This window comes from Ahaetulla prasina, chromosome 1 (genome assembly GCF_028640845.1).
Source record: "Ahaetulla prasina isolate Xishuangbanna chromosome 1, ASM2864084v1, whole genome shotgun sequence".
NCBI lineage: Eukaryota > Metazoa > Chordata > Lepidosauria > Squamata > Colubridae > Ahaetulla > Ahaetulla prasina.
In genome coordinates this window covers 361,590,301-361,733,758 of record NC_080539.1, presented here as the reverse complement: position 1 = coordinate 361,733,758, position 143,458 = coordinate 361,590,301, and the positions used below count along the sequence as shown (strand labels likewise).

The window sequence follows — 143,458 nt, the reverse complement described above, 5'->3', positions numbered from 1 at the left end:
GTTCGTTGTGGTAAAAGAGGCCCATGTTGAGAAATGTTTCAGATTGGGCTTGTGAAATAACAAAAATAACAAAAGCCTATCTGCCCAGGTCCAAAAGGATGCGGGAATGAAGCAACAGTTTTGCTGAGGTGTCACAAACGCCTGAAATACACACTGTGCTTCAATGAAGACGATCCCAAGGTCACGGCATGACAATTTATAACTTTTTTTGCCAGAAACCAACATTTACTTCTGGTTTCCAGCAGTAAACTCCCATTGCAGTCAATTGCTTAATGGCCACCAAAAAATACGTTGTAAAATTAGGTTTATTACGTGATGACCTGCTTAATGACTGGCGTGGCTTATGGTCATAATTCTGGGCTCAATTATGGTTGTAAATCAAGGACTACCTGCATTTGGCAGAAACCAGATTATAACTGCAACTTTACTTGTCCTTCCTTCCTTCCTTCCTTCCTTCCTTCCTTCCTTCCTTCCTTCCTTCCTTCCTTCCTTCCTTCCTTCCTTCCTTCCTTCCTTCCTTCCTTCCTTCCTTCCTTCCTGATGCCCATGGTAGTAGGATCAGCCATGCTGTATTAAATAAAACTCAACTGCTTTGTAGAACCCATCACACGCAGTGGTGGGATTCAGCCAGTTCGCACCACTTCGGGAGAACCGGTTGTTAACTTACTGAGCAATTTGGTGAACTGGTTGTTGGAAGGAATCATTAGGGCAGAGAACCTGTTGTTAAATTGCTTGAATCCTACCACTGATCACACGGAATACATTCACACAACATAATTGGCTTCAAATAAGCACAGTAAATCAGGGGTCTCCAACCTTGGCAACTTTAAGACTTGTGGACTTCAACTCCCAGAATTCTGGGAGTTGGAAGTCCACAAGTCTTAAAGTTGCCAAGGTTGGAGACCCCTGCAGTAAATCACATTTCAGTTTACTGTGTTATATGTAATGCATGAAGGTTATCTGATACAGGACAGGCTGCAAGAGTCCGGACTGAAAAAGGGCAACCAAAAACCAGAGTTTTCTGCTCTCTTTGCTGCAATCTGCATCTTTTAGCTTTGGAAGCCATCGTGCAAACCAGGTATACATGTTCATACTGAATTGGATGCAACTTATTTCTAGCAAGTTCCTAAGGACTAGAAACTTGAAATGGTTTTTTAAAAGGACTACCTTCTACATCAGGGGTATCAAACCTGATTTCATTGAGGGTTGTGTTTGACCTTGGGGAGAGGGAGAGGGGTCGGGGAGGCGTGGCCAGCTCGACATCACTCATGTTGGGGGCGCCTGTGGCGGCCTTAGTGCTGTGCCAGCAAAAACGGCCTCCTGAGATCCATTTTCGGCTGCAATGGCCTCCTGCAACCCTCTGCCAGCAAAAACAGAGGCACTGCGGGCCAGTCCTTCGCTGTTTCCAGGGCGGCCCCACAGGCCAGATCTAAACCGCCCCCCCAGGCCAGCCCCGGCCCCCAGGCCTTGAGTTTGACACCCCTGTTCTACATTATCATATCCCTGCTGATGGGAAACACTGGAAGAGGCACCTTAGGACAAGATGTAATGGCTTTTAAATTCCCCTCTTCCCTAGCAAACAGGCACAAAGGCTAAGGTTACAAGCCAAGTGAAAAGCATCAGTAGAAGCGTTGTGGAAACAACTCACTGACACTGAATCAGCATGAGACACACAGCGTTGACTTCAAGGACTTCACGCATTTCCACACTCTGGAAATCAGATCTGTATGATCCTGTGTTAGATTTCACTGAATATAAAAGTGGAGCAGTGCCAGCTTCAGTAAGATGCACGGAGTCCAACTTTGTTAAGGATATCCGAGTTAGATGCCAATATTTTGAGGGGTGTTTTCGTTGCAACTGATAGCACTTCTGAGAATGTTCAGTATGGTAGTTGGTCTGTCTAGATCAGTGATGGCGAACCTATAACACACATGTTGGGCAAAGGACAACAGCTATTCTTGAAAGCACATTGCATTCCTGCACAATTTTGGGCAGCTATGGAGGCCCTATGAGAATGGGATGTGCTTGTTCTGTCCTCCTTCGCCTCCGTCCGAGTGATGGCTTAATTAGCCGGCACTATCAGTACTGGCAGCAGAATAGCGAACGTCTGCCAAGTTCTCTGATATCTCCCTCGACGCTGGTGAGTCACTTCAGCTCTCAGTTAATCAGTTGATTTGCCAGCTACGAAGAGACACAGCAGTGCTCACTGCCTTTATATCCTGTGGTGTGTGGCTCCATGAATCAGCACTTCCTAGGCCTGCCCCACCCCTGCTTCTGTTGTTCCCTCCTCTCCTGCCTACGAAACCTAGGATCCAACCAAGCCTGATTGCTATCAGCTGGGTCTGAAGGCATTGGTGGGGAGGGGGAAGAGTCAGGGGACGGAGGCCTCGTTATCTCTTCCACCTGGCCTGCTTCTGGCTCCTGGAGCTGAGCCAGGGGAGCTGGTGCTCCTGAGGTAAGTCCTGTCGGTCCTTCCCCCTCACTTTCCAAGTCACTTTCTGGCAGCAGGCCCGGCTCCAAGTCACTTTCTGGCAGGAGGCCCGGCTCGGGGGGCGCAGACACAACAGTGCTCTGGTAACATTTAATATAGTCTGGTAAATATGTACAAATATAACAAAAACTCTTGGTTGGGGGAGGCTGAATAATTTTTAAAATAGAAAGGGGCCTTGAGAGAAAAATGGTTTAAAAAGACTTTATCTAGGTCACAGGAGTCTGCAAACTTGGCTCTTTTAAGACTTGTGGACTTCAACTCCCAAAACTCTGAGAGTTGAAATCCACAAGTCTTAAAAGAGCCAGGTTTGCGGACCCCTGATCTAGGAGAAGCCCATTTGAGAATGTTACCAACTTTTCAAGTACACTCATGTGTGGTTCACAGCAAACCCATTTGCATAGTGGGGCAAATGAGGACTCTACCGGTACTCCTTGACTTACAACAGTTCATTTAGTTCCCCCTCCCAATACTCCCAACAAAAAGTCAGTCAAAAGCCTTATTCAAGTTTATTTATATTTGGCTGGATTCCTTCTGGCACAGAGAAGTTCTGGCCATGTCTACCCACGCGCCTGCCAAGTCTCTGGAGATAACTAGGAAATTATAGATAAGGCAAGAATCACTCAGGAACATATTCTTCCCTCCATTGAAACAGTTTGCCCGTGCAAATTCACTACTTTGTCCAAGACAAAAAGCCAGGAAGCTCCGTCTCCTGCTTTATAGCCCTGTGGGTGTCACTCTGTGACTCATCATTCTCTGACCTTGTCCCAATGCCTCCTCTGCTGCACGCGCCAGTCACGTCTCCGCAGTCTCGCATCAAGCCAAGATTATTCTTGGGGCGTTGCCAAATCAGAAGAAGGCCCGGGGGAATCAGGCCTTGCCAGCCCCTCCTCCTCCTCCTGGGTCAGTGCCAGGGAGGGAAAGGGCCCAGGGGAAGCAGGCCTTGCCAGCTCCTCCTTCTCACTCTCTGAATCATCTTCCTCCAGGAGTCCAAGTCCGGGAACCTGGGTCACAACACTATCCCTCACCGCAGGACCTTACCCCCGGGGCTGACGGTCGGGATGCGGTCGGGCTGGGTTCTGCTCATGGAAGGCCTGCACCAGGTCAGGGGCATGAACGTCGGAGGCATCTACCCAGGATAAATCAGTCCCGTATCCCTTCCACGCGATCAAATATTGGAAACGACCCTTCAGCCAGCGGGAGTCTCATACGCTGTGGACTTCGGATTCCTCCAACCTGTCCTCGGCGACGGTAACGGGCGCCGTTGGGCACCAAAGGGGACTCAGTGTGGCCTCAGGGACCAGAAGGGACCGGTGAAAGATGGGGTGGATCTGCATGGATCGTGGCAGGGTCAGTCGGTAGGCTACCAGGTTGATGACCACCTCGACGGGGAATGGGCCGATGAATCGGTGGTCCAACTTCTTTACTGGGCGGTCGGACGGGAAGTGTTTGGTGGAGAGCCACACCCGGTCTCCGACCACCAGCGGGGGCGTCTCCCGTGGGGACCGGTCGGCGGACCGTTTGTAGTCCTCCTTCGCCCGATCCAGCTGCCGACGTACCAACTGTTGGACCACATGCAATTCCGTCAGGAAGGTCTGCGTTTCGGGAACAGGAGAGTCCGGTGGTGCCAGAGGGAAGAGCCGCGGATGGTACTCCACGTTGGCAAAGAACGGGGTCATCTGGGTAGAGGTGTGCTGGGAGTTGTTAAAAGCAAACTCCACCAGGGACAGGTAATCGGCCCAGTTGTCCTGCTGCTGGTTGACGAAGCAACAGAGATACTGTTCCAGGATACCGATGACCTTCTCTGTACCCCCGTCGGTCTCTGGATGGTGCGATGATGACAGACACACCTGCACCTCCAACGCGGCCATCAGGCTCTTCCAGAAGCGAGCTGTGAACTGAACTCCGCGGTCTGAAACCACCCTGTCTGGCAGACCGTGGAGGCGGAAGATGTGCTGCAGGAAGAGACGGGCCGTTTTGGCAGCTGTGGGCAGCCCGTGGCATGGGATGAAGTGTGCCATCTTGGTGAGCATGTCCACCACCAGCAGCATTGTGGTGAACCCAGGGGATGGCGGCAGGTCCATCAGGAAGTCCATGGAGATCGCCCCCAGGGTCTGTCGGGTGTCGGCAAGGGCTGGAGGAGCCCGGGAGGGGCCCCCGTGGCGGCCTTGGCTTGCCGGCACGGCATGCAGGATGTCACGTACGCATGTACATCATGCCACACTCGGGGCCACCAAAAGGTCCGTGTGACCAGGTGGAGGGTCTTGAAGAACCCAAAATGTCCTGCTGCAGGGTTGTCGTGGCACTGGGTCATGACGAGGGCTCGGAGTGGTCCTGTGGGCACGTATAATCGCCCCCAAAACTTGAGTAAGTCCTCCTCCAAGGTCCAAGGAGATGCAGGGCCCACCTCTGCTCTCCTTTGCTGTGACCAGGCGTCCTGGCGCTGCGCCTCTCGCACCCGGGCCCACAAGTCCACCGGTTCCCATGCTGCGGCCAAGGCTTCTGCCGGCAGCACCGTCCATGGAGGAAGGGGGTCCTTGGCGCAGAGGTACTCCAGCTTGCGGGACAGGGCATCCGCCCTCCGGTTGTGACCGCTGGGAATGTAGGTCACGTGGAAGTTGAACCAGGCAAAAAACAACGACCACCGGATCTGCCGCTGGTTCAACTTCCGAGCTGTGGTGAGGTGCTCAAGATTCCGATGGTCTGTTTGGACCTCCACCTGATGTCGGGCCCCCTCCAGATGGTGTTGCCAAGCCTCGAATGCAGCCTCGATAGCCAGCAACTCCTTTTCCCAGATGGTGTAGTTGCGCCTGGAAGGATTGAGTTTCCAGGAGTAGTAAGCGCAGGGAAACAGAGTGCCGCCATTCGCTGGAGCCTGTAGCAGCACCGCTCCAAGAGCCACATTGGACCCGTCTGTCTCCACCACGAAAGGCCGGAGCGGGTCAGGATGCCTCAGGATGGGTTCCGTGACGAAGGCTTTCTTGAGGGCTGTGAATGCTTCTTGCTGCGGGGGACCCCACCGGAACGGGACCTTCTTCCTGAGGAGCTGGGTAAGTGGAGCCATCAGTGTGGCGAAGCCCAGGATGAAGGCTGGTAGTAGTTGGCGAAACCTAGCAGGCGCTGAACATCCTTCACCTGACGAGGGACTTCCCAGCTACACAAAGCCTCTACTTTGCGTGGGTCCATGGCTATGCCCTCGGGCGAGATGATATGCCCGAGGAACTCTATGGAAGTCCGGAAGAAGACGCATTTCTCCAGCTTCACATTGAGTTGTTGCTCCCGCAAGCGTTGCAGAACCAGACGGACGTGCCGAAGGTGGCTTTCCCTGGACCGGGAGTAAATCAGGATGTCGTTCACGTAGATCACAACAAACCGATCCAATATGTCTCGGAACATCTGCGCAGTCTCGCATCAAGCCAAGATTGTTCTTGGGGCGTTGACAAATCAGAAGAAGGCCCGGGGGAATCAGGCCTTGTCAGCCCCTCCTCCTCCTCCTGGGTCGGTGCCAGGGAGGGAGAGGGCCCAGGGGAAGCAGGCCTTGCCAGCTCCTCCTCCTCACTCTCTGAATCCTCCTCCTCCAGGAGTCCGAGTCTGGGAACCTGGGTTACAACATAACCATTCAAAGTCACAACGGCATTGAAAAAAATGACTTATGACCATTTCCCCACATTTATGACCGTTGCATCACGTGGTCAAAATTCAGACACTTAGCAGCTGACTCATATTTATGACTCGTGCAATATCCTGAGATCATGTGATACCCTTTTGCAACTTCTGACATGCAAAGTCAATGGGGAAGCCAGATTCACTTAACAATTGTCACTCACTTAAGAACTGCAGTGTTTCAATTAACAACTGGCAAGAAAGGTCGTAAAATGGGGCAAAACTCCCTTAAATGTTTCACTTAGCAACAGAAATGTTGGGCTTGACTGTGATTATAAGTTCAGGACTACCTACCGTATTTTTCGGAGTATAAGACGCACCTTTTTCCCCAAAAAAAGAGGGTGAAAATCTGAGTGCGTCTTATACTCCGAATATAGCCCCACCCAAGCTTCTCAAACGGAGGTTTCAGAGGCTGAAAAAAGCCCCAAATGGAGCTTAGAAAAAAAACCCCAAACGGACCTTCAGAAAATAAGCTCCCAAATGGAGCTTCAGAGGCTTTTTTTCTGAAGCTGTTTCAGAGGCTTTCAGAGGCAGAAAAAAAAGCAAGGCACAGAGCTCACAACCAAGGAATCTGTTGCTAAAATTCACCTCAGGGAACAGCTGATTGGGGATATTCCGGGAGGCCAAACTACCTGTCAATCAGCTTTTTTCTTATTTTCCTCCCAAAAAATTAAGATGCGTCTTATACTCCGAAAAATACGGTATATTTCCAGCTGTAAGGCCATGGGGCTCTCAGCTACTCCAGATGTCATGGAACTACATCCTCCAGAATCCATCTCTATGACGATGCTGGGAGTGGGAGCCCCAGGGTCTCTGTCCAAACGAAAAGCTAAAGATCTGGGGAATCTGTACAAATCTAAAAACATATGAATAGGACATTAAATGGACCACAACTGTGGATAGCAAAAGCACAGGCAAACCTTTGCTTTCTTCGGGTGAGCTGGCAACTCGAGGTTCAAAGAACGAGACCCCTGGAATTCAGCTCCTGGAATCAGGAGTGTGGAGTGCTGATCCATAGCCAAGGGTTGGATACGACTGAACGGCTGATGATGAATAGAAGTCCCCCTTGATGCAATTCATCTGGGAAATATCTATGGAGATTCCCAGTCATCCAAGTCATGGTTGTCCCAAAGGTGGTTTTTTGAGAGGCTTTCTTGGTTTTCTTTAAAGACATTTTGCTTCTCATCCAAGAAGCTTCTTCAGCTCTGACTGGATAGTAGGAAATGGAAGGATTTATACTTCTTGCAGACAGCTGGTCATTTGCATTCTTTTAGTGAGAATGCAAATGACCAGCTGGAGGTTTATCTCAGGGTCAGCTGAGTGATGCAAGTGGGTGTGGAGCCTTCTTGGAACTGCTGAAAGGATTGTGTTGTAGATTGGATGTCATACCCCCTCCCTCTCTGTTGAGAGAAGGCTATTCAATTTTGACACAGAGGGCCTCGTTTACCCCTGTTCAAACCAGCCGTCCTCTCTGTCCAAAATGTGGACTTTGCTGTCTTCAAAAGAGAAGACAGCAAATGCCTTTTAAATGCCTATGTTTGTTCTCCTATGTTGTTCCATGCTTTATGATGTGGTTGTTTTATTTCCCCAAGGCACAGATCTGCAGGTGGCTCACTGCGCTGGATTGCATCTACCACCTTGCTCAGTTTTTTATTTTTATTTATTTATTTAATTTTGTCATATATATATGCTTATACTTCCTTGTTTCTCCTAATATATATGTTTATAATCTTTTTGTGTGATGCTTGTGTATATTGTTATGACAAATATGACATATTTGTCATAACACACACACATGACATATACATATACATATATATATGTAGGAAAAGAAACAATAGAACAGGAACGGTAGGCACGTTTGCGCTCTTATGCACGCCCCTTAAAGTTTGCGTCTGTGTGTTTTATCCTTGAGCCGGAGAAGCTTCTGCCTTAGCGTATTTTGGGGTTTGAATCCGGGAGTCGATTTCGCTTTTACTGGAGAAGTGGAGAACCCGAAAGGCGGAGCGAAGGAAAACGAAGCCGGCTGCTGCCTGAAGCTGAGCCCGTCTTTCAGGGGCGGCTTCTTCGCAGCGCAGCCTCCCCATTGGCTCCATCCGCCAGGCCGTTAGAGGAGGCGCGCCTATCTGTCCCGGGGCGGAGCCAATTGAGGGCGCCGCGGTGCAGCCTCCGCGGTTACGTCGCCGGCCACCAACTCGGGGGGCTTCCCCGGAGCCGATAAAAACGGCTCTGCGGTCGCATGGCTGGGTTAGTCCTCTCAGGAGTTACAATTCTCCTTGTTTTTCCCGCCGGGGCCGGACCTGGGCGCTTCCCCCGCGTGCGCACCAGCTGATGCGCCCTACCGGTGCGCTTTTACGCACAGCTGGGGCCATCGGGCTCCAGGCCCCGGCGCTGTGAGCCGCGTCTCGCTCTTCGCCTCCCCGGCAGGATGGACGCCCCGCCGCCGCTGCCCCTTCGCGACCGGCTGAGTTACTCGGTGGGCCATTTCCTGAACGACTTGTGCGCCTCGATGTGGTTCACCTATTTGCTGGTTTACTTCCATGCGGTGCTGGGCTATAGCACCCAACATGCGGGGGCGATGCTGCTGGCGGGGCAGGTGGCTGATGGCATCTGCACGCCCCTGGTGGGCTACGAGGCGGACCAAGCCGGCGGGTGTGGTCGCTACGGGCGGAGGAAATCTTGGCATCTGGTTGGTAAGTCGGACTAAAAAAAATAAAAATAAAATAAATAACCCTGGTCGGTCGGGCTTTGCCCCAGTTAGACGCAGGCGGAATGCGGTGACCGGAATTTAAAAAGGTTGGCGCTAAATTGGAGTAAGCTGTTTGGAAAGAGGAAGCGGATAAATGGGAATGAGGAGAGAAACCTAGGATCGATTAAGCAGCTTCGCCGGATCAGATCGAGCGCTAACCGGTGTGAAACGAATGAGTAGGGCGTGAAAGTTAACAACCCTGTCCCTGTTTGGGCCATTTGAACATGCTGGCTGGGGAATTCTGGCAGTCGAAATCCACACATCTTCAAATTGCGGGAGTGGAGAAACTCCCGTTAATAATGATCTGCATCTTCTCCAAATAAATGGAGCGTCATGCTGATGTTGCTGGAGATTCATGGATTTCAACACCCATGACAAGAGATCAGTTGGATGCTGCTTGAGTGCAAGGGAAGTTTGCAACACTGTTCATCACTGTTCATCCCTAGCCTGTTTTTCTTGTAATTGTTAATTCTAAATATGAATGTTCTGTTTGTTTACAGATGAGAACTCAGGCTTATGAGTAGAAATGGGGGTATATCAGAGGTGTTAGCGCTGGGCTTTTAACTTTGGGCAACTGGTGGCATGCAGATGGTCAAGACATTCTAGTTGCTTGGCTCCCTGGACAAACGTACTGCTCCCTACCATGGAGGCTCCATTTGGAGAGTACACCCATTAGTCTTCAATATAGATTACTACATTATTATACTATTATTAAGAGCAAACGCCTCCTTTCCCCGTAACAGAGTTCATTTCACTGCCATGTTGCGTTTTCATTTGGCGAAAAATGATTTTAAAAAGCATACTTGGCAAAGTCGCTGATCTAAGATATAGGATCTCCTGCTTGAGTAGAGGGTTGGACTAGAAGACCTCCAAGGTCCTATCCGACTGTTATCTCCCAATCTTCTAATGCCAACTAAGCACAATTCAGGTGGAGTCTGTCCTTGATTGCGACTTGCTAGGGGAAGGCACCAGCAGAGGAAAGCTGGTTACTGCTGTTATGCTTTGCTCGTTTGTTTGCAGGGTGTCAGCTGATCTCTACATTCATGGCTGCCCTAAATGATCTCTTGCTTATCTGTTAGAGCAGAGCTCTCTCCAAATATAGAGATAAACAACAGCTTAGTTTCCTTCTGGACTGTTGATCATTTAGGTTACTATTGCCCATCCTCTTCTTTTTGTTGTTTTTAGTTGCGAAGTCGTGTCCGACCCATCGCGACCCCCTGGACAACGTTCCTCCAGGCCTTCCTGTCCTCTACCATCCTCTGGAGTCCATTTAAGTTCATGCCTACTGCTTCAGTGACTCCATCCAGCCACCTCGTTCTCTGTCGTCCCCGTCTTCTTTTGCCCTCAATCTTTCCCAGCATTAGGCTCTTCTCCAGTGAGTCCTTCCTTCTCATTAGGTGACCAAAGTATTTCAGTTTCATCTTCAGGAGCTGGCCTTCTAAAGAGCAGTCAGGGTTGATCTCCTCTAGGACTGACTTGTTTGTTCGCCTTGCAATCCAAGGGACTCGCAGGAGTCTTCTCCAGCACCAGAGTTCAAAGACCTCAATTCTTTGGTGCTCAGCCTTCCTTATGGTCCAACTTTCACAGCCATACATTGCAACTGGGAAAACCATAGCCTTGACTATACGCAATTTTGTTGGCAGGGTGATGTCTCTGCTTTTTAGTACGCTGTCTAGATTTGCCATAGCTTTCCTCATATGACTGTCCATCTCACAGCAGTGACTCTAGCTGGCCTATACAATTAAAGCCAACATTTAGAACAGACCAAATAATAAACATCTGAGGTTGCCAACAGAAGGTTCTAGGCCTCATAATAAAAACTTGAGTTCACATGAACTTTCCAGCCCAAAGGTTTGGAGCAGGGGTGAAATCTACTTACCTTCCTTACCGACTTGGAAGTTCACACGCCCTGTGCGCACACACGCTTCACTCATGCATGCGCATCACATGTGCGCATAGACCTTCTGCACATGCGCAAAACCTGCGCACGCACAGAAGGTAAACACGTAATGACACCCGGGTGGCGGGTGGCGCCAATGGTTCAGCAATTGCTATTGGCTCATCGAACCACCAGCCACGATCACTACTGGATCATGAGATCTGGTCAGAACCAGGAGCATTTCACCTCTGGTTTGGAGGAATAGCCAGGCTTTGAGTGCCTTGCAAAAAAAAGGCTAACGAGGTGGAAGCCATCCAGATCTCTGGAGAGATGGAGCTCCACAGGGTAAGCACTGTAAATTACAATTTCTGATTCCAACGGGATGACGGAAGGGACTGGAGCATGACCTCCCTGCTAGAACTGCTGGGGCGAGCAGAGATGATGAATTTTATGATGGTAGCTTCCATTAATGAATAGTGCTTTGTCTGGAACAGGGCTGGCTTTTGTCAAATGTGAGCCTGCAGTCGGGGTGCTTTAGTAGAGTGGCTCCAATCTTGCAAATTTTAGAAATGGTATGTTCCCCTTCGATTGCTTTTGTAAAATTGGAAATCCCTAATTATTATGGCAATACCTTTTGATCAAGGTGTGGTTCGTAGCAATGCAAGAGGCAACACAAGAACTGCAAACCAGTCCCATAAAATGTGCTCAGAACCTAATAAATGCAAATGTCAACACTAGTACAAAGTACTTAACAACGCAGTATCTAACATAGTGCTTTGATATAAGACCCAGTGCATAGACAGCCAAAGTAATTTAAAACAAGTGTTAATTTGGAACTGTCATCTAAATAAGAGATTAACATTCTATACCAGAGGTGTCAAATCCACGGCGTCACATCATGTGATGTATTGCGACTTTTCCCCCCTTGGCTAAAATGGGAGTGGTCAGTGTGTCAGTGGTGGGTTTCAAATTTTTTTACTAACGGTTCTGTGGGTGTGGCTTGGTGGGCGTGGCAGGGGAAGGTTACTGCAAAATCCCAATTTCCTCCAGATCAGCTGGGACTCGGGAGGCAGAGAATAGAGGGGGGCCAGTCAGAGGGGGTATCTACCGGTTCTCCGAACTACTCAAATTTTCCGCTACTGGTTCTCCAGAACTAGTCAGAACCTGCTGAAACCCACCTCTGCAGTGCGTGATGTATCCGGCCCATGGGCCACGAGTTGCCCTTGTCAGATAATATCATCTTCTTTTTTTCCACCTCTGATTGTTACTGATGATTTGTGCCATCAAATTGGGATTGATTCCTAGGGACCACATAGATTCTGTTTTAGCAACGACAGATAGTCCTCAACTTACAATAGTTAATTTAATGACCGTTCAAAGCTACAGCGGCACTGAAAAAAGTGACTTGCGACAATTTTTCACAGTTCTGACCTTTGAAGTATCCCCATGATCATGTGACCAAAATTCAGATGCTTGGCAACCGGTTCATACTTACGACCATTACTGTGTCTCAAGGTCATGTGATCTGCTTTTGTGACCTTCTGACAAGCAAAGTCAATGGAGAAGCCAGATTCACTTAACAACCGGGTTACTAACTTATCCACTGCAATGATTCACTTAGCAGCTTTGACAAGAAAGGTGGTAAAATGGGGCAAAAATTATTTAACAAATGTGTCACTTAAAAGCAACAGAAATTTTGGGCTCAGTTGTGGTCGTAAGTTAAGGACCACCGAATGTAGGCTCATACGCTTATGAGATTCTTGAAGATTATACTTTGAATAGAATCTTGATGAGGATTTTTTTTCCAGGCAGAGCCAAAATGCTGGAATTAATAAAGCAATTTAAAAAAAAAAAGGCTTCCTGGCTTGATGGTGTTGGAAGAAATATCCATCTGGGTTCAGTTCCAAGTGGGGACAAAGACACTGGAAACATGGAGGCTGCTTGGAAAAATGGTTTAATGGTGGTCAGGATCACATGGCTTGAGATCCTGAACAGAAAAGGGCTGAGATCCTGTGTGCTCCCTGGTTTTATGCTTTTTCTGAGCTTTGAACTTTCTGGGGCACAGGAAGAGTACCCTGATTGGCTGTCAGACTCCCAGGGGGTGGGGGTCTTAGCTAGCATTGTAGGTTGTCCCTCAAGCTTGCCTGAGCCTTGCCATGTGGTGAGTTTCTGTTCTATTGTGATGCAGATGATGGTTGACAAAGGTGGGGGGATTGAGTGAGCTTGGCTGAAGCCTTAATTGCCCATTGACAAAGGTGGGGGGGGGGAGTCAGGAAGCTGCTTTGTCTTTAAAACATGTTTCTCCATTTCTCATCCAGGGAAATATACTCTGCCTTTTAAATATTTTCTAAAATATTTCATTCTTCTAGGAGGGGGGTGGGTGCTAAATTCCTACAATGGGGAAAAAACACATTGCATGCCCAGAGGAGCCAAAATGCTTACATGCAAAACCGACTTATTTTTTTTAATGATTTATCTTAATTTGATCTTAATGACTTTCGTCGTTATTTGTCCTTTGCAGTTGCCTTGGAGGGATGCCCTATTTAGTTTAGTAGAAATGGTATTTTGCTCGCTTGATGGACTAAATGCAAGACTAAAAATTTCATTCTTCTGAAGCGGATGCTGTCCATTGCCTTCCGCAGCCAGCCAAAGTGTTAGAAAACACTTTGCTTATGTAGAGCAGGGGTCTCCAACCTTAGCAAAGCTGGCTGAGGAATTCTGGGAGTTGAAGTCCACAAGTCTTAAAGTTGCAAGTCTTAAAGTTGCCAAGGTTGGAGACCCCTGATGTAGAGCATGCTTGAGCTTAAAAGAAGTGTAAATTACTATTTTAACGTGGGTAGTTAATATGAGGATTCCATTCTAAAAGAAGGGCCATTGTTCTTTTCTTAGATGCAACATTAGTTGGACAATGCAGTAGAAGAATATCTGATCCTGCATCTCAGTAAACACACAACTGACTGAGTTTATCACCCTGTTACTCATTTCTATTTCCCTTCAAGTCACATGCTAGAATCTAAAATCCCAATTGCATTGTTCCCAATTCCTGTATGTGACACAAAACAAGCTTGATCTTGAAGTTTTTTTTTTCCCCCAGTGAGTCAGCAAAGCAAAGATTTGACAAATGTATCTTTTTGCTGAGCTATAGAAATCCAATGAATAAATAAATACATGAGTTGGCCTCTTTCCATTCTGCTCATTCCCAAATCCCCTCCAGCGCAGGGATCTCCAACCTTGGCAACTTTGCTGGCTGGGGAATTCTGGGTGTTGAAATCCACAAGTCTTAAAGTTGCCAAGGTTGGAGACCTCTGCTCCAGAGCAGCATAAAACAGAATTTTGCCAGAGTGAGCCAAGGAATCTGATATTCATTTCTGTGGATTATTTCCTCCCACCATCTTTACATAAGAGCGCAACATTGTGAGGAAGGCCAAGACAGCCAATTTGGTGTAGTAGTTAAGGTCCTGGCCTAGAAACCAGGAGACTGAGTTCTAGCATGAAAGGCTGATTCTGGGCCAGTCACTTCTCAGTCCAATTCACTTCCCAGTATTGTTGTAGGGAAAAATAGGAGGAGGAAGGAATATTGTGTGTGTTTACTCTTTGAATTACTTATAAATCAATAAATGTGGGATAAAAATAAACTAATCAGGGGAACTTTGTTTCAGTACTCTTGGAGACAAATAGAGAATTGGAACTCGACTCTTGCGGGGCCCATTGTAACTGCTGACTGATGGGTCTGCAGATGCTGCCTTGAAGGATTGCTTCACGAGAACATACTAATTTTTTTAAAAAATCATGTTTTAAATTTGGGTCTCAGAAAGAGAACCTAGTCATACCCCAATTTTGCTGTAAAACATTAAGGCTAGTCACAGTAAATAGAACCTGATTGTTAAAGGGCCTTGGGAACCACAAATAAGTTTGCTTCAAGAAGCTTGCTTGCTATATTTCTACAAGATTGTTTGAGAAAGATGTAGCCCAGTGGTGGGTTTCAAATTTTTTTACTACCGGTTCTGTGGGTGTGGCTTGGTGGGCGTGGCGTAGCTTGGTGGGCATGGCAGGGGAAGGATACTGTAAAATCTCCATTCCCTCCCCAATCCAAGGGAAGGTTACTGCAAAATCCCCATTTCCTCCTGATCAGCTGGAACTTGGCAGCCAGAGAATAGATGGGATAGTCAGAATTTTTACTGCCGGTTCTCCGAACTACTCAAAATTTCCACTACCAGTTCTCCAGAACTGGTCAGAACCTGCTGAAACCCACCTCTGATGTAGCCTGAAAAAGTAACTTCAGTTGCATCATGCAATTACATTAAGATGTAATTGACAAATCAGCTAGAAATCAAAACTCTTTTCTTTTTCTGCTTGGAGGCTTATAGGTGTCTCTCTGCATGAGTTACTGCAGTGAGTTGGCCTCTTTTAGGAATGTTCAGATTAGTAGCTGCTCATGCAGAAAATGTAAGTGATAACTTAAAGGATGGCAACTGCTTAAATTCTACCTGAATTTAAATTGGGGAGTAAATTATGTAGAAGTGTGTGCTTACTTTAGAATTAATATTTTAATTCCCAAAGGCAAAAATGGGAACCTTTTCTGCAGTAGGTTTACAAGCTAGCAAGTTTTGAATAGCAAAGGTTGGCATTTTCTGTGTCTGTTGAGTACAATATATTTTTGGAGGGCCTGGTGAGGCTTTTCTTTAAAACTTGGGACTTTCCTATACCTGCTTCCCTCTTCTGTGTAAGTGGATTTTGGCATATAAATGCTGAGTATATTATTCATATCTTATTGGTCAACTCCTGCAGATATATGACTACAGCCTTGGATTAACCATTATTAGGCAGCGTAAGCACGTGAGGTGGGAGGAAGGAACCACAGCAATTTCCCCCTAGCTATCATGCCCTTAACTCTTTTACTGCCACATTCAACTTTAGTCCATTTTTTTTGTAATTGTCCTTATCTGCTCTATTCAGCTTTAATCTGCATTGTTAAAAATCTTTTTCGTTGGCATGGTGAGTCTTCTTTTTTCACTTTTATAACTTGGTTCCTTTATTCAGATGGAATATTGTGTTTAGTTGTGAGCACCACAATTCAAAGGGAACCTTGACAAATTGGAGTATTTTCAGAGGATACAAAGATAGTGAAGGATCTATGTTTAACCTACAGAAAAGTTGACAGAGGGGAGATTGTAGATAGTGATACTTGCATATTTAAAGTGTTGCCTTAAGGAAGCAGTAGGTTTTATTTTTGTTGTCACAGAGGGCAGGATCAGAACCAGGGGGTTTAAACCCATAAGGAAAAGGGGTCATTCTAGACATCAGAAAGAACTTCTTGTGTTTCTCAACCTCAGTGACTTTAAAATTTGTGAACTTCAATTCGCAGAATTCTACATGCTCAATAGCTATTCTGTCCAGAGATGATAGAGTGTATGCAGGCAATCCTTGATTTACAATTGCAATTGAGTCCAGAATTATGGTTGTACGTCATGGCAGTTGTTAAGCGGATCGCCATGTGACTATGCCTGGTTTTACAATCTTTTTTGCAGCGGTTATTAAGTGAATGCTATGCTTGTTAGACAAGTTTATTTTATCCAATGAGTGTTTTCCCCCCAGAAATTAGATGTAAATACCAGAAACTGGCAAAAAATTGTTGAAGATTGTATTCTCATGACTGTGGGACACTGCAGACAACTCTAAAGGTGGGCTGGTTGTTAAAAAAAATCAAGCCAAAAGTACCATTTTAGGGGGACTGCCAAAACTTTAAACAGTTGTTAAGGGAGGACTACCCATAGTCCAGTGTTTCTCAACAATTTTAAAATGTGTGGACTTCAACTCCCAGAATTCCCAAGCCCAGCATATAATAAACATAAAGCATGATCAGTAATTACTCTGTCAGAGAAATAAAGACACTCAATTGAAATAAAGAATAAAGAAAAATAAATAAAGAAATAAAGACACTCAGAGAAATAAAGACACTCGGCTGTCTTTTGAAGACCACTTGACGGCCGTCTCCAGGAGAGCTTTCCACCAGGTTCGCCTGGTGCGCCAGTTGCGCCCCTTTCTAGACCGGGATGCCTTGTGCACAGTCACTCACGCCCTTGTGACGTCTCGTCTGGACTACTGCAATGCTCTCTACATGGGGCTCCCCTTGAGGGGCATCCGGAGGCTACAGTTAGTCCAGAATGCAGCTGCGCGGGTGATAGAGGGAGCCCCTCGTGGCTCCCGAGTGACACCTATCCTGCGCAGGCTGCACTGGCTACCTGTGGCCTTCCGGGTGCGCTTCAAGGTGTTGGTGAACGTCTTTAAAGCGCTCCATGGCATAGGGCCGGGTTACTTACGGGACCGCCTGCTGCTACCGAATACCTCTCACCGACCCGTGCGCTCTCACAGAGAGGGACTCTCAGGGTGCCGTCGGCGCGACAGTGTCGTCTGGCGACGCCCAGGAAGGGCCTTCTCTGTGGGGCTCCCGCCTCTGGAACGAACTCCCCAGGACTCCGCGAACTTCCGGACCTCCGAACCTTTCGCCGTGAGCTTAAAACTCACTTATTCATCTGCGCTGGACTGGGTTAGTTTTTTAAGTTTATGGGTTTTTAATGGGTTTTATTTCTAAATTTTAATTCTGGCCAATTTAATAAGTTTTTTAATAGTATTTTAATTGTATTTATAGTGTATTATGTATTTTTACTTGGCTGTGAACCGCCCTGAGTCCTTTGGGAGAAGGGCGGTATACAAATTTAAATAATAAATAAATAAATTGCAGGGAAGTCCCATTTTGGCAACTTAAAGACCTGTAGCCTTCAACTCCCAGAATTCCCCAGCCAGCCTGTTCTAATGGATCCTGGATTTGGACTAGATGACCTTGAGGCTTGAAGCAATGCGATTTCACTGCACCAAAGCCCTCCCGTCAAACACTTTTCCACACCGAGACTGGCAGCCAGTGGGGGAGACTTACAGAGGCTGCCCGCCATTCCAAGAAGTGGCAGACGGCTTCGGTGAGCCAGAGAAGCTGAGCACAGCGTGCTCATCCCGCTCTCCCTCTTCTCTCACCGCTCCGTTTTTGGAGTGCTGGAAGCAAGCAAAGAAACTGCGGCTGAAAGGCTGGAGAGGAGATAGTTGCTAGATCTTTGCAAGGTGAATCTCCAGAGGCCCAGGGCCTGTGGAGGCCCTGTGCAGCAGAATAGGGGAGGGGAAGCAATTGTGGGGAGCATGAGGTATCTCAGTGGGTCTGGGGTGGCCTTGGGTGGTCTTAAGCAGGTGGCTTGTTCCATCACTAGGCCCCGTATAACCTTCCCCACCCTGTGATACCTCATGTGTACTTAACAACCTGCGCATTCGATTAGCAAATGCATGGGCAAAAGCGGGGAGTTTTCACATTCGTTTTACGTGATTCACTCCAACAAATTCTTGGGTTACGAATGTAATTGGCAGTCATTACATTTGTAACTCAAGGACTACCTGTATTCACATTTCCCTTGCAAACAAACAAACAAAAAAACCCAAACCCTCAAAAAGGATTGGGTTTCAGTTTTCAAAATTCTCATCCACAATAGAGCAGGGGTGTCAAACTCGCATTGTCACATCGTTGTCACATGTCGTGATTTTCCCCCCCTTCGCTAAACCGGGGGTGGGCGTGGCCAGCGCATGACAGATCCAACCCATGGGCCACGAGTTTGACACCCTGACAAACTGTAGAGATTTCTGGGAATTGATTACCAACACATTTGAAGGCTTCCAGTTGGGGAAGCAAGTTTGGCATGTGGGATTATTCATGGATTGGAGTGAAAAATCTGATTAAATCTTCTTGGAAAGATATTTGAAGCAGGCCTTTAAAAATGTGCAAGTTCCACGAAGATTAGAAAATGTTTCTCAGGCAGATCAATTGGGGAATGGAGCCTTATTAAATAACCAAATACAAAATACAACAGCCCTTGCTGTCATTTCCTCTGTAATGTTATCCCAACTGCCAGTTCTTTATCTGCAGCTTCCTTAATTCACTGTCTCCAGAGTTACTGTATTTATGCAAGCATTAAACCTTATATGCCCCAGTATTCAGTTCTGCTTTTTCCTTCAGTAGAATTGCTAAAATGTCATTGAAATTTCTGGTGCCAAAACCCCCCAAAAAGCACACTTGGCGATAGTGGGAGTCACATGACTGTTCTTGTGAAGATGAATCGGGGAAACCCCCTCCATTCCCCGCCCACCCCACTGCCTTTCCTTCAGCTATTGTGGTTCTTCCTAAATCCTACTTGTCCTGATTCTTCCAAATGACTTGAGGATTTAGGTGGCTCAGTGGCTAAGATGCTGAGCTTGTCGATCAGAACGGTCAGAAGTTCGAATCCCTCGTATAGGTCTCCTGAGTGAGCAGGGGGTTGACCTTCAAGGTCCCTTCCAACTCTGTTACTGTTAAACTGATTTTTGTATCTGTGTTTTGGGGCCTGTTTCCATTGTGGATGGATCCCTGAGCCTGGCTGCTGATAGAAAAGTTAAGGTCACAGTGGACTGAATGATTGACCGATGGCCGTCCCTCAGAAAGCCTTTTCTCCCCCTTTGTTTTCTTTCGAATGCAGCATCATCTTCCAAAATCCACTCTGAGGCCGTGGGGTCATTGTGGTCAGGTCACACTTGTGTTGATGGCCTGAGGAGGCTTGTAGACCCGCCATTTTCTAAACTGGGTTCTAAAATCCAAGGAAGGCTAAGAGCAACTTTCCCCCACTAAAAAAATTCACTCAAGCACAGGCAACAGTGTCCATAGCTGTCTTTTTAAAGTGGAAAGGATTGTCTCATCCTTGATCCTTGATACAGGTAGTCCTTGACTTACGACCGTAATGGAGTCCAAAATTTTTGTTGTTCAGTGAGACCATCTGTTAAGTGAGTTTTGCCCTATTTTACGACCTTTCTTACCACAGTTGTTAAGTGAAACCATCCAGTTGATAAGTTAGTAAAACCTGGTTGTTAAGTGAATCTGGTTTCCCCATTGACTTTGCTTGTCAGAAGGCCACAAAAGCTGATCACATGATTTCAGGACACTGCAACCGTCATAAATATGAACCAGCTGCCAACCATCTGAATTTTTGATCACATGATCCTGGGCCATAACTGCAAAGCACTGCAAAGGCCATAACTGTGAAAACGGTCATAAGTCACTATTTCCGGTGCCGTTATAACTTTGAACAGTCACTAAATGAACTGGTGTTAAGTTGTGGACTACTGTAGTCTTGTTCTCCCATGAATATAATGTCCTGGATATAATTGGTGGTTCAAGGATTCTGGGAAATATATATATATATTTTTAATGAATGGGTTCTGCATTCTGAAAAAATGTAAACCGCTTCTCTAGATTAGTACAGGTAGTCCTTGATTTAAGACTGGACATTTAGTGGCTTCGAAGATCCACCCCAAAGGGACTTACAACCAGGTTTCGAAGTTCTGACATCGCGCCCCTGCATCATGTAAGCACATTTTGGGTACTCGGCAACTGGACCAGCAACTGGTGCATTTTTTGCCATTTGCATCTATCTGTAATCACGTGTCCACAATTTGCAATGTTTTTGCCAGAAACTGGCATTTTACTTCCAGTTTCTGGCAAAAATCAGCCCATAGCAAACAATGGATTCAATTTATGACAGCCATGTTTACTTAACAACCACTGCAAAAAAGATCACAAAAACAGGTCTGCACATGGTGACCCACTTTACGACTGTCATGACTTATGATCATTATTGCAAGGCACAATTACGGTCGTAAGTCGAGGACTACTTGTATTTCTCAACCTTGACAACTTGAAGGTATCTGAACACCTGGTATACTGGCTGGGAAATCCTGGAAGTTGAAGTCTACACATTTTAAATTTGCTGGAACTGAGTAGCACTGATCTTGATTAAATTTTAAGATGCCCCTGCCATCTACATCCCTCAGGGAACGTCTTAGCATTTCAAGATCTAATTTTGCTAGACTGAACTGGAGGGTGGGTTGCGGAGAAAATCAATCCTTACTTAGGATGTTGATCAGTTTCATTATTACCTAACCCTGCGTTTCTTAACTTTAAGACATATAGACTTCAACTCCCAGAATTCCCCAGGCAGCATGAATTCTGGGAGTTGAAGTCCATACTTCTTAAAGTTTATAGGGTTGAGGAATACTGACCTAAATAGAATGGTTGTTATATGCGAATGGATTCTTCCTATCTATCTATCTATCTATCTATCTATCTATCTATCTATCTATCTATCTATCTATCTATCTATCTATCAGAGGGATATAGGCTTGTAGGCAACCATGATGGCTTGATGTTACTGGAAAAAGGAGGTGAGGGTCAGCATTCTTGGCTATTTTCTCCCACCCCACCCCTTTCCTGGGCATCAAGTGCTTATGAAGTTGCAAAAGAGATGATGAAATATGCATTGTGACGTCACATTGCAAACTCAGGTCTTTTTTGTATCTTTGTGTCTCAGTCTAATGCTTAAGTCATGTGAGGTTTCTTTAGGTCAAAGAACAGTTTATTCTGCATTAGTGGGGCAGGGGAAGCTTACAGGGCTGTTTCTGTACATTGAGGCTGGTTGTAAGGCTATTCCAAGCTTAATGCAGATTTTCCTGCCAAAATATTATCCTACTGTTACTTTGAATTGGGGCTCTTGGAAGATTCTAGGGGTCACATTGTAGAGACTGAGAAGAAACTTTGGTCTGTGGGTTTTTTCATTCTCCCATTAAGCTTTGTGCCTGTTTATTAGCCTTTTTCTCTGCTGAAAGCTTTATTTTTGTTTTTGCTTTTAATTATAGCTAACACGTCTTGACAAGCAGCTAACCCCAATCTGATGCTCTCCAGGTGGACTAAATAATTCCTTCTGTTACTGGCATTTGTACTGTGCTTGAGAAATAATGGGGTTTGTAGGCCTAGCTGGGGTCAGGTTTAAATTTCATCCTCACAACAGCCTTGTGAGGTAGGCCAACATGAGAAAACCTGTTTTAAACACCCTTGGTGTAGGCAAGGGAGAGCCGGGCAGACCACAGAGACTCTGCTTCAGTTGGATTCCCACATTCCTTGTTTATTAACTTGTATCCCTCTTCTATATTAAAAGCATTACGTAAATAAGGCCAAACAATTATCCTTAGGTTCATAGCATTAGAAGGGACCTTGAAGGTCTTCTAGTCCAAACCCTTGTGCAGTGCAGGATTCTTCCTATCATTCTGGACAAATCTGATCTTTTCTTGAAAACCTCCAGGCTCGGTGTGTGGGGTGTGTGTGTGCCACACTGGTTCTTGCCTTGCCTTGCCTTCAGCACTTACAGCAGGGTCTCCATACTTGGCAACTTTAAGAGTTGTGGACTTCAACTCAGCTGACTGAGGAATTCTGGGAGTTGAAGTCCAAAACTCTTAAAGTCAATAAGTTTGGAGACCCCTCACTTACAGGAATAAATCTCCACTTTCTTCCCTGGGACAGCCCTTAATGTATTGGAAGGCTGCACTCAGGCCTCCCCTTAGCCTTCTCTTCTTCAAGCTGAACATGCCAAGTTCCTTTGATCTCTCTTCATAAGGTTTAGCCTCTAAACTCCGTGCCATCTTCCTCTTCGCCCTGTTCCCAGTTCTTCCCCATATCTTCCTTCCATTGTGGTCATCTGAGCTGGACACAGGAATCCAGGTGTGGTCTGACCAAAAACCGCATAGAGTGGTGCTGTCACTTCTCATGAACTTGACTCTGCGCTTCTATTGATGAAGTTCAAAATTGCATTGGCCTTTTTGGCAGCAGCTGCACTTTGCTAGCTCATCCTTAATCTGTGGTTTACCAGATCCACAAGTACTATTGCTAAGTCAGGTATCGCCTATCTTGTGCCTGTGCATCTGGTTTTTCTGGCTTAAGTGCAGAACCTTACGTTTCTCAACAATGCTAATGGTAGAAATAGAGGTATTTTTTTTTAAAATGGTAGCAAGCTTGAAAAGTTCCAGCAAGGAGAAGGTGTGCAAGGAAAAATTATAATAGCCTTGAGGTATGTTGGCCTTATGTCGCTATAGGTATTAGTCAGGCTGGCTGGGAAAGCTGGTGGCTATCTATATATATAAAACTGAAAACCACTCACGCATTAATCAAGAAATCTCCGGAACTGTAATGCCTACAAACTTGAAATTTGCCACGTATGTTCCTCTTGGCTTCTAGGAGCTCACTAAGAAAGGATTTTTCGAAAAGACCATGAGAGCATTAGTATTTCCTATATTATTATAACATGCTCTGATGCTAATTAGTTAGACTAGATTAGTTCTACTCCACCCCCGCAACTTGAAAATAACTCTGGAAAGAATGGGATAGCATAGGACAGGCTTCTGTGGGGCAAACCTCATGGAGAGAAGGGGTTAGAAAGCCTGAGGGAGAGGAGAAGTTTCTGTGGGGCCAGCCTGAGGGAGAGAGAGGGAGAGGCTTCTATGGGGCAAGGCTGAAGGAGAGAAGGGGATAGGAGGGGATCTATGGGGCCAAGCCTGAGGGAGAGAAAGAGAGAGGAGAGGCTTTTGTAGGGCCGGCCTGAGGGAGAGAAGGGGAGAGGCTTCTATGGGGCAAGCCTGAGGGAGAGAAGGGGAGAGGAGAGGACCTATGGGGCCAGCCTGAGGGAGAGGAGAGGACAGGAGAGGCTTCTGTGGGGCAAGCCTGAAGGAGAGAAGGGGAGAGGAGAGGCCAATCATAACTACTCATTAATTTTCAAACTCTTTAAGTGTCAATTTATCAAGCCCGATCACATAGTTTCGTAGCGGAGCACAGATATTCAGCTAGTTATCTAATATAGTTTGTAGAGATGGGCTTGTAACACAGAGGATATGTATTAAAAGAATATGATGATGGCTGCGAAAATGAATGTGTGTGGGTTTTGGGGTTTCATTCTTTCTCTTTCTCTCAGAAGCTAGTTCCTTTTTCTAATTAATTAAAAATTAGAACTATGTGGGCAGGCTCACCGGCTAAACAAAATACAATGCTAAGGTTGTTGCTGGTGGAAACTAAGCAGTGTGTACAGGGGGGAGGTTCAAAAACTACCCACATGGTGCTTACAAAACAACCTGCACCTGAACATCAGCAAGACAAAGGAGATGGCATTAGACTTCCTTCCGGAAGAAGAGAGAGGAACCTGCCCTACTTTACAATGAAGCGGGCTGTGTGGAGAGAGTTTCGTCCTTTAAATTCCTGGGAGTCTTAGTGAAGATCTCACCTGGAAAATCAACACAACCCAGGTGGCCACAAAGGCCCAACAGAGACTCCATTTCCTTAGGGTCTTGAAAAAAAATAAAGTGGAACAACAACTGATGATCTCCTTTTACCGGTCCACGATAGAAAGCGTCCTCACTCATTGCATAACGGTGCGGTATGCTGGCTTGACAGCCGCGCGGATAGAAAGACATTACAGAGGGTGGTGAGCACCGCACAAAACATTGTGGGCTGTCCCCTGATACCACTAGATGACATTGCTAGGGCTCGCAGTCTTAGAAGAGTGACGAAAATCCTCAGGGACGACCAAGACATCCTGGTCAGCACTTCTTCATTCTCCTGACATCAGGAAGGAGATATAGAAGCATAGGCAGCCACACAAACAGGATGAAGAACAGTTTTTATCCGTGGGCTGTCAAACTCCTGAATGAAAAATAACTCTGCAACAACATAATATTTGCGGGACATGCAATAAGTCCACGTGGTACAATAGGACTGAGTGGTTGTTAGTAGGATTCACTGGGGTAGGGATTTTCTTTTTGTCTTTCACTGAGTTGTATTGTGTTAGGGAAGAGGTACATGAAGGGAGGCTCAGCCAACCTCATTGTACACATGTTGTACTCTGACAATAAAGGTTTGAATTGAATAATTGTTCTCCTTCCAAAAAAAACTTCGACTTTAGAATGATTTGGTGATTCTACTAGTGGGAGGAGCAGAGGAAAACAAGTTTAACTCCAGAAGGCTGGAGGACATGTTTACCCTGATTACAGTGAGATTTACTGTAATTTATTGGTTGCATCATGTTTACTAGCTCTCTGGAAACTGGGGCATGGCAGAAGGTGGTCTCATAAGTACAATAAAGGAGAATATTTGTAACTCAGGATTGACATGGTTGGAGTGCACTGATGATGTTACCTAGTTTGGGTAACGAAGTATCTGCAAGAAAACAACAAGCTCAGAAAGCCCAGGGGTCTCATAATTTTGAGAATTCTTCGTAGCCCTGTGATACCTTTAAGCAGATGCTAAAAACCAGCCTTTGTCCTTGAAGCATGCTAAAGTTAGGGGCCACGGGAGGGAAGGGAAGGGAAGGGAAGGCATGTTATGGTGTTACTGTGCCAGTCACACTGAGTTTTAGAGAGTTTCGTTTGTCATCTGAAATTGCACTATTACCAGCTTTTGTAAACAGGGCAAAGTTTGATTTTCAAGACCAAAAGCTTCAGGCTGCCCTCAGTTCTTCTGGTCAGGGCTCTCCCAAAACCTGTGCGTGTGTGTGCTGTCCCACTCATCCACACACACAATATACCACAGGTTTAAGCAGTTTCTAATAAGGCTTCCAAGCCTGAATTGTATTCTTCAGCCATTCCTGGTGCCAGCCCCAGCTCCATTTCAAATCTTTATTGTCAGCGCACAACATATGTACAATGAGATTGGTTGAGGTCCCTCAGTGCACCCTCCCCACCAACACGATACAACTCACAGTGAAGACAGAAAATCCCTAACCCAATAAATCATATAAACAAAACACCCAGTAGTATTGCACCAGTGCGAACATGTTACATGTTGCGCCGGCCCTGCAGTCCATCGTACTATGTAGTTATGATGTTCAACCCCAGTGAGTTCCACAGGATACTCAACTGAAGCCTAGTCCTGGAACACTAATCCTCAAGGCAAGACTAGCCCAACCCACTAAACAAAGGCAAGTTCCAAGACAAAGACAAGTTCACTGGCAAAGGCAAGGCAAGGCAAAAGCAACAATTGAAAAAACACAATCCAAAGGCAAGAACCCACAGCAAGGAAATGAACCTGTTCCCCATCTGTCCGCTCTGCTAAATAGTGCAGCCCATCAAGAGGCTTTCTCCTGGCGAGTACAGGTAGTCCTCGACTTATGACCATAATTGAGCCCAACATTCCTGTTGCTGAGTGGAACATTTGTTAAGTGAATCTGCCCCATTTTATGACCTTTCTTGCCATAGTTAAGTTCAGTTGTTGAGTTAGCAAAACGATTTTTAAGGGAGTTTGGTTTCCCCATTGATTTTGTTTATAAGGTCGCAAAAGGGGATCAGGACACGGCAACAGTCATAAATATGAGTCGGTTGCCAAGCGTCTGAATTTTGATCATATGACCATTTGAGACACTGCAATGGTCATAAGTGTGAAAAATGATAATGTCACTTTTTTCAGTGCCCTTGTAACTGCAAAATTTACTTAACAATTGTCTCACTTAGCAATAGAAATTTTGGACTCAGTTGTGGTCGTAAGTTTGAGGACTAGCTATATCTCTCTTTCTCACTACCTGAGGATCTTTTAATTCTCAGAAATTGAAAAATCTCCAATCCTTTTGCTCTCGGTTATTAGAACAGTGCTGCATCCAGATCTCCAATCAAGGCTACTTTGGTTCTTTTCAGACTAAATTTAGATTACCGCCTGCCCCGAGAAGCTTCAGCTAACATGGTTAATGAAGTTATAAGAACTAGAGATGAAATATCTGGATGGCACCATGCTGTTTTCTGAAATCGCCTTTCCCAAGTTTGGTAGCCCTCGGATGCATTGAGTTATTAAATTTGCCTGGGGATGATGTAGTCCCAACCCATCTAGAGATTGTGGGAAGGTTCCCGTGGATAATTTGGGCTACTCTTTTCTAATCGGATTGTGCAAAAAAGCTCTTAATGAAAGCCCATATCATCATCAGAAGAAGATGGCTAAACAGATGTTTGGGGTGAGCTTTTTTTAGTCCTCCTGATCAGATGACAGTCTGAAACTGCAGGGCCTGCTGACTTTTGAGGAAGTTGAACTTGATATCTGTCTCAAGGGGGAAGCTGCCATTTTTTCCGGCTGTGGCTGGGTCACCAGGCAGCCTGAGTTTGCCTGCAGAGGCAAATGCAGAAGTGGTGAGGCCCAATGGCACTGCTGGGATCTTGCAAATTAAAAGGATCTATTTGTGAGTTGTGAATTTATTCAGATTATGAGAGTTGAATAAATGAGATCAGGGATGCTAAGCTTACATGGGATCTAATTGTGCTAGACAACCAGTTTCTATTATTGGCTCTCCACTGCAATTTATATTCTGTTTTTCTGCCAGACAGGCAAGGCGACTATAGTTAGTCCTCGATTTACAACAGTTCATTTAGTGACTGTTTGCAATTACAGCAATGAAGAAAGTGACTTACGACTGTTTTTTTTCAAATTTTACGACCGTTGCAGCATCCCCATGGTCCCATGATCAAAATTCAGACACTTGGCAACTGGCATATATTTATGATGGTTGTAGTGTCCTAGGGTCATGTGATCACCTTTTGTGACCTTCTGGCAAGCGAAGTCAGTGTGGAAGCCAGATCCACTTAACAACACATTACTAACTTAATAACTGCTGTGATGCACTTAACAACTGTGGCAAGAAAGGTCGTAAAATGGGGCAAAACTCAACAACTGTTTTGCCCCATTTTACAATGGGGCAAATTGTAAACAAATTTACAATTTAATTTAGCAACAAAAATGTTAGGCTCAATTACAGTCATAAGGTGAGGACTATCTGTACTATCGTATGTCCCCAACAACAACCCTGTGAGGTAGGTTGCCCTGACAAAGTGACTGGTCCCAAGTCACTAATGAGAACTGTAACTGAGTGGGGGTTTGAACTGGGTGTTCCAGATCCCAGTCCATTTTGTCAAACCACCGTACCATCTCAGCCTGCGTTAGCGTTCTCTTATTTGGTGCCCTTCAAACATTGGGATCGCAGCTTCCAGTATCCAACTCCAAGACCCTGCTTGGAGTCCCAAGATGCTGAAGCAATCCAGGTTAGAAAAAACTGCTTTTTGTGTATTAAGATTAAACAGGAAGCAGCAGTACACTGTCTAATACAGTATATGTAATACATTGAAAGAGGGACGTGGTGGCTCAGGGGCTAGGACGTTGAGCTTGTCGATCGAAAGGTCAGCAGCTCAGCAGTTCGAATCCCTAGTGCTGCTGTGTAACAGGGTGAGCTCCCGTTACTTGTCCCAGCTTCTGCCAACCTAGCAGTTTGGAAAGCACGTAAAAATGCAAGTAGAAAAAAATAGGGACCACCTTTGGTGGGAAGGTAACAGCGTTCCGTGCGCCTTTGGCGTTGAGTCATGCCGGCCGCATGACCACGGAGACGTCTTTGGACAGCGCTGGCTCTTCGGCTTTGAAACAGAGATGAGCACCACCCCCTAGAGTCAGGAATAACTAGCACGTATGTGCGAGGGGAACCTTTACCTTTAATACATTGAAATGGGAACAGATTGGGCTAGATTAAATCAAGTATGTTGGTATTCTATTGGAAGAATGTTCCTTGTTGCTGATGGCTAATATATTTTAAGTAAACAAACCTTGACTCATTGGGTCATAGTTTCAGAGGTATTTATTTACCTAAAGAGATCAAGAGAAAAGTCACCCATGCAGCCCAAAAGCAATAAGAATGAGTTCCAACTTCCTGTCAACTTTTGAATTGGCTTTTGCTTGTGGGTAGCTTACCCGGAGCGTCAACAATCCCAATCACATGATTGCAATGGTGCAATGACCAGAATTTTGGTCATGGTTACAACCTGTCCTCAGAGTTTCAGCCATGTCAGCACTCCCACACAGTCATGTGATTGCATGTGTACTTGGTGACCGATTTGCATTTACAACCAGTTGCAGTGCCCCACCACCATCATGTGGTCATCATTTGCAGTTTTTTCCCTCCTGGCTTCCCTTGAAAGCCAGTGAAGAAGCTGGCAGGGAAGGTTGCAAGTTGCTCAGGTAAGTGTCTCCTCTCCAGGTCTTTTCCCCCACCAGGCAGCAGCCTTTGACCTGGCCCTGAACTTGCAACTTCCCACTGGCTTTCCCATTGACTTTCCTTGTCGGAAGGCGGAAGGGAGTGCTGGAAATGTCTATGGAGATTCTCAGTCATCCAGGTCAGGGGTCTCCAACTTTGGCAACTTTAAGACTTGTGGACTTCAATTCCCAGAATTCCACATTCTGGGAGTTGAAGTCCACAAGTCTTAAAGTTGCCAGGGTTGGAGACCCCGATCCAGGTCATGGTTGTCCCAAAGGTGCTTTTTAAAAAGGCAACTGGGCTTGGTCTTTTTTCTTTGAAGACGTTTCACTTCTCGTCCAAGAACTAAAGAAACTTCTTGGATGAGAAGTGAAACGTTTTCAAGGAAAAAGCAAAGTCCAATTGACTTTTTAAAAAGCACCTTTGGGAATTTGGAAATGACGATCATGTGATCAAGTTGGGCTGTGGCAGCACTGAAGCAGCCGAATTTCAACATTTGGGATGCATTTTATAAGTTGGCCCATTTGGGGTACCTTGGTTCAAGAATTATTATTATTTTTTTCTTTATATTTATTTTTCATATTTCTGAACTGCCCATCTCCCTCAAAGAGGAATGCCTTATGATGCACCATTTCACCCAATGGAAGGCTACAAGCTGACAAACACAAGAAATTTAGTAATGTATTAGACTAGACCAGGGGTCTGTAAACTTGGCTCTTTTAAGACTTGTGAAGTCCACAAGTCTTAAAAGAGCCAAGTTTGCAGACCCCTGGACTAGACAGCCTGTGACCTATTGGCTCATCCTTTCAGAAATATTTCCTTACCTAAACAGAAATGAAATGACCACAGGCAGGCAAAAAAGAAAACAGTGGAAGCAACTTAAGATTTACTCTCAGCTTCCCCATTGATGTTGATTTTTAGAGGCTGGCAGATAGTATTGAAAATCATTCATTCTCCTCCTTGACTGACCTGTGGAACTGCTTGCCACTCAACTGGGAGGGTGAGGGGAACAAAGAAAGCTGCAAACTGGGGAAACGTTGCATCCCTGCTCAAATCCTGGTATGATCCAAAGGGTCATTCATTGACCATCAGCTCCCACCCATGAGCCTGCTCTACCTCGCCAGCTGGTACTCGAATTGCTCCCTGGTCATTCTCTCACTGCCCACCAATGTTTAGAGATTTCAGATTTCAGCGTTGGTTCCAAAGCAGCCAATCACCTGTCGTCCGTCAGGCTTTATTGCCAGCCGATTGGGCACAGAGACAAGAGGGAGGCAGGAAACAGGGCAGAGATACACCCCCTCCCATATTTCTTTATGCTACACAACCTACAGATTTCTGGGAAGTGTAGTCAGAAGGTGTGCTGGCGTGGAAGCCGCTACAGTTTTGCCAAATTTCAATCCCACAGGAGTGACGGGTCCCAGATTTTGGACACATTTTGTAAGTTAGTGCATTTGAGGTAAATTGGTTCAAAAATTGTTACCCTGAAATGTACCATTTCATCCTAGTGAAGGTTACAGACATGAGAGTTTTAGCAGTATATATGGATGGATGGATGGTTGGATGGATGGATGGATGGATGAATACAGCCAACTGATTGTCCCCATGTCAGATTGGAGTGAGGAATGTAGCAGAGGGTCTCAAGAATCTGTCCTGGTTTTTCTACTCTTTAATATTTTATTTTATTTTATTTATTTATTTTATCACATTTATATACTGCCCTATCTCCCTAGGGACTCAGGGCGGTTCACAGGCGAGTAAAAATACATATAAATACAAACTAAAATACAATTAAAAAACTTATTCTACTGCCGATCACTAATACTTTAATTAGTGATTTTGGTGAAGAAATGGAGGGAATAATTATCAAATTTGCAAAGGATAAAAACTGGAATTAAGCGGATTTATTAGATTTAAATGGCTACTCATCTCACATATGTGACTTCCAATAAAATAGATAAGAGGTGACTCCCAATAAAATAGATTAAAATATGCACAGCAGCTGACCATCATAAAAACAACCATGAACAAGAGGCAGGCTTCATCACACAGCTGAGAACACAAACCAAGTTTTCAGGGCCTTACGAAAGGCCAGCATGGTTATGGTTAGTCTAATCTCAGGTGGAATGATGTTCCACATGCTATCAGTATTTATTTATTTATTTATTGTTTCAATTTCTATACCGCTCTTCTCCCAAAGGACTCAGGGCGGTTTACAGCCAAAGTAAAAACAATTAGTACAATTTTTAAAACCAGTTTAAAAGGAAAATTTAGAGTTGGTTGAAGACTTAAAACCAATAAAACCCATTATTAAAACCCCATTAGGCCAGTCCTGCATGATGAAACAGAAATGTTTTCATCTCGCGTTGAAAGGTCCGAAGATCAGGGAGTTGGCGGATACCTGGTGGTAGCTTGTTCCAGAGGGTTGGTGCCCCCACAGAGAAGGCCCTCCCCCTGGGTATAATTATAAGTATCAAAATGAAAAACTGATGGGAAGCAATTCATAAGTGCTATGAGAACATTGAACCCCACAGTAAGGTTGTAGCTGCAACAGGTTTAACAGGAGAAACAGCATGGAACAGGTTGTGTAACTTGAAGGTACACATGAAAACTTAATCTGAGCTTGACAATTAGAAAAATTCTCTGAGCGTTCTCCTGTGCAAAGGAAAATTTAGCAAGAAAGGGTGCAAAAAACTTCAGGGAATTAGTTTGTTAAGCATGCCTGAGATTACATTGGTAGAACCCTACTTGAAACCATAGAAAAGAAAACAAATCTTGCAGGAGAATAAATAGACTGTTCAGCAAATAGGTCAGAATTGAGCAAGGACAGAATATCCCCATGGTGGTTTAACATTAAACCATAAGTAAAAACATAAGGAATGGTTGGGTGATTTTAGAGACAAGTAGGTAGTGTGAATGTGTATGTATATTCAGTTTTTATCCCCACTTATTTTATAAGTAATTCAAGACAGCGAATATACCTAATTCTCCTTTCTTCCCCTATTTTTCCCACAATATCCTGTGAGCTGAATTGACCTGAGAAAGGGTGACTGGCCCAAGCTCACCCAGCCTGTTCTAATGCCTAAAGCGGAACTAGAACTCACAGCCTCCTGGTGATTGGCCCAAAATCACCCAGCCGGCTTTCATGCTAGGAGGCGACCAGAACTCACAATCTCCTGGTTTCTAGGCTAGCATCTTAACCACTGCACCAAACTGGCTCCATTGTAGCTGCAAAAAGACAGTGGGTGGTTTGCGGACTTTACTGAGGAATGAATGTTAAAAGAAATAAAAAATGTGTTCTTTTAAGTTTAGGACAGTGTTTCTCAGCCTCAGCAACTTTAAGATATGTGGACTTCAAACTACAGAGTTAGAGCACTGGAGAATTCTGGAATCCTGAGAGTTGAAATCCATACATCTTAAAGTTGCTGAGGTTGAGAAACGGTGGTTTAGAGAAAAGAATGTTGAGCAGCATATGATGGATAATTGTAAAGAGGAGGATTCCATTAAATATTAGGGGGATATTTTAAACAATAAAAACAGATCATTTATGTGATAGGTCCCCTTATTGGAGGTGTTTGAGCATATAGTAGTGGCCAAAATAGTGGAAACTTTTTGGGAAAAGTGTATTTTTGAATTTTGATGGCTAGTAACACCACTTTTTTTTTTTTTGAGTTTCAAGATGCCCATATTTTTCGGAGTATTTTTTTCCCCTCAAAAAAGAGGGTGAAAATCTGGGTGTGTCTTATATGCCGAATGTAGCCCCGCCCAGCTTCTCAAATGGAGGTTTCAGAGGCTGAAAAAAACATCAGAAACTAAGTTTCAGAAAAGAAAAAAGCACCCCAAACAGAGCTTCAGAAAAAAAGCCCAAAACAGAGCTTCAGAGTCTTTTTTTCTGAAGCTGTTTCAGAGACTTTCAGGTGCAGAAAAATGTTTTTTCTGAAACAGAGCTTCAGAAGTTTCAGAGGCAGGAAAAAAAAAACCCCAAAAAAGCAAGGCACAGAGCTCACAACCAAGGAACCTGTTGCTAAAATTCACCTCTGGGAACAGCTGATTGAGGTATTCCTGGAGGCTAATCTACCTGTCAATCAGCTTTTTTCTTATTTTCCTCCCCAAAAACTAAGGCGCGTCTTATACTCTAGTGCATCTTATACTCTGAAAAATACGGTAATCATATTCCACTGCTGGAGTGGCCTGGGAATAGCCCAGACCTTAACCCAATTAAAAATCTATGGAACCGACTAAAGAAACTTGCTAGTCAGAAGCAACCCAGCAATAAAACCCAGTTAATAGAAGTAATCATTCAATCTTGGCTTCACATTATAACAGCTGCAGAACTTAAAGACTTGGGAAGATGTTGTAAGGCTGTAATTCATGCTAAAGATTACCCACCTAAGTATTAACTGACATGATAATTTTTGTATATCTCATTTTTCTATGTGTTTCACTTTTCTTCTTTATACTATAACTGCTATTCTAATAGCAAATCTTTCATAAAAGTTATTGCATTACATTCTTGATTCAATTATCTTTCCATTGATATATAATTTTATGGTACTACTCCAAAAAAAAGTGGTGTTATTAGCTAGTTTTAGAAAATACACTTTTCCCAAAAGCTTTCCACATTTTTGGCCACTACTGTAGATCGGATACTCAGCTGTCTCAGAGGTTTTCATTTCCTACACTGAATGAAAGGCTGAAATCACACACCTGGTTGCCATTGTAAAGTTGCCAAAATCAAAAAACACTAGAAGTTCTAGAATTCAAAGATTCTATTCAAATGCTCCTTTTTACATCTTCAGTCTAATTCCATTGTGATTATTATGCTTTTCCTGGAAGACTTGCTCCCCTGTATCTCTCCTTATGATTTATATTGATATATTGATCATCAATTGTGTTGTAAATGTTGTACCTTGATGAACGTATCTTTTCTTTTATGTACACTGAGAGCATATGCACCAAGACAAATTCCTTGTGTGTCCAATCACACTTGGCCAATAAAAATTCTATTCTATTCTATTCTATTCTTAGTTCTCCTGTACAAACCATTGTTAGGTGTAGAAATTAATGGAACAGTTAATACTTCAGGTGCATCTATGATGTAGTTTTTTCAGAACTATGGTCGCTTTAATTTCATACCACTGTGCTTAATCGCAGATGTTTGTAATCATAATAAAAGTTTAATGGTTTTGCATTTCTTTGCTTAAGTTCAGCTGAGCAGGACAAGAGACTCCTTAAAGGACTTAATATTTCTTTTAAATAGCCTCATTAATGAAATGTTATATGTGAGATATAGGTGATGTTGCTGTCCGCCATTTGTAATCTTCCATGCTTCCCACCCCTCTTATATTTTTCTTATTATAAAAATCTGGTTGAAGACAGCAACAGCAGCAACATTATTACTCCAGTAAGCAGGCCTCGTGCTATGATTTGATGAAGTAAAACTTAGTTGTTTCTCTAATCTGATTACAATCCTAGTGTCAGCATTCCAGAAAACCCCTCCTGCAGAAAAGACTCCAAAGCCAACATCTTTCAAAGTTCTTTTACTAGCATAGATAAACTGGCACAGTTGGATGAAAACCGAAACTGGGGATTCGGGTTCCTCCCTCTGTAATACAAACTCCAAAATCTCCCCCCCTCATGACCCCTCTGCCGGTCACATGTTCCAATCCTCAACCGTCCCATGTTGAAGCATCACTCCAGCCACTCCTCCAGATGTGAGTCCAGCCTGACCTTGACCAGCAGGAAAAATGTTGTCATGTCTAATAGCCCCTTGTACCCTCACCCCCCTCTCCTACTTTCCCACACCGGAGAAAGTGGCAGCGTGTGGAAGCCTTCGGCCTAGTATGGCTTCCAAAGCTGACACCCAGATTGCCTCTTTCAAGCTTGTCCAAAGATGCTTTTCCTAAAACGCAATTGGACTTTCTTGGGTTTTTTCTTTGAAAACATTTCACTTCTCATCTAAGAAGCTTCTTCAGTTCTAACTGAAGAGCAGTTCTAGGAGAACTGAAGAAGCTCCTTGGATGAGATGTAAAATGTTTTCAAAGGAAAAAAATCCAAGGAAGTCCTATTGCCTTTTGGAAAAAGCACCTTTGGGACAACCATGGCCTGGATGATTGAGAATCTCCATAGACTCAAGTTTGTACTTTGACCATCTCTCTCCACAGGGACCATCTGTGTTCTGCTCTCCTTCCCCTTCATCTTCAGCCCATGCATCGGCTGCACGGAGAACACACCTGAGTGGGCTGCACTCATCTACTACATCCCATTTATTATCATCTTCCAGTTTGGCTGGGCAGCCACCCAAATCTCTCACCTCTCACTCATACCAGAGTTAGTCACTACTGACCATGAGAAGGTGGAGCTCACGGCTTTCAGGTAAGATCTGATAGGAAACTGGATCTCCTCTCAGACCTTGTTGACACCATTTGGCCAACATGTCTGGCTTGTTGTGGCCCATCCCACTGACATCCACACCAAGAAATTCCTTGTCAACTAGGGAGCACAGTGCAGAACGTCCAAGAGCATTGCGTATGTGTGAACACCAGTTTGGTCTAGTGGTTAAGGCACCAGGCTAGAAACCAAGACACTGTGAGTTCTAGTTCTACTTCTGCTGTAAGCATGAAGTCATCTGCATGATTTTGGGCCAGTCACTTTCTCTCAGCCCAGGACATCAGCTCAGGCAACAAGCTGTCAGTCAATTCCAATTATTTATTTAGGTAAACTGAAATTAACATCTGAGTTATTTAATTAGCTTTTAATGAATAAATTTAAATTTAAAATTGAATAACTTGACTTGCAACCTCCTTCTGGCTTCTCCATTGACTTCCCTTGTCAGATGCTGATTTGGAAGATCGCAAATGGCAACCCAGTGACTGCAGGACACGACAGGTGTCACAAGTGCAAGCCAGTTGCTAAGCACCCAGGTCACGATTACGTGACCACAAGGATACTGCAATGGTTTTAAGTGCTAGGGCTGGTCATACATCACGTTTTTCAGTGCCATCAAAACTTCAGACAGTTGCTAAACAAGTAGTCATTACGTGAGGACTATAGAAGCTGATGTGAAATGTCCTAAATAAGTTAAATCCTTTAAGCTTTTTAACTGAAAAAAGAAAGTCAGAATGGAGTGAATCTAGCTGGCTGGGTAAAAGCAGGAACCCAGCAAATGACATTTTTTGCAAGCCAAATTACCCAACTGGCAGTTTCTCCCTTAGACGCTTGGAGGATCTTCCCTCAAAGCTTCTATGCCCAGATGGTGGGAAAAGAGAGAAAAGAACCTGAATTTCCAGGGTGGTGCCTGGGACTTGATGGGCACTGATATGAACCAATCGTCTTTTTCCACTGTAATCTATGCTTAATAAACTCTGCCTGGTCATCTTCCTGTTTTCAGGTATGCCTTCACTGTCATGGCCAACATCACGGTGTATGGAGTTGCATGGTTCCTGCTGCACTTCCAGATCGACCCCACAAAGAAACTCACCGAGCACCTCGGGCGCGATGACATTCCTATCTTTCGGGTGGGTGTTTGGCAAGATGGTGGAGAGGAGGTTCTTTGTTCTGTCAATTGTTTGCTGGTTCACTGCTTGAGTCTTTGAAAATCATGGCCAAGTTCCATTTTCAAAGCACCTGAAGGCAGGGCAAGAAGCAATGGGTGGAAACTAATCAAGGAGGGAAGCAACTTAGAACTAAGGAGAAGTTTCCTGACAATAAGAACAATTAATCAGCGGAACAACTTGCCTCCAGAAGTTGTGAATGCTCCAACACTGGAAGTTTTAAAGAAGATGTTGGATAACCGTTTGTCTGAAGTGGTATAGGATTTCCTGCCTAAGCAAAGGGTTGGACTAGACAACCTCCAAGGTCCCTTCCAACTCTGTTATTCTATTCTATTTTTCCCCTCCTCTTCACAAAAGACCCACTTCCTAGATTTAGTCTTGCAGTCCTAACCTTTCTCTTTTATTTCACCTCTGTTCCCCACTCTAGAACCTATCCCTGATTGTGATAGGATGTGGTTCCATTTTTTCACTTGTCTTCCATCTTGGGACCAAAGAAAATACACGGACTGTTTCCAGATTGCCTGATCCAGATGAACATAGTCTCCTATTACCTCTAGAGCAAAAACAGCCCATTCAACCCGTCCTGCTTTGGAAACACTGGTTTCTGGAACCTGCTTTCTACCAGGTGAGTCTGGAAGGCAGAAAAATCACACCTTTTCTCACCATTATAGTTCATTCTTTTTTCCAGGATCAAGGAATTTGAGAAGGCTTGTCCTGCAGATATTTAAAAGGCCTAAAGCATTCTTCCCTGGTGGTGCCCTCCCAATGACATATGAGGAATTCATTGTACCGGTGTTTCTCAACCTTAGCTACTTTTAAGATGGATGGACTTCAACTCCCAGAATAGTTGGGGATTTCTGGGAATTGAAGCCCACCTATCTTGAAGTTGAAAAACACTACACTATACACTCTGTCATCTCTGGCCAGTATAGGTATTGGCCCATGATATAGAGCAGGGGTCTCCAAATTTGACAATTTTTTTTTTTTTGTTTACATTTATACCCCGCCCTTCTCCGAAGACTCAGGGCGGCTTACAATGTATAAGGCAATTTTAAGACTTGTGGGCTTTAACTCCCAGAATTTCCCAGCCAGCATGGCTTGCTAAAGGAATTTTGTGACTTGAAGTCCACAAGTCTTAAAGTTGCCAAGTATAGAGACCACCGCTATAGAGGATTGATGGCAGGCATATATTGGAAAAGATGAGCTTGATGTTTTTGACCAAATGTAAATAAAATGCCAAGTCAAAAATCAAAGCATTCTGTCCCCTTTCCAAACACTGCCATTCGGTTGGCATTTTAACAGTTTTAACAGAAATATATCATCCAAACCAGAAATGGTTCAGCCCAGGGGTGAAATCTAAAAAATTTCCCTACCAATTCTGTGGGCATGGCTTAATTGGTGGCTTGGAGGTCAGGTGACCCGGTGGGCGTGGCCAATAATAAATAATAAAAATAATAAACAAAGTACACAAAACAATAAGAGGTACCAAAAACCAACTTTCATACTTTGCACACGCACAACACTCACACACAAAAGCAGCTGCACTTGACCCAAAATGGCCCCTGCAACAAGCAGGAATCTCACACAGCCACAAAAAGCTCAAAAACCAACTTTCACACTTTACACACACAAAATGCCACATACAGCTTGCTCACCGATGAGATGGATTGCAGGCAGCAGATTCAGTTGCTAGCTGATGCAATTGATTGCAGCAGCCGAAGCAAGGCAGGAAAAGCAAGCGAGCCCGAAAGAAGCACTGCCACGTGGGCAAGTGGGGACCAGGCAATTGGGTGGGCATGGGTGGGGTGGCCAGGGATTTCTGCTACCGGTTCTCCGAACTCCCCGCCACCATTGCTACCGGATCGCCTGATCCGAACCAGGAGCATTTCACCCCTAGTCCGGCCTCCAAATAAGTTTCTTTTATTTGAAACAATTGTTTTTGGCTCAATCCATTTTTGATGTGTAGGTTTTAATTCCAGGAATTGCCCTCTAGGGCAACATAGCCCAGAGGAGAGTCTGCATGTTTTGAAGGGGAACGACATATCTGGAATCCCTCAGATGCTATCTTCCTTAATTGGTTAGCTTTACACATTAGATGTAATTCTAAACTCAGAATGGAAACAATGCGAGCAGAGAAATAGTTGCATTGCCTTTACCTCTCTGTCTCTGTCCAAATTTTTGCCATTGTTTCTTTTCTTTTCCAAATTCTATTCTATTCTAAAGAGCAGTTCTTTATCATGGCCTCTGTGAACTATTTTATTTATTTATTTATTTATTTATTTTGTCACAACATCATATAAAAAGATTTTATAGTATATAAACATATATATGAGTAAATATTGGGAGGTATAAGCATCTATATATATATATATATATATAGGAAGAAGAAAAGAAAAACAATAGGACAGGAACGGTAGGCACATTTGTGCGCTTATGCACGCCCCTTATGGTCCTCTTAGGAATGGGGTGAGGTCAATAGTGGAAAGTTTTTGGTTAAAGCCTTTAGGATTATGGGAAGAGACCACAGAGTCAGGTAAAGTATTCCAAGCACTGATGGTTCTGTTACAGAAGTCATATTTTCTGCAATCTAGATTAAAGCGGTTAACAGTAAGTTTAAATCTGTTGGTTGCTCTTGTATTATTGCAGTTAAAGCTGAAGTAGTCTTTAACAGGAAGGACATTACAATAGATAATTCTATGAGTTAAACTTAGGTCTTGTCGAAGGCGACGGAGTTCCAAGTTTTCTAAGCCTAGGATTTCAAGTCTGGTGGGATAAGGTATTTTATTGTTTTCAGAGGAATGGAGAACTCTTCTTGTGAAATATTTCTGGACTCGTTCAATTGTATTGATGTCAGAGATGTGGTGAGGTTTCCAAACAGGCGAGCTGTATTCTAGAATCTAGCAAATGTTTTGTATGCTCTGGTTAGTAGTGTAGTGTTTTTGGGAAAGAAGCTACGCAAGATTAGGTTTACAACTCTTAGAGCCTTTTTTGCTATGTAGTTACAATGGGCTTTGGCACTTAGATCATTTGACATGAAAACTCCAAGGTCTTTAACTACACATAGTCTATAACAGGGGTCTCCAACCTTGGCAACTTTAAGCCTGGAGGACTTCAACTTTGCTGGCTGGGGTATTCTGGGAGTTGAAGTCCTCCAGGCTTAAAGTTGCCAAGGTTGGAGACCCCTGGTCTAGAAAACGTTTCTCAACCTTGGCAACTTTGAGATGTGTGGGCTTCAACTCCCAGAATTCCCCAGCCAGCAGTGTTTCTCAAATTTGGCTCTGTGATTCTATGATACTACTTGAGAGGTCCTTGGTGCTCTCTGAGCTTGGTTGTTTTCTTGCAGACATTTTATCACCCAAATTAGGTAACATCATCAGTGCACTGAGGTGTGTGAATCTGTAACACCACTTTCTGCCTCCAGGTGGCGATGCTGTACATGTCCACCCGTCTCATTGTCAACCTATCTCAGACATACATTGCAATGTACCTCACCAATTCACTATTGCTTCCAAAGGTAAGTACGATCTTTGGGAAGGGAGAAATTTGGTTTATATTGTCTAGTTATTTAGATCAACCTCTGTCATCTGCTGCTCTCCAGAGATGGAGAAGTGAAGTGGTCAGTAGTCTTCAGGTGCTTCTTGAGGGAGGGCAGCTTGGATCTCCCAGCATTCATACAATTTTTAGTGTCAGTTTAAACCTCATCCATGATTTCAGAAGCGCTGAGTAACAAAACAGTGAATAATGCAAACCAATGAATTTCAAACAATAGAACTGCTAACACTTGGGATTCCCCTAGTGTTATGCTAATTGGAATACTGCATCCGGTGTTGGTCGCCACGATGTAAAAAACGATGTTGAGACTCTAAAAAGAGTGCAAAGAAGAAGAACAAAGATAATTAGGGGACTGGAGCCAAAAATATATGAAGAACGGTTGCTGGAATTAGGTACGTCTAGTCTGATGAAAAGAAGGACTGGGGAGACATGATAGCAGCGTTCCAATATCTCAGGGGCTGCCACAAAGAAGAGGGAGTCAAGCTGTCCTCCAAAGCACCTGAAGGAGGAGGACAAGAAGCAATGGATGAAAACTAATCAAGGAGAGAAGCAACTTAGAACTAAGGAGAAGTTTCCTGACAGTGAGAACAATTAATCAGTGGAACAACTTGCCTGCAGAAGTTGTGAATGCTCCAACACTGGAAGTTTTTAAGAAGATGTTGGATAACCATTTGTTTGAAGCGGTGTAGGATTTCCTGCCTAAGCAGGGGGTTGGACTAGAAGACCTCCAAGGTCCCTTCCAACTCTGCTATGCTATGCTATTCTATTCTATTCTATTCTATTCTATTCTATTCTATTCTCATTAAGAAATTACTGTATACAAGGGTCTATTTTGAGAGGGTATTGGACATCATTCATTCAGTGTCATCCAGTAATCTGGGATCCCTCTCCACAAATAGTAATTAATTTGGTGAGATTTTATAAGCCTCACTTTGAGATTTTGAACATTTCCATATAAATGCTCTTTTGAGAGATTTCAGCATTCTTCCACACTTTTAAGCCATGTGTCATTTAACTTAAATTTAATTTGCAGAAAGTATTAGTAATATTTAGAAGGCCAACAGATGGCTGCAGATTTATATAGATGTAACTCTACTGTCTTTTTTCCCAGCTTCAGTTGAGGCTTATCCTAATTCACAGGGTCATTGTAACTGGCCAAAAATGATCTTCTAAAGTAGTGTTTTCAACCTTGGCAACTTTAAGATATGTGGACTTCAGTTCCCAGAATTCCCCAGCAAATCCACACTTTAAGTTGCCACGGTTGAGAAACATTGCTCTGAAGCAGGGCTCTCCAACCTTGGCAACTTTTAAGGCTGGTGGACTTCAACTCCAGGAAAGCTTTGCTGGCTGGGGAATTCCAGGAGTTGAAGTCCGCCAGGCTTAAAGTTGCCAAGGTTGAAGAGCCTTGCTCTAAAGCTTTGGTGGCTGAGTAGAAATTTGAACCTGTAGTGTCCCAGGTCTATCTGAACATTATAATTATAGGTCCGTGATGGCGAACCTATGGCACACATGCCACAGGTGACACGCAGCGCCCTCTCTGTAGTCACGCAAGCGGTCAGCCCAGTCCAGTTCACCCGCGCATGCGTGCATGCCTTCCACCAGCCAGCAGGTCATCAGGTCTCTGCCACGCATGTGGGGAGGTGAGCGCATATGCATGGGGGCCGCACATGCGTGGGGGCTGTGTACGCATTGCATTTGGGGGATTCAGCCGTGCGCGTACTTTGGACACGCAGTCTGGAAAAGGTTAGCCATCACTGTTCTAGGTAGTCTTACAACTGGTTTCTTAGCAACTGCTTGACCTTCCAACAAACCTCCCTGGAGCTACTTGCAACCAGGTTTCAAAAGTCCACTGATCACATCCCCATGTCATGTGATCACATTTTGGTTGCTTGGCAACTGGCCAACATTTAAGACTGTTTGCAGTGTCCTGTGGCCATGTGATTGTGATTTTTGGCATTTATTTATTTTTTTGTCAGAAACTGACATTTACTTCCAGTTTCTGGCAAAAAAAAAAACACCGTCCACTGGCTAACATTTAACAACTGCATTTGCTTAATGATCACAGTGTTTGCTTAACGACCTCTACCCAAAAGGTTGTAAAATTGGGCACAATGTGACCTGTTTAAGGATCGCTATCACTTACTACCCTAATTCTGAGCTCAGTTATGGTCATAAGTCGAGGACTACCTGTGGTCTGTGTCTATCTGCCAGGCCCTTCTCCTCTGCAAAAGCCACGACTGTTGGGATAGGATTTAATCAACAGTAGCCTGTGCTTGTTTTCTTATCTTCTTCCCCGAGGGAAGAACTGAAATGGTTTTACTCCATTTTCTCTTGCCTTTTTACAGAAATACATTGCCACAATCCCCCTGGTGATGTATATTAGTGGCTTTCTCTCCTCCTTTTTGATGAAACCTGTGAACAAACAGATTGGCAGAAATGTGAGTACTCCTAGCCTTCTTTTTCAGTTTTTGCAACCCTAAAGGAAAATTTGGCTTTCCTTGCAATTACCGCTTCACTGACTCCAAGGAAGGTTCTTCCATACTCAGGCACCTCTAACTCTGCAGAAATTGCATTATCCAAGTTGAAATTTATGGAAAAAACACTAGGAAATCCAACTGATCTCTTCCTGTCAGGTGCAAAGGACCAGATCCATACATGAAGGTCTGATGAAACTGATTTATTGCTAATCATGTCTGTGCATAGGAATGAGCCGTGTGGTAGCCTAGAGATGGAGCTCTCGCCTCATAATCGGGAGGCTGTGAGTTTGATCCTAGGTAGCAGCAGATATTTCTGTCCCTGGGCGCAAAGAGAAAATATCCGCTGTGAACTCCACATAGGCATCCGGAAGGGCATCCAGTCAGTAAACGCTCTATTCAGTCACCCTGACTCCACCCCAATGCAAGGGATTACACGTATTGTTAAAAGAAAAAAAATGTCTATGCACAGGAATCTATGCAGCTAGTGGTTAGCACCTGCTTGGAGTTAGATAAGGGTTCATGGAATTCAAGGGCTGTTGGACTTAGTTCCTTTGTGGCTACGCAGGGATTCTAGGCTAATCCCTCTTTTAACTCCTCCCCTAGATTCTGCCAGTCCTTCTACACTTCCACACAGGTGTTTAGATACCAGCTGAAAGCTGACTTCAGAAATCAGCTAACTTTTCCGATGTTACTAATTTTATGCAACAACTCTACCCTCAGTAAAAATAGGATTTGTAAAACCATGTTTTCCAAATTATCTTGAGATGTCAATCTCCCCTTGATTTTATTTTTGCAAGAATAATATGCTTTCCTGAATGTTGAGCTTTTTTAGAAAAAGGTTATCTTTAATCCTTGCAGAACATAGCATCATTTTCAGTTGTAATAGATGCCTTGACAACTGTAAATGCTCTATTGTACATGTCTGTTTTATTTACAAATTTTATATGGCCACCATCTCACTTACAATGATTCCACACAGCTTACAGAAGTTTTATTCTGAGCTATATTCATTTACAAGTGCAGTCATTGTGGTGCTGTTAAAAAAGAATGGTGCTTCCTTTTTGCATTCTAGCTCTTGCTTGCACTGTGTTGTTCTCCTTTTTCAATATGATGCTTTCCGGCATTTTGCAAAAAGTAGGCTTTTGTCCGAAAGACAAAACGCTTGACTATAGAAAACCTGGAGAAATTCTTAGATATTAGAACATTGTTTCTCAACCTCAGCAAATTTAAGAGATGTGGACTTCAATTTCCAGAATTCCCCAGCTAGCATACTCGTCCACCCGTCTTCCAATTGTCAAGGTTCAGAAACACTGAATTAGAGGATGCTATTGAATAAGTAGACCCAAAGGTGTTTGGTGTTGTTTTTTTAAAAAAGGGGGGCAACTGCTCTTTCTTGATTTTGTTGTCTTTTTTTAAAGCACCTGTGAGACAACCATGAGCTGGATCAGGGGTCTCCAAACTTGGCAACTTTAAGACTTGTGGACTTCAACTCCCAGCAAAGCTGGCTGAGGAATTCTGGGAGTTGAAGTCCACAAGTCTTAAAGTTGTCAAGGTTGGAGACCCCTGAGCTGGATGACTGAGAACTTCCATAGGTGTTGAATGAATATTTTGTGTCGTAGTGATTAATGCAGCCACGTTTTAGAAGTGAAAATAATTTCTTTTTCCATGTTAGCTGACCTACTTCCTGGGACTGCTGATTATCTTGGCCTTTGCCTCCTGGTTGGCCATAGCTGAGCGACTCAACGTAGAGGTATATGGAGCTGCTGTTCTGCTTGGGGCTGGGTCGGCCACCATCCTGGTAACATCCCTCTCCATGACAGCTGATCTCATTGGGCCCCACACGGTACGAAGCACCTTGTGTAAAAGATGGGAGTCAGTCCTGCTTTAGGAACTGGGTGAAAAATCAATGCTAATCCTTAAAAAAGCAGGGGGAAAAAACATTTCTTAAAGAAGCAATTTGGGATTTCTGAATCATAAACAAGAGTGATTCATTTGGTACTCCAAAGATACCTTCAAGGGAACAATGCCGCAGACGTGGCCAAAGTTATCCTGAGTGGTGAGAAATTCAAGATGGCAGCCATAATTACATGACCAAAGCCCCTCCCCTTTTTATGCACGTGAAAAGGAGTCGGGACTTGAATCCCACCATTGTGGTCACCATCTTGAATTAAATGTGGCTCGTGGGCAGTATATCATTTGCAGCATTTTTGCACAATCCCCACCTCTGACTAAAAAACGCTATGGGGACTAAAAGGCAAAGTGTACTTCGAGCTTTAGGGTGTCGTAATATAACATTTTGTTTATTTTTAGAAGTACATAAGGCCACTCGTTTATTTGTTTTTATGGGAAGGGGAATATGAAAGACAGAAGGCACTTTCAGAGAAGCTTAGAAATAAAATGGTTTATTGCCATCCTGTACACCAGTGTTTCTCATCCTCAGGTGGACTTCAACTCCCAGAATTCCCTGAGGAATGCTGACTGAGGAATTCTGGGAGTTGAAGTCCACACGTCTTAAAGCTGCTGAGAATGAGAGACATTACTGTAGGCAAAGATCCTCCTCAAGTGCTATGGGGAAAGAAAGATAAAAGAAAAAAAAAGAATACAAGCCTCAGAATGGTACTATACCAGGGGTGTCAAACTCAAGACCCGTGGGCCAAGTCCTGATCTGTCCCAAGGGGCCACCCTGGAAATGGTGAAGGACCACCCACAGTGCCTCTGCCAGAAAAAACGGGACTTCGGAGGGCCATATGCGGCCGTCCCAGGCCCCATTTTCAGCCACGGCAGCCTTCTGCAGCCCTCTTGTCAGTGAAACCCTGAGCTCCCATTTTCACTGGCAGAGGACTGCAGGAAGCCGTCATCGTTGAAAACAAGGCCGGGGAGCCCATTTTCACTGGCAGAGTGCTTGGACCACCTGTTCTGTCCCCACTCGCCTCAGTCCGAGCGATGGCTTGATTAGCCGGCACTATCAGCTCTGGCAGCAAACTAGCAAGCGTCTGCCAAGTGTCTCAGTTGTCTCCCTTGATGCCGATGAGTCAACAAACAGTACTTCAGCTCTTAGTTAAGCAGTTGATTTGTCTGCTACAAAGAGGCATAGCAGCTCTCGCTGCTTTTATATCCTGTGGGGTGTGGCTCCATGACTCAGCACTTCCTAGGCCTGCCCCACCCCTGCTTCTGTTGTTCCCGCCTCTCCTGCCTATGAAACCTAGGGTCCAGCCAGGCCTGATTGCCATGAGCTGGGTTTGGAGGCGTGTCAGGGGGGAAGAGTCAGGGGACGAAGGCCTCGTTATCTCCTCCACCTGGCCTTCCTCTGGCTCCTGAGCCAGGGAAGCCAGTGCTCCCGAGGTAAGTCCTGATGGCCCTTCCCCCTCACTTTCCAAGTCACTTTCTGGCAGGGGGCCCGGCTCAGGGGGCGCAGACACAACACCAACACAGGTGCCCCCAACACAAATGACATCATGCTGGCCACGGCCACTCTGGCCACGCCCACCCCGGTCCCCGAGGTCAAACACAACCGTAATGCGGCCTCCAGTGAAGTTGAGTTTGACACCCCTGCACTATACTATAGAACCATTTTGAGGTTTGCCTCTTCTTTTTGTTTCAAAGTTTTGCTTTCTGTCCAGGTTGAGACCTGGCAGCCACTCAGGTGGTCCTGATGCATCTGTGGCTCTTTTTCTCCGATAGCACAGTGGCGCATTCGTCTATGGATCCATGAGCTTCACTGATAAAGTCGCCAACGGATTGTCGGTGATGATTATCCAGGACCTGCATCCATGCCCGTAAGTGAAGGGTGGGCCACAGTGAGACAGCGGTGTTGGTGAAAAAAGGTTGGTGAGCAGGCCCCTTTGGCACATCACTGACCCACAGGGCAGAGAAAAGGGAGGGTACTTTTTGGAGAAGTGCTTCTGCTTGTCAGAATAGGCCAGGTGGGATAGTTGTTTTTTTAAGCCCATTTGAATGATGCTGGACTCAGCATATATTTCCCGTTACATACTTTATATCTTGTGTTAAATCACGATTTGCTTAATCATAGTTTATTTAATAAACCATAATTGGCTGGACTGTACCCATTAGGTTATCCAATGCGGTTGCAAACTATTATGATTTAAGTTTATGCATTAAAGAATAAAGTAAGAGCAGTGTACACCACCTAATATTTATCTTCATGTTGAATTTTTTTACCTCTCTATTCCCGTCTCCATCCCCACCCTTCACAAAATCCAGGACTCAGCTCTGTTGCAACGGCTGCGTGACCTTCTACCATTGGGTAATGGTCTCGGTTACTGGAGGCATAGCAATAGTGGCTGCCCTATTCCTAGCCAGCATCATGATCTGGCCAATCAGCATCCGTTTCCGTAAGTAGGATTTGCTGTGATGGGAAAATAGGGTGGTGGGAAAGATAGATTAGAAGGAAGCAGAGAAGTGCAGATGTAACTACAGATAGCCCTTGTCTTACAACCACAATTGTCTATGGAGATTTTCAGTCATCCAGGTCACGGTTGTCCCAAAGGTGCTTTTTCAAGAGGCAACTGGACTTTTTGGGGTTTTTTTGAAGACATTTTGCTTCTCATCCAAGAAGCTTCTTTAGCTCTGACTGGATGGTGGAGAAACAAAACAACCACTTCATAAGCGCATGGCACAACACAGGAGAACAAACCCATCAGGACTAGATTCAGCAGTCCACCTGCATTTAAAAGACGCAGGCCACTCTTTTGAAGACAACAAAATCCACATTTTGGACAGAGAGGACCGCTGGTTTGAAAGTGGGCTCAAAGAGGCCAGCTGTGTCAAAACTGAACAGCCTTCTCTTAACAGATGGGGAGATATAACACACCATCTATCTCCAATCTACAACACAGTCCTTTCAACAGTTCCAAGAAGGCTCCACACCCATTTGCACTACTCTGGTGACCCCGATGACACCTCCAGGTGATCTTAATGACTCGCTAAAAGTACGCAAATGACTAGTTAAATAATAATAATAATAATAATAATAATAATAATAATAATAATAATAATAATAATAATAATAATAATAATAATAATAATAATAATAATAATATTTTAATTTGTATACCGCCCTTCTCCCGAAGGACTCAGGGCGGTGAACAGGCAGATAAAATATAAATACACACAATAATTAAAAACATCCCTTAAAAAACTAATTTAAATGCCCAAAATGTTAAAAAACGTACTCCCCCGTAAAATCACAAAATTTTAAAAACCCATCCAATAAAAAAAAAAATCAGGCTAGTCCAGCCATAAGAAATAAATAAGTTTTAAGTTCGCGGCGAAAGGTTATCTGACTAGTTATCTGACTAGTTATCTGCAAGGATCCTTCCATTCCTCACCATCCAGTCAGAGCTGAAGGAGCTTCTTGGATGAGAAGTGAAAGTCTTCAAAGAAAAACCAGAAAGTCCAGTTGCCTCTTGAAAAAAAGCACCTTTGGGACAACCACAGTTGCGACCAGAATTCCTATTGCTATGTAAGGCAGTGAAGTTATACCCGATTTTATGTCCTATTTTGCCAGTTGTTAAACAAATCTCTGCAGTTATTAAGTCAATTGTGCAGTCGTTAAATGAATCTGGCTTACTCTATTGACTTTGCCTGTCAGAAACTAGCTGGGAATGTCACAAACAGCAATCATGTGACCCGGGGATGCTGCAACTCTCATAAGTAAATGCAACTTTGAGGATACTGCAATGGTGGTAAGTACGAGGACTGGTCATAAGTCACTTTTTTTCGGTGCCATTATAACTTAACAATAGTCACTAAACCAGAGGTCTGCAAACTTGGCTCTTTTAAGACTTGTGGACTTCAACTCCCAGAAAACTTTGGGAGTTGAAATCCACAAGTCTTAAAAGAGCCAAGTTTACAGACCGCTGCACTAAACGAATGGTTGTAAATCAAGGACAATCTGTCCCATTCGCTGATGACTTTCACCTTTCTTGGAAAGGTTTGAACTACAGGGAGGCAATGTGGAGATGCCACATGGGTATTGGACGTGGGTTCTCTCCTGCTTCTTGTTCACTTCTTTTCATTCTCAATCCAGCTGGAAGGAAATCCTGTAAACATGGTTGAGACTTCGTTCATCAAGCCGATGATGACTCCCTCAATCGTGACCAGAATAAGATCAAATTCGGCATGGGGAGAGAAGTTAGCAAAAGGAAATGGGCCAAGTCCATGGAGAAGAAAAGACATACCTCCCAGTTCCCTCAGGGCATGCCTGGAGATGCTGTTGGGCAGTGGCTCATAATAGCAATAGCACTTAGAGTTATATACCGCATCACGGTGCTTTTACAGCCCTCTCTAAGTGGTTTACAGAGTCAGCCTCTTGCCCCCAACAATCTGGGTCCTCATTTTACCGTCCTCGGAAAGATGGAAGGCTGAGTCAACCTTGAGCCAGGTGAGATTTGAACTGCCAAATTGCTGGCAGTCAGCAGAAGTAGCCTGCAGTATTGCATTCTAACCACTCCGCCATCACGGCTCTTAAAGCTGCTGAGCTAATGTTTGCAACTGCTCCGGTCTTTCTCCCAGTCACATGATCCCTGATGTAACTTATGAAGCCTGCTCTTATTGCATATTTAAATGTCCACACATACACACAAATGAAAAATCCAGATGCCTTTTACAGTCCCTGTTTGTAAAGCAGGGGTCCCCAACCCCGGGCTGCGGCTCACTACGGGGCCGTGACCCGTTCAGAACTGGGTCGCGGAAGCAGGAAGCGAGCACAGACGAGCTGCACTTATACATGGAGTAGGCAGCCAAGCGCACAAGCACAGCTCCATTTGTGTGAGTGGTGCCCGCCGCTTGCGCAAATGGAGCTGCGTGTGCACATGTGCTCACCTGCCCCTTGTGCGGAAACATCTCCTCCCCTCCCCACCCCGCCGGTCCGCAAAGCCGGGAAAGGTTTAGAGACCTCTGTTGTAAAGTATTTGGAAATAATTCCAGAAGTCCTGCTGTGCATTTAAACTGCAGACACCCATTAAAGCAAAGGATGTATTAGGTGAGAGTTTACAAATAGTCCTCGAGTTACAACAGTTCATTTAGTGACCATTCGAAATTACAACAGCGCTGAAAAAAGTGAGTTATGACAGTTTTTTCACACAACCACTGCAGCAACCCCATGGTCATGTGATCAATAGCAGTAGCACTTAGACTTATACACTGCTTTACAGTGCTTAGCAGCCCTCTCTAAGCGGTTTACAATGTCAGCATCTTGCCCCCAACAATCTCGGTCCTCATTTTACTGACCTCAGAAGGATGGAAGGCTGAGTCAACCTTGAGCCAGTGAGAATCAAACTGCTGGCAGCCGGCAATTCAGCAGAATTAGCCTGCAGTACTGCATTCTAAGCACTGCGCCACCATGGCCATGCCAAAGTTCAGACCCTTGTCAGCTGACTCATATTTATGATGGTTGCAGTGTCCCAGGGTCATGTGATCACTTTCTGACAAGCAAAGTCAATGGGGAAGCCAGATTCACTTAACAACCGTGTGACTAACTTAACAATTGCAATGATTCACTTAACAATTGTGGCAGGAAAGGTCGTAAAATGGAAGCAAAATTCACTTAACTCGCTCACTTAGCAACAGAAATTTTGGGCTCAGTTGTGGTCGTAAGTCGAGGACTACCTATACTATTTATTTTTTTTTAAAAGGGTGGAGGGCATGTGGAAAAGTTTTGGCTAATGAATTGCCTTTCTCCTGCAGACAATGTTTCGATTTCAGGGGTGAAACCAAGAGACCCCCAGTATCTTGAGGAAGGAGAATCAGTGGCTGTGGTGAACTGAGACATCTGAAGGAGCAAAGCTAGGACAGGATGGAGTTGCAGCAGCATGGAAATCGAAAGAACGGTTTCATCTAGCTTGAATTTGCCCTTATTTGCTCTCCGGACCCAACATGGACAATCCCAGCATATTTTGCACAAATCTTCCTTGACCCTTTATGGGAAGATCCTTTCCTCTGACCACTTCCTCCCCCCAGTTGGTCCCTTGCGCAGCTAGTAAAGAACTGGCAATGAAGCAATGTCTTCCACCACCTAATGCACCCTGCCCTTCCCTTTTTCTACGTATTTGTATATAAAAAGTATAAATAAATAAATGTGAGGGTTTTTTATTTAAGAAATAATTAAACTATCTTAAGATTAAAAAAAGAGAGACTTCTAATAAAGTTTTTACTTGTTTGCTAAATATTGATCTGTAAAATACAAGGGTGGGTGGGATGGATAGATACTGATTTGGAGGTAGATGACTCAAAAAGGCTGATTTGTCAGGGTAGAATGGTACAACCCTGAATTCTGAATCTTGATTATTACTGCCATCTTCACCAATAACAAACGTATTGTGGTTTATTTGCTGGCGTCGAAGGACTAACAGACTGGCATATCTCACCCCTTTCCTACTCTTCTCTTCTTATCCGAAAACTGGACACACGTGAATAGTGTCCAGTTTGGAGTCTGATTTATTGCACTGCAGCCAGCTGTTACGCAGAACTTCTGATGGAAAGTTGTCATGATCGTAACAGCTGGGCAGCCGCTTCTTAATTCGTTTTCCTTCAAATTGCAAAGGCCTGATCGAGATCATCTTTGAGGCCCTTCCAATACTATAATTCCCTTACTGAGACGTTGGCTTGCTCATATCAAAAGATGATAGGCACAAGCCAAGGATCCTTGGTTATTTATAATGGGTATCCTTCTATGGAGATTCTCAGTCATCCAGGTCATGGTTGTCCCATGGTTGTGCTTTTTCAAGAGGCAACTGGATTTTCTGGTTTTTCTTTGAAGGCCTTTCACTTCTCATCTCATTCTTTAGCTCTGACTGGATGGTGGGGAATGGAAGGATTTATACTCCTTGCAGGCAGCTGGTCATTTGCAGTCTTTAGAGAGTTAGATAAAATCTCTGTAGAGCAGGGGTGTCAAACTCGTGGCCCGCAGGCCGGATGCGTCACTCGCTGGCCACCCCCACCCCCATTTCAGCAAAGGGGGGAAAAGTTGTGATACGTCACGTGACAACAGTGTGACACCACGAGTTTGACACCCATGCTTTAGCGCTTTGGATAAAAGAATGCAAATGTCCAGCTGTCTGCAAGGAGTATAAATCCTTCCATTCCCCCACCATTCAATCAGAGCTGAAGAAGCTTCTTGGATGAGAAGTGAAACGTCTTCAAAGAAAAACCAGAAAGTCCAGTTGCCTCTTGAAAAAGCACGAGGAAGCCTGACTCAAAGTGGTGGCTCTTTTTTTCTTTTCTATTGCCTCACATTCCTAATTAGAATAGAATAGAATTTTTTATTGGCCAAATGTGATTGTACACACAAAGTATTTGTCTTGGTGCATATGCTCTCAGTGTACATAAAAGATACGTTCATCAAGAATCATAAAGTACAACACTTAATGATAGTCACAGTACAAATAAGCAATCAGGAAACAATATTAATATAAATCTTAAGGATACAAGCAACAAGATTTACAGTCATGCATTCATAAGAGAAAGGAGATGGGTGATGGGAACAAAGAAGATTAATAGTAGTGCAGATTTAGTAAATAGTTTGACATTTGTTTAGCAGAGTGATGGCATTTGGGAAAAAACTGTTCTTGTGTCTAGTTGTTCTGGTGTGCAGTGCTCTGTAACATCGTTTTGAGGGTAGGAGTTGAAACAGTTTATGTCCAGGAGGGGTCTGTAAATATTTTCACAAATATTTTTGACTATGCAGTATACAGGTCCTCAATGGAAGGCAGGTTGGTAGTAATAATGTGATTTGTCAACTCTTTGTTGGCTTTAAAGTGGTCCCATCTATAGCTTCCAGCTATAGTTTTTAAGTCCTCTACTTGTCCATTCTTTATTCTGTCATTTGGCTTTGCTCAATTTGCGATTTCTTCCCCAGTGGTTTTAGAGCTCTGAAACATGAAGCAACTTAGCCATCTTCACTCAAACCACAGTTGACCTCTTTTGTAAGGATGCTGGGTTTGCATACTTCCTTTTCTAATCCCTTTCGAAAGGATTCGTTAACTGCTTCTCCGCTATTAGGAACCGTGGACCAACACCAGCATCGGGTGAATTTCTTTACTCCTTAGCAAAAGAAGTTTTAAATAACAAGTGTAAGGATATTTTTTTTAAAAAAACATTATTTTGGAATAAACAGAAAAAGGGTGACCAGAGTTTTGATTTTGAAAAGTTACAAATTGACTAGCGGTCCAGATGAATTTAAAATAAGATTTTGGGATTCTTTTATAAGAATTCTTCCTATGGGAAAATGCTTTTGTTTTGAATTTAAAAAAAAAAAAAAAAGATGGAATTTTGAAGATTGGACACTAGAGGGAACCAGTGCAATTAAAGGAGAAAAGCACTCAATTTTTACTTATTAATATAAAATGAAGCAAAACACCTTGATACTGAACATATTGAAGGATGCTTTTGAACAATGGACCCAAATATGACTATAACTATGACTATAACTTGTTGCTGGCAATCCTTATGATTTATATTGATATATTGACCATCAATTGTGTTGTAAATGTTGTACCTTGATGAACGTATCTTTTCTTTTATGTACACTGAGAGCATATGCACCAAGACAAATTCCTTGTGTGTCCACTTGGCCAATAAAAATTCTATTCTATTCTATTCTAATTAATTTTAAAAGTGTCTGCCATGATAGACTGTGTTTAAAGGATGTTATGGAAGAGGAACACGTTTTACAAAGCAACACAGACGGATCTGAAAGTGGATTTTAAAAGACAGGCTACAAGAATAGTATGACAAAATCCTACCTTGGATGTATAACTGAAAATGACTAATGCCTTAATAATTAAATGGATATACAAATAACAGCAAAAGAGTGATGTGGACAACTTTCCTATATTGGATTTACAATGGAAACTTGTTAACCAAGGGGCAAATTAAAAATGAAATCAGGTTTTACGACATTCGTTCTATCAAATTTCTACACCGCTCATCTCATCTAAATGATTATTTGAAAGGATTAAAGATCAAGATTATTAAAAAGAGAAGGAAGGAATATAAGGTTGGGTTAACTAAACTTCTGGCACGGCTGGTTAACTTACTGGTGGGCGTGGTGCTTTTTTCCAAGAAATCAGGAGACGCAAACGGAAATGTGGGGTGAGTCCCAGGATGCTTCCACCAGATGGCAGTTCCTCATCAGGACAACTAAGATCAAGGAAATGACGATTGACAAGAACAAAAGGAAATGGTTTGGCATGTTGGTTGGATTATTTTGCGCAACTAACAACTGTACAAAAGGGGGGGGGGAAATGTTAATGAGTAATGAAGGGAGAGACAGTTTGAAGTGCTGGCTTAGAACCCTGCAGATTTCAAGTTCTAGTCCTCCCTTAAGACATCAAAGCCAGCATGACGATTTGAGGCCAGTTGCTCCCTCTCGGCCCAACCCACCTCACAGGATTGTAGTGAGGAAAACAGGAATAGAAAACTATGCGTGCTGCCTTGTGCAATACACTCCTAGCCCGCCATTCTGTCCTTGTCTCTTTCCCTCCCTCTGCCAAGTAAGGGATGAAGTGAGAGGATGTACGGCAGGTTCAGGTTGGGAAGGATATGCCAGGAAGGGCGAGAGGTATTGTGGGTCAAGAAGAGTGCATGACAGGTACAGTGCAGGCAGTGGTGGGATTCAGCTGGTTCACACCTATTCGGGAGAACCGGTTGTTAATTTTCTAAGCAGTTCGGAGAACATCTTATTTTTTTTTGTTTTTCCACTTTACAGGGCTAATCCTGTAAGGAAGGCAGTAAGGAAACATTCTGGTGTTGTTTCTAGCCTAATCTTTATTGCCCTGCTTACAGAAACTGCCTCTCTGGTTAACCCTTATTATATTGTAACAGCTAAGGCGAAGCACCCGTCGATGTGAGTGATGTCGAGATGGCCATGCCCACACGGTCACATGACCACCAAGCCACGCCTACCCAGCTGGTCATTAGGGCAGGGAACCGGTTGCTAAATTATTTGAATTCCACCACTGAGTGCAGATGAGGTAGGGTAGGCTGTGTGGGTGGGTGGTTATCACAGTCAGGAAGGGTATGTGGGGGTCAAGGGGGGCTGCGATAGATAACAATAGCACTTAGACTTATATACTACTTCATAGTGCTTTACAGCCCTTTCTAAGCGGTTTACAGCATCATCACATTGCTCCCAACAATCTGGGTCCTCATTTTACCGACCTTGGAAGGATAGAAGGCTGAATCAACTTTGAGCCATTGAGAATCGAACTATTGAACTGCAGGCAGCTGGCAGGCAGCAGAAGTAGCCTGCAATACTGCATTATAACCACAGCGCCGCCACGGTTCTATGTGGATGCCATTTGGACTGGAAGGGTGCATGCAAGAGATGTCATGGGAGTTGGGAAAGGCATGCTTGGGAGTGTGTGACAGGTGTGTGTGTCAAGGATGGAGTGTGGGAGGTGGCATAGGTCTCGGAGATTACAGAGAGGGCAGTTTGGACCAGAAAGGGTATGCGGGGTTTCCTTCCGGTTATTTCCTACTCCTCCCCCCACCCACCCACTTCTCTTCCTTTCCCAACAGGCAGGAAAATAGCTGCTGCTAGATGGGGGAATGGAGCGAGGGATTGCAAGACTGGCTTGGAAACTGTCACAGAACAGCTAAAAATACAGATCATGTGGCCATATCACAAAATCTGTGGGCCCTGGATTTTGGATGCATTCTGCAAGATAGCCTAATTTGAGGTATCAAATAGTTCAAAATGGTTCAAAAATGTTGCTTTTGATGCAGTTTCCCCAGTTAAAGGTTATAGATGCAAGAGGCTTCGCAGTACATAGATATCAACTACACTCTCAAAAAAGTCACGCACAAAACCAAGCAGGGTTGTACTGCCCTTGACAACATTCCATAACAGATGAAAGTAAACCACAGAGAACAACCAGCAACTATAGAAACAGAGACACCCTTTGTAGTAGCAGATTAGCAACGTGAAGATCAAGGCAAAGCAATTAAACACCTTTCAGAGCTTTGGACTCCAGCCTATTATTAACAGCAACTGCTTGCAATATTGCAGGTTCAAGTCCCACCAGGCCCAAGGTTGACTCAGCCTTCCATCCTTTATAAGGTAGGTAAAAAATGCTTTGAAAAGCCTGTGATGATCAGGCAACTCAGCTGGGATTGCTAGAGGAAAAAAAGCTTTGAAAGGATTCTGACAATCTTCGGCCAAAGAGGTTGTAAAAATTTTTTTTTAAAATGTAAAAAAAAAAAAGTTGGCCACGCCCACCCAGTCACATTACCTCACCACCACCAAGCCATGCCCACAGAACCGGTAGTAACAAATTTTACATTTCACCCCTGCTGTAAGGGTTTGGGGAGGTAGATTCAGTTCTTGTAATGATATGTGGCATGACTTTGGGTGACCAAAGAGCCTCAGACTAAGCAATGTTAGATAAGAAGCAGCTGACCCCTCAGAAACAATGGAGGTAAGGCAAAAAATATCACAAGACACTTTCCCTAGTTTCCTAGACTATAAGAGGGGAGAGATGTACTTTCAGACATGTAGGATTCCGTTAAAGTAGTACAATAAATTGCAAGAATACAAGTAAGCAGCCAGACCAGGAGACCCAAACTTATTGGTAGCCTCACACTGCAATGAACAAGGACATACCTTCAATTTTGCAGCTACTAAGATTGTTGGACGAGCAGGCACAAAAACAGCCAGGGAAATGATTGAAGCCTGGGAAAAATGGGCCCCTCATAAGTCAGTAGGATGTTGACTTACCACCAGTTTATCAAGTACTTAAGAGGCGAAGGCTTGGCAACACAAAGAAACAACAGCCAATGACTTAAGAGCCAGCCATCAAAATCTCAACCAACATCTAAAAAGCCACACATAACAGGCACCACATAAATACCACACACCAAATAGCCCAAAGCACACACTCTGCTAGAGAGAAGTTCCCTGAGGATGGGCTCCATCACGAATCTGAAAGCCGGAAGACTAAATCTCTGGTCTGATGACCGACCCAGATTGCAACATTATCCTGGGACACATATATTCACTTTCATTTGTAATACATTAAAGTTAGAGCTAATATTTTGAGCATTACTTCTGGTCTGGGCTACCTCACAAGGCTGACTGTATTACAGGGGGCAGTGCAGGGGTGAAATGCTCCCGGTTCGGATCAGATCACCCGATTCTGCCGAAAAAAATGCTTTTAAAATCTTCTGCCGAAAAAATGCTTTTAAAAGTTTTAAAAAAAAACCTCTGATGATCGCACGGCTCAGCTGGGATCGTCAGAGGCTTTTTAAAACCTCTTCACCGAAGAGGTTGTAGAAAAAATGCTTTTAAAAGGCTCCTCTGACGATCCCAGCTGAGTTGCCTGATTGTCAGAGGCTTTTCTTTTCTTTTAAAGGCAAAAAAAATGCTTTTAAAAGAAAAGAAAAGCCTCTGATAATCAGGCAACTCAGCTGGGATCGTCAGAGGAGCCTTTTAAAAGCATTTTTTCTACAACCTCTTCGGCCGAAGAGGTTTAAAAGTAAAAAAAAGTAAAAAAAGTAAAAAGTAAAAAAAAAAGTTGGCTAAGGCACAAGACTAGAAACCAGGAGACTGAATTTAAAAGTAAAAAAAAAAAAGTTGGCCACGCCCACCCAATCACATTAAAAAACCCCACCAAGCCACCAGAACCAGTAGTAACAAATTTTACATTTCACCCATGGAGCAGTGACTGAGTCTTGCTTTTGTGATCCCTGAAGATGCCAGTCCCTAGCACACAAAAAAAAAAAAGACAAAGAGTACCAGAGTTTATAGGATCAGATAGTTGTTAGTGGGATTAGGAGAATTTGGGATATACAGCTCCTGAAACTTGAAGGTCTTTAAAAATGACAACCAGCCTTGTGGATTCTACCTGGAAACCAACTGGAAACCAGTGGTGCACTGTCATCAAGCCACTGTATTGTGTAGCTGCTTGATATCCATTTATTGTTAGCCTAGTGCAGAGCATGGTAATGCAATAATATATAAGCGAATACATTGTACAAAACCAGTCATTTGATAAATTCAATAACCGAGTGAATTGTATGGAGCTGGCGCAGTGGTTAGAATGTACTGCAGGCTAACTCTGCCTGCAACCTGGCGTTTGATCCTGGTTGACTCAACCTTCCAACCTTCTGAAGTCAGTAAAATGAGGAGCCAGATTCTTGGGGACAATAGGCTGGCTCTGTAAACTGCTTAGAGGGGGCTGTAAAGCACAATGAAGCGGTGTATAAGTGTAAGCGCTATTGCTATATAAACCAAACCACAGAATAGCCTCTAATCGATTTCTAATTGTGTGGAATTCATTTGTGCATTTGTGGTATTCCCAAACCCATGCACACGCAGAGGCATAGAGGTGGCATATGTGTGGAAATCAAGGGCTGTCGAGTTCTTTAGAAAGCTGCTGAGTTTGTGCCACTTGTAATACTTGTGATTTCACAGTTCAACATCAAAACCATTTGAACTGATCTGAAACAATTTGAACCAAAAGGATCAAGAATTAAAGCAGAGCAAGAATCAGAAATGCAAGGCTTCTGCTTTCTTTTCCCCCATAATGTATAAAAACAGACCATTTACCTTTTTAATCAAAGTTGGTAAAATGAGCAGGCATATTCTGATTTGAGGCATATTGATGCTAGACCCCTTTAATGCTGTACTTATTTGTACAAAATGGCAGGGACTATTTGTAACCCTCCTTCCCTCCAGTGTTGGGTTTCAAATTTTTTTACTACGGGTTCTGTGGGTGTGGCTTGGTGGGCGTGGCATGGCTTGGTGGGCGTGGTGGGGGAAGGATACTGTAAAATCTCCATTCCCTCCCAGTCAGCTGGGAATGGGGAGGCAAGATGGGCGTGGGGCCAGTCAGAATTTTTACTACCGGTTCTCCGAACTACTCAAAATTTCCGCTACCGGTTCTCCAGAACTGGTCAGAACCTGCTGAAACCTACCTCTGCCTCCCTCCCCCTCTTCCTTCCTTCCAGTTCTTTGTAGTTTCCATTCTACAGAAGCTCCCCAAGTTAAAATTGATAGGTGAATTTCAATTTCATTGATAAGTGAAGAGAAGGAATAGAAAATGGAATCAAACAACAGCTTAATCTGAAATCTGGTTAACATACACAACTACTCTGCATAATTTACTACTTTTTAATGGAATATTGTATTTTAAAATTCTTTGATATCTATGTTTTAGTTATGCTGTACACCGCCCTGAGTCCTCGGAGAAGGGCAGTATAAAAATATGAAAAATAAATAAATAAATAAACTGTACACTCAAATCAATAATCCTTTTGTATTGTGGTTCTCTACAGTTCCCCGCAACATGCTAAGGTGCTGTCTGTTTTTTATATCGCACTGAGTAAAGCCAATCACAAAGCTTCAATTCAGCCTAGTCTAGCAGAGAGCTAATCAGGAAATATCTGTAATTTTGAAAAAGTAGAAAGGATAAGTTGCTTGACCTGAAACTCATCTGGAACTGGCATTGGGGAAGAAATGTATCACAATTACAGGTAATCCTCGACTTAGGACCATAATTGAGCCCAAAATTTCTGTTGCTAAGTGAGACATTTGTTAAGTGACTTTTGTCTCATCTTACGACCTTTCTTGTCATGGTTGTTTAAGTGAATCACTGCAGTTGTTAAGTTAGTCACACGGTTGTTAAGTGAATCTGGCTTCCCATTGACTTGGCTTTTCAGCAGGTCGCAAAAGGGGATCACATGACCCTGGGACTCTGCAACCGTCATCAATATGAGTCAGTTGCCAAGCATCTGAATTTTGATCACATGACCACAGGGATGCTGCAATGGTCGTAAGTGTGAAAAATGGTCATAAGTCACTGTTCCGTAACTTCGAACAGTCTCTAAATGAACTGTTGTAAGGCGAGGACTACCTGTGTTTCAAAATTACGATAGACTTCAAAAAAAGTATTTTTACGATACCAATTCCAAGTTCCACAGTCATGGGATTGCATTTTTGATATTTGGCAACAGACCCACATTTACAACCCTTTGCAGCATCCCACAATCACATGACTATGATTTGTAAGAAGAGGGCAGGGTGGGATGGGTTGTAGAGCTTTGATTTGTCTGAATCCTGTTTCCTTAACTACCTTTTGTGTTCTTATTTGTTTTAGAAACTAATTGGATAGTCTGTTCTTTCTTGTCTTTGGCCAAATAGTTGCTTAGAACAAGAGTCATAATGGGAAATTGACATTTCTGGAGTAACATAATCCTTCGGATATTCTTAAGAGTTCAATCATACCATATGCTTTAAACTTGCTTGGACTGACGTCAATGGCTATGCCACAAGTTCTTTTATGTATACCCAACTAAGTGGGCTCCAAAATTCCAGAAAGCCAACACAAGTACACCTGGCCTCTAGGCAACATACACACAAGCACTCAAAGGCTAGTACTCACTGTTTACTATAATACTCTTCCCCAATTCTACTCCTGTTCCTCCACTACTTCTCTTAGTGAGCCCTGCTTTTAGAGAACAGTAACTCCTCTGTTTGCTTTAAGCTTGATTTAGACTTGTCCACAACTGTGAATTGATGTTAAAATATACCTATGCTGCTTTGCTTAGAGGTTGAAGGGTAAGCATAGCTTCCAGATGGACTGAGACGCACACCTTCCACATCTCAACTATGCATTGTGCAGAGATACACTTCCTTCATGCTGATTGGTTTGATCTGGCTTCCTTTTTTTCTGATTTTTAAAATGAGTTTATAATATAAAATACAAATGAAAATAGTGGGGAAATAAGGGAGGGAGAAGGGAAGGGAAAAGTGTAGGGAAAACGGGAAAAATAAAGAAAAGGTATTGACTTCCGACTCCCTTTGGTGCGGTAGAATAAGATAACCGCATCAAACCTCAACTTTTTACTTTTACATAATCGTATAAACTAGCCATTTCTATAACAACAAATCTATCTAATCACTAAAACCCAAAATCAATGTTTCATTTTTTTCCACCTCAAGCATGAAGAGTCCAGAAGTGGTTTCCAAATAGAATGGTTGATCTGACTTCCTGAAGTGATGCAGCTGTCTAACACAGGGTGTTTCAGGCTGTTTTAGTTTCCCAAATAAACACACAATCCACCTCCCCTCTCACTACAACACACCACCACCACCCAGCTGCTTCTCTGCTCAGTTTTTATAGCCACTTGTTGCTGGGCTAGCTAGGGATTGGCAATTAATTTTCCCAAAAAGACTACATAAAAAATCGGCACCATTGTGGAGGTCTGCTACCCTGCCCCCAGCCACTGCTGCCCCACTCCACCTGCCATTACACAGTTGCCCACCCTTTTTTTGACACCCCATCACCCTCTTCGCCAATATCATACTTAAGCCCTGCCCCCAACACCCGGCCACCACCTGCCTCCCCCAAAGCCACTGCTACACCAAGGGCCTGTCCACCACCAGTGCACCACACCACCTGCACTGATGATGCACTGGTGCTCCGCCCCTGATGATGATGATGATGATGCCCAAGCACCTGACACTGTGAACCAGACTGGGACTGCCTGCAGGCTGGATGTGGCCCATGGGCCGTAAAATGCCCAGGTCTGTCTTAAAGGGACAGCCCAGGTGCTGGCCATTTTGCAGGCAGCCTGTCCTCTCACAGGCTATAAAGAGGTTTCAGTGTATCAGTTCTGAAGGAGGATGTCCATAGGACTGGGGAGGGGAGATAGGCTGATGGTTATGGTTACTATGTTGACTGTCTTTTGCACCCGCTCATCCTTTGGATGGCTCTGCTCTGAAGAACAATGCAGGTAATCCTCGATTTACAACAGTTCATTTGGTGACCAATGTTACAACAGCACTGAAAAAAGTGACTTATGACCATTTTTCATAATTATGATCATGCGGCATGATCATGTGATCAAAATTCAGATGCTTGGCAACTGGTTCATATTTATGACCATTGCAATGTCCTAGGGCAGTGATGGTGATCCTAGGGGAGTGCTCTCTCGCGCGCACATCTGGGCTGCAACCTGGAAGAGGAGTTGCCCAGGGTGCATGCGCGTGCCCGAAAATAAACTTCCGGTTTCAGCTACTGAACTTCCGGTTTCAGCCAACTACTCTTCCAGGTTTCTGGCACTCATGTGCACGCAATAATCAGCTGGCCAGCGTGCATGCTCACGCAGGAAAATGGAAGACCAGCTCTTCTAGTTTCCAGCACTGCTGCATGCAAAAAGGCCAGCTGATCGTCATGCACGCATGCACGCCAGAAACGCGGAAGAGGAACGGGCGCTGCCAGGCATGCCAGGTGACCTGGCTCCGCGTGTCACTTCAGGCACACGTGCCATAGGTTCATCGTTATGGTCCTAGGGATATATGATCACCTTTTGCAGCCTTCTGACAAGCAAAGTCACTGGGAAAGCCAGATTCACTTAACAGCCAGGTTACTAACATATCAACTGCAGTGACTCACTTAACAACTGAGGCAAGAAAGGTCATAAAATGGGACAACACCTACTTTACAAATGTCTCACTTAATAATTGTGATCGTAAGTCGAGGACTACTTGTAGTGGCAGTGCAGTGACACATTATCTTCCTATTTTTTCCAGAGACAACTAGACCTTTGGTCTGATCTGGTAGCCACGTCATTCTAATCTCTCATTAAGAGCCATCAGTTTTCCCAGCTGAGCAAAATGCTCCTTGACCTGAGGTCAAAAGTAAATCTTTGGACTATGAAAAAGGCCAGCAATGAAACTGGGCTATCTCTTGGTGAAATGAAATCCAGCTGAGGAAATCTATCCATTGCAATTTCTGGTTTTTTTGAATTGTTACCTGTTAAGCTTCTTTCATTTTCTTATTTTTCTTTTTGAAAATGCCAAGATTAACTTGCTGGCATTTTTTAAAATGCTATGTAACTTTTTATCCAGTCAAGCTTTTTACCCAGTCATTTATGTTTGCAGTTTGACCCAATGCATGTTATTATTACACATTTTTTCTCAAAAGCATATCTAAAATTTTTACAAATGGTACACATTCCTGTGAAGAATTTGTTTAAAAACATACATTGCCTTGAAATATTCAATCTGCAAATTTCAATGGCTGAGTTTTCTAAAATGAGAAATCAGATGTTAAAAAATGCCAGCTATGCAAATGTGTTCAATATTCACAGATGATTCACTGTGCTTTGAATACATAGTTTCTGAGGGCAGGTCTTGCAAATCATCTGCAGCTAATCTTTCTAAATTTTCTATATATACGGAAACAGTAAATATCAAGGGTGTGTGCCATGGCACATGGAAAGAATATGTATTTTTTTTAAAAAACTCATTAGTGTCTGATCAACAATCACACTTTAGGAATTCAAGGGGACATTCTTGAATTGCAAGCAGCAGAACTATTAAGAGCCAGGTTGGTCTAGGCCAGGGGTGTCCAAACTTGGTCCCTTTAAGACTTGTGGACTTCAACTCCCAGAGTCCCTCAGCCAGCAAAGCTGGCTGAGGAACTCTGGGAATTGAAGTCCACAAGTCTTAAAGGGACCAAGTTTGGACACCCCTGGTCTAGGCCAAGCTGGAAACTGGGAGGCTGCGAGTTCTAGTCCTGCGTTAGCATGAAAGTCGGCTGGGTGACTTTGGGCAACCACCAGGAGACCATGAGTTCTAGTCCCACTTTGAAAGCTGGTTGGGTGACTTTGGGCAGTGACTCTCAGTCCAGCTTATCTCACAGGGTTGTTGTTGTTGTGGAGAAAACAAGAGGAGGAGGAAAAATGGTTAGATATGTTCACTGCCTTGAGTTATTTATAAAAATAAAAAAGGTGGGAAATGAAAGATAGATAGAAGAGAGACACAGACTTCAGAGGATCATTACAACTGGAGAAAAAACAGTTTCTACCAATCTGTCTTCCATTGAGGACCTGTATACTGCATGAATCAAAAAAAAGGCGGTTAAAATATTTACAGATCCCTCACATCCTGGATATAAACTGTTTCAACTCCTTCCCTCAAAAAGATGCTATAGAGCATTGCATACCAGAACAACTAGACACAAGGTTTTTCCCGAACACCATTACTCTGCTAAACAAATAATTCCCTCAACATTGTCAAACTATTCACTAAATCTGCACTACTATTAATCTTCTCATTGTTCCCATCACCCATCTCCTTCCACTTATGACTGTAACTTTGTTGCTTGTATCCTTACGATTTATACTGATATTGATTGTTTCCTGATTGCTTATTTGTAGCCTATGACTATCATTAATTGTTGTATCATTAAGTGTTAAATTTGTACCCTATGACTATCATTAAGTGTTGTGTTGTATATTGATGAAGGTATCTTTTCTTTTATGTACACTGAGAGCATATGCACCAAGACAAATTCCTTGTGTGACCAATCACACTTGGCCAATAAAAAAAAAATCTATTCTATAGCTAGATAGATAGATAGATACCAACAGACACCGATAGATAGATAGATAGATAGATAGATAGATAGATAGATAGATAGATAGATAGATAGATAGAGACAGACAGACAGACAGACAGACAGACAGACAGACAGACAGACAGACAGTGGTGGGATTCAACCGGTTCACACTACTTCAGCCGAACCGGTTATTAAATTTCTGGCTAGCCCCTCCCCGCCCCACCCCGCCCCTTCCAGAAGTGTCCATGCGCCCCGTTTTGGCTCCCTGGTAAGTGCAGGGAGGCCTACTATGCTCAATTGTTTTTTTATTTGCATTTATATCCTGCCCTTCTCCGAAGACTCAGGGCGACTTACACTATATCAAGCAATAGTCTTCATCCTTTTGTATATATATATACAAAGTCAACTTATTGCCCCCAACAATCTGGGTCCTCATTTTACCTACCTTATAAAGGATGGAAGGCTGAGTCAACCTTAGGCCTGGTGGGACTTGAACCTGCAGTAATTGCAAGCAGTTGCTGTTAATAACAGACTGTCTTACCAGTCTGAGCCACCAGAGGCCCTGTTGGTGGGGCACCGGGGGGGTACTGCCCCCCTGCAGCCCATTTTTGCTCCTAGGGGGTACAGGCGGCTGAGTGCTGCCTGTCACACCTCCTGGCCACGCCCACCATGGCCACGCCCACCAACAGGTCATTATGGCAGAGAAGCAGTTGTTAAATTATTTGAATCCCACCATTGGATAGAGATAGATAGATAGATAGATAGATGATAGATAGATAGATAGATAGATAGATAGATAGATAGATAGATAGATAGATAGATAGATAGATAGATAGATGATAGATAGAGGTAGATAAAGATAGATAGATAGATAGATAGATAGATAGATAGATAGATAGATAGAGATAAAGAGAGATAGACAGATGATAGATAGAGGTAGATAAAGATAGATAGATGATAGCTAGATAGAAAGATAGATAGAAGATAGATAGATAGATAAAGATAGATAGCTAGATAGCTAGATAGCTAGATAGCTAGATAGCTAGAGATAGATAGATAGAGACAGATAGATAGAGATAGATAGATGATAGATAAAGATAGATAAAGATAGATAATAGATAGATAGATATAGATAGATAGATAAAGATAGATAGATAATAGATAGAGATAAAGATAGATAGAGATAGATAGATAGATAGATAGATAGATAGATAGATAGATAGATAGATAGATAGATAATAGAGAGACAGACAGGCAGACAGACAGATAATTTTAAAAACACCATTTTTCTCTTAAAAAAGAGTTTGAGACACAAGTTTTCTTGGAAAGCATCAAAAAAGCATCACCACCCTTGACGTTAAAAAAAATGAATGATGGCTGTGGCAAAATTTAAAAACAATGCCATGTTCCTGTTGCCCAATTCAGCCTACCTTTTCAAGGGCCAGGAAGGCGGGCAGGAGGAAAATGCTGCAAGACAGACAACTGGCAATGAATAAAAGTGGAACGAAATGACGAAAGGATCATGCAATAGCAAGAAGGAAATAAAAACTAGGCCTCAAAAAGCAGATAATGATAGTACATATTGCACAAGTGACAACATAAGCACTCTATAAGTACGATAAAATCACAAAGGTCAGGGAGGGAGATTAGGGAAACGTCAAAACAGTCAAGATGGCAGCCCACAACCATGTCATCAAAATCACATTTATTGTGGGGGGGGGGGACACACAAAAAAGAGCAAGACTTCAATTGTATGATCGCAGCCGCCATCTTGCTTCTTTTTTACTCTCTCTTTGTACTCGCCCCTGACAAAGATAGCCCGTAGAATTTTTAGGGTGGTTATTAAAGTATGTTAACATCTGAAAGGTTAGCTGGAAATAGATAAAAATGTAGAATGCATCATTGTGAAATAATAAGCTGAACCGCCACCTGCAGAAAGAAAAATTGTATGTGAGTGGGTGGGTGGGTGTGTATTATAAAGAAATCCAGTTTTTCTTAAGGAAATTATTTGTGCACCATGAGCCAGCAGTGTGCAGCAGCTGCCAAAAAAGCCAACACAATTCTGGGCTGCATAAACAGAGGAATAGAATCAAGATCACGTGAAGTGTTAATACCACTTTATAATGCCTTGGTAAGGCCACACTTGGAATATTGCATTCAGTTTTGGTCGCCACGATGTAAAAAGGAAGTTGAGACTCTAGAAAGAGTGCAGAGAAGAGCAATGAAGATGATTAGGGGACTGGAGGCTAAAACATATGAAGAATGGTTGCAGGAACTCGATATGCCTAGTTTAATGAAAAGAATGACTAGAGGGGACATGATAACAGTGTTCCAATATCTCAGGGGTTGCCACAAAGAAGAGGGAGTCAAACTATTCTCCAAAACACCTGAGGGTAGAACAAGAAGCAATGGGTGGAAACTAATCAAGGAGAGAAGCAACCTAGAACTAAGGAGAAATTTCCTGACAGTTAGAACAATTAATCAGTGGAACAACTTGCCTGCAGAAGTTGTAAATGCTCCAACACTGGAAATTTTTAAGAAAATGTTGGATAGCCATTTGTCTGAAATGGTGTAGGGTTTCCTGCCTGGGCAGGGGGTTGGACTAGAAGACCTCCAAGGTCCCTTCCAACTCTGATATTATTATTATTATTATTATTATTATTATTATTATTATTATTATTATTATTATTATTATTATTATTATTATTATTATTATTAGAATCTGTGCCATCACTAAAGTTATGCCATCCTGACCTGAAAAAGATTGTCTGACTTTTTAAAATCAAGATTTAAGCAATCCTGCATTTTGTTTGTGTGGCACTTAATCTTGTGTTCCTGAAGCAATTAAAGCAACTGCCCCCAACCTTTTGGGCACCGGGGGCGTGGTGGGGGGTTTCTGTGGAGAGAAGTTTTTCTGTGGGACCATGGGGGAGGGGCAGTGGTGGGATTCAAATAATTTAACAACTGGTTCTCTGCCCTAATGACCGGCTTGGTGGGCGTGGCCATGGTGGGCGTGGCCAGGGAGTGTGACAGGCGGCACTCTGCCTCCTGCACCCCCCTGGGACCAAAAACGGGCTGCGGGGGGGACCGCCTCCCCCACACCCCATTTTGGGCCTAGTAGGCCTCCCTTGGAGTCAAAACGGGGTGCATGAGGGGTGGGGAGGGGAGGGGCCAGCCAGCAATTTAACAGTCGGTTCGCCCAAACCGGCCCGAACTGGCTGAATCCTACCACTGGGGAGGGATGACATGGTCTCATGCGCAGCGTACATCCTGCGCATGCAGTGATGGGGCTTTGCTTATTTGCATGGCCCAACTTCTGACCGGTTCTGATCCACGGCTTGGGGACCCCTGAATTAAAGGTTTTGTATTTGCATAACAGATGGAGCTGCAAAATCACCATGTGGGATGATGGGTTGGCAGAAACATACCAGATTCAGATGTTGCTGCTTCAGTGTGTTTTGCAAATATAACCAACTTTATGCAACATTTTTTTCCTGGCTGTGGAAAACTGCAAACAGATGAAGCAATCGGATATAAAATTAGAAATCCTTTTACTAGATTCCCCACTGGGTATTTTTATTGCATTCAGACAATCATGTTTAAATACCGCTGAAGAAAGGCAAGAATTGCTGTAATAACAATAGGACTACTCACAAACGCCTTTCTGCAATGTAAGTGGAGGGTTAAAAACTGAGTGGATTTTTTTTTCCTGAATATCACCAAGAAGAGGAGAAATTAAGCAACATTTTTCAAAGGCAGAGACAATTTTGTGGGTAATTTCTTCCAGATATTTCCCTTTGAGACTGAAGGGTTTTAAATTAGATTTAAATTAAATTAAGATTTAAGAATGGAGGGATCATTACACATTAAAGAAGTAGGGTATTCACCAATGGATTTTGCCTTCCACCTCTCCCTCAAATAGACCCACTCCTGAGAATTTTACTGAAAGGCTTTTCAGAGACTCTTTCATTAAATTTAAAAAAAAAACTACCAGAAAAGCAAGCAGGAGGTTTTTCTCTACCACCTGCCATGAATAAAACATAAGCGTGTCACTATAGCTCATACTCCCAGGTGTGTTGTCAAGTACATTAAGAACAGGCTGTGCAAAGGGTGCTTGGTTATCTTTGGCAACACTAAGGTGCAATTTCCTTGGAATTAGGGGAAATCACCTGTCATGGCAAGGGCACCCTTTGAAGGATATGTTTCCCGGCAATTTGTGTTACAAAAGAGGCCTCAACCTCTTTGTTCTCCAATCAACACCAACTTCCTGGAGTGTCTGAAGCAGGTAAAAACCTGCCAGGGTAAGCTTTGGACTTTTCTCTACCTGTGGTTTAAAACAACTGGAAGCAGATACAGGAGGCCAAAGTGAAAGGGTGAGAAATGAAGGAGGGACAGCTGTCTGAAGATCCTGCCTTGGCATCACCAAGCCGTCCGTAAGTGTCTTGATTGGGCAGGATTTCTTGCAATCATATTTTATTAAATTGGGTAGGATTTCTTATTGTACTCCTTTGTATGGGAGAGTAGAGGGGTCAGATATCTCACTGGATGGAGGGTGGCTTTCAGTGTGATTGAAAGTGAGAAATGGCTAAATCACAGGAGAAGCTAATTGGTTAGGCAGAATTTGAGAAGCCAAGGACAAGAGAATAGCATAGGATAACAGAACTGGAAGGGATCTTGGAGGTCTTCTAGTCCAACCACCTGCTTGAGTAGGAGACCATTTACCATTCCAGACAAGTAGAATCAAGATCACATAGAGTGTTAGTGCCACTTTATAATGCCTTGGTAAGACCACACTTGGAATATTGCATTCAGTTTTGGTCGCCACGATGTAAAAAGGATGTTGAGATTCTAGAAAGAGTGTAGAGAAGAACAACGAAGATGATTAGGGGACTGGAGGCTAAAACATGAAGAACGGTTGCAGGAACTCGGTATGCCTAGTTTAATGAAAAGAATGACTAGAGGGGACATGATAGCAGTGTTCCAATATCTCAGGGCTTGCCACAAAGAAGAGGGAGTCAAACTATTCTCCAAAGCACCTGAGGGTAAAACAAGAAGCAATGGGTGGAAACTAATCAAGGAGAGAAGCAACCTAAAACTAAGGAGAAATTTCCTGACAGTTAGAACAATTAATCAGTGGAACAACTTGCCTGCAGAAGTTGTAAATGCTCCAACACTGGAAATTTTTAAGAAAATGTTGGATAGCCATTTGTCTGAAACGGTGTAGGGTTTCCTGCCTGGGCAGGGGGTTGGACTAGAAGACCTCCAAGGTCCCTTCCAACTCTGATATTATTATTATAAGTGGCTATCCAATCTCTTCAGTGATGGAGCACCCACAACTTCTGAAGGCAAGGCATTCTACTGGTTAATTGTTCTCACTATTGGGAAATTTCTCCTTCCTTCTAGGTTGCGTCTCTCCTTGATTAGTTTCCATCCATTCTTTCTTGTCTTGCCATCCAGTGCTTTGGAAAAGAGGTTGACGCCCCTCAACTTCTGAATGCAGGATCCAATCTTAGTTGGTTACTGGGATCAGAGGTTTAGTCTTATGAGATTTTAGACTTGTGCTGGAGCTCATCCTCAGGGAACTTCTCTCTAGCGAATTGATGGGCATGATCCAGAAAGTGTCTGAAAGTTCAGAAGACTAAACCTCTGGTTCTGGTGATTGACCCAGATTGGATTCTGCAAGATTATCCTGGGATAATATACCATATTTCCCCTAAAATAAGACCTGGTCTTATTTTCTTTTGGGCCACAAAATAAGCACTAGGGAGGGGTAGTAAATCTTTTTATACCTACCGCCCACTTTCATATCTCTGTTAGTAGTAACATTTTCTAATCTCCCACCAGTTCCACAGTAATGTACCGTGTATCGTCGTCTGCGCATGCGTCTCGCGCATTGTGGATTGGGTTGGGGGGGGGCGTCGGCTACCAGCTCTGCTTGTCTGTTACAGCTGGGTGGTGTGGGGAGTGATGCGCGAGCTATTCTGGGACGAGGCTTTTTTGTTTGTGGTGGCACTATAGCGCCATTTAGTTTCACTTACGTGACGTGAACTAAACTTATGCATGGGCGATACAAATATATTTTCAGAAATTTAAATTGTCACGGGGAATTTTATGAAAACCTAATGAAAATGTTTTTAAATAATGCTATGAAAATTTTTTAAAAAGTCAATTAAATTAAAAAAAAGGAAAGTGCTTCAGTATCAGACAAAACCCCTACCGCCCACCATGAAAGCTGGAACGCCCACTAATGGGCGGTAGGGACCAGGTTGACTACCACTGCACTAGGGCTTATTTTTGGGAAAACACGATTTTAGGATGATCAGCCTGGCTGGCGCCCAGCCCCCTGACATAAGAGCCAGCAAGCACACGGTGACCAATGGTATCCAGAGCAGCTGCAGCCTGCCAGTCCCTTGGTCAGCGCACTCTGGGGCTGCACAGATCGGAAGGCACAGAGTGGAAGACAGGTGATCCCAACGTGTGGAGCGGAAGGATGCGATCCCAATAGGCTGTGCGGGATGTGAAGATAAGTCTACCGCAGCTGCCTGCCACTTTGGCTCACTGCTGCTCGACTTTCCCGCAGCCCACATGATGCATCTGGATCACCTGACACACACACACACACACATCGCCTCTGCTGCTGGTGTCGCCGCGTGAAGATGAGCGTCCCACAGCCACCCGCCTGCCTTGTGTCTCACCTCTGCTTCTGCCTGCTGCTTGCACAGGTACTCAACTCACCTGTGCTGCACAGCCTGGGGCTGCTGTCAGATACCATCAGCCCACACACAGCCAATGAAAATTGGGCTAGGGCTTATTTTGGGGGTAGGTCCTATTTTTAGGGAAACACAGTATTTGCCTTCATTCATGAACTTCGGAATGCTGGGCAAAGTGTCTTTGCTATGGACCTATTTGATCAATGGACAAAGCTTGATTTGATTTATGAACCTATTTGATCAATGGACAAAGCTTCTAGAAAATAATTTTGGGGGAGTAATTTTAACTCTCTCTCATAGCAGCTCTTTGACATCTCAGGTAAACAACATTTTTCCCAAGGTGATGTCAGAAATTCCTCTAGCATAGTCATAACAATACCTGATTTCTCCCCAAGCTATTATCTTACACAAGAAATGGCTGTATCTTTGTAATATTATAATGTGTTAATACAATTAAAAGGAGAGGGGTTTTATACAAAATTATACCTTTCTTGGAAGCAAAATTAGCATGTTATGGTAGGATAGGAGAATTCACGTCCTGGGTGGAAAATCAAGTCTGATGTGTGCGTTTAACATTAAGGTTTTGAAACGTTTCTAGATATGGTCTGCTGATCTGAGTAAAGGTAGTCCTCAACTTACAACAGTTCATTTAGTCACCATTCAAATGGTTACAACAAACACTGAAAAAAATGACTTATGATTATTTTTCACACTTATGACCGTTGCAGCATCCTCATGTTCAAAATTCGGATGCTTGGCAATGGGTTCATATTTAGGACGGTTGCAGTGTCTTGAGGGTCATGTAATCACCTTTTGTGACCTTCTAACAAGCAAAGTCAATGGAGAAGCCAGATTCACTTAACAACCATGTTGCTAATTTAGCAATTGTAGTGATTCACTTAATAACTGTGGCAAGAAAGGTAGTAAAATGGAGCAAAATTCATTTAACTGTCTCACTTAGCAATAGAAATTTTGGACTCGATTATCATAAGTAGAGGACTGCCTGTAGTTTCAGAGGCTTCTATTTGCTCACCTCATTCTCTGGATGGCTTTCAAATTTATTATTTATTTATTTATTTATTGAATTTTTATACCGCCCTTCTCCCGAAGGACTCAGGGCGGTGTACAGCCGGAGATAAAATACAAAATATGTACAATTAAAACAAATTAAAACATATCAAAATTACAAAAACGGCTAATAATTTTTGTTTTTGTTTTTGTTTACATTTATACCCCGCCCTTCTCCGAAGACTCAGGGCGGCTTACAGTGTATAAGGCAATATACTATATATACAATATAATAATTAAAATTAAATTTAAAATATTTAAGAATATTTTCATGAGGCCTTTGCAGTTACTCAACAACTGTGAGGAATTAAAAGGTGCGATTGGTGTGTTTTGGTTTGTTTACAATCTGCAGCCTCTGAAAATGGCTTTGGAAGGAATTCTTTTACAGAGAATTCTGGAGAAGAATAGGTGTTTGCAAGTCAGGAAAGTTGAACATCTCTGGGAAGAAAGGCAGGATCTTGCCCCTGGAGATGTGGGCTTGGCACCCTAAATGCATGAACATCTTGTAAAAATCTTGTTTGGCTTGGAACAAAAAGTGCAAATGATTTCTTCTCACCCAAAAGGATGAGAATGGCTGAAGAATTGTGCAGAAGAGATGCAGCCCAGTACCGATAGAGGGGATGGGCCTTGGAGCTACCACTCAGTAGGTAGATAGAATCTATTTTCTTGGTATCTGCTGTAAGAACAAAGTTGCTGAATCAGGCAAGAGACTGTGCTGAGCTCACCATTCTTGCGTCTATATATGCACAGACACAACCCTTCAATCCAGAAGGGTAAGAGTCTAAGCTGTTACCAGAAATGCCATACACCAGAAGAAATGAAATAGAAACAGAATAGATAAATGAAGTAGTGCTAATAATTAATCCTACTCTCTGCTCACTCAAAGAATTTGCAGATTGACTTTGGGATAGGTGTTATCATCTATCACTTTGTCTCAAGAATCAAGGTTCTTCGGAGCTATAAATGCAGTTTTATAACAGTTGGAAGCAAATCCTGAGTGCCAATGGTCCAGAGATCAAGGCAAACATTTACAGTAGTGGCCAAAATTGTGGAAACCTTTTAGGGAAAGTGTATTTTCTAAAACTAGCTAGGAACACCGCTTTTTTTTGGAGTAGTACCATAAAATTACATATCAATGGAAATATAATTTAATCAAGAATGTAATGCAATAACTTTTATGAAGGGTTTGCTGTTAGAATAGCAGTTACAGTATAAAGAAGAAAAGTGAAACACGTAGAAAAAATGAGATATTATTATTTCAAAATATCTCAAAAAATTATCACCATAGAAAAAAATGAGATATATAAAAATTACCACCATGTCAGTTTTTAGTTGGGTAACCTTTGGCGTGAATTACGACCTTACAACATCTTCCCATGGAGTGAACCAAGTCTTTTAGTTCTGCAGCTGTTATAATGTGAAACCAAGATTGAATGATTGCTTCTATTAACTGGGTTTTATTGCTGGATCGCTTCTGACTAACAAGTTTCTTTAGTCGGCTCCATAGATTTTCAATTGGGCTATTCCCAAGCCATTCCAGCAATGGAATATGATTATCTTGAAACTCAAAACAAAAAAGTGGTGTTATTAGCCATCAAACCTCAAAAATACACTTTTTCCAAAAGGTTTCCACAATTTTGGCCACTACTGTAAAGTAAAATCAGACTGAACTACCGTAGGAAATAGAGTGAAATGGCATAAAAACCAATGCAGTGTTTTAAAGAGCAAATAAGAAAGTGGACTCCCCAAATTGTATCATGTTACCCATATAGACACAGGACACATACCTAGCCCCCTTATCAGTCCCAAAAATCACAATTTTTGAGCATGATAGCAATAGCACTTAGAGTTATGTACTGCATCACAGTGCTCTACAGCCCTTTCTAAGCGGATTTTACAGAGTCAGCCTATTGCCCCCAACAATCTGGGTCCTCATTTTACCAACCTTGGAAGGATGGAAGGCTGAGAACCTTCAGCCAGTGAGAATCGAACTACTGCCAGGCAGCAGAATTAGTCTGCAATACTCCATTCTAATCTGTGGAACATCTGTGAGGATAAGATTGGCCCCTAATTAGGCACCCTGTCGTAAGGCCCTGAAATAAGGGTGGGCTGCAGGGGGTTCGCAGAGGTTGAGGTGAATCTCTAGCTAAGATTCTGTGCAGTTCGGAGAACCCCCAAATCCCACTCTGGCTGGCCTGCCCACCCCTCCCCTCCCCTCCCAGGAGTTCCCATGCAGCCTGTTTTGGATGCAGATAAGTGCAGGGCATGTGCGGAGGCTTCGGGAGGGCAAAAAATGGGCCTACTGGAAGTTCGGGAAGGCTGGAAACAGTTTCTGCCCTCCAGAGAGCCTCCGGAACCTGGGGAGGCTGTTTTCACCCTCCCTGAGGCTCGAGGAACACCTCGGGAGCCTGGGGAGGGCAAAAACGCCTCCCTAGGAGGCTGACTAGGCCACACCCACTATGGCCACGCCTACCCAGCAACCGGGCAGAGAACCCCTTGCCAAAATTTTTGAAACCCACTCCTGCCCTGAAGCTATGTTTGTGTCAACAGGCCAGAGTGATATAGAGCAGCATTCCCCAACTTTTCCAGATTGGTGGCCCAGCACAGGGGAAGAGTGGGAAGGTATGGTTTTGTGTGAGTGAAGGTTTGCACATGCACACGTGCACAACTTCATTTGTGTGAGTGGTGGGCATGTGCGCCTGCTGCTTGCACAAGTGGGGCTGCGAGTATCAGTGCCTGCTGCGAGCATGAGTGGGGCTATGAGAACCAGAGTCCACTGCACATGTAAGTGAGGCTGCGAGTGCTGTTGTCTGCTGCTCACCAAGCGGGGCTGCAAGTGCATATGTACACCAGCCCATCTTGCACACGGCTTGGTTGCAAATAGGCCACAGACTGTAATGGGACATAGCCCACAGGTTGGAGACCCCTGATATACAGCCGATCTGATTGTTGTCATTGGAGGTGGGGGATGGGGGTTTAATTTGGTTTTCTGCTGGGGTTTTATCTTTATAAATTGTCTGGAGTCAATATGAGTGAGTTGGGCATCCATATTGTAATGTATCTTTAAGAGTTTTGGCGGGAGTTTTGGCGGGAATTAGCACGTTGCTGATTGGTTGAAACCACCGGCTGAAATATATATAAAGAGAGGTTTTCCTCAGTGCTAGTTGCTGGGTTCACTGTATATTAAAGAGCTGTTGTCACTACCCTGGTCTCCTGCCTCGTTATTGCCCAAACCTAACACTGGCGACGAAGGTGGGATCCCGAGGCTAAAAGCACCAGGAAAGAGCTGAACGCACTACGAGGACCGAACCCAGCAAAATTCAGGGCGGAACGCAGCGATGGCCAGCTACACACCGCCCGCGCCGTTTGACCCATCCAAGGAGAAATGGGGGACATACATGACCCGTTTCGAGAGTTTCCTCGAGGCGAACGAACTGCAAGGAGTTCCAGACAACAGAAAAAGGGCGTATTTCCTGAGCCACTGCGGTCCCGAGGTCATCGACATTGCAGAAGCCCTGGCAGAGCCAACGCCGGTACAATCGGTATCGTGGCAAACTCTGCAGAACCTATTGAAGAACCATTTCGCGCCAACACCGTCCAAATATGTGCAGCGTTTTGAATTTGGAGAGCGCAGACAGCAAGAGGGCGAGTCCATCAGCGATTACATGGCCGCCCTGAGGAAAGCCTCCAAATATTGTGGGTACCGAGATTTGGATGAGGAACTGTTGGAGCAACTCATCCGTGGGGTCAGAGACATTCGTTTGCGGAGGCGGCTGCTATCCAGAAGCAACCTAACGCTGGCAAACGCTCTGGACGAAGCCAGAGCTCATGAGATGTCCACCCAAGCGGCGGAAACCCTACAAAAGCCGCTCACACCAACGGCGAGCGCGAAATCAACTCCGGTCCACAACGAAGAAGTCCAGACCGAATCAGACGGCAAGGATGAGGAAGGAGTTTTTCACACCGGGAGACCGAGAAAAGAAGACCGGGATGAATGCGGAAGTTGCGGAGGGCAACACCAGCGTCATCAATGCAAGTTCAAGGACGCTACATGTCGGTGGTGCGAGAAGAGGGGGCACCTGGCTCAAGTTTGTCGAGCACCTCAACCGTCCCGCCGAAAATTCAAACCAACCAATCAGAGCGCGGGATCGGCAAGGCGACCCATGATTGGTCAAGAAAAAAAGGGCGCGAAGTCAAACCGAACGACCGTAATAGTGGGCCGTGCGGCGACCCGCCTAGAGAAGAAAATATTCACAAAACCAAAAATTGAAGGAGTGCCGTGCCGGCTGGAGGTGGACACAGGGTCAGCGATCACAATCATGTCCTGGGACACTTTTGCGAAAGCTTTGCCGAACATCGCCAAACGCAAACTGCAAACACAGCGGCTAAAAGTTCAAGACTACCAAGGGAATCGCATCCCTGTTCGAGGGACAACATCCGTCCGCGTCGAGTACGGACCACACAAGAAAACCCTGCCCATCACGATAGTCGAAGGGACCCTGCCAAGCTTGTTGGGACTAGACTGGTTCCGAGCATTGGGCATGGGAGTGACTGGCATCTACAGAAATGACTTTAACCTAAAGGACACACTCATGGACGAATTCGAAGATGTTTTCAAGGACTGCCTGGGCAAGTACAAGGGGACCCCTATTTCTTTCAATTTAGACCCCCAGGTAGCCCCCATACGGTTAAAAGCAAGGAGGGTCCCATTTGCCCTTAAACCCAAGATTGACAGGGAGATAGACAAACTAGTCAGTCAGGGGATACTAGTGCCAGTCGATCATGCAAAGTGGGAGACGCCAATCGTCACCCCAGTGAAACCAGATGGGTCAGTTAGAATCTGCGCTGACTACAAGGCAACTTTAAACAAAGCCTTGCAAAAAAGCGCTTACCCGGTCCCAGTGGTGCAACACTTGCTGCACTCGCTGGGGCAAGGGCACGTTTTTGCCAAATTAGATTTGGCCCAAGCCTATCAACAACTGCCCGTGACGCCAACACAGCCGAAGCCCAGACAATTGTGACTCACAGAGGTGCTTTCAAGTGTACCCGGTTACAGTTTGGGGTGAGTGTGGCACCTGGTCTATTTCAAAATTTAATGGAGCGACTTCTGCAAGGGCTCCCGGGGGTGGTCCCCTATTTTGATGATGTATTGGTATCAGCCGAAAATTTAGACGAATTGGGGGAGCGTTTGAGAAAAGTTTTGGGCATTTTCCGGTCAGCCGGTCTAAAAGTTAAAGTGAACAAATGCCAAATAGGGGTAGAATCCGTAGAGTTCTTGGGCTACAGAATAGACAAGGAAGGAATTCACCCCACTGAGAGCAAGGTCAAGGCAATAAGAAAGGCTCCAGCGCCCAAAAACAAAACAGAGCTACAGGCATTCCTGGGTCTAGTGAACTTTTACGCGGTCTTTTTGAAAAATAAGGCAACCGTTGCCGAGCCGCTACATAAGTTACTGGGAAAGAATACTGTTTGGTCTTGGGGAAAGACGGAAGCTAGGGCATTCGAGGCAGTAAAAAACCTACTCTCGAGTGATAGTTTACTGATCCAGTATCATAGCACAATGCCATTGGTATTAGTTTGCGATGCTTCCCCCTACGGGGTGGGTGCTGTGCTCAGCCACAGGCTTCCTAATGGCACAGAAGCCCCAATAGCCTTCTACTCCAGAACAATGTCCTCGGCAGAGAGGAACTATAGCCAGTTGGATAGGGAAGCCCTAGCTATAGTTTCAGGAGTAAAAAAGTTTCACGAATACGTCTTTGGTAGAGACTTTGAAATTGTTACAGACCACAGACCACTGTTAGGGTTACTGGCTGGCGACCGCCCAACGCCTGTGGCACTCTCGCCCCGATTGACCCGATGGACTATCTTTTTAGCCGCCTACTCCTATAAACTGCGGCATCGGCCAGGAAAGGAGTTGGGGCATGCGGACGCGTTAAGCAGGTGTCTGCTCTGGGGGGATAGGGTGGTAGTTCCAGAGAAATTGCGGGAAAAAGTTCTGGAACTTCTGCACGAAGGTCACCCTGGGATCGTGAGAATGAAGGGTTTAGCTAGAAGCTATGTGTGGTGGCCCCTAATGGACAAGGAGATTAGCGACAAGGTTGGCAAATGCCAAAGGTGCCAGGAGTCCAGACCACTACCACCAACGGCCCCAGTCCGGGAGTGGGAGAAACCCAAGGCCCTTGGTCCCGTATACACATAGACTTCGCTGGCCCTTTCCATGGCCAAACGTTTCTAATAGTGGTGGATGCATTCTCCAAATGGCTGGAGATCATCCTAATGAAATCCACAACCGCTGAAGCTGTCATTTCAGCACTAAGGCACCTTTTCGCTACGCACGGGCTGCCGGACACTCTCTGTCAGACAATGGGCCACAGTTCACCGCGACACTTTTTGAGGGGTACTTAGCAGAAGAGGGCATCCGACATGCCCTCTCAGCGCCTTTCCACCCTGCGACGAACGGCCTTGCTGAACGTTTCGTCCGGAGCGCGAAAGAGGCATTGTCAAGAAGCGGCGCAGGTGATTGGCAATCACAAATTGACGATTCCTAACGGTACAACACAGAACCCCTTGTGTAGCTACTGGCCGCAGCCCAGCGGAGCTACTGATGGGGCGAAAACTAAGATGCCCCTTAGACCGGTTAAACCCGAATTACACGCCAGACGGGTACAAAACAATATCAGGCAAAACAAGGGAACTAACCATAGGGAGTCCTGTATGGGCGCACAATTACGGTGACGGCCCAAACTGGTTAAAGGGAACAATCATTGACACCACGGGCCCCAAGTCTTATCTTGTAGAGATAGAGGACGGCCGAGTGTGGAGACGTCACATAGATCAGCTGAGGAATAGGATTAACACTAGACCAGAGATAGACGGAACGGGCCCTGACTACTCATTGATTGAACCCATAACTGACTCCAGCCGGGAAAAAACGGGGAACTTATCTGGTTCAGACGAGGTCCAGCGACACCCTCCGGTCCTTCCCGAGGACAGTAGGCTCGACTCGGCAAGTAATCCAAAGCCGGATGGCCTGGAGGAGGAGCTGCGAGGAACAGGCAGTCCCTCCGGTCAGCTCGACTCAACCCCAGAAAATGAACTGCGCAGGTCCGGAAGGGTTAGGAAACGCCCAGTTTACCTGCGTGACTACGTAGAGAAATAATATGCTAAAATTATGCAAATAATGGTAAAATGCCTTCTGGGAGGGAAGGAGTGTAATGTATCTTTAAGAGTTTTGGCGGGAGTTTTGGCGGGAATTAGCACGTTGCTGATTGGTTGAAACCACCGGCTGAAATATATATAAAGAGAGGTTTTCCTCAGTACTAGTTGCTGGGTTCACTGTATATTAAAGAGCTGTTGTCACTACCCTGGTCTCCTGCCTCGTTATTGCCCAAACCTAACACATATAAATAAATTTTCCTTGTCTTCTGAAAAATGCCTGAGCCTAGAATGTCCTTTATAGACAACAGGCCTAGCACGTAAGTACATCTCCATTTAGTTCAGTGGTAACACAACAACACAGACCCGCCAGGGCCTGGTTCATAGATGCAGAACAAATTGAAATCTTATCTTTGCAGCTTTGCTTAAGATTGGGTTCATATAACATAAGGCTGTATGGCTGTATGGTATTTATGGTTCAGGCAGTGGTGGGATTCAAATAATTTAACAACCAGTTCTCTGCCCTAAGGACTGGGTGGGTGGGTGTGGCCAGGGGGTATGACAGGCAGTACTCGGCCTCCTGCACCCCCCGGGAAGCAAAAACGGACCTCAGGGGGTTGTGCCACACACCCCTGCACTCTGTTTTGGGCCTAGTAGGCCTCCCTGCAGCCTCCTGGGAGCAAAAATGGGTCGTGGGGGGGCCATGCTGAACCCCCTGCCCTGTGCCCCATTTTGGGCCTAGTAGGCCTCCCTGCAGCCTCCTGGGAGGAAAAACAGGATGCGTGGGGACTCCTGGAAAGGGCAGGGTGGGGAGGGGCAGGGGCAGCCAGCAATTTAACAACCGGTTCGTTTGAACTGGCCTGAACCGGCTGAATCCCACCACTGGGTTCAGGGGATTGTACAAACTCAGCCCTGACTAGTTTCCTTTCGTTTGGTTTCTCTTCTCTTCTTCTTCTTCTTCTTTTTTTTTTGGTGCTTTGAAGTCACACTCTCCTGGCAACTGACTGGACCAGTTCCTGCAGTTTTCTTGGCAAGATTTCAGAAGTGGTTTGACCATGCCTTCTTTCTAGAGCTGAGAGATAAAGGATTGGCTCAAGGTCACGCGACTGGTTTCATGCCATTAAGGCAGGACTAGAACTGGCCGCCTCCCGGTTTCCTTCCTGATGCCTTAACCACTACTTCAAACTGATTCTCTGAGGTTTCTTTTACCAAGGTGATTGTCACCGTTCCCTGTGTGACGTTTAGCTCAAATTGTTCCCTGCCCTGCACTTCCACACCCTCTCCTATAGTTCTCAAAATAGAAGTTCTGCCAGAAAAGGCTGAGAGCCAAAATACTAATGGCTACTGTGAAGAAAAGGCACAAAAGCTGCCAACAAGCAGGAAATTGTGATTCAGGAACAATCGGCTGCTCTGCCACGTCTCCTGCAATGAGCTTTAATGCCTAGTTATTGTGCCAACTTGAAAAAAAAAGAAGGAACTTATTTTGTTTTTCTTTAAGTATAACATTAAGCCTTTACATGAGGCTCTCCTACAATATGTGAAAATATCAGTTGCACATTATGTGCTGCTCTCATCTGAGATGCCTTCATTACATGGTTGCTAAATCCATGCTCTGCCCATCCGTTGTCAACCCTGATTTTAAAGCAAAGAGGATGTATGCTTAAAAATAGATTAGCCAAGCCACACATTTGAAGCCTGGATTGCAACTTGTATTTAAGGCAAGAGGCATTATTATGTCTACGATGGAATTATGCCCCGCGAGCAGTAAAATACAGATAGTCCTCGACTTACAACCATTCATTTAGCTATCATTTGAAGTTACAACAGTACTGGGAAAAAAAATTGACAAATGGCCAGTCCTCACACTTATGACTATTGGAGTATCTCCACACCCATGTGATCAAAATTTGGTGCATGTGTTTATTGCAGCATCCCAGATCATGTGATCAACATTTGCAATTTTCCCATCTGGCTTCCACCAAGCAAAGTCAATGGCGGGGAGTCGGGTTTGCTTAACAACTGTGCGATTCACTTAACAGCTGCAAGGATTTGCTTAACAACTGTGCAAAAAGGTCGTAAAATTGGTCGTGGCTCACTTTACAACCCCCTTGCTTAGCAATGGGATTCTGATTCCAATTGTATTCATAAGCTGAGGACTGCCTTTACATGAGGCTCTCCTACAATATGTGAAAATATCAGTTGCACATTATGTGCTGCTCTCATCTGTGTGCACATCACCTATCAGCGTGCTTAGAAACAAGGTGCAGCCATACATTCACCGGTTTCTGTCTTTGAACCTTGAAGTAAACATATGAATCCTGAAAGATTTCAAGTTCAGAGAAATCTGACATGTATTGTAAAAGCAGCTTTCTGAAACAAAAGTAAGAAGAGGTGCAAAATTCCAACTAAATCGAGATTCTTCTTAGTTACTCTCAGTATCAGAAACATTTACAGAGGTCTTGATTCTCATCTGGTGCTCATCTTGGTTGCTTTTTTCCAGATGTTTCATTACCCAAGTAGGTTACATCATCAGAGCTAGGAGGGAGTGGGGTTTGCTCTATTTTTATATACTAGGATTAGGCTGTGGTTTACTGTTTGAATGTTTGTCTGAGTTGATAGTTCCTTGGTTGTTTACTGATTGTTTGATTGTTGGTCTAGTTCCATGATGGCGAACCTATGGCACGCGTGCCCAAAGTGGCACACGAAACCATGTCGCCTGGCACCTGTGGCCTTGCCTGTTCGTCTTCTGGGTTTCTGATGCACATGCGTTCAGGATGATCTGCGTGCGTGGCAGTGCCAAAAATGGTGTGTGCATGTGCGCCGGCCACCTGATTTGTCGGGTGTGCATGCGTGCCAGAACCCGGAAGTTTGGCTTTTCCGGAGTGATCCCTTCATGAGCGCGACAGTGCCAAAAACCTGCCTGCACATGCACGCTGGCCACTTGATCGTCAGGCGCGCATGCATGCTACCACCCAGAAATTTGGCTTTTCTGGAGCACATGCGCAGGACGTTTCCACACAACCTTTTCAGCACTCAGTGCTGAGAAGGTTCGCCATCACTGCACTAGACCAACCAACTAGTGATTGTTGGTCTGTCTTGGTGTTCTAACTGTACTCATGTCAGAAGCACCTACAAAGCTAAGCAAAGGGTGCTTCTGAATTAAAAAGATTTGCAGGTGACAATACCATTGCCCAAGGATGCCCAGTTGCCAAACATAATGCAATCTTCCCGAGAGGCTCCTTTCATCTCCCCCAATCTTGGTGTTAATCTACTTATCCGGATGTTTTGCTAGAGAGATGGCATTTTCATCTTTTTGTTTCCTTTTTAATTTTTCGATTGCCTCTTTCGAATGATGATGTCTATCTCTATTGCCTATTGATGGCTGATTTGCCTGTTGATAGCTGAGCAGAGGGTTGGACTAGAAGACCTCCAAGGTCCCTTCCAACCCTCTTATTCTGTTCCATTCTGATTTATAAGAATGCCAGCCTTTGGACTTGGCTTGGTCTAGGATGGTCACAGTTTCCCAGTTGAAACTATGGTGAAGTCTTTCAGGTGTTTTGCAATTAAGAAGTTTTAATTGGGTCTTCTGACTGCTAGTTGTGTGTTCATGGATGCCCTGACAGCCTTCTGCCTGTTTGTCCTATACAGTGGCTGTTACAGTCTTTACACTCTGTGTTGTAGATCACTTTTAATTTTTTTTTTCTTCTGGGGCTGTTGGGTCTTTTAGTTTGCTTAGGATGTTTTGGAGGGCTATAGTTGCTTTGAATGCTAAAGTGATGTCATGTGGTTGTAATCAATGGTGAAATCCAAATTTTTTTACTACTGATTCTTGAGCATGGCTTGGTGGGCGTGGCAGGGGAAGAATACTGAAAAATCTCCATTCCCACCACATTCCAGGAGAAGGATACTACAAAATCCCCATTCCCTCCCCACTCCTGGGGGAAGGATATTGCAAAATCTCCATTCCCATCCCACTCTGGGGCCAGCCAGAGGTGGTATTTGCCGGTTCTCTGAACTACTCAAAATTTCTGCTGCCGGTTCTCCAGAACCTGTCAGAACCTGCTGAATTTCACCCCTGGTTGTAATGGTATGTTGATTGTTTCAGAGATGTTTGTGCTATCCTTTTCACAGCTTGTGTTGGTTGTGCTGTGGGTTGAGTGGTCAGGTGCTTTTTGATGAAATTGCATGGTTATCCATTTTATTGGACGATGTATATAGATCCGGGCTCTCAGATCTATATACAACATCGTCCAATAAAAACAGTTTTTTCCCGAAGGCCATCACTCTGCTAAACAATTAATTCTCTCGCCCCTTCTGTTCAACATCTATATGAAGCCGTTGGGTGAGATCATCAGTGGCTTCGGTGTGAGGTACCAGCTGTACGCTGATGACACCCAGCTGTACTTTTCCACACCAGGCCACCCCAACGAAGCTATCGAAGGGCTGTCCCGGTGTTTGGAAGCCGTACGGGTCTGGATGGGGAGAAACAGGCTCAAGCTCAATCCCTCCAAGACAGAGTGGCTGTGGATGCCGGCATCCCGGTACAATCAGCTGAGTCCACGGCTGACTGTTGGGGGCGAGTCATTGGCCCCGATGGAGAGGGTGCGCAACTTGGGCGTCCTCCTGGATGCACGGCTGTCTTTTGAAGATCATTTGACGGCCGTCTCCAGGAGAGCTTTCTACCAGGTTCGCCTGGTGCGCCAGTTGCGCCCCTTTCTAGACCGGGATGCCTTATCCACAGTCACTCACGCCCTCGTGACGTCTCGTCTGGATTACTGCAATGCTCTCTACATGGGGCTCCCCTTGAGGGGCATCCGGAGGCTTCAGTTAGTTCAGAATGCGGCTGCGCGGGTGATAGAGGGAGCCCCTCGTGGCTCCCGTGTGACACCTATCCTGCGCAGACTGCACTGGCTACCTGTGGCCTTCCGGGTGCGTTTCAAGGTTTTGGTAACCATCTTTAAAGCGCTCCATGGCATAGGGCCGGGTTACTTACGGGACCACCTACTGCTACCGAATACTGCTACCGAATACCGCCTACTGCTACCGAATACCGACCCGTGCGCTCTCACAGAGGGACTCCTCAGGGTGCCGTCGGCTAGGCAGAAAAGCTGGCTGAGGAATTCTGGGAGTTGAAGTCCACAAGTCTTAAAGTTGTCAAGGTTGGAGACCCCTGCTCTTGACCAGAGTTTCTCAACCGTGGCAATTTTAAGATGACACATGGCTGGTTGAGGAATTGTGGAAATTCTGGGAGTTGAAGTCCATAATGTCTTAAAGTTAACAAGTTTGAGAAACACTGCTCCAGACAAGTATGTCTTCAAATATGGTCTTAGGATCCTTTGAACCTTCCAAGGGGCTCTCAGAGATCCTTGAAATCAAATTTATTTGCCATCCTAGGTTGAAAAATAATAAATAATGTTAAAATCCCATCAAACAATTGTTAAGACATGGTAACAGCAAATGTGTTAATTTGAATTAGTAATTCAGTAAATATTTATAAATATAAAAGTGGGAAAGAGTTCTGAAAGAAAAAAGTTTAAGAAACACTGGTTATATTGACACCTATAAAGATACTTTTCTTTGGCAGCCATATATATATTTATTTTTCTACTATGTTATAATTGTTTTAAATCATTTTTATGATTTCACGCTGTCCATAGTCACTTGTTTAAGATGGCTGGCTATAGAAATTAAATAAAATGAATAAACAATAAATATAAAAAATGGAATACTTCCTCTTTTCATTTTAACAGTATGAACGTTTCACAGCTCAATAGAAAACCCATCACTTGAATCCACTCCAGCTGCTAAAGTCCTGCTCTCTACCTAAAACAATTTTCTCAGCTGATTCCCAGGATCCATCGAAGCAAAGCTCTTCACCAAATACCAGATTCCTTATTTTGGGGGGGAACAGTCCGCTTCCTCTTCACCTTTAACGAAGCTGGTAGCCACACTCATTCCGCCTACCCTACCCTGCAGGATTGTTGTTCTAGTTTGGGGAGTGGAGGGGAGAACGGGAAGAGGAAGCGCCATATACGCGCCACGGTGAGTCTCCAAAAGAAATATATGGCATACATGCTATAAATTAGATGCGCGACTTGGATCCGCATTCAGGGAGAAGCTAGCTTTCCTTTAAACTTCTTTTAAACCACCAAGGGGCGCCCTTGCCCTTAGCAGCCGCCGTTTCCTTTCGACCCATTCGGAGTCACTCCGGTGAGTTTTAGGGATTGCAAATCGCTCTCCGGCTTCCCGAAGGCTGACCTCGATTTTTTCGGCCGAGACGCAGGCGAGGGAAGGAATCCGTCCTCCTCCCGCCAGCTACGAGGGGCGCAAGATCCTCTCTTGAATTTTGGCGGAGTTCAAGAAGTTTTCCCACGGTGGTAACCGCATCAGCCGCGGAGGAAGGCAAAGGGGAGGAGAAGATCGGACGGTCCCGAGCAAAGTCAGAGGCTGCCTATCCGACCTGCCCACCTCTCGGGTCCGCGCGATAGTTGCGGATGCTTGGCCAAACATCCAGGATGGCGAAGCTGGGGGTGGTCCTGCGCAGCAACAGCCTGACCTTACCCGAAATCAGGTACCCGCCGCGTCCCGGTTTTGCGCCCTTTAGAGGCGAGCCAGCGCTCGCTCCGTCCCATTCCCAGCCTTCCCCGGAGACCGGGTGGCTGCCCTAGCTAAGGATCGATCAACCCTCCCGCTTCCCCAATTTTAAGCCAACCCAACCCTGAGACATTAAGCCAAGCTTAATTTCCTGACCTCCTGCTGCCCCCCCCCCCCCCGCAAAGCTAACCAGGTTGATTTTGCTCCCCTGTGGTTTCAATCTAAATAGGATCTCTTGCGGGCTCTTTGCGACCCTTTCGCTATAGACTTCGGAGGAGCGCCCTCTATTTTAAACTCCCCCCAACTAAAGAAACTCGGTTTCTACTTCCAGATGAACCCTGCTGTGGTCCGATCCACTCATCCCGGCAAATTTATTCCATTCTTACATTTTTTTTGGCACTCAGACATAAATGTTGTACCTTGATGAACGTATCTTTTCTTTTATGTACACTGAGAGCATATGCACCAAGACAAATTCCTTGTGTGTCCAATCACACTTGGCCAATAAAAATTCTGTTCTATTCTATTCTATTCTATTCTATTCTATTCTATTCTATTCTATTCTATTCTATTCTATTCTATTCTAAAGAGTAGTAAAGGAAAAAAATTCCCTTTTTGTTTCATCCCACAAGGGGGCGCTGCTTATTATAAGTGGTCTCACAATTACAATATTTCCTTTTTTAAAAGCAGATAGTTTAAGAGTATTTTTTTTACCAAGCATGCTTTTTTTGGGGGGGGACGACATTTTGAGGTTGCAAGGTTCTTTTTTCTTTGACTAAGTGATGGTTTCATTTTTATTTTGTATATCAGGGGTCTCCAACCTTGGCAACTTTAAGCCTGAAGGGTTTCAACTCCCAGAATGCCCCAGCCAGCTTTGCTGGGAGTTGAAGTCCTCCAGGCTTAAAGTTGCCAAGGTTGGAGATCCCTGTTGTATATTTTTTAACATGACTTACAGGAGTAGTCTGATTTAGCTCCCTCTAGTGGAGATTGAAGCCTGATGCCTACCTCTAACTCTTCCAAACATAATTGGAATTCTCAATAATGGGAATTAACTCCAGTGAATTTTCCACATATGCTATAACCAAAGTAAGTGAGATAATTAATAATTATTAAATGCATAGGCTTCCTGACTCTCAAAAGACTTTAGATTGTGTACAAATGATTTAAAACATAAAAAAGACAATAAAAATAACAAACAAAAAACCAACAAAAAAGAATAGAGATGAGAGAATAACAAACCGGGTGGAATTTTGAAGTTCATAATTATTTGTTTGTTTGTTTGGATCCTGCCTTTATTATTTTTACAAATAACTCAAGGTAGTGAACATATCCAACACACCTTCCTCCTCCTATTTTCCCCACAACAACAACAACCGTGTGAGGTGGGTTGGGCTGAGAGAGAGTGACTAGTCCAAAGTCACCCAGCTAGTTTTCATGCCTAAGGCAGAACTAAAACTCTCAGTCTCCTGGTTTCTAGCCTGTTGCCTTAACCATTAAACCAAACATATCTCTTCCATTTTAAAAAATAATTTCTAAATTGTGTTTCTTGGTTGGCCTCATGGTCTGAGGTAAAAAGCAAACAAAATAAAAGAATCCATTCACAAGTTGAATCCATCACTACTTTTATATATATATGAGGTTTTCGCAGGTGTTTGTATGTAGGTCTTTGGTTATTCGGGTTTTCTCCCGTGTAAAATTTGAAGTGTCTTGGCGACGTTTCGACGAAATCCCATTCGTCATCATCAGGGTAGGTGCTTACAGCTTCCTATTTGTAGGAGAACAAACATTTCCAATTTTACACGGGAGAAAACCCGAACAACCAAAGACCTACATACAAACACCCGTAAAAACCTCAGGGAAAAATATATATATATATATATATATATAGGTCTTTGGTTGTTCGGGTTTTCTCCCGTGTAAAATTAGAAGTGTCTTGGCGACGTTTCGACGAAGTCTCATTCGTCATCTTCAGGCTTCAGCTTCGTGCTTCTGGGAGCAATGTGTGATTGCAGCTGTTTCTTCCTTTTTAACTGCTAGTGGGGGTTTGAACTGATTGGGTGGGAGCTTGGCTGTGCTCTGATTGGATGGAGGTTTTTTTGTCTCTGATTGCTGGGGGTGTGTCCTGTTTGGGTGGGGGTTTGGTTGTGCTCAGATTAGTCTTGAGTTGCAGGGGGATTTGAGCTGGTGAGCTGCATTGCTGTTGTTTGGCTTCGTGTTTGTGGTCGTGCTACATCTTCATAGTGGGTGTCTGTCTGCTGTATGTATGGATTGGAGGGGTTTGAAATGGCTAATGTTGCAGCTGCGGTCTGGCTTCTGGTCCTTGGTCGTGCTTCCTGATCAGTGTGGGTTTGGGTCTGCTTTCTGGGTGGATGTGTAGTGGTGACATCCTGTGTGGACCTTGTGAGTGTGGGTCTGGTGTCATTCCTCGTGTTAGGGACTTGTTTGTCAATAAGGGTGGGTTTCCAAATGGCTGGAAGGCGGGAGGTATCATCTCGTTTGTTCATGCTGTGTGGGCGTTTTTCTATCTCGATGGCTTCTCTGATTATTCTGTTGTTAAAGTGTTCAGTTTTGGTGATAGTTCTGGTCTTTTTAAAGTCAATATCGTGTCCTGTGGCTTTAAGGTGTTGGACCAGGGAAGAAGTTGGTTCCTCTTTTTTAGCCATTTCAAACCCCTCCAATCCATACATACAGCAGACAGACACCCACTATGAAGATGTAGCACGACCACAAACACGAAGCCAAAAAACAGCAATGCAGCTCACCAGCTCAAATCCCCCTGCAACTCAGACTAATCTGAGCACAACCAAACCCCACCCAAACAGGACACACCCCCAGCCAATCAGAGACAAAAAAACCTCCATCCAATCAGAGCACAGCCAAGCTCCCACCCAATCAGTTCAAACCCCCACTAGCAGTTAAAAAGGAAGAAACAGCTGCAATCACACATTGCTCCCAGAAGCACGAAGCTGAAGCCTGAAGATGACGAATGAGACTTCGTCGAAACGTCGCCAAGACACTTCTAATTTTACGCGGGAGAAAACCCGAATAACCAAAGACCTACATACAAACACCCGCGAAAACCTCAGAAAACATATATATATATATATGAAGTTTGTGTTGTACTTAGATTGTACTTAGACATAGTATTTTAATGTATTGGAATTAGATCTACCCCCTTGGTCACTGCAAAACAAGATCTTTGGTTGCTCTGATTGGAAATCCTAAGAATTGGAGGCCCAATCCTGCTGGAAGACACCAGATGATGTGGAGAAGGCAGAATCTGACTCTAGAAACTCTGATCCTTTACTGGTTGTCTGTATTCTTTCTGAGCTGAAATCTGGAACCTAAATAGATCCTCTGTGTGCAGAGGCAATCTTCCTCTGAATCTCACATTCTAACAGTGGTTTCCATGGACCCCTGAGGGGGAGCAATGTCATCACAGGGGGTCCATGAATATTTGATGCAGTCTAGTGCTTTAAATCTTGAATTAAGTCTTGGGGGTCCGTGGCAGTGTTGGGTTGCTACCGATTCACTCCTGGTCGGGCGAACCGATAGTGGTGGCGGGAAAGGCTCCGCCACCCGCCTGGACACTTCTGCGCAGAAGCATCACGCACGCATACGAGTGCCCATGAGCGAACCGGTAGCAACAGGTTTTGAAACCCGCTCCTGGTCCGTGGCCATGGTCTGTGGCCAAAAAAGGGTATTTAAGGGGGGGTCCATGGTGAAGAAAAGGTTGAGAACCACTGTTGTAGAGCAACATTTCTCAACTTTAACATGATTGGACTTCAATTCCCAGACTTCTACAGCCAGCTTGAAGTCCAGATATCTTAAAGCTGCCAAGATTAAGAAATGCTGTTTGAGAAATATACCGCAGGAGAAGGCTGTTAATTCATTCCTTCTGGGCTTCTTGAAGTCATATTGTTGTCAACATTTAGAAATGGGGTGATTGATTTATTTTAACTATAATCCTGCCTGCTGTAGAGAATGCAATCTATATAGCACCCTGGACCATCTTGCCTGTGGGGCTGAGAGGAACGGGCTGGCCCCAAGTCACCCAAGATGCTTCTGCAGCTGAGGGAAGACTCGAACCCAAGCCACCCCACCTGCTTTTAGCCCACCACATTCACACATGCTGACTCTCACTGGATTAGATCATCTTTTAGTTTAAGCCATTAGAGCAGTGTTTCTCTTGTCTTTGCAACTTTAAAATAGGTGGACTTCAACTCCCAGAATTCTTCCATGCTCGCTGGAGTTTTCTGGGAATGAAAGACCATGTGTCTTAAAGTTGAGAGACATTGCATTAAGGTTTGAACCAGGTGAAAGGTAAAATTTGTTACTACCGGTTCTGTGGGTGTGGCTTAGTGATGGTGGGGGTAATGTGACTGGGTGAATGTGGCCAACTTTTTTCTTTTTTTTCTTTTTTTACTTTTAAAAGCATTTTTACTACAACCTCTTTGGCCGAAGAAAAAATGCTTTTAAAAGGCTCCTCTGACGATTTCAGCTGAGTTGCCTGATCGTCAGAGGCTTTTCTTTTCTTTTCTTTTCTTTTAAAAGCATTTTTTTTTGCCTTTAAAAGAAAAAAATGCCGAAGATATTGTAGAAAAAATGCTTTTAAAGGGTTCTGGCGATCCCAGCTGAGTTGCCTGATCACCAGAACCTTTTAAAAGCATTTTTTTACAGCCTCTTCGGCCAAAGAGGTTATAAAAAAATTGCTTTTAAAGGGCTCTTCTGACAATCCCAGCTGAGCTGCGCAATCATCAGAGCCTTTTTTTTAACTTTTAAAAGCATTTTTTTAGCCGAAGAAAAAATGCTTTTAAAAGTAAAAAAACAAAAACCCTCTGATGATCGCGCGGCTCAGCTGGGCATGGGTGGGGGCGGCAGGGATTTTTGCTACTGGTTCTCCAAACCACCCACCGCCATCACTACCGGATCGGGCGATCGGGTCCGATCCAGGAGCATTTCACCCCTGGTTTGAACCCATTCAACCACAAACCACTTCTTGCTAGGTGTGGTTTAATTTTAGATCACAATCTTTTTACCATTTTACATGCAAGCTTGCAGAGATACCTAGAGGCAGTGTGCATCGGCATATAAAATCTAACTTTTTATTGGTTCCCCAGTGTGGGATGCTTGGAGCTTGCAAAAAAATTGAGGAGTCCTGACAAGTCAGAGCCCGTATCTCCACACACAACCCCAGGCAGAAAAAATGATGGCAGGTATTGAATCCCAAATCCCAGAGGTTTCAGCTTTCACTAAAGAAAATTACTCATAACATAAAAATTACTCATAAAAGTACTGTTTCAGTACTTTTTACTCAGAGAAGTTATTATTTCTTCAGCACAATTGCTTTGCAGGAAATTCAGCTTACAGAATTCTATCTCATCAGGAAAGAAATGCCATGCTGACAGAAAGAAGAAACTTATTTAACGTGATTTAAAACACAGATAGTCCTCGACTTACGATCACTATTGAGCCCAACATTTCTGTTGCTAAGCAAGACAGTTGTTAAGTAAATTTTGCCTCATTTTATGTCCTTTCTTACCACAGTTGTTAAGTGAATCTGGCTTCCCCATTGACTTTGCTTGTCAGAAGGTCGCAAAAGGGGATAAACATGATCCTAGGGCATTGCAACCCTCATAAATATGAAACAATTGCCAAGCATTTGAATTTTAATCACGTGACCATGGGGATGCTGCAATGGTCGGAAGTGTGAAAAATGATCATCACTTTTTTTTAGTACTGTTGGAATTTGGGATGGTCACTAAACAAACTGTTATTAAGTCGAGGACTACCCGTATTGATTTAATTTTTCATATTTAATTCACATGGGATCACTTCAGCGGTGAAATGCACTTACCTTCGCTTCCGGATCAGAAATGTGAGCATGTGCGCCTCTTTTGCACAGAGGATCAAAAACGGGACGTAATGATGTTCCAGTGGGGGGGGGGGGCGGAGCCTCCTGCCGCCAGCCCTACCAGCTCACGCGAGCCGGATAGATCTGGCCGGATTTCACTGCTGGATCACTTGATGGTGTTCCATCCAGTCATAGGCCACATCCAACCCAGATTGGTTTTTCAAGATCATACAAGATCATCATACAAGATCAATAGCCTTTGCTATTCGGTACAGGAGCTCTTGCGCCTGCGAGGTGCCCCCGCCTCGCAGGAATGGCCCGTTTTACCAAGGGCCGGCCTCAATGACGGATCTTGGGATCCACAGAGGTGGCATGCGAAGAGGAAGAGCCTCTGGGGGTTTTTAGATAGGGCATTTTTAAGGGGTGGGAGGGGTAGGGCGGGTGTTGGGGGAAACCCGCCGGGTGGGGTATCAGTTCCTGCGCATGCTCATGGCGGTGAGTTAATAGGTCCGAAGGTTGTGGGGGGAGTTCAGGTCCCATTGGTAGAGGGTGGTGCTATTTGCACGGTTTGGGGGAGGGGCAGATTTGGCGGGCGGGGCTCGGATCATGTTGCAGGCGCGCGTTCGATGCTGCAGGCGATCGCGCGCCCGAGCCTCAGACTTCCCCGTTCCCGGATAGTCAAGACCCTCAGAGCCTGGGCCTTCGGCTGATGCTGTGTAATGCACGGTCCGTGGCCAATAAGGCCCCCCTAATTCACGATCTTATTCAGGGGGGTGCCGCGGACTTTATAGGCATTACGGAGACCTGGTTGGGCGCAGAAGGGGGCGTGCCCCTGGTACAGATGTGCCCACCAGGTTTCCGTGCATTCCATCAGCCGAGAGCCCAGGGTAGGGGTGGGGGGGTGGCGGTTGTGATTAGGGAGAGTCTGGAGCCGAGGGAGACCACTGTGCCTCAGATTGTCGGGTGTGAATCCCTCCTTGTGAAATGGGGCCATAGATGTCAGATGGGCTTGCTGGTCGCGTACCTGGCTCCTTGCTACGTGACAGCTGCCCTGCCCGAGCTCCTGGAGGTGCTTGCTGGGGTGGCAGTTGAGACCCCCAGACTTTTAGTCATGGGGGATTTTAACTTGCCATCTGCCGGCTCGTCATCGACAGCAGCTCGGGAGTTCACGGCTTCCATGACGGCCTTGGACCTGACTCAAGTAGTTGATGGCCCCACCCACACGGGGGGTGGTACACTCGATCTGATTTTTGTCTCTGGTCAGTGGTTGAGAGATCTGGACTTACAGGAAATAGTCATCGAACCTTTGTCATGGTCAGATCACTCTCCTTCGCCTGGACTTTCTGACCGCCATCCAACACCGCAGGGGAGGCGGAGCCGATGCGTTGGTTCCGTCCCAGGCGCCTGATGGACCCTGAGAGGTTGCGGACGGAGCTTGGGCCATTCCCTGAGGGTCTGGCTCGCGGCACGTCTGAGGAACTTGTTGCGGCCTGGGAACGGGCCGCGGCGGGGGCCTTAGATCGTGTCGTGCCTTTGCGGCCTCTGACCCGGCGCAGGTCCCAACCGGCTCCTTGGTTCTCCGAGGAGCTGAGGGGGATGAAGCGCCGGAGAAGACGCCTAGAGAGCATCTGGAGGTCTAGCCGTTCTGAGGCTGATCGGACACTAGTGAAGTCCTATACTAGGACTTACCTAGTGGCATTGAGAAGCGGCGTTGCTCGCCTCCTCCCTCATTGCGTCGACAGATAACCGCCCAGCCGCCCTGTTCCGGGTGACTCGTTCCCTCCTTCATCAGGGGGAGCGGGATGACCCGTTGCAGGGACGTGCTGAGGAGTTTAACGGTTATCTATACGATAAAATCGTTCAGCTGCGGGACGGGTTGGACCAAAATTGCGGTGACCCTGGTGAGGTGCCCGAGGGTGGTCTTGGTGACATTGTCTGGGATGAGTTTGACCCTGTGGCTCCCGAGGACATGGACAGGTTGTTGGGTAGGCTGAATGCCACCACGTGGTTACTGGCCCCGTGCCCTCCTGGCTGGTGCTGGCCACTCAGGAGGTGACACGAGGCTGGCTCAGGCGATTCGACCGCTTCTTTGGTGGAGGTGTCTTTCCGGCCGCCTTGAAAGAGGCGGTGGTGAGACCCCTCCTTAAGAAGCCTTCCCTGGACCCGGCTGTTTTAGGTAATTATCGTCCGGTCTCCAACCTTCGCTTCGCGGCGAAGGTTGTAGAGAGTATGGTGGCATATCAGTTTCCCCTACACCTGGATGAAACCGTCTATCTAGACCCGTTCCAGTCCGGTTTCCGGCCCGGTTACAGCACGGAGACGGCTTTGGTCGCGTTGGTGGATGATCTCTGGAGGGCCAGGGATAGGGGTTGTTCCTCTGCCCTGGTCCTATTAGACCTCTCAGCGGCTTTCGATACCATCGACCATGGTATCCTGCTGGGCCGGCTGGAGGGATTGGGAGTGGGAGGCACCGTTTATCGGTGGTTCTCCTCCTATCTCTCCGGCGGGTCGCAGTCAGTGTTGACAGGGGGGCAGAGGTCGGCTCCGAGGTGCCTCACTTGTGGGGTGCCGCAGGGGTCGATCCTCTCGCCCCTTCTGTTTAACATCTACATGAAGCCGCTGGGTGAGATCATCAGTGGTTTCGGCGTGAGGTATCAGCTGTATGCGGATGACACCCAGCTGTACCTTTCCACGCCGGACCACCCCAACGAAGCTATCGAAGTGCTGTCCCGGTGTCTGGAGGCCGTCCGGGCCTGGATGGGGAGAAACAGGCTCAAGCTCAATCCCTCCAAGACAGAGTGGCTGTGGATGCCGGCATCCCGGTACAGTCAGCTAAATCGCGGCTGACCATCGGTGGCGAGTCATTGGCCCCGATGGAGGGTGCGCAACTTAGGCGTCCTCCTGGATGAGCGGCTGTCTTTAGAAGACCATTTGACGGCCGTCTCCAGGAGAGCGTTTACCAGGTTCGCCTGGTGCGCCAGTTGCGCCTTTCTGGACCGGGATGCCCTGTGCACGGTCACTCACGCACTCGTGACGTCTCGCCTGGATTACTGCAATGCTCTACATGGGGCTCCCTTGAAGGGCATCCGGAGGCTGCAGTTAGTCAGAATGCAGCTGCGCGGATGATAGAGGAGCCTCGTGGCTCCCACATAACACCCATCCTGCGAGGCTGCACTGGCTACCTGTGGCCTTACGGGTGCGCTTCAAGGTGTTGGTGACCACCTTTAAAGCGCTCCATGGCATAGGGCCGGGTTATCTACGGGACCGCCTACTGCTACCGAATACCTCTCATCGACCCGTGCGCTCTCACAGGGAGGGACTCCTCAGGGTGCCGTCAGCGAGGCAATGTCGTCTGGTGGCGCCCAGGGGGAGGGCCTTCTCTGTGGGGGCTCCCACCCTCTGGAACGAACTGCCCCCGGGACTTCGTCAACTTCCGGACCTTCGGACCTTCCGCCGTGAGCTCAAAACATACTTATTTCATTGCGCAGGACTGAGTTAGGTTTTAATTAATGGGTTTTAAGTGGGGTTTTATTTTTTATATTTTTAATTATTTTAATTGTTAGGCTTTATAATAAGTTTTTTAATTGTTTTTTAGATTGTATTTATCTGTTTTTTTAGATGCCTGTAAACCGCCCTGAGTCCTGTGGGAGATAGGGCGGTATATAAATTTGAACAATAAATAAATAAATAAATAAATCATCTAGAGCAGGGGTGTCAAATTCAAGGCCCGCAGGGTACTTAGATCTGGCCCATGGGGGCACCCTGAAAACAGCGGACAGGCCCATGGTGCCTCTGGCAGCAAAAACTGAGCTGAGGAGGATTCAGTGCGGACTCTTGACTCCATTTTCACTGGCAGAGGGTTGCAGGAGGCCATCGTAGCCGAAAACAGAGCTTGGGAGCCCGTTTTAAGGGCATGAGACTGGAGAAAACGGCAACAGATTTGTTTAAACCTTTCATGTGTATTAGAGGATCCAACTACTCTGATGTCTGTGTTTGTGTGTGTGTCTTTCGCCTCTCATTTTTTTCTCATAACAATAATCCTGTAAGCATGGCTGAAAAAGATTGAGAGGTCCAAAGTCATTCCATTCAGTGAAATGGACTCCTTTGATTTACTTATTTTGTGTGAATTGCTTGCTGTCAATTTTTTAAAAAATCAGAATGTAGCATTTAAAATCAGAATTGTAGCATCCTTCGCAATAATAATTTTTTGTTCCACAGAAAGATAGCAGCAAAATCACATCCTTTTTCATTTTTTTCCCCTGGAAAAATTCAGGTCCCTATTAACTTTTTAATGTACACTGAGAGCATATGCACCAAGACAAATTCCTTGTGTGTCCAATCACACTTGGCCAATAAAAATTCTATTCTATTCTATTCTAAATTAGGCCCATTTTAAAACTAAATGAGATGAATTCGAATTGTAAACATTTTAAAAAATAACCTTGAATGTACAAGTGGTTGAAATCCACAGCTCAGTTACAAGAGATAGCACTATAGCTGATACACCCAGATTCTTTATTATACTACACAGTGCTATGTTATCTATGCTGTATCTTTTTCTTTGGACAGATATATGATGTCCCCGCATTGTGGAACGTGGTTATCTAGCCTCCTGTTGTCCTAAGTTCAGGGGAAAGGAAGTAGATGCATTATTTATATTTGAGTTACTCACTTTGGATGCTGTCAGTAATGGAAGGTTCTAACTCTTCCTGCTTATTTTGATCCTGTGATGGAAAAACACATCTAAACCAAGATTGCCAGGATGTGTTGATGCTGATTTAAATCCGGCTCTGGACAAGCTGAACTTTAACTCCCATTAGGAGCCATTTGGCTGGAGATGGTCAGCTATGGCAGCTGGAGATGATAGTTACGCCCCAAGACAGGGGTGTCAAACCTGATTTCATTGAGAGCCGCATCAAGGCTGTGACTCAGGGGGCCGGGATGGGCATGGCCAGCTCAATGTCACTCGTGTCGGGGGGCACCTGTGGTGGCCAAGTGCTAAAGCAAGACTGCCCTTAGTGGTGAAATCTTCCCCGGTTTGCCACCGGTTTGCTGCTTGTGCATGCCAAATGCATGCTGTGTGCACATGCATGCATAGTACACACCAAATGCATGCTGTGTGTGCATGTGCAGTACACACTAAATGCATATTGCACATGTGCATGCCCAGTATGTGCCAAACGCACACTGCGCATGGACAAAGGAGGCTTGGGAAGGTAAGTAGAACAGTGAGGGGGGAACAGCTGTGCTGCGCGATTTAAATCGCATGGCACAGCTGATTGTCGGAAATACCGGTTTAGACCAACCCGTAGCTTTTTTTTACTACCAGTTTGCCAACTCGGTATCACTACCTATTTGCTCGAACCGGTGCAAACTGGTAGGATTTCACCACTGCCTCAGACCCTCCCTCATTCTCATTTCCTTCCTTCCTTCCTTGCTTCCTTCCTTCCTTCCTTTTCTTCTTTTTCCTTCCCTCTTCATTCTCCTTTCTTCTTCCTTTGCTCTCTTCCCATCTTTCTTTTTATTTGTCTTCCCTCTTTTCCTTTCTCCTTTCCTGTCCCTTCTTGCATGCTCAAATGAAAAAAGGGGAAACATTTCTCCTTTTGCTTTGTTTTTAGTTTGTTTTGCTAGCCCTCTGCCAGCGAAAACGGAACTCAGGGGGCCGTGTATGGCACTTGGGCCCCGTTTTCAGCCGCGATAGCCTCCTGCAGCCTCTGCCAGCGAAAACAGAGCTTTGGGCAGTTTTTTGCTGGCAGAGGGCTGCAGGAGGTGGTTACGGCCAAAAACAAAGCCCAGGAGGGCTGCAGGAGGCCCCCTCGAGCCCCATTTTTGCTGCCAGAGGCACTGCGGGCCGATCCTTCGCTGTTTCCAGTCCGGCCCTGTGGGCTAGATCTAAGCACCCTGTGGGCCAGATACGGCCCAGGGGCCTTGAGTTTGATACCCTGCTTTAGGACTATGTTTCTCAACCTTGGGGACTTCAAGATGGGTGGACTTCAACTCCCAGAATTCCCCAGCCAGCATGGCTTGCTCTAGGAGGATACTAGAGTGCTTCTTAATTGCCAAGCGAGCCAGTTGGCGGAACATGGCAGTTGTGCAAATGAAACTCTGCATCCACACCGCAGCCAAACTTCCTTTGGGAACAGATCCCTTGGGGCTTGCCGGAGAATCTCAGGAATGTGGAAGCCATCCGACTGGGTAGATTTGTGTTTCAGATCCTGTTTTGCAAAGCATCTCAAGCACTCATCCAACCCTTACCATATCCAGTTAATAAGTATTCCATCTTCCAAATTATTCAGAGGCCAGATTTCTTTTATCCCCTTTATTTTGTGTGGCATTGTTGATATATTTATGCCTGTAAGCACGACGTGGTCTCTTTGTTTTTTGAAAGGCAACTTTTTAATATTTCATATTGCTCTTTGTTAAGTTGTATGTTTGCAACATGCATATCTAATTGGGAAGTTCCTGCCTGGGTGACCCTTGACAACTATTCCTTTAGTGACCGTTGAAAGTTACAACTGCACTGAAAAAGTGACTTACAAACGACTTATAGGGTTTCTTGCCTGAGCAGTGGGTTGGACTAGAAGACCTTCAAGGTCCCTTCCAACTCTGTTATTCTGTTAACCCGACCGTACACTTTAACGACTACCAGAACATCCCCACAGTCACTTCATCAAAATTTGTCTTCTTGGCAACCGGTATGTATTTACAATGGTTGCAGCATTGATTGGCATTTGTGATTTTCCCAGCTGGCTTCCGACAAGCAAAAGTCAATGGAGGAAACCGGATTTATTTAACGACTGCGTGATTCGCTTAAACAAGTGCAGTGATTTGCTTAACAGATATGGCAAAAAAGCTTGTAAAATCGGAGGCAACTCATTTAACAGCCACTTGCTTATCAATGGAAATTCAGGTCTCAATTGGGGTCATAAGTCTCAATTGGCTACAGTTAGTCCAGAATGCGGCTGCGCGGGTGATAGATGGAGCCCCTCGTGGCTCCCGCATAACACCCATCCTGCGCAGACTGCACTGGCTACCTGTGGCCTTCCAGGTGCGCTTCAAGGTTTTGGTGACCACCTTCAAAGCGCTCCATGGCATAGGGCCGGGTTATTTACGGGACCGCCTACTGCTACCAGATACCTCTCACCGACCCGTGCGCTCTCACAGAGAGGGACTCCTCAGGGTGCCGTCAGCTAGGCAGTGTCGTCTGGCGACGCCCAGGGGAAGGGCCTTCTCTGTGGGGGCTCCCGCCCTCTGGAACGAACTCCCCCCAGGACTCCGTCAACTTCCGGACCTCCGAACCTTCTGTCGCGAGCTCAAGACACATTTATTTACCTGTGCAGGACTGGCTTAGATTTTAAATTTATAGGGGTTTTAAATTGGTTTTAATATTTATATTTCTATTTTTAATAATTGGGCATTAGAATAAGTTTTTTAATGATTTTAATGATTTTTAATGATTTTTAAAGATAGGGAGATAGGGCGGTATACAAATTTGAATAATAAATAAATAAATAAATAAGCCGAGGACTACCTATAGTGAACATTATACCTGCAGAACAATATCCCCGTATAGTCCTTCTTTGTTGTTTGCATTTTACAAGGTAGACTGCTCCATGCATAAGATTCCAGTTGCCTACTATAATTATTTAGCTAACATGGAATGGAATGGAATAGAATAGAATAGAATAGAATAGAATAGAATAGAATAGAATAGAATAGAATAGAATAGAATAGAATAGAATTCTTTATTGGCCAAGTGTTTATTGGCCTATGCTCTCAGTGCACATAAAAGACAAGATACATTCATCAAGAATCTTAAGGTACAACACTTAATGATAGTCATAGGGTACAAATAAGCAATCAAATCATATTAGGAAACAGTCAATATAAATCGTAAGGATACAAGCAACAAAGTTACAGTCATCATCAACAACAACATTTTTGCTTCATATGGTCTATTGACTTTGACAATATCAGCAGATTTGGCCTTCATAAGAATATGTAATTTAATAATGGTAAAAGTTTCCCCTGTCCAGTCATATCCGGCGGTGTTCAATAGGCCAGATGAAAAATTCATCTAAACCTGATTAAAAGCAGGGCCAAAGGGAAGGATCATTCCTTCTGTGTTTAATCCCAAACAACTGCTATTCAGAGGTAGACTATTCCGGAGCATGGAAGTTCCCTAATGCTAATTGCTGTTTTATACTTCATTGAGAGTTAAAGGCCATGCCAAGTTGCACCCGGCAGTAGTTTTCCATTCTTGTCATCTGCTCGGCAGCCAAGATCTAAGGGTTTGTATTGGGGCAGGGCAACTTTATGAATGTGCAGTTAATTGATGGAAAGATAATTGCTTTGGATTAATGACAGGCCGATGAGAAACTGCTGGATGCAGAGGATCAAAAGCCAAGCAAAACAAAACCAATCGAGGGCAGAAAGAAGGTGCTTCTCTTTTCCACCGCCGTAAAACTTTACGCTTCGCTATTTCGGCAGCAATTCGGGGTGTGGTTTTTTTTTTTTTAGCTATCCAGGTGATGGCTTTTTAAGACTCGGTTAGGAATTCTGCTTTCTCCTTACTTAACTCGTTTTATCCTATTTCTACGGCCCTTCCCCCTTTCTTGAAGGCTCTTGTTCACAATAACATCAGAGCCTTAGGGGGATCATCTGTGTAATGGGCACAATGGAAGCGTCTCTCTTTGGGAAGATGATGGTGACAAGCAATTACTCACCAGGATGACTCCGGATGCCGGTATCCACCTGTGGCTGGAGGTGAGGGAGGACCCAATGACACAACTGACCGAATCTTGTTCTTCTCCCAGCTGCATCCCTGACATGTCCGGAAAAAACCGAAAGAGCAAAAGGAAAATGTCAGAGCAGAAAAAATCCTACAGCCTGGAAGAGTTTGTGGCCGAGGGGTTCCGAAACGAACACAATGCACTTTTGACTCGGTGAGTCTGGGTTAGCCCTTCCAGGGAAGATCCCTGCCAATTGAATCAGATGATAAAACCCATTTAATGCCAGCTGCTCCATTCTGGCTGGGCATTGTAGTCCAGCAGTGGGTTACTGCACTGTGGGCAGGAAAGATAGGATGGGTAGGGTGGATGATCTCTCTAGTCCAGGGGTTTCAAACTCGATTTCATGGAGGGCTGCATCAGGGTTGTGTTTGATCTCGGATGGCTAGAGGAGGGGCATTTGCGTGGCGGCGGGTGGGCGGGACATGGGACTCATGTCAGGGGCACCTGTGATGGCCAAGTGCTAAGGCAGGACTTCCCTGAGACCCTCCCTCACTCATTTCCTGCCTTCCTTCCTGCCTTCCTTCCTGCCTTCTTGTCTTCCTTCTTCCTTCCTTCCTTCCTTCCTTCCTTCCTTCCTTCCTTCCTTCCTTCCTTCTTTCTTCCTTCTTCCTTCTTGTCTTCCTTCCTTCCTTCTTGTCTTCCTTCTTCCTTCCTTCTTGTCTTCCTTCCTTCCTTCTTTCTTCCTTCCTTCCTTCCCCTTCTTGCATGCTCAAATGCAAAAGGGGAAACATTTCTCCTTTTGTTTTGTTTTTAGTTTGTTTTTTGTCTGCCAGTGAAAACAGAGCCTGGGGGTGGGGGGCGCATGTGGCCTCCTCTAGCCCTCTGCCAGCTGCTCCCCATCCCAGGCTCTGTTTTTGCTGGCAGAGGCACTGCGGGCCAGTCCTTTGCTGCTTCCACGCTGACCCTGCAGGCCAGATCTAAGCAACCTGCAGGCCAGATGCGATCCCTGGGCCTTGAGCCCTGCTCTAGTTCAACTTGGAGAAATCCAAGTGATAACTTAATCCAGTTATTAGATTAATCCTTGCTGGATTTACATGAGACACAGAAAATATACTAATTGAAAGGCCGGACTTCACAATCTAGATAAGCCACAGAAAAACTTACCTGGAAACAGAGAGAAATTTCGTGACAGTGAGAACAACAATCAGTGGAATGGCTTGCCTTCAGAAGTTGTGGGTGCTCCATCACTGGAGGTCTACAGAGATTCTCAGTCATCCAGGTCATGGTTGTCCCAAAGGTTGGCTTTTCAAGAACCAAGTGTACTTTGTTTATCCTTGAAGATGCTTCCTTCTCAGCCAAGAAGCTTCAGAACTGAAGAAACTTTTTGGGTGAGAAGTAAAATGTCCTCAAGGTAAAAACAAAGTCCAGTTGCCCTTTGAAAAAGCATTTTTGGGATATCCACCACTTGAGTTTTTAAAGAAGAGATTGGACATCCATTACTCCAGAATCGTACAGGTGCTCCTGCTTGAGCAGGTGGTTGGACTAGAAGACCTCCAAGGTCCCTTCCAACTCTATTATTCTGTTAAAAATCAACCACACTTAGTGTGTTATGTGAGCGTAACCACTGGATCGAAAGATATTGTGTGAACAATGCTGGTTTGTCGAAACTTGCTTGAAACCTTCTGCTTTTAAGATTGTTCTGAAGAATTAGGGATTTGATAAGTAAATAAATATCAGTTGATCCATTTGGTTTCTACCTCTGCTTTTAGATCCAAAACATACGATGCGTCTGTCTCCAAAGACGTTGAGAAGGAAACAGTTTCTCTCCAGAGAAGGACTTCTGTCTCTGATGTAAGTTTGGGGTAGGTGAAGTTTCCTAGGGCCGGCCCCAATGATGATGTAATTGTCCTGATTCTACCTTTGCTTAGAGCGGTTGATTTCCCTGCTAAAATTTTCCAATCCACAAGGGCCAGTTTTGCACATCTGGAATGGAGAATTGAGGCTGGATTTGAAGGGGTAGGTGTCCTCTCTCCCTAGCACCGTGATGGCGAACCTAGGGGCACGCATGTCAAAAGTGGCACGCGGAGCCATGTTTTCTGGCACGTCGGCATTGCCGGTTCCTCTTCCAAGTTTCTTGTGCACATGTGCATGCAATGATCAGCTGGCCTTTGTGTATGCGGCAGTGCCAGAAACTGGAAGAGCATGCGGCGTGAGCATGCACGCTGGCCAGCTGATTGGCAAGTACACATGAGCGGCAGTAACTGGAAGGCTTGCTTGCCAGGGCGCATGCGCGTGCCGTAAACCAGAAGTATCTTATCCAATGCGCGCATGCCCCCTGGCCACCTCCTCTTCCTGGTTGCGGCGCTGATGGGCTTGCACAAGAGAGTGCGAAGTGCTCCTTTTTCAGCCCTTGGTGCTGAAAAGGCTCGCCATCACTGCCCTGTGGGAATTCTATAATGCTGCAGGATTTCTATGCAACACCAAACCATGGTTTAGCCTCCTTCCACAAGCCAGTTTCAGGACACTTTCTTTGCTGGTCTGGTGATCTTGTCTGGGGACACCTCTTTGGTCATTACTCATGTTTTCTAGAATCTTCTACGTCTCACTGACCTTCCTCATTCTTAAGACACAGCATCTTAGACTCGGTCCTGCCTGAGCCTCCTCCAGATTTGTGATTCTCGCCCACTGCCGGCCTAGTTATATTCCATTCACCAGTCAAAGATGTCCTAGGACAGGGGTCTGCAAGCTTGGCTCTTTTAAGACTTGTGAACTTCAACTCCCAGAGTGGCTGAGGAACTCTGGGAGTTGAAGTCCACAAGTCTTAAAAGAGCCAAGTTTGCAGACCCCTGTCCTAGGATGTTTTAGCTTTAAAAATAGCCCAATTCAGGAATGACAGAATTGGAACTTGGGACCGTTCCAATCCTGGTGGGATTATTTTCACCCATTTTCACAATTTAGCCCTGTTTCAATTTAGGAATAATTGAATAATTGGCAAGATTTGTCAATTCTGCAGAGGGTGGGGAGTACATTGAAATGAATGGAAGGGACTCAGAAGTGGGTTAGCAATATTATTAAGGTAATTTGCTGAATCCGAAATATCAGCAAAAACGTCAATGCTTTATCCAAGCCTTTCTTTGCTACTGTTGAATTTTGCAAAATTGACCAATGGCTCGGCAGATGGCATTTGTTTTGATTTTGGGTTTTTTTGTTTTTTTAAAAAGTTAAGCTCTGAAAATGTAATTGTTTTTCCCCTCTCAAGCTGGTGAAGCATGCCATGAATTTCCGCCGCGTCTTCAAAGATCTCTCTGAAGAGGGGGACCTCCTGGGAAGTAAGTGATTCCTGCAGGATCCCATCCCATCTCTGTGGCTTAAGCCTCTTAGATCAGGAAACATGCTATACAGGTAGTCCTCAACTTATGACTACAATTGGGACCAAGTTTCCCAACGCTAAGCCAGGCTTACCATATGCCTCCCACCGACCAGTGCGCTCCCATAGAGAGGGTCTCCTCAGGGTGCCGTCAGCCAAACAATGCCGGCTGGCGACCCCCAGGGGGAGAGCCTTCTCTGTGGGGGCACCTACCCTCTGGAATGAGCTCCCTCCCAGACTTCGTCAGCTTCCTGACCTCCGGGCCTTTCGCCGCGAGCTGAAGACTTATCTATTCTTCTGAGCAGGACTGGCATAATATGGGTTTTAAATTGGATTTTAAATGGGGGTTTTATATCATGTCTTTTATAGTTTTAATTTGGCCAAGATTGAATAAGTTTTTTAAATGGGTTTTATTGTATATTGAATTGAATTTTTATCTGGCTGTTAACCGCCCTGAGTCCTTTGGGAGAAGGGCGGTATAAAAATTAAAATATTATTATTATTATTATTATTATTATTATTATTATTATTGTTATTGTTGTTATTATTATTATTATTATTATTATTATTATTATTATTATTATTATTATTATTATTATTATTATTATTATTATTATATTAGGCTAAGGGAATCATGTCTGATTTTATGACCATTTTTTTGCTATGGTTGTTAAGCGAATCACATGGTCATTAAGCGAGGGAAGTTTTTTGGACTTCCTTCATGGTCTTTGCTCCATCAGATGCTGACCTAGAAGCTTGCAAATGGTGATCACATGATCCCTGGACACTGCAATAAATGCTGGTTGCCAAGTGCCCAAATTTTGGTCATGTGACTATGAGGATGCTATGACTGTTATATGTACATGACTGGTCGTAAATCGTATTTTTCAGTGCCGTTGTCACTTTGAACGGTCACTAAACAAATGATTGTAAGGGAAGGACTATCTGTAACTCATGATGGACTGACTTCTCCAAGAACTGTTTCATCCACTCTTCAGGGATCTTCATAGAACAGGGGTCTCCAACCCTGGCAACTTTACGACTTGTGGACTTCAACTCCCAGAATTCCTCAGCCAGCGTGTGCTGGGAGTTGAAGTCCACAAGTTGGAGACCCCTGGATGTTAAAAGGAAGACATGGGAAGGTCTCATCTTCAAGTCTGCATTTGCTGTTTTTGATTAGGTTGCTTATTATTAGTGGGAACTGTGGGTCTCTTTTCTGTTTGTTTGTTTTTTACATTAATCCAGATTAAATCTTTTCCTGCAACAAAGTAGTGAATACCGTTTTGTAGGCATTAAAAAAAAATAGTATAAACTATTTTTTTTAAAAATGCATCGTTTGAGATCTTATTTTAGAACACAGTTCTCTCATACATTTTTGGCCTTTCCCCCCCCTTTTATAAGTTTTAAAGAGATAAAGATTTTTAAAAAAGATTTCAAAAAGAGCCGTGGTGGCACAGTGGTTAGAATGAAGTATTGCAGACTAACTCTTCCCACTCCCAGGAGTTCGATCCTGACTGGATCAAGGTTGACTCAGCCTTCCATCCTTCCGAGGTGGGTAAAATGAGGGCCCAGATTGTTGGGGGCAATAGGCTGACTCTGTAAACCGCTTGGAGGGGGCTGTAAACACTATGGGGTGGTATATAGGTCTAAGTGGCATTGCTAAATGCTATGCTATATTTGCCTTTGCAAATAAACAGATGGAATTTAGTCAGGGGTGGGCTGCTGTGGGTTCGTAGGGGTTCAGGAGAACCTCTAGCTAAGATTCTGTGCAGTTTGGAAAACCCCCAAATCCCATTCCTGGCTGGCCCCGCCCACCCCTCCCCTCCCTTCCCAGGAGTCTCCACACAGCCCATTTTGGATGCAGGTAAGTGCAGGGCATGCGTGGAGGCTCTGGGAGGGCGAAAAACAGGTCTACCGGAAGTTCGGGAAGGCCGGAAATGGGGGAGGCTGTTTTCGTCCTCCTGGAGACTCAAAAAAAGCCTCTGGAGCCCAGGGAGGGCAAAAACGCCCTCTCCCCCGCTGTGGTGTAGGCGGCTGACTGACCACGGCCACCATGGCCACACCCACCCAGCAACTGGGCAGAGAACCCCTTGCTAAAATTTTTGAAGCCCACTCCTGAATTTAATGATGTGGCAGGTAGCCCACCCCTGAATTTAGTGATGTGGCAGGTATACCACACTGCCAATCTCTCGTAATCGTTCTCATAGGCTTCCAACATCAGAACAATGGAACGTGTCTCATTGCTCTTTGGCTCCTGATGTGGGATTTTTAAAATCAATCTTTTTTTTTTTTTTGATCCTAGCTACCAATCCATTGGAGGAAATAGTGCCTTTCTTTCTGTTGGCTCATTGTTTGTTATCCCATAAGTAATACATGTTCTACATTACAGCACATGGAAGACACAATTAATTTTAAGAAAGCAGCTAGGCCTGAGAATGGAAATTTGAGTTTAGGAGTACAGGATGGAGCCTGTGTCATGGATTTTATGAGGGGAGCAATCATCACACTGATGGAATATAATGTCCTGTTAGATCCCTCCTCAGCCCAGGGCAGCTTTTTATGTTCCTGAATCACCCACGATCCTCATTAATCCCGGATTCCTCATATTATTTCACAGCATTTTCATGTTCCTGGCAACGAGAAATGCCTTATTATGGCCGCCTCTACGTCACTAACAATCATATCTGCTTCTACTGTAGCGTGCTGCGACGGGAACTTAAGGTAGGGCTTTTGGGGCTTTTGCAGATTAACAATAGTAGCACTGCTTCAAAATTTTAAGTAGTCCTTGATTCGAATTTACAATGGCGCTGAAAAAAAGTAACTTGCAACCAGACCTCACCCTTACAACCATCGAAGCATCCCCACAATCACATTACTATCCAAATGCAGGCTCTTGGCAACCCACACGTACAAGTAATCCTCAATTTACAATAGTTCACTTAGTGACCATTCAAAGTTACAACGGCACCAAAAAAAGTGACTTACAACCGTTTTTCACACTTAACGGCCATTGCAGCATTTCCATGGTCAAGGGATCAAAATCTGGATGCTTGCAACTGGCTTGTGTTTATGTGTCCTGGGGTCATGCGATCTCCTTTTGCGACCTTCGGACAAGCAAAATCAATAGAGAAGCCAGAGTCACTTAACAACTGTGTGACTAAATTAATGACCACATTGATTCTTGCTGCAGTGGCAAGAAAGATCATAAAATGGGGCAAAACAAATGTCTCACTTAACAACACAAATTTGTGGCTCAGTTAGGGTCGTAAGTCGAGGACTGCCTGTATTTATGACAATTCCAGCATCCTGAGGTCACATGGTTATCATTTGCAACCTTCCCAGTCAACTACTGGCAAGCGGAGTTATCTTGTTAAAGATTTATCTAGCCCCATTCCAACCCTTTCACCTCTGGACTGTGCAGGCTCTCTGCTTAGTCATTATGGCTTTCTGCAGTGTATAGAATAGAATTTTTTATCGGCCAAGTGTGATTGGACACACAAGGAATTTGTCTTTGGTGCATATGCTCTCAGTGTACATAAAAGACAAGATCATCAAGAATTCTAAGGTACAACACTTAATGATAGTCATAGGATACAAATAAGCAATCAGGAAATAATCTCAATATAAATTGTAAGGATACAAGCAACAAAGTTACAGTCATGCAGTCATAAGTGGAAAGAGATTGGTGATGGGAACGATGAGAAGATTAATAGTAGTGCAGATTTAGTAAATAGTTTGACAGTATTGAGGGAATTATTTGTTTAGCAGAGTGATGGCCTTCGGGGAAAAACTGTTCTTGTGTCTAGTTGTTCTGGTGTGCATTGTTCTATAGCGTCGTTTTGAGAGTAGGAGTTGAGTTATATCCAGGATGTGAGGGATCTGTAATTATTTTCATAGCCCTCTTTTTGACTCGTGCAGTATACAGATCTTCAATGGAAGGCAGGTTGGTAGCCATTGTTTTTTCTGCAGTTCTAATTATCCTCTGAAGTCTGTGTCTGTCTTGTTCGGTTGCAGAATCAAACCAGTCAAACCATATAGAGGTGCAGATGACAGACTCAATAATTCCTTTGTAGAACTGGATCAGCAGCTCCTTGGGCAGTTTGAGCTTTCTGAGTTGGCGCAGAAAGAACATTATTTCTGTGCCAACAGAAAAGGGTAACTTGTAAAACTTGTAAAAGGTACAATTGAGCCCAAAATTTCTGTTGTTAAGCGAGACCGTTGTTAAGTAGGGTTTGCCCCATTTTACGACTTTTCTTTCCACAGCTGTTAAGTGAATCACTACAGTTATTAAATTAGTAACTTGGTTGTTAAATGAACCTGTCTTCCCCATTGACTTTGCTTGTCAGAAGGTTGCAAAAGGGGATCACGTGACCCAGGGACAATGCAACCGTCATAAAGATGAACCAGTTGCCAAGCATCTGAATTTTGATCACATGACCACGGGGATGCTGCAAAGGTTGTAAATGTGAAAAATGATCATAAGTCACTTTTTTCAGTGCCATTATCATTTTGAACGGTCACTAAATGAATGGTTGTACTGGTAAATTGAGGAGTTGAGTAAGTTATATGTAAACCCAATCATAATCATTTCCCCCAATGTCTCATCACGAACAATGAAAAGTCGATCTCTGCCTCTTGACTCTCTCTTTCCCACCATTTTCTCCTGGCAGGTGATCATTCCAGTGCCGAATATCAGTGTCCTAAAGAAGGCCAACACAGCCTTGTTGGTACCCAACGCCATTTGCATCCGTACAACTGAAGGAGAGAAGGTAGGAGACCCTTAGTCGCAAGATTACCTTGTCTGAATCAGTGGTAGGTTGCTACCAGTTCGGTCCAGATCTTGCAAATTGATAGTAACGGTGGTGAGAGGCTCCGCCCACCCACCCAGACGTCATCACGGATGCTCTGCGTATATGCATCAGCAGAAGCACTGCGAGCGATGCAAGCGCGCATGCGCTCTACCATTGCAAACCAGTAGCAAAGGTAAGTGGAACCCACACCTGGTCTGAATGGTAAAGCTAAAGACCAAAGCAACTAAGCAACGGTTGTGGGTGAGGCCTTCTTTGGAAGAGAAAATTCAGTGTTGTTGTCTAGTCTTGGACTAAAAGTTTTTTTTGGGTTTTTTTTTTTGTTTACATTTATATCCCGCCCTTCTCCGAAGACTCAGGGCGGCTTACAGTGTGTAAGGCAATAGTCTCATTCTATTTGTATATTTACAAAGTCAACTTATTGCCCGCCCAACAATCTGGGTCCTCATTTTACCTACCTTATAAAGGATGGAAGGCTGAGTCAACCTTGGACCTGGTGGGGCTTGAACCTGCAGTAATTGCAGGCAGCTGTGTTTAATAACGGCCCTAAAAGTTGCTGAGATCCCGGAAATGGTTTTATCCCAGTTCAGACTATTTCTCCTGACTATTTCCATCAGGGCCTGCTGCATAAAACAGATGGTCCCTCTCCATCGGGAAGCAAAGTGTGTTCTCTCTGGCTAAATTTGCTTTGTGCTGCAATGTCCCGTTTGTCCTCTACTCTCTATTGCAGTTTCTGTTCAGCTCCATTCGGTCACGGGAGAGTGCCTTCCAGCTCCTGCGCTCTGTTTGTAAACATCTTGAGGTAATTAAGCTCCAGACTGGAAATGTTGCTGCATAGCTGTCCCAGATTATTTTTGCAATCCTCCCCCATCCATCCCCACCCATCTAATCTCAATAAGCTCAGGGCTGTCAAGTGTGGCTTAATTGACTTCCTGCACATGACAAGGCCTTAGAATCAAAATCGGAATTAGATTAGATTAGAATTGAATTGAATTCTTTATTGGCCAAGTGTGATTGGACACACAAGGAATTTGTCTTTGGTGCATAAGCTCTCAGTGTACATAAAAAATGCATTCATCAGGAATCATAAGATATAACACTTAGTGATAGTCATAGTATACTCAATAAGCAATCAAATCATACGAGGAAACTAAACAAAACAATCGTAAAGATACAAACAACAAGATTAGAATAGAGTTGGAAGGGTCCTTGGAGGTCTTCTAGTCCAACCCCCTTCTTAGGCAGGAAGCCCTACACCACTTCAGACAAATGGCTGTCCAATCTCTCTCTTTTTTTTTTAATTTGCATTTATATCCCGCCCTTCTCCAAAGACTCAGGGCGGCTTACACTATGTCAAGCAATAGTCTTCATCCATTTGTATATTATATACAAAGTCAACTTATTGCCCCCAACAATCTGGGTCCTCATTTTACCTACCTTATAAAGGATGGATGGCTGAGTCAACCTTGGGCCTGGTGGGGCTTGAACCTGCAGTAATTGCAAGCAGCTGCTGTTAATAACAGACTGTCTTACCAGTCTGAGCCACATAGGCCCTTAAAAACTTCTTAAAAACTTACAGTGTTGGAGCATTCACAACTCCTGGAGGCAAGTTGTTCCACTGATTATGTCAAGGTTCCAGAAATACCTCTTCTGCATAAAAGAAACTCAGAGACATTTCTTTTCCAGAGTTCTTTACTAGCATGAGGAGACTGGCACACGATGAGTGCAATTCCAAAACTGAAGTTCCGGATTCTTTTCCAGTTATACAAACCCCAAGAGTCCCACCCCCCTGACCCCTTTGATGGTCACATGGTCCCACGTTCTTCCAGTTCATTCGAATATTTTCTTGCCACTCTTCCTGCAGACGTTAACACCATCCGACCTTGACCGCTTGAAGAATATTACCATACCCCTCAACCCCCCCTCCTCCCCTCAGGGGAAAAATGTGGCAGCGTCTGGAACCCTAAAGTCTAATATGGTTTCCAGGCCTGACAGGCGTCCCCCCTTGGAAAAGAAGCTATATCCTAGGAAAGAAAACAAAGAGTCGATAAAGAAGAGTGTCAGTGGTCCACAATTCCCTTCTACCCCCCCCTCCCCTCTCCAAGAGGTTTCTTAGGTTTGTCAGGGAAGGTGTCGTGAAATTGTTTAATTAAATTGTCAGCATTTACTTTCCAACTTTTGACCCAAGTAGATTCTACTGTTCTAACTGTCAGGAAATAATCCTCTTTCTCTTTGTGCTGCTTCCAGGACAGCAGTCAGAATAACAGTCCAACTCCACCTCCCATCAGCTCAGACCATCTCCTGAAGGTACCCTTGGTGTGTATGTTCAAGTCACAAATAATATAAACATCCTCTTTCACACATTTATATTATTAGGAAATAAATGGTTAGACTCATTATACTTTGTGTAAATCAGGGATGGGGAATCATTGTTCTTTCAAGCACCACATTGCTTCCAAATTATCTTGAAAAGCCTGCCTGGGCTGCAAAAATCTAGGTGGCCATGGGGTGGCAGCAAAGTGTTCAGAGATTTTTTTTCTACATCTTTGCTTCCCTCTAGTTGTCTCAGTTCTTGCAGCCCATATTTGATATAACCCCGCAATCAAACTGGCTCATAGTACAGGTAGTCCTCAACGTACCACCGTAATGGAGCCTGCCCATCAAGGTTGTAAGTCGTGGCGGTCACAAAATGTGACTGACTTAATTTTATGACCTTGTTTGTGGCAGTTGTTAAGTAAATGCTTAAATAAGATAAAGAATATAATAATAATAATAATAATAATAATAATAATAATAATAATAATAATAATAATAATAATAATAATTAATAATAATAATAATATCAGAGTTGGAAGGGACCTTGGAGGTCTTCTAGTCCAGCCCCCTGGTTGTACTAGAAGATATGGTAGTAACAAGATCTCATTTTTTTACTTTTATATAATAATATAAATTAGCCATTTCCATAACATTAAACCTATCTAATCAACAAAACCCAGTGTCAAAGTTTCATTTTTTTTCACCACAAGCACAAAGTCCAAAAGCAGTTTCTAAGTAGAAACAAAATTAGTTGTGTTCTTTTCTTTAACCAAAGCAGTCAATTTGGCCATTTCCACTAACTCTATCAGGTTATAAATACCCCTAAGGAGCTGACGAAGCTTCTTGGATGAGAAGCAAAATGTCTTCAAAGAAAAACCAGAAAGTCCAGTTGCCTCTTGAAAAAGCACCTTTGGGGTATCCCCAAGGAAGTTCATTGTAGCTTTGAATGGTTGCTAAGTGACCCATCGTAAATTGAGGATTAGATATTCCTAGTACAGTCCAATCTTTAAGCGAAAAGCTTCTGGATTATTCTGAACAATCTAAAAAATGTCTCCCCCGACCAATCTTCATTCTTTTTTCTTTGTAGAACTCGAAGGAATCAGATGCAAATTACAACTTTCCAGAGAAAACAGGTGAGATTGGAGTTTTTTATTTTTTATTTTTTGCCATGTTTTCAACATGAATAAATATATGGGAAAGAATGGCAAAGTGCTTCCATCTAAAGGCCAGGTCACCTTTCAAAGCTCATCTGAGTAGTTCTGTTAGACATGCCAAAACCCGAGTCTGCCCCCACCCAGTTGGTTGACTGTGCCATCAAATTGTCATCAACGTATATAGATTTTCTCTGTGATGATCTTTGCCTAACCTGGTCTTCAACAATACTCCCATCTCTGCTGCAACTAAGTCCGTCCACCTTACTACTGGTTGTCCTCTATTTCTTTTTCTTTCCACCTTTCCCAACATTATCGCCTCCTGGGAGTTCATATTATGCTAAAAGATTTACAGTATGTAATGTGTCCAAAAAGATTAAATCTCTATAAAGATTTATAGCATAATGTGTCCAAAATATGATATTTGAATTTGGTCATGTGTCCCTTGGACAAGAACTCTGGATTGATTTTCTCCGTGCTCCGTTTGTCCATCCCCATCCCCCAGTCCTCCCTGGTTATCCACAGTATGTTCAGAAGCCTTCTCCAACAGTGCTTTCAGCAGTTCCAAGAAGATTCCACACCCATTGTCGTGGTCGCCAGCAGCCAGAGGAGCTGGCAGCAGACTCGAGTGGGGAGGTTGGGGAGGAACATAGGCCCAGTCCTGGAGTCTGGGGGAGGCTCTGATTAGGGCTCTGCGTTGGAGGCAGAGAGGGGGCCAGGGCCCGATGCCAGTTATCAGCTGCCTCCAGAGTCAGACATTAGTGAGGAATACAAACAGATGGAGCCTATTCCCAGTGTGTGCATGCAGAGTTGCCAGATGAAGGGAACAGCTAAAGAACAAGGGTCGACTTGGGAGTAAGGCCACAGGTGGATGATGAATGGCTCTTCCCAGAGAGAATAAAAGAGGAGCGAAAGGGGAGTGTAGTTTGCAGAAGACAATTAGTTCGCCTAATTGGTCGACCTGACAGCATGATAAAGTCTGTAAATTCTCCCTTGAAAGGCTGAGTGTGAATGAGAGAAATTCACAGTAACTTAATAAAAAGGAATTTTTTTGTCGGGATAAGGTTTGGGAACCACCTAGGTCAGAACACCCATTTGTGCTACTCAGGTGACGCTGAGGTCATGGATAAACCTCAAAGTGGCCTCAATGATTCTCAGAAAAAGTGCTAATGACTAGATGGCTGCAATATAAGTCCTTTCATCCTTCACCATTCAGGCAGAACTGAAGAAGCTTCTTGGATGAGAAGCGAAACATCTTCAAGGAAAATCAAAGTCCAGTTGCCTTTTGAAAAAGCACCTTTGGGATAACCATGACCTGGATGACTGAGAATCGTCATAGACACTAAAGTTCAAATGCATCAATGCACTCTCTTATTCTGCTTCTTCAGAGGCCAACTTTTGCTTCCATAGATTATCACAGGGAAAACAGCATAATTCCGATCTTTGTAGACATATCATAGCATCTAAATGGTCTTTCCAAGCCTTTCATGACTACCCTACCAAATCTGATCTGCGGCAAATGTCTTGAGGGTTGGTTCCTTTATTGCTGATCAGTGATTCTAAAAAACACAAATTGCCCACCCCTTTCATTGCCAATTCTCAGGCTGTGTGCTGACTGGCACTCGGGTTTGTTTCTTATTTAACAGATGTGGCAGACAGGATCCAGATACCTTATGAAGCGTCTTGCGAGCAGCAACAGCAGGTGACAAAACAGCAAAGTAAGGGACCAATCCTTTCATTTTTGAGAATTGTGGGTGGGCAAAACTGGTCTGGATTTCTCAGTACAGTGGACAATATTTGGGAAGTAGGGAGAATGTTCCTTTTTTTAAAAAAAATCTGCCTTCAAGAGCCGCACAGGGTGTAGTCGTGGCTAAATGATAGGGGTGGGCTAAATTGGGGGCAATTTAGGCAAAAGAAATTTACTACAAGAAATTCTAGTAAATCAGGTTGCATGGAACTAATAAAGATGGAAGATGCCAATTTTAGATTGTATTTTAAAACAAAAACATTGACCCACCGAAAATCAGTGGTTTGGTATAGAATTTCAGCCACAGATCTTGGCAGGTGCAGAGCTGTAAAAAATGGATCTCGGCTGCCATCAACTGAACAAGTTTCTCCCCAATTGAACAATAACAACAATGGAGGAAAAATACTGACTGCCTTTAGATCACCGTAGTAATAGCAGAAGATCTGCAAACTGGAGTAATTCTGTAGATACAGGTAGTCCTTGACTTATAACCAGAATTGGGACCAGAATTTCTGTTGCTAAGCAAGGTGGTTGTTAAATGAGACACGCTTGATTTTACAACCTTTTTGTTACACGAATCAGTTCAATTGTTAAGTGAATCATGAGGTCACTAAACGAATCTGGCTTCTCTTCTTGACTTTGTCAGAACTGGCTGGGAAGTCGCAAGTAAGGATCACATGGCCTAGGAGGCTGCAACCATTGTAAACACCTGCTGGTTGCCAAGCACACAAATTTTGACCGCATGACCATGGGAACACGACTATGGCTGCAAGTGCAAGGACTAGTCATAAGTCACTTTTTTCAGAGCTGTTGTAACTTCAGATGGTGGCTAATCAAATGATTATTCGTTGAGGATTACCTATATGCTTTGGTAAATTAATGCATCTTGTGGTATTTAGCTCTGTTCCTTGAGATGCTCTTTGCAACCTATTTCCTGGGTGTTGTTGCCTTCCAAAACTAAGAAAATTTCCCAGTCCTCCCAAGCATCATATTGTGTAGCAAGCAAGGATCTTAATTATCTTTGTCACCATCTTCTAATGAACTGTGATGAACTTTCCTTTGGCAGAGGCAGGGCAGACGACGAAGTCAGTAGCAAACCGGACGACTCCGCTGTGCCGTTTCAACACCGTTATAATCATCTACCTCTTTTTGTGAGTGAACTTTAAAACCCTGCTGTTTGAAGGCCATCTAGTCCAACCATCATGGTGCAGAAATCTAAATGTTCAGATAGAAAACTGCCTAACCTCTTTGTGAACATCCAGCAGAGAAAAGCTTCCCTGCCTTATGGCTTAGTTGGTTCAACTATCGAAGTGTTATATAACTAGGAGGCACTTTGTAATATTTAGCTGGAATCTGTTTTCTCTGTAATTTAAAATTGGTCTCTGGAATGCTAGGAATAGATTCCCCGAAAATCCAATTTTTATTTTTTTTAATCAGAATTGTAGGTAAAGAAATGAAGGAAAATGGTTCAATTTTTTTAAAATTCGTTTTATGCCACCCTTTTCACTGTTGCAGTGACTCTGGGCAATAGCAATGGCACTTAGACTTATATACCGTTTCACAATGCTTTACAGCCCTCTCTAAGCGGTTTACAGAGTCAGCCTATTGCCCCCAACAATTTGAATCTTCATTTTACCCACCTTGAAAGGATGGAAGGCTGAGTCCACCTTGAGCCTGGTGAGATTTGAACTGCCATGTTGCAGGCAGCTGACAGTCAGCAGAAGTAGCCTGCAGTACTGCACTCTAACCGCTGCGCCACCATGGTTCATTGTGGACAGCTAACAATATAATAAAAAAGTTTTAAAAAGGAATATATGATTAAAATGAAGATAATTAAATAGAATTTAATCACTTAAACTATTTTAGAGTATGGATCTTGTACCTCTTTAGTACTACAGCTCTCAGGGCTAAACTAGGAATAGTCTCAGCTGTTATTTCTTTTCCCAATGCTGACTTTTAAACAAGCTTTATCTGCATCTCCTGTAGGGTCGTTCTCCTGCTTTGTTCTTCGGGCTACATTGGTCTGCGTATCATCCAGCTGGAAGAACAGTTGATTTCTATGGGGGCTTGGCCTGAACTGGATCTTCAGCATCAGTGAGTGTTTTTGTTTCTTAATTTGTACAGAGTTAGACAATGTTGTATACAGCTCCCCAACCTTCCTGGCTCCACAGACCGGCAGAAGAGGTGATGGCAACAGAATCAGCATAGAGCTGGAAGGGACCTTGGAGGTCTTCTAGACCAGCCCCTTGTTCAAGCAGGAGACCCTATACCATTTCAGACATACGGCTATCCAATCTCTTTTAAAAAATCCAGCGATGGAGCTCCCACAACTTCTGGAGGCAAGTTGTCCCATTGGTTAATAGTTCTCACTGCTCTCCTTAGATCTCCTTAGATCTAGTGTCAGGGTTCCAAGTAACAGCCCATAAGAAATCAAAACTCCAAGACAAAGTTCCTCAAAGTATAAATTTATTAGGCATGTCATATTGGCACAATTGGTGAAAATTTGAGTCTGAAGTCCAGCAGGTTTTCCCCATCCAATTCAAAATCCAAAGTTCTTCCCCTCCCCCATTATACACAACCATCATATGCCCCAATCAGGTCTCTCTTTCCATCCAAGATGCCTCCCATCTATGCCCCTCCAGGTGCTGGTGAGAATGTCCTTGGTTTCCAGAAGAAAGAATGATATTTTGGTTACATATTCTCACCCCCCTGTTATCTCTATTCCACCCCTCCTTTTCCCACAGCTCCATCCAGCCTCACTATGGCAACCTGAAGACACTCAAAGATGGCTCCAGGGTTGACATCTAGGTTTGCGTCTCTCCTTGATTAGATAATTTCTCCTTAGATCTTGGTTGCTTCTCTCCTTGATTAGTCTTCTTGACCTTTTGATTAGATTACTTGAGCTTTTCTTTTTAGAATAGAACAGAATTCTTTATTGATCAAATGTGATTGGACACACCAGGGATTTGTGTCCGTTGCATAAGTTTTCACTGTACATACAAGCAACAAGTTACAAATCATGATCAGGCTCATAAATATATTCATCATAAATCTTAAGATACAACTTTCCAACATTTCCTCCAATCAAATTTCATCCTGTTCATTTTGTCCCACGGGTTCAATCCCGTCTAGATCTTCCTGAGCCTTCTAAAATGGCAGCTCTAAATAATCACCCTCTTAATCCCATTATTCAAGTCATTAGCAAATATGTTGGAAGCTAAGACAGAGTCCTGTGGCCTCTTTCTTAACTGGTTTCCAATCTCATGTGGAAGCATTTGTACTGACTCTCTGGGTGTGGTCATTAGCCAGTTATGAATCAGTAGGAGCCTCTAGCCTATATTTTACCCTTTTATTCATCAAAGCATCATGAGACACTTTGTTAAATGCTTTGCTGAAATCAAGGTACACTGTGCCCATAGCATTCTCCCTATTAAGCTAATACTATTTCAAAAAGGGAGATAAGTTTAGTCTGGCATAACTTGTTTGTGACAAACCCATGCTGGCCCTTGTTAATTGCTGAGCTCCTTCACAAAATATCCTCATCTAGTGTAGACGTCCAATCTGCTGGTTTATAATTTGCCAAATTGTCTCTAGTTTGAAGCCAAGAATAACATTCGTGCTCTTCTGGTAAATATGCAGCTGCCAGATCAGTGATTACCTTCAATAGATTGTCAAGCCCCTGTCGGAGCCTGAATCTGCGGGGGAGCTGGAGCCCACGGAGATCAAGAGGCTGGCTTCATTGGCTTCGGAGGAACATTGGGAGGAATAGGAGGAGGCAGCTTAGGACCCCTCAGGATCGGGGCGGCTTGTTAGCAGGGAGGAACGGAGGCAGGATGACTGAGAGAGGGCAAGCACTGGAAATGAGGAGCTATGGAGCGCCTTGCGATGAGCAAGGACCGCTCCCTCCTGATTCCCGAGCACAGAGAGTGGAGAGAAGGCGGGAACAGCACAGGCTTACCTGAGGACTTGAGAGGAGAGCGCCCTGCCCCTTTTCACAAGGCACACCTGGGGACTGAGATTTAAGGAGACATGGGGGAGGAATGTTTGTCGGGAACAACGCTCAATTTTTTGTTTGTTTATTTTTTTATTTGTCAAGTACATATTAGATAATATATATATATGTATAAGCATGAATTGAATACATAAAATGAATACAATTAAAGGGAACATTAGGACAGGGACGGTAGGCACACTGGTGCTCTTATGCACGCCCCTTACAGACCTCTTAGGAATGGGGTGAGGTCAACAGTAGCCAGTCTAAGGTTAAAGTTTTGGGGGTTTTGGGATGAAACCACAGAGTCAGGTAGAGCATTCCAGGCATTGACCACTCTGTTGCTGAAGTTAGTGGAGTTTTGTGTGCCGTTGCAGACGTCTGGCGTTTGTGGGACTGCTTGCCTTCTTCCTTGCTTCATGGACTCACTGCTTCTTCCCTGCTTTGTGGACTCAGTGCCTTGTTCCTTGCTTCATGGATTCATTTCCCTGTTCCTTTGCTTTGCTGGACTGCTCACAGCCAGAGGCTGCTGCGTGTGGCTGTGAGCATTTTGCTCTGGGACTTGCCATGAACGTGGAAGTGTTTGGGGGAAAGTTGAACTATTAAAGGGGAGTTTGAACTCTCAGCTGGCTGTGTGGCCTTCGTGCCTTGTCCTGGTTCATCACACAGATCCTTCAATACTCGCCTAGATAATGTTTGTTTATATATACTGGATGATTCTGAGCTTCTGAACTTGTGTGTGCAGGTAGTCCTTGACTTACAGTCACTATTGAGCCTAACATTTCTGTTGCTAAGATGGTTGTTAAGTGAGTTTTGCCTCATTTTACGACCATTCTCTCCACAGTTATTCAGTGAATCCCTGCAGCTGTTAAGTTAGTAGCATGGTTGTTAGATGAATCTTCCTTCTCCATTGACTTTGCTTGGCAGAAGGTAATCACTTGACCAGAGACACTGCAGCCTTCATAAAAAAATGCCAGTTGCTAAGCATTTGAATTTTAATCCCGTGACCACAGGAGATGCTGCAAGAATTCTAAGTGTAAAAAAACAATCATAAGTCACTATGTAAAATTTGTAATTTCAAACGGTCACTAAACCAATGGTTGTAAGTCGAGGACTACCTGTATTGTCTAAGATCCCAGGAGCCCTTCTGAAATTGCTCTTTTGTTAACAGAAAGACGCTGCTACTGCTTGCTATCCATTCTTTTAATTGCTGGATGTTTACCTCAAGGAAAATTTTCTTATTTCCTTGAAGGAAGAATTCACTGTCTTAATTCTTCCTTTAAAGAAATCAGATCCCCATGAGTGGTATGGGTGGTAACACCTTCTCTTAGCCACCTTCAACATAGTTTCTGTCACCTTCAGCCAGCTCTGTCTTGTTATATAACTATTGGCAGAGAGGCGTCTTCTCTGGTTTGGATGACAAGGAGAGATTAAGATAGCCTGGCATGAAGGCAGTCTCCCTATTTCATAAACTTGGCACGGGAGAGCAAAACCATCCTCTCTCATTTCGAAATGTGCCTCTCTCCAACAACCTCCATCTGCCACAGAAGAACAATCTTGATCCTTAAGTCATCCCTATTGTTAAGGTTCCTACTCCAATTCCTCCTTCAAATCTGAGGCAATTACAGGCAACCCTCAATTTAAAATCATTTGTTTAGCAACCGTTCAAACTTACAACTTTTTTAAAATGTTAAAAAAATTACTTACGACCGGTCCTTGCACTTACGACCATGGCAGCATGCCCAGGATCGTGTGATTAAATTTCAGACACTTGGCAATCAGCCTTTATTTACCACAGCTGGCAGCATCCTGGGGTTGCTCCCCCCCGCAGCTGGCTTCTGACAAGAAAAGTCAATGGGGGAACCCAGATTTATCGATAGCCAGGTTCACTTAGCAGTTCAATTCAATTAACAACCATGAACAAAAAAAGGTTGTAAAAATCAGGTGTGACTCACTTAACAACCTCCTTGTTTAGCAGTTGAAACTCTGATCTCAATTGTGGTTGTAAGGGGCCTAAGACAACTGGCCACGGCCAACTCACCATGGCCATGTTGCCGCAAAACAACTCACCGTGGGACAATTCAGTGCTGTATTAATAGATTCATTCAAGTACTTTTCTTATTGGTGACCACGTTTTCGTCCAAATTATTGTAACTTGTATTTCCGGATTGAGGTTTTTATTTTATTGATGGTTATGGTTCCATCAAAATTAACTTAACTTTTGTACTTGTTGAATTGTCCCATGGCAAGTTGCCCACAGCAAGTTGTCCTGCGGCAAGTTATCCCATTCCGGTTGTAAGTCAAAGACTTACAAAGTCCCATTGAAGCCCTCAACTTTTTCCCAGTGCTGAACGTATGTGTAATTCTAAACTTCAACTCTTGACATTCCTCAGCACTAAAAATGCCAGTTTAAGTTCTTGGAAACTGGTTTTTAACAACATCTAGAGGGAGGAATCAGAATACTTAGCAATTGCTATTCTAGCAGAAGCAGAGAGTTAATATATTATAACTTTAATTCTGTCAAAAAAGGGCATCAGATGTATCCATACGGGAATAGATGGGATTCAAAAAAGTTAAGATGGCAGCTGTGACTGCCTGACTAATGCCCCCTCCTTTTGTAAATCAAAGAAGGGGGCCTTTGGTTGTGTGGTTGTGGTCGCTATCTCAACTTTTTTTCAGCTTCCTCTCTCTTGGATGCCCGAGAAGTATACAACTGTTTTGTGATCAAGGACCTGTTGTGACCTAGGCCCAAGTAGGTAGTAGGAAACTCAGTCAGTGAAAAAACAAACAAACTTTATTCGAACAGCTGAGAATTACTTCATTCTCAGCGTAGTTCAACTAAATTAAATCAAATTCCTCCCAACACAAATTCCTCAGTCCTATTGCAAACCTTGGTCCAATTAGGCAAACAGACAAAGGCCTTTCTTGGCAAATGTTCAGAAGACACTGATACAAAACTAAATGCAAGAAGATGAAGCTACCAACGTTGTTTTCCGGCAAAGCCCAAACACCCATTGCTGGTCTGTTTTAAGCCTTACGGAAGGGGCCAATCATCTCTTGGCCCTACTCCCGAGTCGTCCTCTTTGCTTGAGCTGCTCTTGCCTTCTGGCAGCTCTTCTCATGCGTGCATTAGGAACAGGCTCCTCCTGTTCCTCTGCCTCACTACTGTCAGTCTCTGGAGGCTCTGGAGTCCGCACCTCACTCCCCGATGGCCCTGGCCCCACCTCAGCCTCTAACGCAGAGCCCTCATCCAGGTCTTCCCCAGCCTTATCACTGTCCAATTCCCTTACCAGCTCTGCAGGCTGCTGGCGGACCACAACGGGACCAGACTACAAAAAACATTTCATACATTTAAATGTTTCTTAAATGAAGTCACATTAATTGGTGAATGGTTAATTAGATCACTTCCCATGGATTTAATGAGTTTTCTGTGCTTTAAATCAGCCTAAACCTTGGGAGCAATTCGGATGTGTGTGTGGCAGGATTATGTGGCTGGAATTTTTGCAACTGATTTAAAGAGTTTATACCCAAATGACAACTAAAATGTAAATGTTTAGGAGAATATTTATCTATTAGCCTCACTAGATAAAGCGGACCATGAAATCAACTCCACAGGATGGATAAACCTACTTTTATTGAGTAGCGCTATAATAATAGCATCTTGAAAGTCTGATGATGTCGTATCTGTTCCTCTTATAGTTCAGTGAATTAGGGTGTTGTTTATCTGAGCTGCTTCTGATAATTACAAAAGGCATCTTTTGGGCCCTTTTGCCTAGGCCAGGGGTCTGCAAACTTGGCTCTTTTAAGACTTGTGGACTTCAACTCCCAGAGTTCCTCAGCCAGCTTTGCTGAGCTTTGCTGGCTGAAGAACTCTGGGAGTTGAAGTCCACATGTCTTAAAAGAGCCAAGTTTGCAGGCCCCTGGCCTAGACATCTTAAAGCAGGGATGTCAAACTCAATTTCATTGAGAGCCACATCATGACCTCGGGGGGGGGGGGGCTGGGATGGGTGTGGCCAGGGTGGGCAAGGCCAGCTCAATATCACTCGTGTTGGGGGTGCCTGTGGTGGACCAAGTGCTCTGCCAGTGAAAACGAGCTCCTGAGCTCTGTTTTTGGCTGTGATGGCCTCCTGCAACCCTCTGCCAATGAAAATTGGGACAGAGGTTGCTCCTCTGTTCTTGTCCTGTTAGATTTGTCAGCGGCGTTCGATACCATCGACCATGATATCTCGCTGCAGCGGTTGGGGGGGGTTGGGAGTGGGAGGCACCATTTTACGGTGGTTCTCCTCCTACCTCTCTGACCGTTCGCAGACGGTGTTGACAGGGGGGCAGAGATCGACCGCTAGGCAACTCACATGTGGGGTGCCACAGGGGTCGATTCTCTCACCCCTCCTGTTCAACATTTATATGAAGCCGCTGGGAGAGATCATTCGTGGTTTTGGGGTGAGTTGTCAGCTGTATGCCCACGACACTCAGCTGTACATCTCTACCCCAAACCACCCCAACGAAGCCGTCGATGTGATGACTCGGTGCTTTGAAGCCATTCGGATCTGGATGGGGACGAACAGGCTCCGACTCAACCCATCCAAGACGGAGTGGCTGTGGATGCCGGCATCCCGGCATAGTCAGCTTACCCCATTGCTGACTGGGGGGGGGGGCGAATCGCTGGCCCCCAGGGAATCGGTGCGCAATTTAGGCGTTCTCCTGGATGCACGGCTGTCTTTAGAAGACCATTTGACGGCCGTCGCCAGGAAAGCTTTTTATCAGGTCCACCTGATTCGCCAATTGCGCCCTTTCCTGGACCGGGACTCGTTATGCACTCGTCACTCATGCCCTCGTCACTTCCCGCCTGGATTACTGCAATGCTCTCTACATGGGGCTCCCCTTGAAGAGCATCCGGAGGCTCCAACTGGTACAGAATGTGGCCGCGCGGGGGATTGAGGGAGCTCCTCGTAGCTCCCATGTAACACCTCTCCTGCGCAGGCTGCATTGATTGCCGGTGGTCTTCCGGGGGCGCTTCAAGGTGTTGGTTATCACCTTTTAAAGCGCTCCATGGCATCGGACCGGGATATTTACGGGACCGCCTGCTGCCGCCAGTTACCTCCCATTGTCCGGTGCGTCCAGTGCGCTCTCACAGGGAGGGCCTGCTTAGGGTGCCGTCAGCCAACCAATGTCGGCTGGCGGCCCCCAGGGGAAGAGCGTTCTCTGTGGGGGGCCCGGCTCTGTGGAACGAGCTGCCGGTGGGTCTCCGTCTTCTCCCTGATTTTAGGACCTTTAAAAGCAAGCTCAAGACTTTCTTTTTTCACCAAGCGGGGCTGGTCTGATTGATTGATTTTAATATTTGGGGATTTTAGTTTTTTAACTAAACTAGTTTTTTGGGTTTTTTAACAAGGGTTTTTTATTTTTTGTATTTTTATCTAATAGTTTTAAGTATACAGCAGTCTAATTAGATTTTTAACTTTGTTATGATATTTTAAATGGTTTTGGATTATTGTCGTTTTACTTGCTGTACAACGCCCTGAGTCTTTGGAGAAGGGCGGTATAAAAATGCAAACAAACAAACAAACAAACAAACAAACAAATAAATAAAATGGAGCTTTAGAGAGCTTCCCGCAGCCCTCCCGAGCTCCATTTTCGCTGGCATAGGCACCGCGGGCCAGTCCTTCACTATTTCCAGGGTGAACCCATGGGCCAGATCCAGCCCAATGTCCTTGAGTTTGACACCCCTGTCTTAAAGTTATTAAAGCTGAGAAAGACTGCTCTACAATATCAGAATAAATACCAAAAGCCATCACTGTATTGTGGCTTTTTCCAAAAATATGTGTAGGTTTGAAAAGGTGCTTTAGAACTCAGCCTTCCTCAACCTGCGTGGCAAAAATAGAAAATAAGAGAAACTGGAACATTGAAGGCTTAGGCTACCATCTTCACCAGCTACCTGAAGGCAGAATTGCATCAGAGAGAAAGAATTGCAAAGGCTGATTCTTATGCAATCTGACTTTTGTGCAAAAGGATTTGTTCGCACCCGTACCACTTGCTGGTTTTGCTTGAACTCGTGCCACCTTCTCTCAGTTGGCAGCTGCACTAGTTATAAGGGAAGAACATCCAAGTCACAACCTCAACCTGCAACAGTTTGGCTGTTTCAGGAAATGAGCCTGAATTTTATTCTACTTCACCTAGCTTGCTAAAGCGTCTCAGTTCTTTAAATCCCCAATGTTGGGCTTGACTTAAATAGGAAGGTTCAAAATCCATTTAAGACTCTTGGGTGCCTGTGTGTAGGTTACGTGCCTTTAGGCAATGTCTACAGTTTTACAAGCATTAACAGGTAGTGGAGAGTGTACCAAAGATGTTTGGCAAACCTGTAGCCAATCCACCCTTCTTGGGAAGTGAGCTTACCTGGTCATGGAGGCTTCTCTCCTAAATGTAGAAGAGCCTCCCTTTTCTACCGCAGCCTTTCTTGCAGAAATAACAAAATACTGGGCTAGGGGCAGGGGTGAAATTCAGCAGGTTCTGACAGGTTCTGGAGAACTGGTAGCAGAAATTTTGAGTAGTTCAGAGAATCAGCAAATATCACCTCTGGCTGGCCCCAGAGTGGGGTGGGAATGGGGATTTTGCAATATCCTTCCCCCAGGAGTAGGGAGGGAATGGAGATCTTGCAATATCCTTCCCCTAGGAGTGGGGAGGGAATGGGGATTTTGCAGAATCCTTCCCCCGCCATGCCCACCAAGCCACACCTGCAGAACTGGTAGTAAAACAATTTGAATTCCACCACTGGCTAGGGGCAGGGTGGGATGGGTACTGAGAATGAGGAGGGAGAAAATTTATATACATGTAGTCCTTGGCTTAACAACCATAATTAAACCCGATTTTTAATGCTTAGCAAGACAGTTAAGTGAGTTTTGACCCATTTGTATGAGTCAAACCCACTTTCCTTCCACAGTTAAGTGTATCACTGCAGTTAAGTTACTAACATAGTTGTTAAGTAAATCTGGTTTCCCCATTGACTTTACTTGTCAGAAGGTCGCAAAAAGTGATCAAGTGACCCCACAATACTGTCACCATCATAAATACATGCAGTTGCCAAGGACCCAAATTTTGATCACATTTGGCCAGGGGGATATTGCAATGGTTATAAGTGTGAAAAGCAGTCATGAGTGACTTTTTTCAGTGCATTGTAACTTCGAAGAGTCACTAAACCAATGGTTGTAAGTCGAGGACTACCTGAAGTTCATTTTAGCAGAGAATATTTGTAGCTCAGAGTTGAACCATGGTGTTGTGGTCCGCCAGCAGCCTGTGGACCTGGCAGCGGAGTCGGACAGTGTGGAGGCTGGGGAAGACAATAGGCCAGTCCTGGAATCAGGGGAAGGCCTGGATGAGGGCTTTGCGTTGGAGGCAGAGATGGGGCCAGGGTCATCTGGGAGCAATGTGCGGACTCCAGAGCCTCCAGAGGCAGACAGCAGAGAGGCAGAGGAACAGGAGGAGCCTGTTCCTAGTGCATGCGTGAGAAGAGCTGCCAGAAGGCAAGAGCAACTAAAGCAAAAAGGACGACTAGGGAGTAAGGCCAGATTGGCCCCTCCCATAAGGCTTAAAAGAGCAGCAACGAGCCATTGGGTTCTTTGTAGAAAAGCAAAGTTGATTCCATTGCTTCTTGTCAGCGTCTCTTGAACTTTGTGGGGTTTTTGCCAAGAAAAGCCTTTGGCAGGTTGCCAAAGACAACAAAGTTTGGTAGTAAGGCCGAAGGACTGTTTATAAAGAATTCGTTTTGGACTAAGCTGAGAATGGATTAATTTTCAGCCGTTTTAATAAAATAAGTTTGTTCAGGACTGAATTGTGTTTGGTAATCACTACTTAGGCCTCGGTCACAACACATGGAGTTCTTGGTGCTCTTTGAGCTTGGTGATTTTGCTTGCAGGGCATTGATCAAGTTACCTAGTTACGCTCTGACAGGATGGTGGGGAATGGAAGAATTTATACTCCTTGCAGACAGCTGGACATTTGCATTCTTATAGCGAGTGGTTAAATGTCCAGCTGCCTGCAAGGAATATAAATCCTTCCATTCCCCACCATCCAGTCAGAGCTGAAAGAGCTTCTTGAATGAGAAGCGAAATGTCTTCAAAGAAAAACCAGAAAGTCCAGTTGCCTCCTGGAAAAAAGCACCTTTGGAACAACAATGACTTGGATGACTGAGAATCTCCATAGACATTTAAGGACTCCATAATTCACATTTTGAGTACTGTTTATATTTGGGTGGCAGGGAGGAAGTTGAATGCTGTGGAAATAAAGAGGTTAAGTACATGTGAGATGAAAACAAGAGATAAGAATAAGCGGCTGCTCAATTAATATAGACTGTATACCAAAGGAAATGACCAGCATTAAAGAAATATGTTGCGTTGGTTAGGTCATCTAGAGATAATGAATGATAGTTAGGCTGAAAACCAATTACATGAAGAAAAGGAACATGGGTAGGGAGAAAGGAGAACATCAAGTAACTTGTGGTTGGATGGAGTTGATGAAATCTTCAGAGAGGTGAAAAAGGACCAATGGAATAATCGGTGGGCACTTTCAGGAAGCAGATGTAGAAAGTACTTCCAACTGTAACTTTTGAGTGGCATCACAAGGACAAACTTTTGTAGAAATGCCTTCCCGCTTCTTGGGGAAGTCGATTTCACATAGTGGCTTAGAAGGAAAAAAAATATTTATTTATATTTGGGTTGTTAAACAAAGAGCTTACAAACTCCACATTGCTTCTGGTTGTTTGAATGCTGTTGCTCTTGCTTCAAGTTGGATTGTGCCAGCTGTTGGCTCGATCTCTCAGCGACTCAGTAGCTGTGTTTCTTTTCTTAATGCCAGATTGTCTCTAGACAATCCTGGTTCCTTGGGGCAATAATTGCAACAGTCAAAGGACCTGAATTTAATTACACAATATATTTAAATGAGTCAAATGCGATTATTGCGTTGCGCAAATCTCCTAACCCAGTTAATTAACCTTGGCAACTAGTCTGAGATAGCTTCATTTAGACCCAAATATCTGGGACTAAACTATTTGAGCTCAGCAAACAAAAATTTCAGATATACAGGTGGTCCTCAACTTACAACGGCAATTGGGCCTAACATTTCTGTTGTTAAGGGAAACATTTGTTAAGTGAGTTTTGCCCCATTTTTCTTGCTGCAGTTGTTAAGTGAATCACTAAGTCAGTAACCCAGTTGTTAAGTGAATCTGGCTTCCCCATTGACTTTGCTTCTCAGAAGGTCGCAAAAGGGGATCCCATGACCCTGGGACATCGCAACCGTCGTAAGTATGAACCGGTTGCCAACCCTCTGAATTATGATCAAATGGTCATGGGGACGCTGCAAAAGTCGTAACTGTGAAAGACAGTCGTAAGTAACATTTTTCAGTGCCATTGAAACTTTGAAAAGGTCATTAAATGAACTATTGTAAGTCGAGGATTACCTGTACACACATTACCTGTAGAGTAGCTGCCTGTCCCTGTTGCGTGAATCCCTTCCTGAAATACATCCGCACAAAAAGATGCTAAGTCTCTGAAATGTTTTAAACAATTTTTGAAAAAAAATGTATGCCAGAAAAGAGCGCTCTCTTTTTTCCCATGCATTTTTATTCCCAACGTTTCCCTGTAAAAGAAGATGACAAAAGCGAAACATCGCTCTTTTAAGGAGATTGTGTGTTGGGGGGGTGGGGGAACCTACCTTTTCTCCTTCCTTTGACTTTTTTTAAAGGCCAGGGAGGGTAATGCTTTTTACCACTTTCTACCTATGTAATATTTTTCCATGCATATATTTGATATCACCATCCTATCCTGGATGTCTGTCATACGAAAATAAGAATTTTTTAAAAAAAGTCTTATCCCTTGACGCAATATGTTACCCTTGGTCTATAACAGGGGTCTCCAACCCTGACAACTTTAAGACTTGTGGACTTCAACTCCCAGAGTTCCTCAGCCAGCTTTGCTGTCTTAAAGTTGCCAAGGTTGGAGACCCCTGGTCTAAAAGAACTCATCACACCTGTTGAGGTGGCCTTTAGTATCTGTTCTTCTTACATTTTTATTTTTTTCTTCCGTTTAGATATAAGCGAAGCTGAGGAATAAATTGTGTTCCGGGCATCTATGCAAGGTGATGCTGAAACCGACATTTCTGTGACTGATCACAACTTCTCGCTGATCACAACTTAAAGGAGAAACAGAATTTTCCTTAGCCCTCGATCATCAAGCTCAACCACGCAGGATCTTACAACATCGATTCTGCTCGGGGTTATTTCCCCCCCCCCCAGCTTTTTCTGGAAATAGAGGGGGGGTGTCTCCCCAAGAAGTAGAGAATATAGAAAGATAACTTTTAAAGGGTGCCTGTGCACCATGCAAAATTCAGAGGCTGACCCACCATGGATCTATCGTGTGCCTTGAGAAGCCAAAATTTAGTAACTTTTTTACTCCTAACATTTCCATGTAAAAGAAGATGGGAAAGGTGAAACACCTCTCTCTTAGTTTTTGTGTGTGGGGAAAAAAAAACTACCTTTCCCCCCTTCCTCTTTTTTTAAAGGCCAGGGAAGGTATGTTTTATCATCTTGCACAATATTTTTGTAACTAGCATAAGTGGGTGGTTTAAGAGGCTTATGCTATCACCGACACCTTTACTATTGACTCTACCTCCAGAGTTCAGAGTATTGGGGTGTTATTAATGTTTAAGCAAAGCAACTATGGAGCCTCCGTGTTCAAATGTGATCTACCACAAAGTAGAAACTGTTAAGAGCTGAGCAGGGAAAGGGCTGGCCCTTCAAATCCTGCTTGAGGTAACCCGCTGGCATTTCAGATGGAGAAGAATGAGTTCTACGTTCAGTTGAAAATCTGTTAAAGATTGTTTTAAAATACCAAGGATTTTCCCCTCTCCCCTTGTCTCCCCTTCCCCCACACCCAGACCAGCATTTTCAGGGACAAATTGGGATTTTGACTCATGACAGATACCTTATTTTTAAAATATCAGCCGTTTGGGCATAAATTAAATCCAGTTATTTATAATGCAAAGTAGCATTTCTCTTTTATTAAACTTGCTGGAATACATTGTGCGAATAGCATCATGTTAAACAAACCAGATGGACACCCTTAATGCATGTTATTTCTCTCATTTTACATCAGTGCCTATATTGTGCAGCCGAAGTCATTAATGGTATATTTCTTTCTTTTCTTTTTTTTCTTTAAATCTCAATGTGGTTTAGAATTACTCTTAAGACACATACATTTTCAGGCAGAGAGATAAAGTGCCAATCACTTTAACATATAAAATAATAAATATGAAATACGAATGGATCAGTATTTTTTAAACTTTTGTAACTTTAAAGTGTGTGGACTTCAACTCCCAGAATTCCACAGCTTGGCTGGAGAATTCTGGGAGTTGAAGTCCATACATCTTAAGTTACCAAATTTGAAAAACCCTGTTATAGATCAAATGGAACTGTGCATATAACCTTGTAGTAAGGACCATGACAAAAGAGGAGTGATCATTTTAGTGTTGATTATTATCCATTTCTTATTTTGTCCTCTTTTTAATCTGGCTCCATCCACTTCACAAAGAATAGTTCTTGGTACAGTTTTAGTCAGGATTGCAGTCCTTGATCTGAAAAACTCTTGCTGAAGAAAGTCAAGTGAGTCAGATGTGTGAAAGGGGTAATATTAATTAGCGAGCATTAAAAGGTTTAGAGCAGACCATGGCTTCCTTTGCGAATCTACTGCAAACCGCAAATATCATGATTCTTGTAGTGATTTTGATCCCTCATGATTCTTGGTTAAGTTTTAAAGGACCCTTAAACAACCAAAAAAATCTAAATGGTGTCAAACTATTTTCCTCCTAAAAACTGCCAAAAGTGGAAAAAATCAGCTCCATTTGGGAATATTAGGACTGGTAAAATGGGTAGATTAAGATGCTTAAAAGAACCACAATGAGCTGGAAAAGTTGGTAAAAGCCATCGCAATCCATTCAAAACACCAAACCAACCTTAAAATGAGTCACCAACCTTCTTGCAAGCATCACAAGATTGCATTATTTTCATACCAATTACCAATACCAAACTATTACTAGATTTTAAGCTGTCACCGGACACAGAGTTCGGCATTCTCTGGGGATCCCAATGCAAACATGAGCATTGACTGAGATTTCAGCTATTTTATATGTATACGAGTGTGGGGGAAGGTACATAATTATCTCTCTTGGCATTGTACAGTATGTTGAGCTCTGATCTAAAACAGGGCTCTCCAACCTTGGTCCCTTTAAGACTTGTGGACTTCAACTCCCAGAGTTTCCCACACAGGAGAAGAAAGTGGCAGCACGGAAGCTTCCGGCCTAATATGCCTTCCAAAGCTGACTCAGGTATTCTTTGACATACAACCATTCGGTTAACGGTTGTTCCAAATTACCATGGAGCTCCCCAGAGCCGTTTTTAGACTTATGACGACCACAGAAACCCGAGGTTTACAATGATGACAGGTCAGGCACTGGGCTTGAACCGGCTCACCTTTACAGCTGTTTGCAACATCTGCAGTCACGTGACTACAATCTGTGACTCTTTTTTTGGCTGGTTTCTAGCGTCTACTTCCTGTTTCCAGCAAAAAACGCCCATTGGACGAAAATGGACGCATTTAACAACTGCAGCATTCACTTAACAAATCTTGTAAAAACAACTGAAAATTCAAATCTGGTCATCTGATGCTTTGACTTATGACTGCAATGACTTTGCTGGCTGAGGGACTCTGGGAGTTGAAGTCCACAAGTCTTAAAGGGACCAAGGTTGGAGACCCCTGATCTAAAAGGTAAGGAAATGCAGCCAAGAATCACTGAATCATAGAGTTGATGTCCTAGAAAGTCCAACTGCCAGCCCACGCTCGGCACAAGAATCTTAATTAACGCTTCCCCAAAAGATGGCTCCCAGGCTGTCATTAGAACACTACCAGTTAAGGTGAGTTATTGAAAATGTCTTAATTATCTTAATGTCTTAATTATCCCCAACCTGCATTCATTTTATGCGCAGGCTTACTTCCCATGGTTTTCTTAAAAGGGAGTTGTAAAGGCACTCTATTTGGTGTTTTTCAACCATGTTATATCACCTCAGATGTCATTTGCCTTCATCTCTTCTATCTTTCCGTAGTTTCTCTCTCTCATTTTTTTAAAAAAAAACCCACATCATTAAAGTGTGTGCGGGGGTCATCCTAAAGGGTCATGGTGGCACAGTGGTTGGAATGCAGTATTGTAGGCTAATTCTGCCGACTGCCAGCAGTTCGATTCTCACCGGCTCAAAGTTGATTCAGCCTTCCATCCTTCCAAGGTCGGTAAAATAAGAACCCAGGTTGTTGGGGGCAATAGGCTGACTCTGTAAACTGCCTTAGAGATGACTGTGAAGCTGTATATTAAATCTAAGTGCTACTGCTCTTGCTATTCCACAGCAGGGAGTCCCACCAGTTATTTCTGCATTGTATAAAAGAAGTACATGAAGAATTGTCTGCCCAACAATTTCATTAAAAAACAAACACACAGGTAAAAGGGAGAAGCGTTCTCGGCCCCTTCCTTTTACAGCACTGTCGCAACAAATGGGCCACATCCACATGATCCAGGCTGCATGGTTACGTTGCCATGCCACATCACTCCAAGGCTCTGGGCCTAGGACATACGGGCCCCGAGCACAAAGGGGAGATGCTATCCCCACCTTGCACCACGAAGGAGGATTATCATATCACGTCAAGCAGCTGAAGAAGCTTTACTGGTTGTTGGTTGAAGGCTGGTGGCTGAACATCCTCCAGGTGCGGTAGTCCTTTGCTGTGAAGACCGGCGTGTGGAGAGAAAGGCGGGGTACATAGCCTGGTTTTCCCTTCAGCTCCTCAGCACAGCGATTGCGGTTGACGACTGGAAAAAAAAAGAATTAGGGAGGTTATGATTAAAAAGAGGGCTGGGGTAAATTAAGGTGAATTTCCTTGTTTTCATGTGTATCGCTGGAGGTTTATAAGAAGAAGCTGGACAGCCATCTGGAATGGTTAATGGTCTCCTGCTCGAGCAGGGGGTTGGGCTAGAAGACCTCCAAGGGTCCCTTCCAACTCTATTATTCTATATTCTGCATACACCTCTTCAAGACCTGGGAATTGGGGGAGCTGTTATCGCAAAGCATCCAAGAGACACCTGGAAGTGTCTCTTGGGGGAGTCAAAGAAGGCGCCGGGGTAAAATGTTACCGGTTCAGGCGAACCAGTAGTGATAAAAACTACCAGTTCGGGTGAACTAATAGTAAAAAAAAAAAAGCTACCACTTTGGGCAAACCAGTAGTTAAAAAGCTACCAGTTCATCTGAACTAGTATTTCTGACGATCAGCTGTACTGCACGGTTTATATTCACTAGAAAGCAGGAAATCCTGCTTTCTAGCGAAGTTAAATTGCGAGGCACAGTTGTTCCCCTCCTTGCTGTTCTACTTACCTTCCCAAGCCTCCTTTTTCCACACAAAGCATGTGTTTGATGCGTACTACGCATGCATGCAGGGCATGCTTTTGGAGCATATGTGCACACGCAGTACGTATTTGACACGCATGCACAGGGCAGAGAACTGGTGGCTATCAGCTGAGGATTTCACCACTGGAAGGTGCCCACCTATTGCACATAAGGTTCAAGACCAGCAATTCAAAGAAAAACCATCAAGATGGCAGGTGATAAGAAAAGGGGCCATTCTTAACTTGTGAAGGTATAGGTAGTCCTTGTCTTACAGAAGTTTTGGACTCCATTGTGGTTGTACATCAAGGCCTATCTGTAGTGTGATAATTTTTTTTATAAATAATTTTTATTGTCGTTTTTCTTTTCCATAACTCTAATACATAGTCAAACAGACTGTCATTTTTATATGCTTTGGATTAACAGTTCAAGTAAAATCTACATTATATACATATACATATACATATACATCCTCAACTTTCTTAAATATACATATACATCCTCAACTTCCTTATAAATATTACCTATTTTTGTTTCTGTTGTCTATCCACCTATACTATTTTCCCAAACCGCATAATACTCCGAATCATCTTTTTCTTTTAATTCTAAGGTTAGTTTATTCATTTCGGCACATTCAAATATTTTCTAGATAATTAATCCCTCTGGTGGTAAATTATGTTCCTTCCAGCATTGCGCAAATGCAATTCTTGCTGCTATTAGTATATGTAGGATCAGATATCTTATTTTTTTTATCAAATTTAGTTTTTAATATCCCAGGAGAAATGTTTCCGGATTTAACTCAGTTTGGCAATTTATTAAATCTTGTAGCCAACCTTGTATTTTGGCCCAATACTTTTTAGCTTCGGGGTGATAATTTTTTTTATCCCGATCAATTTTACTGGATGATCCATTTTTCTAGAATTGAGAAAAAGGCATGTAGGGTGGGGGACTGAGGTCTCCCCTTGTACACTCAAGAACTAGATCAGCGGTCACCAACTGGTGGTCCGTGGACCACTGGTGGTCCACAAGAAAGATTATTTGCATTTTTATATTGCACTAAATATTATTTATCTTTTTAAAAAATTCATATTAGTGGTCCGCGGGATTTAAAATTATGAATTTGGTGGTCCCTGAGGTCCGAAAGGTTGGTGACCCCTGAACTAGATTACACGTTCTCTGATGAAACCACCCCGCCTGAGTTTTTCTCCACACTCCTTCATCCCTATCCTGCTTCTTACCATATTCTTTGCCAGGAATACTCTTATCCTTCCATAGAAAAGCACCCCATCGTGTGTTAGGATCCGAATACTGAGGAGGGATGATCGGATCGTACCAGCTGCTCTCTCGCAAACGCTGGGCGTAACCTGAGGATAGAAAAGTGCAGAAGCACAGTTGTGAGCCCACATCTGGTATTGCCACAGCTGAAAAGGTCAATAATTTATTTCAGGGGTGAGGAACCATGGCCCTTTTAAGACCTTTTAAGACGGGCCTCTGTGGCTCAGACTGGTAAGACAATCTGTTATTAACAGCAGCTGTTTGCAATTACTGCAGGTTCAAGCCCCACTAGGCCCAAGGTTGACTCAGCCTTCCATCCTTTATAAGTTAGGTAAAATGAGGACCCAGATTGTTGGGGGCAATAAGTTGACTTTGTATATAATATACAAATGGATGAAGACTATTGCTTGACATAGTGTAAGCCGCTCTGAGTCTTCAGAGAAGGGCAGGATATAAATGCAAATAAAAAAAAAAGACTTGTGGACTTCAACTCCCAGCATGGCTGGCTCAGGAATTCTGGGAGTTGAAGTACACAAGTTAAAAAAGGGCCATGGCTCCCCACCCCTGCTTTAATTGGTTATGTCAGTTTGTTTAGCTCCTAGCTTAAAAAGGTAAAGGTTCCCCTCGCACATACGTGCTAGTTGTTCCCGACTCTAGGGGGCAGTCCTCATCTCCGTTTCAAAGCTGAAGAGCCAGCGCTGTCCGAAGACATCTTCGTGGTCATGTGGCCGGCATGATTCAACGCCAAAGGCGCACGAAACGCTGTTACCTTCCCACCAAAGGTGGTCCCTATTTTTTCTACTTGCATTTTTACCTGCTTCTGAAACTGCTAGGTTGGCAGAAGCTGGGACAAGTAACGGGAGCTCACCCCGTTACACGGCAGCACTAGGGATTCGAACCGCTGAGCTGCCGACCTTTCAACTGAAAAGCTCAACATCCTAGCCCCTGAGCTTAATGCTGTTCAAACCTTTTACCTTCCTTATTGATCAGAAGTCAGAGTACTATTAATTAAAATTGATTCCTTTCTTAGGATATGATGCATTTAAAGCTACGAAAAGATCCTTGTGGTCTTTGTTTCAGACAAACATACTCGTTTCAATGTATGGAAGCTAATCTATGTCAGAAAACTCCAATATATGGAAGATCTATAGTGTCTCCTACTGGTCAGTAGCAAATGCAGGTAGTCCTGGATGTACAACTGTAATTGACCCTACAATTTAGTCTTAGAACATGATGGCCGTAAAGTTGATTACTATATGACCATGCACAATTCCAGGACCTTTTCTGTGGTGGTTCTTAAGCAAATACCACAGTTGTCAAATTACCTCAGTTGGGACAAATGTTAGCAGGCAGCACAAAATGACTGTGGGGTCACCTTCTATGGTTTGGATCAGAGGTTTCCAACTTTGGCAACTTTAAGCCTGGAGGACTTCAACTCTCAGAATTCCCCAGCCAGCTTTGCTGGCTGGGGAATTCTGAGAGTTGAAGTCCTCCAGGCTTAAAGTTGCCAAGGTTGGAAACCTCTGGTCTGGATGAAAGATACTTTGATGTAAGGGTGAAGATGCTGGAGGAGGAGCAGGAGAAGAGGGTGCAGCTTCTGGTCCCTCATCGACCACAGGAATTTTCTGGATGGAGAGACCCTGGTTCTAATCCTTCAGCTAAGGAAGTTCCCTGGGAGCTTTTGGGCCAATTGTCCCCAGCCCAGCCTACATCACAGGGGTTGTTATGGGCAAAAATAGATATTGCACTACTCTTAAATAGCGATATAATAGCATTTAGACTTATATGCCCTTTACAGCATAGGTCCCCAACTACTAGGCTGTGGCCTCTTGGCCACCAGGCCACATGAGTGGCTGGCCAGTGCGGGTGTGTATCTGTACATGCACCCCCATTCACGCTAGCATCGCCATGAGTGTCACACAGTTGCTAGTGTCACCACAAGCTTTGCACGGGCACTCACAGCCCGATTTGCACACGTGGCCTCATTTGTGTGGGGCACATGCACACAGGCCCATTCATGTGTGCACATGCGCATGTAAAGGCACTCCTCCTCCCATCTGGGCCACCAACCAAGAAATTTTGGGAACTTTGTTCTAGTCCAACTCCCTGCTCAAGCAGGAGATCCTACACCAGGGGTCCGCAAACTGTGGGCCACTACTGGACTGTGGCCTTTGGCCAACAGGGTGTGTGAGTGGCTGGCCAGTGTGCGTGCGTGTGTGCATGTGCAGAAGCATCGCACGAGCGCTAGTGTCACCTTGAGTGTCACACGGGCGCTGGCTTTATTGCGAGGGTCACGCGGGCACTCATGGCCTCATTTGTGGCAAGTGTGTGGTCCCGTTTGTGTGTGCATAAATGCGCCTGCTCCACCATCCCCAAGGCTGACAACCCAAAAAGGTTGGGGAACTCTGCTTTATAGCCCCCTCTAAGTAGTTTACGGAGTCAGCATATTGCCCACAACAATCTGGGTCTTCATTTTACCGACCTCAGAAGGATGAAAGGATGAGTCAACTTTGAGCTGGTCAGAATTGAACTCCCAGCTGTGGGCAGAATTTGCTTAGAATTCTGCATTATAATCACTGTGCCACCAGGGCTCCTGCTAAATATACTGTATGCAACTATTAGTTAATAATTTATTATGATCAGAAAATATTAATATTTAACTAATAACTATTAAATAATAGCTGGGTTGGTCTAGTGCTTAAGGCTAGGGCTAAAGTCAGAAAGCAGTAGAGCATGAGTTCAAGTCCCATTTCAGCCATGAAAGACTGGTGGGTGCCTTTGAGCCAATCACTCTTTCTTAGCTCAACCCACCTCACAGGGTTGTTGTTGTGGGGAAAAAAGGAGGATGAAGGTGTGTTGGATATGTTTGCCACCTTGAGTTATTTGCAGAAGTAGTAAAATAAAAATAATATATAATAATTCTAGCAAGAACACAGATTTGGTGAGAGAGAGCTAAAAGAAGATGTGGGGGGGGGGCAGGAGTGAGTAACTATGGCAACTTTACCACCTGTGGATTTCAACTTCCAGAATTCCTGAGCCATGCTGACTCAGGAATTCTGGGAGTTGAAGTCCACAGCTCCTAAAATTGCCATAGTTGCCCACCCATGCCTCAAACACTTACCAGGCGGTAGAGCCTTCTCCTGTTTGGCACTGGACTTCTGCCAACGGTGGTAGGTCTCCCGGCCCAGGGGCTCAGTGAGGGTGTACCAGGCATCCCGGTTGTGGCTGTTTGTCAGACCGGTATACCAGGTTTGAGGGATGGCATCCCACCCCATAGGGGTGAATTTCCAGCGGACGGCCTCTTTTATAACAGGGGCATTCCGGGGTCCTCTTAGAGAAAGGTATTGATCACTGTCAAAGGGGGAGAAAAAAAACACCTTATTACCCAGATGCCATCATGGCTGGCCAAGAAAACACAGAGAGGGATATGGATTTGGAGTGACCAGCATGCCCAGGAGTAAACTGAGATATCAAGTTCAGTTCAGTTTAAACTTACATTAAATGCACACTCCAGAAGAAAGGATCTCTATTAAATTATTATTACTGTATTAAGTGCCAATCAAATTGGACCAGGGGTTGAACCAAACTGTGATTCACATGAAGCAAATATAAAGAGATCTTGACTTTCCATACAAACTGATGGGGTCAGAGCAGGGGTGAAATGCTCCTGGTTTGGACCGGATTGCACGATCTGGTAGCGATGGGGGCGGGTAGTTCGGAGACCGGTAGCAAAATCCCTGCCCCCCCCCCACCGCCCACGCCTCGCTGTTTCTCTTCTCTGTCCCTGAAGCTCTCGGTGGTGATATAGCTGCAAACGGTCTTAAATGATTGCCACGGCGTTTCAAAGAGCCGCACTACAGCTGATCAGCGCTGTAGGCGGCTAGTAGACCGGTGCCTCTATTTTTAAAGAAGGTAGACCGGTGCGCTCCCAAGTTTTGTATACTTTATTATTTTTATTATTCATTATTATTGACCATGCCCATTCAGTCACCTGACCACCAAGCCACACCCACCAATTAACCCAATCCCATAGAACTGGTAGAGAAAATTTTTAGATTTCACCCCTGGGTCAGAGCTATCAATACATAATTAGACATGAAATATTCAGATAGAGTGGAGAAAGGAGTGGATTTGTTGAACTGGAAAAAGCTAGGGCAGTGATGGTGAACTTTTTAGACACCGAGTGCCGAAACTGCGTGCGCGCACATGCCCAAACAGAAAAGTGTGTGCATGTGCGAACGTGAACCTGAAGACCAGCTGGCTGTGGGGAGGCGGGGCATCCCAACACCGGCAGCACGCCAAGCAGTAAGATCTTTTTCTTTTGTGAGCTTCTATTTTGTCGTTGGCAGGGAAACAGACGGAGAAGTTCACGAAAGAAACGCCACAGAGATCTGACCTGGGGCGATGGAGCATGTGGCCATCATGGATCTAGATAATTTTTTCCCCCTTTTAATAACCTGGTAATAATCCCTTACATGGAGGTGGAATCAGGGTGATTGAGCAGAGGTAAAGTTTACTGGCCTGATGCCCTTCCTGATCCCTATACAAAGTTCGCAGCAGACAATTACTCATTATGCCCAGAGAGAGAAATATCTGCCCTACGCAGGATTGAACTCACGGCCTCCTGATTGTGATGTGAGAGCTCCACCTCTGGGCCAACACACTGCTCACTTAGACAAATCTATACTATACTATGTTCATATCAGGAATACTGCAAACTGTTTGATCAAAACATTTAGAAAAAGGACATAAGCCGCCTAGAGTCACTTTCAGTGAAATGGGCAGCATATAAGTGTGATATAAATAAAATAAAATAAAATAATTATAAAATAAAATAAAATAAAATAAAATAAAATAATAAAATAAATAGGTAAAGTGCATAAGTGCATAATCAATTAAACTAACATAAATTAACAAGATCAGGGCACTTCAGTAGCTTCCTTTCACTGAACGTGCTTTAAACTGGAAAAAAGGTTCATAATTAAGACACACAGAATCATTTATGGCATAGAGAAAGGGGGTTGGAACAGAATTATTCTTAAGAAACAGGTCCCCAAAAGTAAAGATGGGTGCTACGGCCATGTAATTGAAGACCCAGCCCTTTTTATGACTTTGGTCACAAGTTGGTCGGGGTTGCCATCTTGCCTTTTTTTGATTTCCCGCGACCCCCTGAATAGGAAGTTTTCTTCATTCTCTTAAAACCAGGGATCAGTTCCTGAATGACAATTCAGACAAAGAGGTAAAACAGACAAAATAAAACTTTTTCCACAATGAAATCTTATGAATTCAACATCACAAGATGCTGAGATGGCCAAAAGCTAAAGTGATTTATGAATCCACCAATGGCAGGTCTATTGAGGGTTAGTCTTCCTTCTGGGTTGCAGGACAGCAGTCTCTGAAGGAAAACAATGCTAGGAGAGGGAGATGTTTCCATCTCCTGTGAGCATCTCAAAGGCATCTAATTGGCCGCTGTGGGACACCAAGCACCAAAAGGGCTACTCTGACTCAGAAGAGCTTCTCTTAGCTTCTCTCCTCAAGCTTGTTGTGGGAATAATTTAATGGTTTATAATGGGGCCGTGGTAAGCTCACAAGTTAGAACGCTGGGTTGATGATTAGCAAGCCCGCGTTTGAGACTCTAGGGCTGCTATGTGGAAGAGCGAGTCCCCGTCATTTGCTCCAGCTCCTGCTAACCCAGTAATACAAATGAGCGATCGCAAGTAGATAAATAGTTACCACTTTGGTGGGTACATTAACAGGGACATGAAAGGAGTCCTCAGCCAGATGTCCCCAGGGCAATGGTGATGTCACCAGCTAAGCCTTTCAACCCGGAAGCATGATAGTGAATGGCTTATAATCCAGAATTCCCTAAAGAGTTGGATAAAAGGGTAAAACACCCCCATAAAAATTGTGCTGAAAAGTGAATGAGCCGACTGTTTTTCCTTTTTGTTCCACCTGTTATTTATTCTTTGAAAAGAATGATTCATCTGGCCTTTTCAAAGCTGAATAGCCAAATCAACAATTCCGAGCAATAATTGTGACAAAAATGAACTAAATTTATAGATCCCCGTTCATCTCCTACAAGTCTCCAGGCCCGCATTTTGTAGAAAGGCTCATTTTCAAAGGATGGGACTTTGGAAGGGGAAATGAGCTCATTTAATCCACTATTTGGAATTAAAATGTTCTTCTGCATCTGTAAAGAGAGATTTGTACGTGTCCTTACTGACCTGACACACTATCTGAGCTGCTAAAACAGGGGTGTCACATCGATTTTGTTGAGGACTGCATCAGGGTTGTGTTTGACCTCGGGAGGTGGGGTCGGTGTGGCCAGGGGGCGTGGCCAGCTTGACATCACTCGTGTTGGGGGTGCCTGTAATGGTCCAAGTGCTCCGACAGCGAAAATGGGCTCCCAAGCTCTGTTTTCACTGGCAGAGTCACCACAGGCTGGTCCTTTGCTGTTTCCTGGGCAACCCCATGGGCCAGATCTAAGCGCCCCGCAGGCCGGATCTGGCCCACGAGCCTTGAGTTTGACACCCCTGCCCTAAAATAGAATAACAGTTGGAAGGGTCCTTGGAGGTCTTCTAGTCCAACCCCCTGCTTAGGCAGGAAACCCTTCACCACTTCAGACAAATGGTTATCCAATATCTTCTTAAAACCTTCCAGTGTTGGAGAATTCACAATTTCTGGAGGCAAGTTGTTCCACTGATTAATTGTTCTGACTGTCAGGAAATTTCTCCTTAGTTCTAAGTTGCTTCTCTCCTTGATTAGTTTCCACCCATTGCTTCTTGTCCTGCCCTCAGGTGCTTTGGAGAATAGCTTGACTCCCTCTTCTTTGTGGCAGCCCCTGAGATATTTTCACCCATTGCTTCTTGTCCTGCCCTCAGGTTGTCCGCTAGGACTCCAAGATCCCTCTGGAATGGGTAAATACGTCTGTAGGAAGCTGTAGAAAGGAAACCACCCTTTTGAATGTAGGAGGGAAAGCATTGGGCAAAGGGCAAAGGCACGGTGGATTGTTTGTAAAATTTGCAAGATCCAAAGACCAAACTGTAGGAATCAGGAGCATCTAAAGGGTGTGTCAGGAAATTAGAATAGAATAGAATAGAATAGAATAGAATAGAATAGAATAGAATAGAATAGAATAGAATTTATTGGCCAAGTGTGATTGGACACACAAGGAATTTGTTTTGGTGCATATGCTCTCAGTGTACATAAAAGAAAAAGAAAAAAAATACCTTCATCAACGATACAATATTTACAACACAAATAATAATAATAATAATAATAATAATAATAATAATAATAATAATAATAATAATAATAATAATAATAATAATAATAATATTTTAATTTGTATACCGCCCTTCTCCTGAAGGACTCAGGGCGGTGAACAGGCAGATAAAATATAAATACACACAATAATTAAAAACATCCCTTAAAAAACTAATTTAAATGCCCAAAATGTTAAAAAACATACTCTCCCGTAAAATCACAAAATTTTAAAAACCCATCCAATAAAAATAAAAATCAGGCTAGTCCAGCCATATTAAATAAATAAGTTTTAAGTTCGCGGCGAAAGGTCCTAAGGTCAGGTAATTGTCGAAATCCGAGGGGAAGTTCGTTCCACAGGGTCGGAGCTCCCACAGAGAAGGCCCTCCCCCTGGGGGCCGCCAGTCGACACTGTTTGGCTGACGGCACCCTGAGGAGTCCCTATCTGTGGGAGCGTACTGGACGATGGGAGATAGAAGCCGGCAGTAGACGGTCCCGTAGATAGCCCGGTCCTAAGCCATGGAGCGCTTTAAAGGTGGTAACCAATACCTTGAAGCGCACCTGGAAAACAACAGGTAGCCAGTGCAGTCTGCGCAGGATAGGTGTTATGTGGGAGCTCTGAGACGCTCCCTCAATAACCCGCGCAGCCGCGTTCTGAACTAGCTGAAGTCTCCGGGTGCTCTTCAAGGGGAGCCCCATGTACAGAGCATTGCAGTAGTCCAGGCGAGAGGTAACGAGAGCATGAGTGACTGTGCATAAGGCATCCCGGTCCACGAAGGGACGCAACTGGCGGATCAGGCGAACCTGATAAAATGCTCTCCTGGAGACGGTCACCAAATGGTCTTCAAAGGACAACCGACCATCCAGGAGCACGCCCAAGTTGCATACCTTCTCCATCGGGGCCAATGATTCACCCCCGACAGACAGCCGCATCTGCAGCTGACTGTACCGAGGTGCCGGCATCCACAGCCACTCCGTCTTGGAGGGATTAAGTTTGAGCCTGTTCCTCCCCAAATAATGGTCATAGGTTGCAATTTAACCCTTAATGATAGCAATAAAAAGTTACAGTCATACAGTCATAAGTGGAAAGAGATTGGTGATGAAAACGATGAGAAGATTAATAGTAGTGCAGATTTAGTAAATAGTTTGACAGTGTTGAGGGAATTATTTGTTTAGCAGAGTGATGGCCTTCGGGGGAAAAACTGTTCTTGTGTCTAGTTGTTCTGGTGTGCAATGCTCTATAGCATTGTTTTGATGGTAGGAGTTGAAACAGTTTATGTCCAGGATGTGAGGGATCTGTAAATATTTTCACGGCCCTCTTCTTGATTTGTGCAGTATACGGGTCCTCAATGGAAGGGGATGTTTATTAATAACTAGTTATTTGCCTAACTAGTTGGTCAGGCAATACATAAACTAACTATGTATGTTTGTATAAAGGCATGACATTGCTTTAAGGCTGTGCTGCATCATTGCAAGCATCCTGATTGGTTGAGCTCTGTAGCCAATGTATAAAAGGACTACTAAATTATGGCTTGTGGGGAATCTACAGGGACGCTACAGTATTGTAACCTGATGACATGCTGCAACTGTATATTTGAGCTTTATGATTGTTGCTTGATCGTGGCTAGTTACTGATTCCTCAAAATACTGACTGTTGTGAATTGAACTGTGTTTTGCCAAACTGAAAGAAAACCTTGTTTGTTGTGCAAGTCTACGTTGGTAAGAAGACTTGATATTTGTAACTTCCCAGACTGACTGGCTTTATATGTGTATAACCTGGATTGTTTTTGGACTATGACTTTGCCTTTTCCCTAAAAGTAAAGGAATATCAAACCCCAGTTTGTCCGCAAGTGACTGTTATTGTATACAACCAGTCTCAGTCGTTTTCATGCGTAGGGTACTCTGCTCAACAGTCCACAATTTTTGTTGTGAACCCACATTACCCTTAACAGGGTGTGGTCAGAAATGGTGGCTGCCCCAGTTGGATCGAATCTTTGCTGGATGCACAAAACAAAGAGGTGGAGTTTTGATCACTTTTGCAGCCACCAGAGGGAGGGAGGGAGGGAGGGAGGGAGAGAGAGAGGGAGGGAGGGAGGGAGGGAGGGAGGAAGGAAGGAAGGAAGGAAGGAAGGAAGGAAGGAAGGAAGGAAGGAAGGAAGGAAGGAAGGAAGGAAGGAAGGAAGGAAGGATGGATGGATTCTGAGAATTGAAATCTACATATCTTCAAATTGCCAAAGTTGAAAAACATCGCCACAAACCATGTACAGTAAGGAAACCGCTTCTCCCTGTCAAATAAAGCCCAGGATGTGATAGTAGCTTGCACCCTTTTGAAAACACTCACCTGTAGAGCGGAGTGGGGAAGTCAGTTTCTAAGGTGTTAAGAGGGACATATGGACGATTTAGTACCAAATCCCGGTAGGACAGGTCACGGAAATCCATTGCAAGCCTGTGATGTCCCCTCCTGCAGCCCAGGCCAGCTTAAGAGAGTTTCCCTTTGGCTGGAGGGAAGAGCAAGAGTCAGTCATTGTTTGACTTACACACCTCCTGGCAACCATCCCCTTAGCAACCAGTGCAGCAACAAGGAAACAATGAAAGATGGAGTGTGTTAGGTCCAAAGGAGCGGAAGGGGGAGAAAAGGTATAGTAAAAGAAGGTCCTGACCAGGAAAAAAACCCCAATTTTTACAGAAGAGAAGAAGGGACAGTATCCTTCTCCCCCCCTCCCTTTCTCCCTCCTGGCGTTGCTTGCAATTGGGTTGGTGGTACATCATACATCTTTTGGGGTCTTGGAGTGATACTGTGAGAAATAGTGGAAATTGGGAAAGGAAGGATAGAGAGCACAGGCACCAGGAAACATGGAATCATTCTAAGAGACTCTGCTCAATTAACCACCCATCAATATGGGACGGAAATTCCTCTTAAATCGGTGGTGTTGTGTGTTTTTTTTAACTTTGGCAACTTTAAGATACAAGATACAAAAGGCTGACTGGGGAATTCTGGAAGTTGGTCTACATATCTTAAAGTTGCCAAGATTGAGAAACACTGGTCAAGGGGTTCAGATGGAGAGAGGATCACTTTCCAATCCCATTCCCTACCAATGAAACAAATGTTGCTCAAAATTAAATCATTAAATTAAATTAAAGACTCCAGCACCAGTAATCAGCACTCAAATCAGCATAGATTAACTCCAAGGTCAACTTCAGACCAAGAACCAAGTAAGCAACACCCCAATCAAAAAACTGCCAAAGAGCCATACGTAAACAGAATCCCTAAGACCGCTCCCTCCCACAAACAGGTAAGACACCA

General features: G+C 44.3%; 4 protein-coding genes across 14 annotated transcripts in view; 3 read left to right on the top strand and 1 right to left on the bottom strand.

Annotated features, from left to right (window-relative positions):
• SMIM24 (small integral membrane protein 24) overlaps positions 1 to 164 on the top strand; it is a 16,877-nt gene extending 16,713 nt beyond the window's left edge. Inside the window, exon 4 of the mRNA XM_058163364.1 lies at positions 1 to 164. This exon is cut by the window's left edge and continues 1,046 nt beyond it. The gene's annotated coding sequence lies outside the window, so the exon portion shown is untranslated.
• Positions 165 to 8,296: 8,132 nt separating this feature from the next.
• On the top strand, positions 8,297 to 50,460 carry MFSD12 (major facilitator superfamily domain containing 12). Of its 6 annotated transcripts, XR_009152743.1 has the most exons (11): positions 8,297 to 8,844; positions 34,877 to 35,087; positions 36,103 to 36,229; positions 36,693 to 36,890; positions 39,687 to 39,779; positions 42,163 to 42,255; positions 43,967 to 44,137; positions 45,976 to 46,070; positions 46,516 to 46,646; positions 48,344 to 48,697; positions 50,002 to 50,460. XR_009152743.1 is itself a non-coding variant. In XM_058163354.1 (10 exons), exons 1-10 carry the CDS (start codon positions 8,580 to 8,582, stop codon positions 50,079 to 50,081), a joined length of 1,371 nt encoding a protein of 456 aa, XP_058019337.1. In that variant the 5' UTR covers positions 8,297 to 8,579; the 3' UTR covers positions 50,082 to 50,460. The 6 variants fall into 6 exon arrangements, 4 of the variants coding, with proteins under 4 accessions (XP_058019337.1, XP_058019335.1, XP_058019338.1 ...); XM_058163354.1 differs by lacking the exon at positions 48,344 to 48,697 and having other exon boundaries at positions 43,967 to 44,044; XM_058163352.1 differs by lacking the exon at positions 48,344 to 48,697.
• Positions 50,461 to 67,991: 17,531 nt separating this feature from the next.
• LOC131188233 (GRAM domain-containing protein 2B-like) lies at positions 67,992 to 128,207 on the top strand. 6 transcript variants are annotated; one of them, XM_058163349.1, is made up of 13 exons: positions 67,992 to 68,095; positions 99,860 to 99,988; positions 101,545 to 101,626; positions 103,035 to 103,104; positions 105,760 to 105,863; positions 107,813 to 107,911; positions 108,681 to 108,752; positions 110,198 to 110,266; positions 111,354 to 111,399; positions 113,064 to 113,135; positions 114,231 to 114,315; positions 115,151 to 115,258; positions 127,230 to 128,207. In XM_058163349.1, the coding sequence occupies exons 1-13, from the start codon at positions 68,043 to 68,045 to the stop codon at positions 127,243 to 127,245; spliced, it is 1,005 nt and encodes a 334-aa protein (XP_058019332.1). In that variant the 5' UTR covers positions 67,992 to 68,042; the 3' UTR covers positions 127,246 to 128,207. The 6 variants fall into 6 exon arrangements, 3 of the variants coding, with proteins under 3 accessions (XP_058019332.1, XP_058019331.1, XP_058019330.1); XM_058163348.1 differs by lacking the exon at positions 67,992 to 68,095 and adding an exon at positions 84,102 to 85,166 and having other exon boundaries at positions 110,198 to 110,257; XM_058163347.1 differs by lacking the exon at positions 67,992 to 68,095 and adding an exon at positions 84,105 to 85,166.
• Positions 128,208 to 128,210: 3 nt separating this feature from the next.
• Positions 128,211 to 142,783, bottom strand: TEKTIP1 (tektin bundle interacting protein 1). The gene is made up of 4 exons (XM_058163351.1): positions 142,496 to 142,783; positions 136,013 to 136,242; positions 132,855 to 132,980; positions 128,211 to 131,048 (listed from the first exon to the last, which is right to left on the bottom strand). Exons 1-4 carry the CDS (start codon positions 142,591 to 142,593, stop codon positions 130,903 to 130,905), a joined length of 600 nt encoding a protein of 199 aa, XP_058019334.1. The 5' UTR covers positions 142,594 to 142,783; the 3' UTR covers positions 128,211 to 130,902.
• Between the last annotated feature and the right edge of the window lie 675 nt (positions 142,784 to 143,458).

Bases quoted from the DNA above. Each gene is read 5' to 3' on its own strand.
- MFSD12 (XM_058163352.1), top strand. From the start codon at position 8,580: ATGGACGCCCCGCCGCCGCTGCCCCTTCGCGACCGGCTGAGTTACTCG. The intron at 36,891-39,686 runs GTGAGTCTGGAA...TTCTGCCTCCAG, and splicing joins TGGAACCTGCTTTCTACCAG to GTGGCGATGCTGTACATGTC. The intron at 42,256-43,966 runs GTGAGTACTCCT...TTTCCATGTTAG, and splicing joins ACAAACAGATTGGCAGAAAT to CTGACCTACTTCCTGGGACT.
- TEKTIP1 (XM_058163351.1), bottom strand. From the start codon at position 142,593: ATGGATTTCCGTGACCTGTCCTACCGGGATTTGGTACTAAATCGTCCA. The intron at 136,243-142,495 runs GTGAGTGTTTTC...CCCCTTTGACAG, and splicing joins TTCCCCACTCCGCTCTACAG to TGATCAATACCTTTCTCTAA. The intron at 132,981-136,012 runs GTAAGTGTTTGA...TTCTATCCTCAG, and splicing joins GGAGAAGGCTCTACCGCCTG to GTTACGCCCAGCGTTTGCGA.
- LOC131188233 (XM_058163347.1), top strand. From the start codon at position 85,090: ATGCTTGGCCAAACATCCAGGATGGCGAAGCTGGGGGTGGTCCTGCGC. The intron at 85,167-99,859 runs GTACCCGCCGCG...TTCTTCTCCCAG, and splicing joins CTGACCTTACCCGAAATCAG to CTGCATCCCTGACATGTCCG. The intron at 105,864-107,812 runs GTAGGGCTTTTG...TTCTCCTGGCAG, and splicing joins TGCTGCGACGGGAACTTAAG to GTGATCATTCCAGTGCCGAA.